Consider the following 144,179-nt stretch of genomic DNA (forward strand, 5'->3'; position numbering starts at 1 on the left):
CCTTGTGTTGTAGCAATTCTGAATTCCCAGTGGGCTTGAGCCAATTGGCAAAGCACCTGATCACAATGGTTAGTTTAAAGACAATCATGAAGGATATATTTGCTGAGACTTTTGGGAAAGAAGTTTCGTTACTCTTCTAAAATAAATAAATAAAAACTTCTTCAAAATGCTCTTTTTTTCCTCAAGTAGGTGTGGTATGAGAATATAAGTGACCCTGTGAGTGTTAAAGGCATTTTTCTACCCAAGGATGAATCTGATACTAGAGGAGGCAAAGTTGGGAGAATCTTAAAAAAAAATGGACACTCAACCTTGACTGTACATGCCTGAAGCCTTTCCTACCTTCCTCAATTATTATTTTCTCAATATATAAGAAAAACAATTATATATATATACTTAGTTAATTCTTTGAAAGGTTAGATATTTTACAAAGGCTTTTACGAGGCCATAGTTTAATTGTGGACTATAAGTGAAACAACTTCCCTGTTTCTAAAGAATACAAATCTCTGGAAAGAGATCCAAGAATGTACATTTTTATAGGCACTCTTAGATGATTCTGATGTCACCAAGTACATAATTTGTTTTTAAATTTCTCTTTGCATCAAAATCACCATACAAAGATTTCATTTCAGTGGGATCAGGTTCAGGTATTTAGAACTCCAAGGCAAAGCTTCTCAAACTTGATGATGCAGATAAATCACCCAGAGATCTTACAAAACCACATATTTGGGTTCAATAAGTCTGGGGTAGGGCCGAAGATTTTGCATTTCTAACAAGCTTTCTGGCTATGTCCACTAGTTCACAGAAAACACACTGATTAGAAATGAACTATATTACTTTTAATGGTGAATCTGGCTTGACATAGCCAGATATGTTACAAATAATGTAGAAAAGAAACTGGCATTAAGAACTACCCACTGTATTACGGCAGATTTATGACTTATATATGAGTTATGGTCCAATAAAATACTCATCACTAGCAGTCGAGGAAAAGGTAAATGCCCTGTAGTAAGAGGAAATAACATTAACTTCGTAGTTAATAAATTTGTAATAATATCGAATGTATAATACTTGAATTTATTTTATAGGGCGCATACAAGGGAATCCAAACACTTTAATAGCTTTTTTTGTATCACTAATTTTTTAAAAGATAGGAAAGTCCATTTTAATGTTATGCATTAAAGAAAGAAAGTAGGTATTAGAAAAATTGACATTTAGCAGTTGGAAAATATTGACTTGATAGCAGGGAGTCTGTTATCCTTGCTGTTACCCTGAACATTTCAATTTCAGAAAGTTGCATGACTTTCGAATCTCCTCCATGTAAGACATTCTGCTTGACATTAGGATTTATTTCTGGCTCTCCATCAGTTTCTAATTAATAGCACCACTGTGTGCTACATGATGTGAGAATTGAAAATCTCTAAACAGTACCACAGGAACACCACATTGCACTTCTACTTGAAAAAACACCTGATCAGTTACCCAGCTGTTTCCTCCAGATGTTGTCTGTAAACTCAAAGGTCATTGTTTCACTAAAACTCAAATTAATTTGACTTAAAAGTATCTTATTCACTATAAAAAAAAAATGCAACTATTAAAATCATGTTTTTAAATAGGTACAAGTATATGCAATCAAAACTTGTAGAACTTACAAAATATGTTTCTTAAAGCATTTTCTTTCCATCTTTACAAATCTAAATGCAAAAAGGTATAGTTTGTATGATTTAGAAATAAGATGTGCAGTGACACATTTTTTTCTGTTTTTAAGAAAAAGTATTGTCTTCCCACTGAATGAACTCCCATGAAGTAAAAGAACATATCATTATTTGTGCAGAATAATGACAGAATTTAGTTTAAGATGAAAAACTCAACAAATGGTAACTGCTTTTGAAATGGAAAATAAAATATAATATCAGTAGACTCTCTTTCTAATGCTGATCTGGAAAGCATAATATTAAGACTCAACCTGAAGAACAGAGTTTATATTTAGGTGCGTATGTTTTACTTTATAGAAGTTTTGTATAACACTATTTTACTGCATTGCATGAGACTATGTAATAACAGGATACTATTAGAGTCACAGGCATTAAAAATTTGTCCTTCGCAAAAGGATGTTATGGCATTTAATTATAAACATACTTTCTATAATAAAATCAGAATTCAAATATTAATCCTATAGTAACTCTTCATTTGAAAAGCTAAAAGTAAACCAAATATGCCTGTGATATAATTTTTGTGTGGTTTTTATAGATTCAATATTGTAAATGAGATTTAAACTTGGATTATTACTGTCTTTCTACCCCTAGGAATATAATTTCTTTTCATTAATTGCATATTTCATCTATTGCTTATCAAATTAAAATAGAACAAAAATCTCTGGGAAGACCATAGTAGCAACATTTATTAAATAAGTATCGAGTCTCATTGTGTATATGGCATTGTACTATTATCTAAACATGACCCTCTGTTTAATATTAATGATGTTACATGTATCCATCAATAGCACATTTATTTCTATAATGTATGTTCCCTATGACCAAGGCATAATTTCGTTTATTAATATCTATCTTCTTTCTTCAAATATTACTGTGCATTAAATTATTGGTCCTTTTTCTTTCAAAAAAGAAAAAAAGAAAAACTCTTGAAATTGAAAGTTTTGAATATACCAATTTTATAGCCAAAATAAAATTACCAAACCAATACCCACTCTCCTTCCCCCCAAAAAGAAAAAAAAACAGGTGGAGAATTGAAAGATATAATTATCTATTTAAAAAAAAAAAATAGGTGAAATGAAAGCATTTTGGTCTCAGTTGAGATTAACAATGACAGCAACAAAAGTAGAAATGTCACCAGAAACCATGTATCTAGTGTTTGCCACATGCCAGGAAATCATTTTAAGTGCTGTATATTTGTTACTTACTTCTATGAACCCTATGATATAGGTAACATTGTCCTTCTCACCTTACATATGAGGAAACTGAGGCTTGAAAAAGGTCTAATTAACTTGTCAAATGTCAGATTACTAACAGGTAGTAAAATCAGAACTCAAACCTAGATTAGACTTCAAAGTCTATCATCCTAACTAAGCTACACTTAGCAGCCAGAAAGCAGTACAGCTAAAGACACAGAAAGTATATATATTTAACTAAAGAAAACTCCTTTGAGATAATCTCCCATCAAAAGAAATGATCCTGTGGGGTGAAAAAAAAGATTGCTGAAACTTGATTGTGGTAATCATTTCATGATGTGTATCTATATCAAAGCATCACTTTGTATATCTTATATTTTTATTTGTTGAGTATATCTCAGTAAAGTTGATGGGGCACAAGGGGTTGCTAAAAATTATGCTGACTGTGATCTAGACAATAATACTGCTTATGAACTGTTTATTAATACAACATGCAGTTTGTAACCACTTTTATCTGCTCCAACCAAAAAGAAAATATAAATAAAACATTTTAAATATTAAGAATATATAGTCATATTCTAACACAAAGAAAAAAATGGAATAGAAACTCACAGAATTGAGCAACAATAGGTAACAGAAGGTTCAGAGCCGAAGAGTAAGCAGTGGCGACACAGAATTTAACTCCTGTGTGAAAATGAAACTGATTACAAGTTATGTGTGACATAAGGAACTAGAACCAACTTCCCTATATAAACCAAGAAATTAGGTTCTTGCTCACTCTTTCATCAGTGAATAAAGAAAAAATTGCCATCTGCTGACACAGGTTTTTCTTGGTGTGAAGCATTAACTGGAAACCGGAAAGTAGATTGTTGCCTATGTAATGTTGATGGGATTATAATGCAATATCATTATGGAGTGAAAGTTTGAGCAGTTAAAATAACACTGTCTCGAAAATCTGGATGTCTCTGAATGAGACCATGGTAGAACCAAAAAACAGAAAAAGGAGAAAAGGGATGAAAGAAAATGAAAACTCCCTCAAGAGATGAACTCTTATATATAAAGCAAGATAACACTAATAATCTCAATCAATAAACCTGAAAGATGGAAGAATTTATACCCAAAGAAATAGAAATAATACAGCAATCTGAACGTGCTTTAAAAATCAAAGTTTAAAAACCTTGAATATGTAGATTAGATAAGAGCATCTACAAAATACAATCCCAAATCTATAAAACAGATAAGAGATCTTGGCACATGAGATTCAAGTACAAGTGAATATGAGAAGGAACCAACTGAAAACCAAAAAAATGAAAATTATAATCCTTAAACATTTGAAACACTTTAAATGGAAATAAAAAGTAGATTAGACAAATGCAAAGAATAAATTACAGATTTAGGTATTAGAGCATACCTAGAGTTTGAACGTGAAATGAAAGTTGAGTAAATGGAGCTTTACAAGAATAGAAAGCATGTTCCTTGATGTTGCATTGAAGATCAAGTTTGACAAATTGAAGAAGCAGAGAGAGAATGCAAACACCTCATCTCTGCATTAAAGAGATTTTACGTTCACTTTGTAAATCTATAAATTGGTCCTGTGATATAGCTCTGTGGAAATAAATGAAGACCAACAAAATGAAAACAAGCAAAGGCTATTTATTAAGAGCTTGCTATAAGGATGTCAGCCACCATCATTTACATTTTGTCAGTGACTCAGTGGTAGGCAGAAGAATGAGAAAGTTTTATAGAAAAACAAAAGGCGGCTTCAGTTCTTCCCTATTGGCTGTTGGCATGAAGAAACTGCAGGCCTGCTAACTAAAGCGGAGCCTCTCCTATGTTTGGTTAAGGGTGCATCTTTGGTTTTCTCTAGTTGGTCCTAAGTTGGAAGCAAGGACAAAAATTCAGGAACTTGTCAGTTATTAATTAAGTTCTGATGATTTGGGGCTGATCATTACAGGCGTCATTGTTTGGTTTCCCAGATTGTTGGTAGAGATAGTGGTATGACTTCCAACAAGTCTGACTTTATAGCAGGCTGACTTACTATAGATAAGAGGTTGATTTATTGGGCTGGTTGTGGATCAGAGTTCTATTTATATGTATGGTCAGATTATTGTCCATTTGTATATTCAGTCTCTCACTAGATTATTTTTACAAAAGAATCTGCTAAAGTCTTTTTATTTTGACAAGATATTAATGCTGATCTTTCAATATATTTAAATACATAGGCTGCCAATTATGAATGTTCACACTATATAACACCATTTAGGGAAAAATATATAGTTCAGAATTTGTCAACTTCATTTGCAAAAGATCTCTGATTATAGCCCTCATCTCTTCCTTCATACTTTCTCCTATGCAGTATCAACTGCCCTGAATCAGTTAACTGATGGAAGAATTAGTGAGAACAACCCAATTTTTATATGAGAAAATATCTATAAATTAGAACTTTATAAAATAGTTCCTTAAGAAGTGGTTATGTATGTCACTCATCTATAGCCAAGCCTGAAAGAACCGTGATTGATCATTAGTTGTTGTGATCATCTTTCTGGTATGAAAATCAACCAGGATTATCTGCAAAAAAAATCTACAAGGGTATACACCCTCACTTTCAAGGCCTTTTAACAATACTGCATATGAAGGGGAGTAGGCCCATGAACTTTCTGTCTCGGTCAAAATAAAAGACTATTTCTTCATTTCATTTACAGTGAGAGAAAGAGGTGAAACAGAAATTCACCTACACCCAGGATCAGAAGGTTCCAATTCTATTGCTTACTTTCTACAGCCTTTATTTTAGGATTCTGGCTTCTAACTGCTTGACAAAATACAGCTGCCAACTCCCTCAGTAAGTGCCTTTATGAACATATTTGGCTGCTTGTCTTTAGAACATCCTTAATCCCAGCAGGAATGCTTTAAAATTTATTCCCAGAGCCGTTGCCCTCTATTTCTCTCCTCTTAACTGCTGCCATCTCTATCTCCATCCTCACTGCCTCATCAGCTCATCACAGAAACTGAAGGCACAAGCAGCATGCTCTGGGCTACAAATCCTAGCTGGAGTTCCCTCAGCAGTGAGAACATCACTGTGCACCAAATAATATGGGTTACACTCAAACTGTGGAGGTGAGTGTAATTCAATAAAGAATTAAAATCAATATACATAACCAAATGTAATGGTAATTCAAGATGTGAGCTATCTGGGTGAAAGAACTATGGAGTCACCTAAAGATAACTCTGAAATGAAATTGACTCAAAGGCCCACCCTAAATGTGGCAGTGATGCAGATAACTAAATTATTGCCTGCTATTTTTCAGACCTTGTGTTTTTTGAGTTGGCATTGGGAGGACTTAGAAGAAAAGTGCCCAACTTTTGGAAGATTTTTGGCTACCTTTTGCAGTCTTCAATAAGTTATTTCAAATGAGTTAAGATTCTATTAAAGCTAATCTGTTAGAAAGAAAATAACAAGATGAATATCTTGTCCATGACAAGTAACTCAAGGCCATATGAATCAATCAGACACCTGCCAAATTGCAAATGCCCAAATTTCAAGCCTACATTAAAGTTATAGAAAGGAAATGGACAGTGAATAAGGAAGTAGAAAGGAAGCAGCTGATACCGCCCCCACTCTCTCCATCCTTCTGAAGTATTTATTTCTGTGTCCTTTCTGACAAAGATAATTATTCCTGCTGTTTGAAATTCTTAGTAATGAATACTAGGTACAAGTAGATGGATTATCTATGTTTATCAGACTACTCCCAACGCAAAAGTGTAGAAAAATGTTAACAAGTGGTTAAACGAGGTAAGAAGAGATGATATCTTTAATATTAAAGTCTGAATTTAAAATTACAATCTGATTTTATTTAAAATTTTTGTTTTGATTTGTTTTACTTTCTAACAGTCATTTAGGATAAAATAAACAGAAAACTGGGGTTTTAAAAATATTTTTGTTTTGTTTTGTTTTGTTTTTCTCAGAAAAATCCAAAGATTATAAATAGGGACCTGTCACAGGTTAATCTTTAAGTCAATTCCAAGATTCCTATATCATACTGACAGTGGATGGCTAAAGTGGTTCAGCCCCTAAAGGAGATTCCTTACCCCTCTCAGCTCTGAGTGTGGAAGAGAGTGAGCAATGGAAATGCTTAGTGCTTGGAGTATGAGGATGCGGTTTAGTCACATTGTAGATTAAGAAACTTACTCCATTTCTGAAGAGACGCATTCTTAATATCACTCACCGGAAAATATAGCAAGTGGACCAGAGATCACAGTATGTTCTATTTCCTTTTCTTATTTTCTAAGTGGGAGTTTTCATAATGGTTATTCTCGTTTGCCTTTCACATTATAATCAAGCTACATTGAGGCATGAATATTTCGACCATATGCAATACTAAGAAGAGCCACATGGAAAATAATTAAGTATGAAATCCATGAGAAATCCCAGACTTGGAACTGAATGCAACAGATAAATATGACGCTAGGTTTCTTTTCCTTTCTTACGAATGAACTTTAGTTTGTAGGAGATACAACTGCATTATGTTTAGTAGAGCATTTCTGCCATTTCATTGTTGGCAGAAAAATAGGTAAATAAGCTGCAATCAATTAAAAGACATGTTCATATAACTAGGAGTCATATAATTCTCTCTGCAGTTTGGATAAACTACCAAATCCACCTTTTGTTTTAAATTAATCTGTGTCTTTTATCTGCAATTGAAAGAGCCACATATAATTGGGGGTAGGGTACAAAAAATGGGATTCTTAATGATAAAATTTTATACCTAAGTCCTAGCAGCCTCTCCATTCTCTTTCCTACTTCCATTTAATACCAGTCATCATTGCCACTTTTCTCCTGAGTGGTATCTTTCAGTTTCGTTTCTTAGATTTCTCCCACAGGATCAATCTCACGAGGCAGCTGTGTGAGGAAAATGTTATTGGGTGTTTTGTGGTATAGTGATAAGCATTTAATGCCATAGCTTTCCTCTAAGCACTGCTTAAGCGTAAGGCACAAATTTTGATATGTTGTGTTTTTGTTTTTATTTACTTTATAATTTTCTCTAATTTCTCTTTTACTCATGGGTTATTTAGAAGATTATCTAATTTCCAAGTACTTGAATATTTTTCATAAACATCCAGTTATTGTTTTTTATGTTCATTTATTCATTTGGGAAAGAGAATATATTCTGTATAATTTTAACTTTTTTAAATTTATCAGTATTACCAATTGACCTTCATTTAGACCACTAACCAGCTACTCCAGATTTTTTTCTTTTTTAGAACCTACATGCTATATGTTTTACTATAATTTTATTTTTAAACCTTCAGTATCAGTATGTTTTAGATATGTGCCATTTTCATTTAACTGAATATACCTGTCAAAATACTGGTGATTTTGTCCTTTAACCTTCATGTTACTGACATTTTAAAAAATTATCATCTTTTTCTACATTATTTTCTATAATACTTTTTATTTCTTTCCTTTCACATTGGATTAATCAATTTCAAAAAAATTTTTCTTTATTCCTTCCATTGGTTTTTATGATATACACCGCATCTTTAAATATGCATATTTTTTAACAAACTTGATTTACCCATGTTTAAAATTAATTAATATCTATTCTCTTCTCAAGGAATATAAGCAAGGACTTCAAGATATTTTAACTCATCTCATCCCCTTCCCCATTTTACTTGTGTGGTTTAGATTTTAATGCTTCCTGTAGTAAGCAGAATGATGTCTCTCCATCCCCAAAGATATTCACATCCTAATTGCCAGAACCTGTAAATATGCTACTTTACATGGCAAAGGGGACTTTGCAGATATGATTAAAAATCTTGAGATGGAGGGGGTTATCATGAGTTATCTGACTGAGCCCAGTGTATCACAAAGGTCCGTACAAGTGAAAGAGAGAGGCAGGGGAATGAGAGAAAATGTTAACTGAAGAAATCAGAATGATGAGATTGCTGGAAAGAGCGGGGGAGCCAAGAAACGCAGGCAACCTCTAAAAGGTAAAAGGAAAGAAATAAGATTCTCATCTGGAACCTCCAGAAGGAATGCAGCCTTACTGACACCTGGATTTTAGCCCAATAATGCCCACTTTGGATTTCTGAACCCAGAAAACTACAAGATAATAAATTTGTGTTGTTTTAAGCCATTAAATATGTAGTAATCTGTGACAACAGCAATAGCAAACTAATAAACCACATTTAGACTATACCAATCCTCATTCCCATCCCACAACTCAATATTTTTACTTCAATCAATATACGTTTAGTGTTCATGCTTACCGATTTAGTTATTCGCCCATTGTTTCTTGCATCACACTACAGCCTTCAATTTTGTTTGTCATAAAGAATATCTTCATGTAGTTGAGTAAAAGCCTTTGTGTGGTACATTCTATATATCTCTTTGTGAAATTGTATTTATCACGACTTAATCCCAAGGGAATAATTATCTGAGTATAGAATTCTATTTTCTCAGAGCACTATCAAGATATTACTACATTGTCTTCTTGCCTATAATGTGGCTTTGGGGAGACAATTAGTCATAGTGTAACTTTTACTTTTGTTCCTGTATAAATTGCTTCCTTTTACCTTTAGTTAATTAGCTACTAATTCAACTATTTCCTTTTATAGTTAATTAGCTACGAAGGAAGCTAATTAACTATAACTAATTCTCCAACATTAAAAAAAAAAGGTTATTCTTGGAATGTAATAATTTATACTTACTTTTAAAATTCTATCGACAGCCAGTGCCACAGGCATAAGCTATTTTGTTTTCTTTTTTGACATCTTTCTCTAATTCTTTATTCTTGGCTGTAGTGTATATTTCTGTTATTATTTCCAGTGTCCTTCTAAACTTATTTATTATGGTTCAACTAGTCTGATGAAATATTTTATTTTCTATTTGTTTCTATAAATAAATTTGAAGAATTAAAATACATAGCATATTTGACTATAACATTGATTTGAATCTCCTTGGATTTTTTTCCTAATTCTGGCTAACAGTTAATGAATTATATTGATCTTTAAAAAAACTCTTTTATTTTTATTGATTCAATCTATTGTTTTCTGTTTTCTATTTTACTCACTTTCATATTGATCATTATTTTCTTCTCTTTGGTTTAATTTGCTCTTTTTCTATTTTCTCAAGGAAGACACTGAGGGCATTGATTTGAGACTTTTTATCTTTTCCATTACAGGTGTTTAGTGCTATAAATTTCCCACTAATTACTGCTTAGGGTTTATATATATATATTTTTTTTCCATGTCTCCGTCTAACTTTATGAACATATGGAATACAGTTAAAATGGTTTTAGTGACTTTGGCTGCTAAATCTATTATCATGTTAGCTCTGACTCAGTTTCAGTTGATTAATTTTTCTTTTCATTATGGGTTATATTTTCTTCCTTCTTTGTATGATTGGCAATTTTTTACTAAATGTCAGACACTGTAAATTTTAGCTTCTTTAGTGCAGAATATTTATGTTTACCCATAAATATTCTTCAGATTTCTCTCCAGGATGCAGTTGGAAACAATTTGAATGCGGGGGGTGGGGGAGGAGGGAGAGAGTCTCGTTTTTAAGTTTTCTTATATAAAGCTAGAACGGTAATTAGTCTCAAGTTCTTTTTCTCCAAGACTGAGACAAGACAAATCTATAGACTCTGCACAATACCCCATTCCAGTCTGTGGAACAAACTTTATTCTTAGCCTTCCATGAGCACTAGGCATGTTACTGTTAGGTGGCTAGTGAAACATGAGCAACAGGGGAAAAAGAGAGGGGGGCCCAGCCCAGAGACTGCCCAAAGAACACCCTATTGGTAGTTACCAAATCCCTCCTGCATCTGCAGAAACAAAGAACAGGAGGGCCATAGTCTTAGTTGGCCTAATCTGGCTCCAGACACCTGTGCAGAAGGTACTACCCTAATTTGCTCACAATTTAAGCATCATTATAATACTGTGTTTGTGCCTGGAAGTTCATGAATCTAATAATAACGGACTGAATTCTGGGTTAGCACATGTGCACAAGGCAAAGAGTTATATAGCAGCCTGATGTCAATCAAAATGATCTCGCTTGCCAATCACCTAAGAATGCCTTTAGAACCACCCATCGTGGCCCGAATGTAAGGCAGACATTCCCATTTCTGGGTTCCCTTCTTTTGTGGCCTTTTTGTGGCCCACTCTTTTTTGTGGCCTTTTTGTGTTGGTAACAGTGCTGAGACCATGTGCCTCCGTAGGGCATGCTTTGTCTTTCTCAAATATACTTTTAATAAATCTTTTCTAAATCACAATGACCTGTGATTCTTCACTGCAGTCACTTGAGGAAAAACTGAGGGAAAATGCTAACTACACTTCTGCGCCCCATTATCCCTCTCCCTACCCCTGCTGTTGGGATGACGCCAAACTCCAATCGTCCCCAACAGTAACACTATCTCTAAACCTTTTGGGTTGAATTTTTCCATCCTTGAGCAGTTTTCTCACATGAATATGCTGATCAGTACTCAACTGAATTGTCCAAGAGAACCTTTTACACATCTTCAGAATTAGAACTTTGTGCAACACTATTTTTTCCAGTACTCTATCCTATGGACTGTAGCTGCTTCCATCTTAGCTAGAAGGAGAAGGTCCATGTTTAATAAATCTTAAAATGCTTTACTTGAATCTAAAATTTATTGAGTTTTCTGTCCATGTGTAAAATGATCTGTCACTATACTTTTATCTGTAATGTATAAATCTCTTTATTTCTTTCTTGTATTTTAAATACTTCCTTGGTATATTAAAGTTCTGAGCAAATCTTTTTTGCCCATTAAAATGGCTGAGAAAAGTATACAAAGGAAATCTATTATTTAATAACTGCAATTATACTTTATATATGAACTCCTCTGTACAAGTAGTCACCCACTATAATTTACTAACAATAATGCACAGTTAATAGCAGGAGAAAAAAAGAAAAAAACCCAATTCAACAAAAAGTTACTCTATAATGTAATAATGTTATTTCACAAGACTATATTAACCTGGCATTCTGATGGTTAAATAAAACTATCATTGGCATAGATGAAAATTATCTTTAACAATACACAAATGCAGGGTCAGAGCCTTTAGAAGTTCATATCTCCTCTTTCATTCATAGGATGTAAATTCCTGCACAATCTATTCTTGGGACCTGAAGATTTTGGTTTTCTAAAGGACTACTAAGCATGTAAACTCCAGTAGAAAGATGATTTTTTAAGTCTTTGTCAGTTAACATATAATCATGCTTATAAGGCCTTAGAGTGATACAACACCAGTTACCAAAGGGTCAAGGAATCAGTTGTAAACCAAAGCTACTAAAGGGAGTATAGGACAATGGTGAATTTACTGCCTATTATAGTACTTTATAAAATCAGTCTAGTCTATCTCTTAATTAACTGCCATACTATAGAACTATTTAAACTTCTGTCACACAACCATTATTCACCTTGCTACTTTAAGGCTTAAGGCTATTTTAGCCTCAGTATCTCTGTGCAAAAGATATTTATCATCAAATTTTATTATGAGAAGAAAATGATCTGCTAATTTTCTACTAGCTACCTTTAAGAGGTTTCAGCTATCAGAGAGATATTTGCTTTAGATAGGTTCTACCATGTAATATCTTACCTGCTTGAATAAATTCACTATACCCATCCAAATATCTCTTCTGTAGACAGTAACAGTGAAAGACTTTATCTAATTCAATACATGGTATCCTTCTAACATAGCCAGAAATTAAAGTTAACTAAAATTAAATGATTAAAAAAATATTTTTCATTACAAACAAAATATAATTTATAGCATAAATTTAGGACAGAAAGTACTGCCTACGTTCGCTTTTCAACTTTCCAGTAGAGCATATAAATACTGGACACATTTTATGAGTTGATAAAAATAAGAATTCTACTCTTGTAGCCTATGATCAAGCGAGATCTCCTCTAAAATTATATTTCTGTAACATCAAATTAGAACACATTTACCTTCATTTTGGATTCAGGTATTATTTACTTCTTCCACTTGAATGTTGTTCTTATGCTCTGTGTTGCTAAAATAGCACGTATTTTAACAACAAAGAAATTGTAAAGTGCCTTAAAAATGTGCTTTTTTATTTTTTAAGTTAACATGTTTTATTTTATCTTCCACATGACATATTCCTTTTAATCAGAATCTCAGAAGAATTACCTTAATATAATGGGTGAAATGGAGAAATCGTCAATGCATATAAAATATTATAGTTATCATTTAAAAATTCAAAAGAATCTCAATCTTTCTTTTAATTTATAGATAAAATTAATTGATATTATAACACTTTAAAGTTCGACTTTAATTATCATTAATTAAAATTTAAAAAGTGCTGGAGACTGGATTAAAAAGTAGGGTGTGTTATAAAGGAAGGAAAAGAAAAGCTTGTGATAGCTGTTGCTCTTCCCCTGCTCCCCAATCCCAGGCACCTCCAAACACTACAGTCAAAACTTTTCAGGCTTGGGTCTCAAAGTGTGGCCAGTAACCAAGAACTTAGCTTGTTTCTCAGTTACTTCCACTTCATTTCATTTTCACTATGAGTGCAGACATAGCAAACGTCTTTTAGTGAATATTAATATAAAAATGTACTTAATGAGTGTGATTTTTCTAAATTGTTAAGTTATAAGCAATAATATAATGTATTATAGATAGGTAGGTAAGTAGGTAGACGGCTAGACATATTATGCAGGCATTTTGGCATCATTATATAGCAAATAGGTTACAGTCTATAAACTATTATGGCATAGAACTCCTAGTTGTAGTTGACAGAAAAGCCAGTAGGATATTGTTTATAAAGCCTAAGTACTTCCTTCACATCTTTTTTGAAGAAATCTTCAATATAAGATGTAAATGATTCATTTTACAAGAAAAATTTACTCTAAACAACCATTTGTTACTTATTCCTTTCTAAAAATAACTTTTACAAAGCTGAAGAACCCAAATAGCAATCTAAAAAGACCATCCTTACTTTAATGTGAATTGAAAATGTTATAGTCATTTATCTCCTGCATCTCCACAACCAAACAATCACCAGTTTTTATCAATTCTGCCTCTATCATCTTTCTCCAATGTATTCTACTCATTTTATTTCCACTGGGAATGCCTGAGTTCAGTTTCTTATGATTTCTTTTCTATAAATCTACAATAATTTGTAAACAGATCTCGTTTTTCTAACAGCTAATCTAGCAAATATATCATTAACACTTTCATGAGATTTATCTTATGAAGTCATGAATAATAGCATATCACTAAACTTCAGTGGTTCCGCAATGGTTCCCCATTACTTTTGAAAAAGCTGGCACTCAAGGCCTCCATAATCTGACTCTAAATTCTTGTATATAATTTACTCTTTTTTATACTTAAATTTTAGTGCTTTTCCTAAGCCTCCCAAAACTTTTTGCACATTTTCTTCTTACATTCTTTCTTCAAATTAACCTCTCCAGCATTTAGAACTTGCAAATGATTTTTTAAGGTCCAACATAAATGCCAGTAACTCAGTAGGATTTTCCTACTCCCTGTAGTGGATATTAAGCATAGCCTCATTCTAAGTCACACAATTGTGTTCTTTATTACAGTGCTATTTTTGTCCTTAATTGATTACATATAGCTTGCTTTGGATAGAATATAAAATTCATTGAGAGCAATGTCTTTTTCATATTTGCTTCTGCCACAGTTTTTTATACATGATGGATATGGAACTTTCTCTAACTTCATGTCTGATTTTTGATTTATTACAAGAGAAGCCAGAATATATATTAAAGTGACATTTTAAGAGTTATATATAAGTATGTTTTTTGAGTCTTTGAATAATAATCTTTTATTAATGTTGAGATAAACTTTCCCTTTTTAAATTGATTCTTCATTCCTTTCATTCTTATCTGATTGTTGGTGTTGCTGAGAAGTTAGAGGCCAGCTTAATATTTCTACTTCTTAGATAATTTTTTTAAATTTGTTTTATGTTCTAGTTTTAATTTCACCACCCAAATCAGATATTTTCCCATCCGTTCAGTGATCAGATAAAGAAAGACAGAATTTTAATTGCTATGAATCTTTCTAATTTTCCTTGCACCTCAGAGAAGTCCTTTCACTTTTTGTTCTCAAGTCTGTTTATTTTGGGCAGAAATTTTCCTTTAAGTACTTTTAACATTTTATCCAATCATTCCTGTTTCTTTCTCATGAATGCCTGTAATTCCAAGGTTTAACCTCTATTATCATTTCTCCATATTCCTCAGATAATATACTATCATATTTATTATTTTCTCCCTTTGGTCAGCATTCTGGGAATGTTATTTAGGATTTTATTCCATAACACTAATTCAATCCTTATCAGTCACTTTTGCTTTTAACCTCTCCTGTAGAGATTTCAGTTCTACTGATGGAATTTAGAACTTGCTATTCTGAAATATAGAACATTGGTATATTGACTATTTTAAGCTGAAGGAGTTGGAGAAAATGGCAGAAGTAGGAAGGTTACTCCCACCCCCAACTCCCTCATCATTCTTCCCTGAAACCTCTCCTGTGAGAGATGCCTTTGCTAAACCAGGAGGAAAAAAGCACCCTTATCTCTGAAGACAAAGGAATACAAAAAAGAATTCTAACGAACAGGCCTTGCTAAATTTTTCTATTTTCTATTATTACCTTATACTCTGTAACATATTATACACCTTCATGACTGTCCACTCTTCATCAAACCTAACATAAAAATACACACATCTCACTGTTTCTTTGGGTCTTCCTTATGAAGTTTCCCATGTCACTTATATTAAATAAATTTATATGCTTTTCTCCTGTTAATCTGTCTTTCTCAGTTTAATTTTCAGACCCAGGCAGGGACTCTAAAAGGGCTGAGGAAAACTTTTTCCTCTCCTACACTATAATTATATTTTATTATATTTTAAGTTTCTTTGCAATTTTTTCTTATCTCAGTCTATCCTTTAAAAATAATCTTGGCTTCTTGTCTTTACCATTCATTTTCCTTTTGTTATTCTATCATCTATTCTATTTGTTACATATATTCAAATTTTCTTATATTCTATTGCTAGGGTGCCCTACATCTTGATATGCCCAGTAGAGTCCCAGTTTCTAGCTGTTGTCCTGATGCCCCTTTCATCCTCAAAAGTGTCCTACTTGATATGATAAATTATATGGTTGTCCTGGGAGTATCAAACATTTCTTCTAAAACTTTCTTTTCATCTTTTGGCTAATTAGTGTCAAGAGTCTTCTGTCCTTCTGAATATTAAAGTTGGTTTCTTGTCTCACTGTTACTTTATTTTCATTCTTCAGTATTTTCTGAAAGCTCTATTGTTCTAATGTTATTCATTCATAAATGACAAAAGATCTATAGAGAGTATTTGTGCACAGAGTATGTATCTGACCTTGGTTCTGTTCACAGAATTCATAATCTCTCTGTCATATTAAGTATTTCTGTACCTGTCTTCTATACACAGGCTGTTAAAATGACTGTCCTAAGTTCCAAAAGTGCAAGTGTATCTTCTAATGGTTTGCTTTTTTTTTTTTTTTTTTTTTTTTGGTCAAATATGCTTCTACTTTTATACTACTGTGAACACAAATTCTTTCTGGAAAATATCAAGAAAAAAAATGTATCTGTTTCAATGGAAGGGGTTTCATCAACTCAACTCACTTTAAGATGGTAGACATATTTTATAGAGAAATACATATCACATATACTCTCTTTTCCATATTTAAAATCAGATCCTCCTTCTTGCTGGTTATTCCTGTGGATTATGAATGTCAATTCTCTTCAATCAGATCTCATGATTGAGCTATACATTTGAAAGAATTAAGAAAATCATCAAAATTGTGAAATAACCTTTGGGAAGGGAGAAGGAAAGATGCCACCAAATATTTTTTAATGCTGTCTACCCTCAAATATCTTTTTTAATTATCTGCTCTGATGTAATAAAATATTCAATGAAATTTAGATCTCTCCTAAACTTTTCCTTTTTAATAAGAGGGAGAAATCAATGATAACAAGGAGAAAGGATGAGCAAAATAAAATGTACACGAAGTAGAACTATGGACTAAGAATCTTACTTAATAAAGGAAAATTTCATCCAAGTCATTATTTTCTTCAGGATTTTCCCCTAGTTTTTTTCTGGTATCTAGTTCATAGCCATTCAGTATTTCTAAGCTGATTGCTCATATTGATCAATAGGTCTTTAACCATTCATGTTTCTTTTCTCTTGCTTTATATCTTGAGAATTAAATGACAAAAGAGGCCTGAGGAAACAATCATTTTTTTTTTAATTTAATAATGTCAAAGCCCTCAAATATGCTTTGCATTGATGGTAATGAGACATCTGTTTTATCCTCTGTTCACTATTTTGAAAACATGATAATAAATCCAAAAATTGCCTGATGGTTAGGTAGTTTAAGAGAATAATGACAGTAATAGTATAATAATTCAAATATTTTGAACTATATATAGTTTTGGTTAATTTTCAAAATTGGTTTTAGATATCACTTGGTGTTTATAATGTGTAAACAGATTATACAGATTTTGAACCATAACTTGAGAAATAACAGCACTAATCAGAGTTTTATAACTTTTCACTTAGTCTAAGATGACTAATTTTTAATGACAAATAGAACACACTTCAGGTAAGAGATTTCATAAGTGAAATGTTTTATGTATAGGTGATAAAAATTATTTTTAACTAGCTGTAGGTTTTCATCTGAAGTGTCTCAGTCTATGTTGGCTGCTATAGCAAAAATACCATAGAGGGGGTGACTTAAATAACAAATATTTATTTCTCACAGTTCTGGAAGCTGTGAATTTCAAGATAAAGGCAAAGACAGATTTGTTGTCTGGTGAGAGCCCATTTCCTGTTCATAGATGGCTATCTTCTCTCTGTGTCCTCACAGGGTGGAATGGGTGAGAGAGCTCTCTGGGTTCCTTTTATGACCTAATTGCCTCCCAAAAACCCCACCTCCTAACAGCATTATGTTGTATGCTAGAATTTCAACATATGCATTTTGCGAGGGATACATTCAGTCCATAATATGAAATATGCTTCACTTTAAAATTGTTCAAGAACTGAGAAATCACAAGTCTTTCAAAATGTGAATGACTATAGGATATTATGAATTTAAAATCAGAAACATATTAACTGTTATTTTTTGGAAGACTTTCCTCAATATTGCAGTTGAAGTCTGGAATCCCAATTCTGTGCTTTCATGGCATTGCCATTGTGATTCAATATAAATTTTATTTTTTTCTTCATATCTATTTTCACCACCAGATTAGAAACTTCTTATGAATTAAGCCATTTGACTATATTCCAGAGCCAATAATATAGCACCTATTTAATAAATACTTGTTAAATGAAAGAATGACTCAATTGACCAGCAAATTAGCATTCAGTCTATACAAGATGAAGTTATTGCAGAGATATGGACACAATATTTAAAATGGTAATCATTCTGAAACAAAATCACGTAATGTTTCAAACTTTTTGCCCATATTTTTAAATGAGATTATCATTCATCTAGATTATAAAGTGGAAATAGGTAATGAGAAAAGAATATACATACCATATTCTCTAATAAGGTAGGAATACCTGCAGGATTTTAAATTCCTAACTTTAAAGTTTTCTTTAAACATTTTAAAGAGACACATTCATCCATAATACTATTTGCTTCTGGAAATTATTTTTTTAATTATTTACCATTTTATAATTTATATACATAAAAAGGAAAGAAAAAAACAGGAAAATTAAAAATTAAAAGAAATTATAATATTACATATATAATAAAAATGTTTTCTCTAGATTGTCAAATTGAATTTTCAGAACTTTATATTTATATTTACTGAAATATTATAGAAAGAAGTTTTATTATCTACTATATACTACCATTCAAAATTTCAAATTTTATGTCAACTCTAAATTTTTTTGTATCAGTTACAAATGGATCTAATTAATTTTACAACTAACCTTAAGAACATGAAAAAAACTCTGTGACCTGTATTAAATTTGTTCATTATTTAGTTCTAGATTATAAGAGAATTCCTTTTAGTCAACAAAGCTGTCTGTCCCAAATGTTGATGGTATAAAATAGTAATTAATTAGCACATGCAAATGAAATGCACTGACCTAATATTGCAATTCATAACTTATGCTTATTATACAAAGTTCTGTTTTATGTTCAATATATAGATCAGTATATTATAATTATTTTCAATAGACATGATAAATACTATAATTAAATATTAACATTTGTTTAAAGCATGTTTTTTTCAGAAAAAAAATTTTCAAAATCCTATATTCATGTTTCTTGTTTTATTATTTTTAATAGTGAGGAGTGATATAAAGGGAAACCCAGACATATTACCATTAGTTTATTTATTAATTTAAATAAAATATTAACAGTTCTTTTTAGTAGACATTACTACTAATGTCATATGAGAAATATATGAAAAAATGAAGTATTTAACTACAAACAAGAAGTAACTTTCTATCACTATCACCAATCACTTATTAAGAGTATTACATGTAAAAGATTAGCCTTGATTTGTGCTGTTTAATTGGTAGTTATTAGTCTGTGTGGGTATTTTAATACTAATTAATAAAAATTAAGTAAAATAAAAAATCAGTTATCACAGATTAGAAAGTTGGATAAAAAATAAGTGATATGTAATTTTTGTATCAGGAGGGACTTCATGAAGTAAAAGTTGAAAGCATTTGACATGGATTTACTGTTGCTGAGGAAGGATTACTCATAGTAGAGAGAAAAGAATGTGTGAATGAATGTGTGAAAGCAATTTGAACTTTCAGAGTCCAGAATGCTATAGCCATTATATATGGGGCCCAATTTTAGCTTTCACCTAAATACCCTCCATAAAACAAAGGAGCACTAATAGTAACTACCTGCTGAAATAGGGACAGAGGAAAATACAAAGAGAACAAACGCAAATAAATATCTTAAAGTATTCTTCCACAAGAAAAACAAAAAATGCATCCTTATCACACTTATTCCCCTCCTTGTTTCCCATACCTTTTCTTAGAGTAAATAATTTGTTGGAAATAATGGTAATAGTAGAATTTGCATTATTCTAAATAATTTCTTCAGTGAAATAATGAAAAAGTGTCATAGGAACATCAGCCATGAATTAATGTAAATGCAAATCACCATAAACTAAGCAGGCATGCAAGTGGAAGATCTTCCAGCTGTTTATTCTTCATGCTATGGAGAAAATGACAATACAATTGCAATCATATCTCTAATATCTAGTCTAAGTTTTGACATGATTAGGAAATTTCATGTATTTTGTCCTAAAGAGAAGGCAATCAAGAAAATAATTTTGTATGCTGTGTATTAATGAATGTCACCATATTAATACTAGTACAGACACAAATCTCAATTACTTTTTCTTCTCCTGACTCCTCATGCATTTAGTACTTCTTCCTTAATAAAAAAAGATTGAAGAAATGTTTGAAGAACACAAAGTGATATAATGGCTTCTAAAAATTCTCTTTAGTATAAAAAAATCATCTTAATTTATAAATGTAAAAGATAAAATTTACATGCTCATTTGAGAAGAAAATGTTAAAAATCTATTTAGAGGTGGTAAAATGATATGCAAATGAAGAAATATATTAGTGTCATTGTGGTGGTGTCCATGATGAAAAATGGTAAGCAATGATGTACAAGGATCTCAAATGTAAATGTCCTTACTGCAGAAAATAGGTAAATGCTTGCAATGAAGATTAAAGGGTATAAAATCAAACCCTGATAGATTTAATCAAATAATAAATGAAAACAAGAATAACTTAGTTCGATGATGAAAAATTAAAGAATATATTCTTCAACAGAAATACAAACAAATGGTGATAATATATTTTTACATGCTTATGCATTCGTGTTTTTCTCAGTCGCTTAAAGCAGAGGAATAAGTAATTGTGGCATAATGGACATAAAATGATAGGTTTCATGTGGTAGAATTGACATCAGAAAAGTAAAAACAAAAATGTATTGTTATTTGAATGTTAAATGACTAAATTTATTCACAAGATAATGAGAAAATATCATAACTATTATAAAAACAACATATCACTATTTTATGCCTTGTATAAGACTTTTGGAAAAAAATCATTGAAATAATTGAACAAGACAGAAGAAAGATATAAATATGACCTTGCATATTCTTAAATGACTTTGATATCTGAGATCTTTCAGATTGTTTAGCTTATTAGAGTCACAAAGAACAAATAATATGTGGCAGTTTACAAGCCAATGTGGTTATTGTAAGGACAAATGGAAATGTAAAAAAGAATGGGAAAGCATTCCAGCCTGACCTCCTATTGCAGTGGATGGTTTTTTAAGCATAAGAATTAATCATGTTGTCCTGTCTTCACAGAAGCAGCAGTTAGACACATTTTGCTCTTATTCAAAATGTCTGTCATGATGGCAACTCAAATGTTTTTATCAATTTCTCCTGTTGCTATCACTAAGAAACTCTAAGTAAGGGTTTTCTGCAAATTTCACAAGAGAATATAACTGATTGGTTGATAAGTCATCATCCACTAAGCAGTGATTTATTTGTTTTTTATTAAATTTATTGGGGTAACATTGGTTAATAAAATTATATGGGTTTCGAGTGTACAATTCAATAATACATCATCTGTATATTGCATTGTGTGTTTACCACCCAAAGTCAAATCTCTTTCCATCACCATATATTTGACCCCCTTTACCCTCAACTACCTTTTTCTCTTCCCCTTTTCCCTCTGGTAACCACTAAACTGTTTTCTGAGTTCAAGAGCTTTTGATTGTTTGTCTTGTTTGTTTGTTGCTTTCAGTTTTTTATCCCACATGTGAGTCAAATCATATGGTTCTCAATTTTTTCTGTCTGACTTATTTCATGTATTTCACTTAGTATGATTATCTCAGGACCCATCCATGTTGTCACAAATGGCAGTATTTCATCTTTTCTTATGGCTGAGTAATATTCAATTGTACATATGTACCACAGCTTCTTTAGCCAGTCATCTATTGATTCCTTGTTCTCATGTCTTGGCCACTATGAATAATGCTGTCATGAACATAAGGGTGCATATATCTTTACAAAAAATGTTTTCAAATTTTGGGGATAGATGCCCAGAAGATTGCTGGGTCATATGGTAATTTAAGAACTCCCATACTGTTTTCGATAGTGGCTGTACCAATTTACATTCCCACCAGCAGTATATAAGGGTTTCTGTTTCTCCACATCCTCTCCAACACTTGTTATTACTTATCCTGTTGATAATGCCATTCTAACAGGTATGAGGTGGTATCTCATTGTGGTTTTGATTTGCATTTTCCTAATAGCTAGTGAAGATAAGCATCTTTTCATACCTCTGTTGGACAATTCAATGTCTTCTTGGGAGAAGTGTCTGTTCAGTCCTCTGTCCATGTTTTTAATTTAATTGTTTTTTTTTTCATTGTTGTTGTTGTGGTTATTGAGTTGTGTGACTTCTTTATATATTTTGGATATTAGTCCCTTTTTGGAGTTTTGTGTGAGCAATCTATTTTTTAATCTGTGAACATCATTGGCCACTGGCTAAGCCATAGGTGGCCTTTTGATGGGTCAATGATTCAAAGCTAAATAACTATAGACAGGGTAGCAGGTTCAATTTATGGCTTATGAATAAAGACAGCTTGAAGAAGATTTTCTTAAAAAGAGGCAGTATTAAGGAACTCAGTTTCTGGAGTAAGACAATAATTGGGGCCGAGCAATGGTAGGTATGAAAACACAGGCAAGTAATTTATTATGAGTCTCAGCTTTCTCATTTGTTAAATGTGTGTTTGCCAAAATATTTTCTGAAACTACCATGTGCTAGGCACTGTTCTGGGAACTTGGGAATAAATTTGAACAGAAGTGGAAAATAGAGCCTTCATGGAGCCTACATTCTGATGTGGGAATTAGACCAAATAAATTATGAATAAAATAAGTAAAAATATAGTATGTTTAAAAATGATTAAATGTTTGGAAAAAGATACACACACATATGTGTGTGTATTTGTGTATATATATATATTTATATATATAATATGTACATAAATATATAGAGAGAAAGAGAGAGAGACAGACAGACTGACAGACAGACAGAGACCGAGACAGAGAGAGTGCAAGCGAGATATTGAGAGAGAGAGAGGGAGAGAGAGAGAGAAACCAGGATAAGAATTAAGGGTGCTTGATAGGGAGTGTCACAAATATTATTGGGATGATCATTTCATTAAGAAAGTGACAACTGAGCAGACTTGAAGAAAGTGAGGGTCTTCATTCTACAAGCAAGGAGAACTAGAAGTGATTGCATGAGACGGAAGTACAGAGTTCGACATTATGGCCCAGAAGATTCTTATTTTTTTAAGTACCATTATTTTTTAAAGAATATTAATTATTTCAAAAGAAAATTTTTATTTTAGAAGGATGCTTCTACTGCACTGGTGTTCTCAGCACAAAACAATCTAGATTACTACTTATTGTCCAAATACATTAGGACTATACAGCCTTCTTTCATTTACACATTCTCTTCTCTCTGAGTAATCCCAGTTCAGCAACAATAAATCCATGTCAAATGCTTGCTGCTTTTACTATATGAAGTCTCTCCTGATACAAAAATTACATATCACTTTTTTTATTGTTGATCCAACCATCTAATCATTAATTCCACACCTGACATTTGTGAAATGTCTGCTTTGTGACAAGTATGTGCTATTTCTTAGAGTGACAAATGTGAGTAAAAAGAATACTTAAACTTAAGAGGTTTAAAGTCTAGTTATAGTTTCCTTAGATTCTGTCTTAACACTATTTCCAACATTCCATTTCCATTTCACAGTCATTATTTGTTATTTATATTCAGCCAATAGATCTTGGGCTTTCATGAGCCAACCAGAGATTGAATCCTGGTTCCAAACTTACTATTTATGTGATATTGAATAACTTAACCATCCCAAATTGTAATTTCTACAATTAGACAATTGGAACAATAACTGCAAAGGGTTGTTTAACAAAGAAATGACACAGTGTATGTAAAAGTTTAAAATATTATTAATTAAAAAAAATAGTACCATCTTGGCTTCTTTCTTTGACAGCAGAGATTATGACATACATTTATTTATTTCAAAGAGTATCCTCTAAATAATGAATATTTAATATATGTCTAATTGAGAAAAGAAATGCCTAAAATATAGATGTAATATAATTAACTTGCTAAAAATATTGAATATAGGTTCGATACATATTGATTTAAATAAATAAGTTAATTAATTAGTTAATGCCAAAGTTTCCTTTAGTTCAAATGTAAAGTATTTTTAATTTCAAAAGCAAAACCCATACCCTTTCTCACTCATTCTACTAAGAAAGCATTATACAAATATATAAACTTGCAAATATATAAAAATAAGAAAGTTAAGTATTTTCTTATTTATGGAAGTTGATACAAAAATTGCTTAAATATAGTAACAAATCAGGTCAAGTCAAAATAATAATTAATTTCTAGGGCACATTACCCTAAGAATGTATGGATTGTTGAATTTTAAGATATCTTCTAATATATTAATTACATTAATGGATTAACAAAACCAAATCTATTTGCGATTTTATTGATAGATGAAGAAAAACATTTGATAAATGAATAGTTAATTTTATTGACTATGTACTATGAAGCAGGTTATGCTCCGACTTCACTTAATCTTACCACTTAATCTTATAAATATAATTATTATCCCATTTACAGGTGAGAAAATTGAGACACAGAAAAATAACCTGTCCAAGGTCTCAAACACAATGAATGACTGAGCCACAAGGTGAATCTGACTAGAGACCATATACTTATACTATATTGCCTTTGTTAAAAAAAAAAAAATCAAGAATAGTTACTGATATTTTCGAAAACATTGTTAGGAAAGAAAATAATCTTTATTTTAATAAAAGATATCTTCCAGAAATCTACTTGATCCATTTTACATACTTGAAGAAATTCTGCTGAAGTCAAGAATGAAGAAGGATGTAAGCAATAACCAGTAATTTTTAATATTGTGCTAATAATTCTAGCAAATAAATTAAAGGGAAAAAATACATATATGTTGCAAAAAGAGGAACCACAATGATTATTTAAAGACAGTATGTTGTCTAACTAACAAATCAAGTGATAATTTCTAAAATAGGCACACAGAAGCAAAATTATTATATAAAAGGAACCTTTCTAAAATGTCAAAATATTTGTTAAAAATAACTACAAAATTTAACAGTAATATATAAACTTCCATATAATACTTTGGTATGCCATTTTTCTACAGGAGTATACTAAATATTGTGAAGATATTAATTAATATAAAACCACTCTATAAATTCAAGATAATGCATATTTGGATCTAAGTTAACATACTAAAATATAATCAGAAATATAAATGTACAAGAATAGATAAAAAAATTTTAATAAAAAAATTGGAAGAGGTTAGCCTTTTTGTGCACACACACACACACACACACGTTTATATGTATATATACACACATAACACACACATATGTATAGATTTATTTACACACACACACAAAGCTATGGAAATAAGGATAGTTTGGTTATGGTACAAAATAGGTATATACATCTGTGGAACAGAATTGAGAATTTAGAAAAGGACTTCCTCATATCTGGGTGTCTGATAAATGATAGGTAAGTTTTTAGAGTCACTTAAATTTATAAATAATGGAGGTGAATTTTAAATATAACAGAAAAATCAAGAAGTCACAATCAGACAAAATGATGAATTTGTGTACATTAGAATGAAGACATCTGTATACCAAATATATTGTAATCAAAGTTAAATGACAAATGATACACCAAAAAATCAATAATCACTTTGATATAGATCGCTATTCTTAATGTATAAAGAAAAAAAAATGAATACACAACTGAATAAGACCATTTCAAAGAAAATAGAAAAAAAGGCTATGAACAATTTACAAAAAGAAAAAACAAAACAAATACGTAAAAGGATGTTCACCATCATTAGCGATAAAATGAATTAAAATTAATGACAATAAAAACATTAACCTATAAAATTGCAATGATTTTAGAGAGAGATCAATACTATGCAGCATTGACAAAAATATTGATGAAAATGTAATCTAGCACAATTTCCTTGTGAAACAATTTTGTCTTATAGTTTAAATATGCTGACTTTTATTTCAAGAATTCCAATTTTAGAGATTTATCTTTTCTAAAAAATAAACTTCTTTTACTATAGAAGCAGCAGTATTTATAATAGTTTTTCTTCCCTAGAAAAGTTGTAAACAATATGTGAGATTTTAAAATTATTGTTTAATTAATGGATACTCTCCATTATAATTATATAATTTTACATACATTAACATAGAATGTACTTCTAAGTCTTAAATAGCAATTCACATAACACTCTATATAGGATGATACCATCTTTGCCAACGCAAAGTCTGTTTTTCTGCATATGTTTACGTGTATCCACACATGTATGTATGTAATTTTTTTTTTAAGATTTTTTTCCCCTTCTTTAATTCCCTCTCCTCCCCTCAACTTCCACCCCTGACTTATGGATGTTGCCATTTCTCTTTTAAGAACTCGATCTCTGAAGGTGGGGTGTCTCTCCTCCCACACGCTCCCAGTATGTACCCAGGGCCTGGCACACCCAGGGCTCCTCTGGGGCATGAACCCAGGACCTTCTGCATGTAAAGCAGACATGCTAACCACTACACTATGGAGCCACCCCCATACGTATGTAATTTTTGTTCACTAAAGTATGCACACCAAAATATTTATTGTTGTTAGCTCTGGGGAGTGAGATTTGCAGCCAAAGTATATGGAGAGATATTTTTATTTAACTTTATAACATTTTCTACTGTGAATTATTTTATTGCAATTAACACCCATCATTTTGTAATGAATAATCTAAATCTGCACAAATATAAAGTAGTACAGGAAAAGAAGCTGTTTGACTTTACCATTTAAAAAATCTATTTAAAGCTGTTCTAATTATCTTCTCACTTAGTAAAATATAAATGCAAAACACAATTCACAGATCATAAAAGAGTCAACCTACTAAATTTTAAAATTGTCATGCTATACTAGATTATCTTTTTAACTGAAAAATCTTCTCTACATCAGTGTGAAATTCCATCACGGCTATTCATTTTCCTTCACCAGTTTCTTTTTTCTGTCTTTTTAAAGTCCAAGCAAGATAGAAACGTTCAAAGGGAGACTTTAAGATTTATTTCATTCTCAAACTTGATGATCAACCATCAGAACATCAGATTTCACAGCAGCTATAATTCCCTCCAGCATTTGGTTGAAGCTAAAGGACTCTTTCTATTTCTGATAATATCAAAATGCAGACTACCTGCCTGCTCTAACCTAGACTTTTCTATGTGAAGTTACACCTTGACAGCCCACTTCAGATATCTCCCCTCCTCACCAATGGCTAAAATTCAAACTGCCAAGGAGTTATTTCTCACTACTCTGACACACAACATGTTGACTTTTCTGCTTCACTAGCAAATTAAAATGAAATTACCCACAGGGTTTCCCAGTCTGAATGGCATTCTGTCATTCTTGACACTAGGAATTCTGTCTTCTTGTTGTAAAGTACTGTAGGGATATTCTGTGTAAGCTTCTAGGAGCATGCAAAATGGTTTGAAATGTTAACCAAAAAATCTTCACCTTGAATCAGGATTCTTTCAGCTTAAAAAATCATTTATAAGCCAAGGGACTTTAAACAATTCTTTATTTTCAAATTTTAAATACATGGGAAAGAAAAAATGATGGCATTCAGTTATCTAGTACTTGTAGTAATTCTATGTAATTTAAGAAGAAAGTATTCAAGACAATAAAAATGTCAGCTGACATTTTACCTTCTATTCTAGAAAGGTTATTAGATCTCTGGGCAAAGCATCATAAGAGTTTACATTTTCCTATTTTATACATTTAGAGAGCATTTGAACACCACATATTTACATTGATATGTACTTACTTTTTGAAATCATTTATTCGGCATCTAGTTAAGATATTAGAAATTGTTTTCTATTATAGTAAGAAGAATGAACATATAACTAAAAAATGACTATCATTTATGGAGTCCTTCCAGTATGTCAGACAATATTTTAAGTGCTTTAAAAGTGTTATCTAAGGCTTCCCTAATTTAAGTCTCAAAAACATCTCTATATGTGTAGTAGGGACTACTTTAAATTTCAGGCACAGTGAAATGCAGTGACTCACCTCAAAAATCACACAGCTTAAGTAGCAGAATCAAGATTTGAACTTAAGCAGTCTGGTTCTAGAACCCAGCACTCTTAATGTGAAAGTGCACCTCATGTACAAAGTGCTACTATTGGAATTCTTGAAGTAAAGCCACTGGTGTAAAGGAATGCAAAAGCTCTAAGAGAAGGTTATGGGGGTGTCCTCAGCCTGGAGGCAACCTTGTAAAGGTGTGGGCTTTTATCGAAGAATTCAAGTGACATGTTCTTATATTCCATATATAATTTTCTGTAAGTATTGGGGTTCGTAATGACAATTTTACATAGAAATTATAGAAAATAAGTTTATATCAACTCAGAAAAATATCTAGTAAACTATCAGGACAGCCCTTCATCATCTTTTACATATTGAATAATCATTTCAAAAACCAATTGCATAATGCACGTTATTTCTTTAATTCACTGACAAAATACATCATAACGAAAAACCATACAGCAGCTGGTAATTCTACATCTGAAAAAAAGTGTGATTCTCTTGGATAAAATACTTGGGGAATTCTCATGGTCTAAAGCACAAAAACTTAGAATCATTCCTTAGATTTTTTAACTACTTTAAAATGATCTACCTACAACCAATAACCGGTTCCCAATGTGCCTGCCAGTTTCAGTGATAACCATCATTAAGCCTGCCATGTCTCGTGAACCTATTACTTTTATATTTATATCTTCTGCAGAAAAAGTCATTTTAAAATTCATGGGTAAAATGGGTGTGTTTTGTAAATATGCTAGGAGATTTATGATCATGCTAGTCTCCAACCTGTCTCTGCTTCCTCTAAGAAATCCCTTCCTCGTACCTTTAAATCAGCTCAATTATTTTATATCTTCTTTCCTACCAATTACACTCCCCATTCTTCTTAGTACCTACTTCCATTTCTAACAATTATCTTTCCTCCTGTTTCCTCTTTTTGCTTATTTCCAACTCCTTGCTTTCATTGCCACTATTATACGGTTTTCATTCATGCCACTAACTTCAAATTGCATTGGTAAGTCATAAATTATCTCCTAGTTGCAAATTTAATGGTAGATTTTTGAAAACTGTAAGCAGTATATGGTTTTACTGATTATTCTCTTCTTGAACAAGTCCTTCTTTGGCTTCCAGGAAACAATTTTGATTGTCCTCCTACTTCTCTGATAATTTTCCTCAATCGCTCACCTTCTTTCCCCTTTCTTTTACTATTTTTTGAATGTTGCTGACATCTGTTTCTCTTATTTCCTGAGGTTTTCTCTTTCACTTATTAGTTTCAAATCTATCTGACAAAGCCTACCAAAGACCTTTATAGATTAAATGTCTCCACGGAATTTCATATTTCCCCATGCTTATTATACATCTCACTTGGATATCCCACAAACACCTTAAATTTAGCATATCCCCAAAACAAATCTATCACCAAATCTCTATTACCATCATCGCTCATGTCCACCTTCAAAAGGCTGTTGCTCTGTTTGCTTTGTCTATTTTAGTTAATGAAATTACTATTTATTCAGCCACTCAGGCTAGAAATTACAAAGTCAGATTTGATTTTACGTTCTCAAAACGCTTCCTCACCAATTATATTTCCAATCAGTCTAAAAATTTTGACTCTTCTACTTCAGAAAAAAATGTCTCTTTCTAGTGATATTTTATCCCTTCCAACTAAACTGAAACAATAACTTCCTAAAAATCTCTATTATAGCTACATTATATTACTACAAAGTAGTACATTTGCAAATATAAATGTTCTGTATGTAGGATATTTTAATGATTCCTCTTCACCTGTAAGACAAAGTCCAAAGTCTAGGCTTCTTCAGAAATTGCATTCAAAATGGTTCATAATCTGGCTCCAAGTGCATTTTCAGTTTTACTTACTCTAATGCTCTCTCATATGTTTTGTAATGAAGCCTTTTTCTCTATTTTGAGATAACTATAGATTCACAGGTAATTATAAGAAATAATACAGAGTGATGGCCTGTACTCTGTCCAGCTTTCCACAGTGGTAGTACCTTGCAAGTCTATAGTACAATGTCACAACTAAGGTACTGATATTGAAACAATCAAGATATAGAACGTTTCTATTGACACAAGGATCTCTCTTGTTATCTTTCTACAGCCCCACATACCTCTTTTCCATCCCCACCAGCTCAACCCTGGAAACTACTATTATGTTCTCCATTTCCATATGCTGTCATTTCAAGAATGTTGTAAAACTGGAATCAGACAGTATGTAACCTTTAGGGATTTGCTTTTTACATTCAGCAAAATTCTTAGGAGATTGATCTGTATTGTTGCATGTATAAACTTTTCTCTTCATTGCCGAGTAGTATTCCATGGTAGGAATGTACCACAGTTGATTTACTATTCACCCACTTTCAAGTTTGGGGCTATTACAAATAAAGCTGCTATAAACATTCATGTAAAAGTTCTTTGTGTGTAAACATGAGCCTTTATTTCTCTGAGATAAATGCCTAGGAGTGCAATGGAAGAGCTGATGTTAGTTGCATTTTAAATTTGTTTAAGCAAATGCTGAAATAATTTCTAGTATGGCTGTACCATTTTACATTTCCACTAGAAATGTATGAATAACCAGTTTTTCTGCAATCTCACTGCCATTTGGTAGTGTCACTATTTCCTACTTTAACCATTTTGACAGGTGTATACTAATAACTCAGTTTTTAATTTTATTTCACTAATCGCTAATTATGTTGAACATTTTTTCATGTGCTTATTTGAATTTATATATCTCCTTCAGTGAAATCTCTTTTAGATATCTTGCCCATGTTTTAATTGGATTGTTTGCTTTTTTACTGTTGCATTTTGAAAGTTTTTTATATTTTCCAGATACCAATTCTTTCTCACATGTGAGGTTTGTAAATATTTTCTCCCATGTGCAGCTTTTTTGCATGCTCTTAACAGGATCATTCGGAGAACAAAAGTTTTCAATTTGGATGGTCAGATTCATCATTTTTTTCTTCCTTTTATGGATGTTTTTGGTTTTAAGTCTAAGAACTCCTTGCTTAGCCCTAGATCCTGAAGATTTTCCCTTACATTATGTTTTCTAAAACTTTTATAGTTTTAAATTGTACATTTAGTTCTGTGATCCACGTTGAGTTAATTTTTGTGCAAGATATGAGAGTTAAGAGTTTATTTCTCTATTGATAATCAAATGCTTCAGCATCATTTGTTGAAAAGAGTATTGTTCCCTCATTAAATTACCTTTGATTTTTGTCAGTAATCAGTAGGGCATATTTGTGTGAGTCTAATTCTAGATTTTCTGTTCTGTTCCACTGATCTTTGTGTCTATCTCGCCAGTACAAAATAGTTTTAATGTCTGTAGCTAAAAATAAGTCTTAAAAACAGATTTATTCCTCCCATTCTTTTTCAAAATTATTTTAACTATCTTAGTTCTTTTGATTTTTCACATAAATTTTAGAATATTATTGTCTATATTTTGATAGGTATAATAGATTAGGGTTATCCAGACAAACTAATTGTGTGTGTGTGCATGTGTGTGTGTGTTATAGGGATTTGGTTCATGCAATAATGGAGCTGAGAAGTCCCAAGATGTGGAATCAAGAAGCTACAGACTCAAAGAAGTGATGATGCAAATTCTAGTCCGAGTTAAATCCGACTCCAAAGGCAGAAGAAGAATAATGTTCCAGCTCAAATACAGGCAGAAAAAAGAGAGAGTCTGTAAATTCTCCCTATTAACCCCTTTGATTTACTTGCGCCTTTGGTTAAGTCCACCCCCATTGGGGAGGGCAATCTGCTGTACTCAGACTACTAATTCAATCTTAATCTCATCCAAAAATTCCATCAGAATAATGTTTAACCAAATATCTGGGTACCCCATGGTCCAGTCAAGTTGACATATAAAATTAGCTATCACAATAGGAATTGGTTGAACCTATATGTTAGTTTGGGGAGAAATGACATCTTTATTATACTGAATCTTTCAATTCATAAACATAGTACTTCTATTCATTTAGAACTTCTTTGATTTCTTTTATCATCTTGTATAGTTTTAACATATAAACCACGTACATGTTTTGTTAAATTTAAACCTAAATATTTCATTTTTGTGCAATTGTAAATGGCATTGTTTTTAATGAATGTCCATGAGTTTATTGCTATTATATAAAAATATAACTTATTTTTCTATGTCTACTTAATATCCAGTGACCTTGTTGAATTTGCTTATTAGTTCTATAATAATTTTTTTTGTAAATTCTTTGAGATTTTCTATGAAGACAATTAGAGAAATTAGAGAAATTTTTCTTTCTAATCCGTATAGCTTTTATTTACTTTTCTTTGCTTGTGCTATCAAAAACTCCAGTAACATGTTGAATAAGAGTAAGAAGAGCAGAAATCCTTGGTTTGTTCTTGATATTAGGGTCAAAACATTCAGTCTTTTACCATTATTAGTATAATGTTTGCCATAGTTTTTTTTTTTATTGTTGATACTTTTAATAGCATTGAAGTTTCCTTCTATTCCTATTAAGAGTATTCATGAATGGATGTCGAATTTGTCAAATACTTTTTCTGCATCAATTGATGTTATTATGTGATTTTTTTTTTCTTCTTTTTCTTGTTAATATGTTGGGTTACATCTCTGTCACTTCTGTTGGCATCCATTGATTCTCTTTTTACATTCAGTCTGAGATCTTGGTATGATAAAGTTCATTTGAAACGTAGACATTTTCATATTACATTTGGATATCTGTATAATATTTAAATGTTCTGTTTCAGCTGGCTTTATCCGAAACTGCTCCAGTATAACAAAAGGTGGCACTGCCTTGTTATTGCCAAGTTCTCACTCAACCTCTGACACTTTGAGAGTGGGGATCCCCATTTCTGACTTGGAGTTAAAGTTTGGACACCCTTTGTGGTCTCCACCAACACCTCAGTGGGGCAGCCTCATTACCACTGGATGATGAAAGTCCTGACTCTCATACTCCTTTGATATCAATCTAGTGGGAAAGGAGAAGGACTCCTCATTACTGCTAGGTCAGGCTCAATCACTGGCTGTCTTTATGACCTCCCTGTGGTGATATTGTAGAGCCTTGTTACATTTTTTTCTGTGGTGTTTGGCTAGAGTAGGGTGGTGATTATCTACACATTTTGTCTAGCTAGGTTGACCTTAACCTGAAAAATGTCAGCTTAGATGATCTTTCGGTCAGAACTTTTGGTTGAAAAAGAAATCTTAGTTGGGGTTTTTATTAGCTGCTCTCATTGGCATTTCTTGGTTGTCAGCTTCTTCAGCTTTAAATCAGAGATATATGAGACAAAAAGAATACTCAAGAACTAACCATTAAGTCATTCCCTGAGTCCTCATGTTCCTAGCCAGTCTCTCGTCTCTATACCATTCAAAGTTTTCTTGGGTTTCTTTTATACATAATGTCCAGGAATTTTAGCTGTACTTGGTGAAAAGAATACCTTTTCATATGTTTTATCTTTTATTCTCACCCAAGCCCTGTAGGTTCTCTTATATACTTCTTTGCTTTTTTTCTAGTTCCAAGAACATTAATCAATTTGCTTCTTCCAATTATCTTCATATTACAGATTATGAAAAAGCACAAAGAAATTAAGTTGTATGATTAGGAATATGCAAATTATAAATTTGAACATAAAACTGTATAATTATAACACTCCATGTTTGTAATACAGACTCTTGGACTCATATCATGCTTTTCATAAGCCTCAGAGACATACCAGTATGACTGAAACTTCCCCATCTGAAAGCTTTGAGGCTTTAAGTAAGTCACTGGTCATTTAACTTCTCCAAATCTCTGTTTTCCAATAATAATTGGGATAATGCTATCCATTTTCACATTGTCTCATGCTTAGTAATAATAAATATATTAATACTTATTACAATGCCCAGCCCAGACTAGTTATTTAATATCATTGCTACTATCAGCAAAGCTTAAAGAAGAAAATGTATATAACAGAAAAACTTAAACGGGAGACTTAAACACTAAATATGAGCTTAAATCAATTCTAGACACTCATAATTGTTTCCCAGGTCTAAAATATTCAGCAGAAAGCATGAGCCTGAGCAGATTATTTATATATCTATTATTGAATCATTATGGTTATTTATGTGTTCGGCTCCGTCATTATATTACACACTTTTTGGAGAACGTAATATTCCTTGACTATCTGTGAATCTTCCTTGCCTTCGATGGATGATGTTTAATTAATAATTACCATAAAAAATTGAATTGATATTTTGACCATCTAGTATTCATCTTCACACTTCATAAAATTACTTGACACAACACTGACTAGGATATGAATACATTTGAGTGCAAGAGCAAGTGTTCAAAAGATATATCCTGTCCCAGACTAAGTTCTTGATTAAAGCTCTGATCACAAGTTAACTTAATACTATAATGAGTGCTGGAAATAAATAACTACTTATAAACAATACTAGTGTTACCAAATTCCTGATAAATATTAATCTTTGGGATTTTGAAGCAACAAATTTATATTCTGAGAATTATTGAGATTTACTGAAATCATATATGTATATATATTTTTATTTTTCATGAGCATTTAAAGAATTGTATTCTATAGCAAATAATCAAATACTAAAAAATGCCAGAGAAAATTGTTGGCTAGTATATGAAAAATACAGCATTAGGACTTCCTAACAAATTTAATAGCACCATACAAGAATTACTGATCAGAATAGATTGTGACCGAATCTCCATTTTGTGCTCTTGGAAGTGTCAACATAAATTTGCTACTCTGCATGCTGGCATTCCCTGATCTTACTTTCAACTTGAATTATATTAATTCTTTTGAAACAGTAACATCTCAGTGTTGATGGTTCGAATTTACTTTCCACAAGTGAATTATAATACATTTTCTTTTTTCTTATTTCTTGACCGATTGTTACATGATATTCATAAAATTATATAAATTTTCCAAGTAATTCCAATAAAGAATTTCCTAATGAAAACATAAAATAACCATCTGGGCACCAGATTCAATATTTTCCAATTATGCTACATAATTTAGGTATATCATAAGTTTTCTTTCAAAAAATATTCTGTTACTGACTTAAAAATTAATAATTTCATAAATTTGGACACCTTTTTGACATATCTAAAAGTATAAATTCATTTAGAACCTGAAGGTGATCAGCTATTCTTTTACTTACTTATTTATTTATTTAAAATAATATCAGGTATTAAATCTTTTTGCAGTCTTTTTTAGAAGCCTTACTTTAAAGAAAATTAATTTGCCTTCATAAAACAATATTAGCTAAAAGAAACGTATGAAACTTTAAAGTACGGTATTTAAATATTACCTCCTATATATGGCTTTGAGCCACCTAACATTTTCTAGAACTTGATTTTGTCAACTATAAACAAGGAGTTGGAAAGAGTTTTAAACTATGTCTTGTTTTAAAATCAGTTGAGTTAATAAATTAATTAGCGATTAAAAATAAATGACTAAGTATGTAAGTATTATAAAATAGTTATAAATATTTATAAAGTCTTTGCCTTTAGAATTTCTTCTACTTATCAATATACATATTCTTATGAATATGAGACAAGCTACTTAAGCTAGAGTTTATGAAACAAACATGCTATATGTTATCCTTCAACTCAAGCTTAGTATTTTTAATGAAATGATGACACCATTAAAGATACTAATTAGAGTCAATTTTACACAGAAAATAATGAGTCATGGTTCAGTAGGTAGAAAATATGGGAGTTGGCTTGAGATAACCACTACAATCATGAACTATTATGGTACAATATATGAAAATTTATACTCCAAATGAAGATGGCAGGACAAACTTACAAGGCAACATCCAATGAAACGTGGGCATAATCATTCAATGGTCTTATTAAATTTTATGTTTAAGTGTTAATGAGATGCTAAAGGTAATAGAATGACTGAAGATCAGTAGGGTTGATCAGGGAAAGCTTCGAGGAGAAGGTAAGATCTAAACAATGGTTAAAGGTAGGCAAGGTCATAAGTGTATAGAGAGATAGCTACCAAAGGTCAAGAAATATACATGCGTGGAAGTGAGAAGAAGGGAGACAGATGTAAAAATCTGGCCGAAAATTAGTTTCAATAGGATTTTTAAAAAATAAACCCTATTAGAGTCTGTATTGGATGAGTGAGTGTATTGTCCTTGACATAATGCACCCCAGGTAGATTAAACATAGGTTCCATAATCATTACCTGCCAAGAACTTTCAAGAACAATTGATATCAAAAGTCAAGCTATATGGTTTGTAGATGAAATTTTAATATGTAAAAGTTCTTGAGAAAGAACTAAAATAAAATACAAAGTATCTACTAAATATGACCAATAAATGGCGATTACATCTATTTTCTTAAAAGAGGTATTATTTTTAGGAGGAATAAAATCTACTAAAAGTAAGTAAATAAAACATTTCAAACACAATTAATTCAAGCATCATAAGGAGTAAGGTGGGAGGGTAGGGACAAATACTTATGTTTTCTCAAAATGAGAGAAATTCCGAGGAATAAATAGACATCAGCAGCAGTAAAAACAGATACTATTATAGCATCAGCATAAACACAGAATATTTTTTTCTATTCATATCATAAAAAAATAATAGGTATATAAATATGCAACTTGCTGATATATTTATTTTAAACTGGAACTTGTTTAATTGTTTATAAATCAAATTTTTTGCTTTACCAGCACAAATGGTAGGATTTATATTATTTCTCTTTAGCAATGAACTGCTTATGTATAAGAAATCATATAATCAAACACCATTAGTATGTTTTTCTTCGCCTTTCAATTTGTCATTTTATTAGTAGCCTCAATTTAATAACAGTATCACTGATTTATTAATCAGTATGCAAGTAAAAATAAATGCTTAATGTGCTAATGTTTATGCCATTACCTAGAATTCTTTTTTACGATCAACTACTTGTTACGGTCAGCATCTACATTATTGCTAAGTAACAGAGTGTCTTTTAGTTTGTAAAGAGCACTTTAGAAATTAAGAAAATGAAAGCACAAAAAACATTTTGAGGATTTAAACCTCTTTATACATAAGAAAGCTTGTCTTCTCTGAGGTATAGAGGGAAGAAATATGATCATGATTAAAAGGACACTATGCCCTTTTTCAGTAGTACCAAAAGTTATATACTTCAAAAAAAGTTATGTGCAGTGTGAGAGATTAAAACTAGAAGGCAAATATTTTACTTGAAATAAAAATTGAGAATGTCTTCTATGAAATTCTGTTATCATATATTATACAATATAATATCTTTAATTTAATTAAGTTTCTCAGAGTACAATGTGTTTATATATCTTCCAGAATCATAGTTCAAGGAGAACTCTATAACTTTTGAGGATACAGAATTCACGTGTTCTTTACTCTTATTCCCTCAGTTTTATGTAGCTTTGTACCTCACTCTACCAAGGCTTTATGTTTTCATAAAAAAGAAAACCAAAACAAACAAATAAACAACAACAACAAAAAGCAGGGAATTCACACTTATTCTTTTGTTTAACAAATATTTAAGAGCACACATGGAAAGTAAATAACCATATAGTTCAGTTTCTATCTTTCAAGAAATTAAAAATCTACACAGGATATCAATACATACAAAGTATTGTTTGAATGAATGTATTTTAAAGGGGAGGAAAATAGTAAAATAATGTGGCAAAGGTGTTTTGTTTGGTTGACTGGTTACTTGGATTGGTAAGATTTTTGTTGTAGAAGGGGGATCAATTTCTGAAGGAGCTTAATTTTCTCAAGAAAGATGACTCATGTGGAAAATCCTGAAAGATACCTTAACTGTCTATTTTCTAGGGAAGACAGGTAACACTTGGAGGGGTGAGAGAAGATATGCATAACTAAAAGAAGAACCCATGGGACTCCTAGGTGAAGGAGAGGAGGAAAGAAAAAACTAAGAATTGGGAAAACTCTGAAGTCCAATCTCTGTGTAGGTTGGAAGTGAAGACTGTTCATTTACGTGCTGAGGCAAAACTAGAAGAACGAATCCAGAAACACTAGAATAATCTCAACCAAGTTAAACTGCTTTAGGATTTTCCCTGGGAGTTACAACAGGAGATAGGAAATTTCTCTAGTTGTTTTTATCAGTCACTCAAAAATGGATGCTAGGGAAATTAAGAGCCCTGATTTATGGAGACAGACCAGAGCCCTTAGCACCTGAGCTGTAAGAGAAGAGATCATGTTTACCTTGTAAGTGCTGCAGAGGTTTGAGAGCATTCAGCCCAAGACTCATCTGGAGGATGGACTGAAAATTGCTCTTGACGTACAAGATTTAAATGGACAGTGATAGCTTACATTTTAGCAAAAGTGCCCCCTCCAACATTACTTAAAATACTCTACAATCACCAAACTTCTTGAGAGAATTGCATTGTCAAATTTTCCCAGGAGAACTTTTCTCCTCTATGCGAATTGTAGGTATGTTAAATTTTGCAGAAAATGGTAGTATAAGTGATTTTCAGAATTTCTCTAAAGGACATATTTCAGAGATATTATGGGTTCAGTTTCAGACCACCACAATAAAATAAATGTTGCAATAAAGCGAGTTACACACATTTTTTGGTTTCCCATTGCATATAAAGTTGTGTTCAGACTATAGCATAATCTATGAAGTGTGAAATATCATTATGTCTAAATAAAAACAATGTATATAATTTAATTAAAAATATTTTATTGTTGTCTATGGCCATGCTATTCTGAACAAGCCCAATCCCATCTGACCGTCTGATCTCGGAAGCTAAGCAGGGTTGGGCCTGGTTAGTACTTGGATGGGAGACCACCTAGGAAGACCAGGTGCCGTAGGTGTAAAAAATAAAAAATAAGCTGACAAGGTCCTTGCAATCTGTGAGGTCAACCAAGGGTTGCCTCGCCTAAAAAATATATATATTTTATTGTTAAAAAGTGCTATCCATCATTCGAGCCTTCTTTGAGTCCTAATCTTTTTGCTGGTGGAGGGTCTTACTTTTAATTTGTAAAAAAAACCAAAAAACAAAAAACAAAAAAAACACAGTATCTGTGAAGCTCAATATAGCTAAGTGCAATAAAGTGAGGTATGCCTATATATGTGTCTTAATCTAACTTTTTAAACAGTCTAGTTTGTTTTCTAATAAAAAAAAACACAATTGTGTGCTGATGAAATATCTGTATATTATATTTTTTTAGTTTATGCTTTCACTCTACCATTTTTCACTTATTTATTAACAATAATAAGATCATACAGATCAACATTGACCCAAATCTTATCGTATGCAGGGTGAAGAAGCACAGTTTGAAAGTGGGATGTGCTCTGCCTACAAATGAAGTACTAACTCCATGGAATATTGGTATCTTGGGAAGTTATGGAGAATTAGGAAAATAGTCTTCTCATTCTTAGAGTTTAGACAGTAACTCTGAGAATTAATATTCTTATTGTACTAAAAGTTAAAGGTGTGTGTGGGGGGGGGTGTATTTTATTTAAGTTATGAACTGAGAAAATAGAAAATCACAGAGGTATGTCTGTAACTATCTCTAATGAAATAATTAAGAAAGAACATGAACCTGAGAATGTCTAGCCTACTAATGAACTGCCTTGTGGACTACCTACAAAATTTCTTACTGAAGCTCAGTATGTTTTTTTGGTTGGAGATGTCAAATTTAGGGAAATACTCTTCTGGAGAAGTGGGGATGAATTTTGGGCCTGTACCAAATACATAGGGTGGTGTCAGATATTCTCAAAAGTTGAATGGAGATTGTACATATGAGTTAGAGGAAGAAGATGTTTTCACACAGGTAAAAACTTGAAAGAGGGTATTAAATTTAGGAACTAAGGGCATAGAAGAGGGACTCCTTTAGAGAATTTACCTTGTTAGGTTTTTTGCCTTCGTACTATGTGAAACATCTTACTTATCATATAATTGTAAATTTTATGCTCTATGTTTATTAATTACCCTAACACTTATTCAAGTCTGTCGTTCTGCTTATACTTGAATAGGGATGTAGAGCTGAACAAAGAGATGAAATTAAGAGAATCATGGCATATTGACACCTTCACTGTATTCTGTTCAACAGAAACATCATCCAAGTGAGTGTACCATGTTCAATACCTTCAGGTACTGAACATTATCAAAGTCATTGTCAATCACGTGGGGAGACTTGGGAAGACCCATGACACTAAGGCAGACGCAGCCAGGAGGAAAAGAAAACATCTTATTTTTCAAAATATACCATAGGGTATGAAGGAGACTGTGAAAACTGTTTGGCTTCTTTGAACCATTTGCCATTTGTCAGAGGGGACTAAATTAATTGTTTTTCTTTGTTCTTAGGTTTACAAATAATGTGAAGTAACACATGAGAAAAAGTTCTACAAGTTAGGATAATCTCTATAAATGAAAGATATAATTATAAAAAATAATTGCAAAATTATTGTCAGAGTTATTTATTCACAGACCTAATGGAAAACCCAATATTAAATGATTTACTACTAGAATCACAGTGCCACCTAAAGACTCCATACCAGAACTAGGGGACAGTAACTTAATAATCATGCTTTGGGGGATCTATCGATATTGTGTCAACATATGTGGAAATTTTATTGGCAATGTTCCACACCAAAGTGCTCTGTAGCGATTCTAGAATTAAATTCAGTTTAGAATGTAAATCTTTCATCAAAGAGTTCAGAGATCTCTTTAGACCTAAAAGCAAATATGACCAGGAAAACAGAATGGATATCACATTTATATAATAACTTTACATTACATTGCTCTTTAAATGTAATAAGAATGACATTTTCAGGAAGCCGAGACAATTGGGTCTTTTTAAATTGAATATATATACTCTAAGAAAAATCTACAGAAATATATTTATATTACATATATATATATGCAGAGAATACAGGAAATAGAGGAGACTAATTTAATATACTATTTAAAAATGATTTTATGTCTTTAGTTAATATTCACCAAAGACCAACACAGTTCATGTCCTCCTAGAAGTGATAAATCAGAAAATACAAAAATCAGTCTTACTGTAAACACAGATGACATAAGATAATAAATGAAACATGTATGTTATGCCTAAAGACAAAAAAACAACTAGAAAAATAAATTTAGTAAAGTCATTTGTTGCAGCTCTGCTTTGTTCCTTAAGTAAGGGTTCCTACTTTTATTAGGTCTCTCAGTGATCCATTTTTGTTTGTGATTCCATATGTATTCTGTCATTTTCCCCTATGAAATCAGGAACAGAATATATGTTATTAGGCTAAAAGTTATATGTAAAAAGAAGTCCTTATCAAGAATAAGAACTAATCTTTAAGCAACCTAAGAAAAAATAAGTGCCTAGGCCTCCCTAGACAGCACATATATTAGTCTAGGCAAGCTTATGAGAAGCACAAGTTCTATGTAAAGTTAGGTTTTGGGGGCAAAATCTCTTTAGAGCTGAAAGCAAATATGACCAGTGTTCATTGTACTCTTCCTTTGAACATGACTATTGCCTTCCAGAAAGTCAAGGGATCGGCCTTAGATAGGCAACTTATAAGGAAAGGGATTCAGATACCAACCATCTCTCTAATTCTTCCCAAATCAGCTACATGACAAACTCATGTAAGGGGCTTGTAGTAAACATATGTTTATTAAATGAATAAATTGTAAGGCTTACAAATTGCTCATGACTATAGGATAATACACAGGTATACATGTGTTGTGAATGGTGGTTGAGAAATTCTGACACCAACTGCAATTATATTAAGAAAGTATCCAGTTTCATTTTTATGTCTCATTATATTATAATGCTGTTCACAAGTCACCTTTCATATAAACATACTTCTATCAAAACAAAAAAAAAACATTAAAAAAGCTCTCTGTCCTATTTTCTATACTTTCATAATGATAAGGGAAGTGATGAGATAATACATTGTATTTCAACATTCTTGAAATACAGGCAACTTGGTAGGCCACTATGAAAACTATTGTGAGCTAAAGAGATGTGGCTAGAGCTAGACAAAAGTAGAACATTATCAAAGGCAAACTAAACAATCACTGAAAAATTAAGTCCATATTAAGAGCTGGCAGTCTAGGGTCTATGTATCAAACATGGCACTTGGGGGGATTTTCAAGTACATGTTCTGTCAACTGTACTGCTGTCTGCCTTGTTTTAAAGAGCCTTCCAATGTCCATCATCATTTCCCAGATTGTGATCTGAAGAGTGGATGTGGTCATCACCTACACTCCAACTGACTCGTACTTTGACAGAATTACAGGAAAATTGGCACGAAGCTTCTGAAAAGTTACTAAGAACTTCTCTAAATTAATCTACTGTGACCTAAATTGGTTCACTTTTTTAAAAATTGAACTACTGCAATAAGGAGGAATGAAAATCTAACGAGGCACGGCGTGGAGATATTTTAATAAATATGTGGATGAATTTTTTTAAAAGAAAACTAGGAATCTCATAATGCTAAATTGATCAGCAGAGTCCTTTTATCTGATAATATAATTTTCTCAGATTGTAAGGCAGCAGGAGTCTAAGAAAATGCTGTACCTATAAAATTAAATAGAGCCCAACAGCCTTAATTTGTACATAAATTAAGTTTGAGTTTGAAAGTGTTTATAAATTTTTATTAAGATTCTTTCATTACCCTTTAATACTCAACTTTCTCCTTCTTGCAAATATATTATTACCAGAGGTCCTAGCCTAGACGACAGCAATATCTAATTAGAATGTATCACATTTGGTTGTCACTTTTTCTACCTAAAACTCGTCATGCCTCCATGCACAGACATGGGCTAAACCCTGAAGAGAGTTTGAGAATTCACCAAAGGAGAGTCACAGAAGTGTGACCAAGTTTAGGGTAAAAAAATAATTATCAGATTTGGCACTTTCAAATTTGACTTTAGAGATAAAATTTTATTTAACAAGAATGCCTGGGGAATAGGACATTCGACTAAATTGATTTTTTTGCCTAAATTATGGTTAACTCATAAACTTTTTTCATTCATCATAAAAAAAGAAAGTGCACTGAGTTATTAATAAAAATTATGTTTTACATAATGGAAGAAGAGGTGGTGATAGTAATTCTTGTCATTTTGGAGGCATAGTATGTATATACATATCTACTACATCTAAATAGATATGAACATAGATATAAAAATGTACAAAATATTATTCTATATAATATTAAGCTAAATAAATTGATTTAAGGTAATATACCAGTGCTTCTTAAATACAAGAAGTACCACGTACTCAGGTAACAAGAAAGTGAGATGGCTGGCCATTGGAAGTAATCTTAGCTGTATATTTCAAAACGTTAAAATCTTTCTAAATGCAGTTAGTTATTCCTGAATTAGATGAAGAGTACACCAAATAAAACTGCTTTGTTGGTAGCAATAAGTAAAACATTATGAATGATTTTTAAAGATCAATAATTACTAAATAAGATACAAGTTAGCAAAGAAAAACCTTCCAATAACAAGTGTCAATGGAAACTTCTACGTTTTCAAATATGTAATACATTAATCTAGGGATTAGAATAAATCAGGTCTCTATTTTCTTCTCCCTGCCCTATCAAGTATTAGCAGAAAATGTATTTCAAGTTGATAGCTTTCAAAAATCTTCAGTTTCACAAATACCCAGTTAAAACACCAACTATAATTGGAATTTTAGTAACCGATGACATGAAGTGTTTTAGTCTTCATTTTTTCTTTTCATTAATATTAATCATTGTGGTGAGAACATTTAAGATCCAGACTCTTAGCAACTTTGAAGTATGTACTACAATATTTTTACTATAATCACAATGCAGTGCATTAGATTTCCAGAAATTATTCATCTTCTAATGGCGATTTTATACACTTTGACAAATTTCTCCCCAATTCTGCTAGTTCCTCTGCCTTCTGGTAACCATTATTCTAATCTCTGTTTCTACACATTCAGCTTTTCTTAGAATCCACATATAAAAGATATCATGAAGTATTTGTCTTTCTCTCCCTGATTTATCTCACTGCCCTCAAGGTCCATCCATGTTTTCACAAGTGGTAGAATTTCTTTCTTTCTAATAGCTGAATAATATCCCATTTATATATAGTACCACATATTCTTTATCCATTCATCCATGGATAGATATTTAGATTGTTTCCATATCTAGGTTACTGTGAATAATGCTGCAGTAAATGTGGCATTCAGATATCTCTTTGATATCTTATTGTAATTTCCTTTTGATATGCCCAGAAGTGAGATTGTTGGAACATATGTTAGTTGTATCTTAATTTTTTAAGGAATCTCCATACTGTTTTCTATAGTGGCTACACCAGTTTTAAACTACCCCCAACAGAGCACAAATGTTTCCTTTTCCCCACATTCTCTCCTTCACTTGTTACCGCTTGTCTTGATGGCAGACATTCTAAGAGGTGTGAAGTAATATATCACTACGGTTTCAATTTGCATTTTCCAGATGATTAGTGATGTTGAGCATCTTCTCATATACCTATTGGCCATTTGGATGTCTTCTTGGGAAAAATGTCTATTAAGTTCCTCTGCCCCCTTTTAAATCAGATTGTTAATTTGCTACCAGGTTGTATGAATTCTTTATTTTGGATATGAAACTCTTACAGGAAAAACAGTTTGCACATATTTTCTCTCATTATGTAAGTTGCCTTAACATTTCATTGATCATTTCTTTTGCTGTGAAGAAGCTTTTTAGTTTTATGTGGTATCATTTATTTATTTTTGCTTGTGTTTCTTGTATTTTTGGTGTCCTTGCCAAGACCAATGAAAAGATTTTTCCCCTATGTTTTCTTCTAGGAGTTTTGTGATTTCAGATCTAAACATAAAGACTTATGTTTAAGTGTTTAATCCATTTTGAATTACTCTTTGTCAGAGGTGTAACATAGTTGTCCTATTTCATTTTTCTGCATTTGATTATCCAGTTTTCCCAGCTCCAATAGTAAAGAGACTATCCTTTCCCCATTGAGTATTCTTGGATCCCTTGTCAAATATTAGTTAGCCATATATGTAGGGGTATACTTCTGGGTTCTCCATTCTGTTCTATTGGTCTATGTGTCTATTTTTACACCAGTACCATACTCATTTGATTGCTATAGGTTTATAGTATAATTTCTAATCAAAAGTGTGGCATCTCCATCTTTATCCTTCTTTCTCAGGATTACTTTTGTTATTTGGGGTCTTTTGTGAATCCATACAAATTTTATGACTGTTTTTTCTGTTCCTATGGAAAATATCTTTGGAATTTTGATAGGGATTGCATAAATATACACACATCTTTAGGTGCGGACATTTTAACAAAATTATATTATGCAATCCATGACCACAGACTATCTTTCCATTTGCTTCTGTCTTCTTCAATTTAGTTCATCAAAGTCTTATCATTTTCATTGAATGGATTTGCATTTCCTTTAGTAAATTTATTGCCAACTATTTTATTGTTTTTGATGCTATCGTGAATGGAATTGTTTTATTTCTTTTTAGGATATTTTGTTAGTATGTAGAAATGACCGACTTGTATGTGTTGATTTCATATACTGCAACTTTACTAAATTTGATTAGTTTGATCTGATTGAGTCTACAGCAGGGTTCCCAACCCCCAGGCTGTAGACTGGTACTGGACTGTGACCTGTTAGGAACTGGGCCGCACAGCTGGAGGTGAGCAGTGGGTGAGTGAGTGAAGCTTCGTCTCTATTTGCAGCTGCTCCCCACAGCTAGCATCACAGCCTCAGCTCCACCTCAGATCATTAGGCATTAGATTCTCATTGGGGCACCGGTTTCTGGTGCCAAAAAGGTTTAGGACCACTAGTCTACAGAATTGTCTATATATAAGATCATTTTATTTGCAAATAAAGGCAATTTTATTTCTTCCTTTCTGATTTAGATGTTTTTATTTCTTTTTCTTGCATAATTACTCTAGATAGGACATCTAGTACTGTGTTGAATATGAGTGATGAGAATAGGCACCCTTATCTTGTTCCTGATTTTAGAAGAAAGGCTTTTAACCTTTTCATCATGAGTACAATGTTAACTGTAGGCTTGTCATATATGGTTTTTATTATGTTGAAGTGTGTTCCTTCTATATTCAATTTCCATAGGGTTTTTCTTTTTTAAATCATAAAATCATGTTTAATTTTATAAAATGATTTTTCATAATTAATTAATTACATTAAATAATTACATGATTTTATCTTTCATTCTGTTAATGTGGTGTATCATATTTATTGATTTGTGTATGTTGAACCATCCTTTCATTCCAGGGGTAAATCTCACTTGATTTCACTTGATTGTGGTATATAATCCCTTTAATGTATTGTTGAATTAGGTTTACTAATATGTTGTTGAATATTTTTATACCTATATTCATCAGTGATATTGGCCTGTAGTTTCATTTTATTATAGTGCCTTTTTTTTTTTTTGGCTGTGGTATCAGGGTAATGCCTTATAACATGAGTTTGGGAGTATTGCTTCTTCCTCAATTTTTAGAAGATTTTGAGAAGGAGAGGCATTAATTCTTCTTTAGATATTTGATGGAATTCACCAGTGAAATGGGATTTTCTAAATTGGGAGATTTTTGATTTATAATTCACTTTCCTTACTCATTTTTTTTTTTTTTTGGTCTGCTCAGAATTTCTATTTGAAAATTTTCTATTTTCTATCTTTTCTTTGGTCTGTTCTGCTATTGATGCTGTTATTATTCTCATTCTTTATTTCATTCATTGAGTTCTTCAGCTCCAAAAATTCTCTTCGTTTCTTTTTTATGATTTCTGTCTTTTTGTTAAATTTCTCATTTTATTAATGTGCAGTTTTCTTGATTTGTTGAATTTTTGTTCTGTGTTCTCTTGGAGTTCATTGAGTTTCCCTAAAACAGCTATTTTGAATTCTTTATCAGGTAAGTCACGGATCTCTGTGTCTTTGGGTTTTTACTAGAGGTTTATTGTGATCTTTTGGTAATGTCATATTTTTTTGGTTCTTCATTTTGTAGAAGTTTCTCATTGCTATTTTTGTGGTTGAAGTAGCAGTCACCCCCTCCAATCTTCTCTAGCTGCCTTCAAATGGGAGATCCTTTTCATTGGTCCTGATTATTTCTGAGGCTTTCTCTAACTTTGTATGGTTACACCTCCATGCTTCTTGCTCCCTCTTAAGATAGAGTTCTTAAGCTTTTATCTCTTGTCTCTATCTCACATCTCATCAGGATGGCTACTAATAATCTCTCTTTTGTTTTCCCAAAGGTGATGCTACAGCTCGGGTTTGTGGTACAAAGTTCTTCTTACCCTCTCTAAAGCATTCAAACTTTTTTTTTTTGTTGTTGCTCAACAGAGTTCTAGAATCTCTCTTCAGGAAACCTGGACTTCTACAAAGGCTCTTTCATCTGTGAGTGTATGTGCTCGCTGCCCATGGCTGAGAGGAGTTAAAGCCAATTCACAGGTCTCTGCCAGTTCCACAGCCCATACTGAAGTCTTTCTGCCTATTCCCCAATTCACAGGTGGATGAGACTCCTCCAGAGACCCTTGGCATATGGTGCTGGATCTCACAATTTCCACAGAAGCACTTTTGTTCATAAATAAATGGATGCTGAATTTTCGTTGTTTAAAGGGAGAACAAAAAGGAGGGACATCTTATGGTGTTATGATGCTGACATCAATTCTTCATTTTCCTGATGCTTCCTGTCAAAGATGAGATAATGGCCCTTAGTCATCACAAACACAAATATATATATACACACACACACACATATATGTACATGTATGGGTGTGTATATATATATTTGACTACAGGCTTTTGTTAGTTTTCTTTTTGTTTAAAAAAAAAGTGCCTGATTGCCACTTTCATTATTCAAAGTAAACTACACCCTATTGGCTGCTCTGGCACTCTTTCATAGTATGAGTTATTTTTATATGTGTAAAGATTAAAAACACCAGCAAATACAGAGCAACATTAATTGACTTCATATATAATATGGGAATCAATATTATTGCTCTAAGGTGTGGGAGTTAAACAATAGCAATAAAAAAAAAGAGAAAATAATTGGTTTACTGGTTGATCGTTTATTATTTTTGTTGTTGTTGGTTTCATTTCTCCATTGACATAGTGGTGGTAGTTTTAAAAGTTAGTATTTCTTCCAGATAGCATGATTATTCCCCAAGAACTGATTTCTTATTTTGAAACACACTACACTGGGAGGAGGAAGAGAGGCCAAGAGCCCACTTTGAGGTCACAGAGTTGAAACCACATTTCTTATAGAACAAAGACAAGTGCTTAGGTAAAATCCACAAAGTAAAATTGATTATTTGCACAGTATTGCCATAAATCTACACACATCTAAATGTATTGAAATAAGTCATTTTAATTTTTGTGTCCTTTTTAATGCCCCTCTTTTATTTGTTGTGATTTTATTTATTTTTTAGTAAAATTGTCTTACAGTCAGTTATTTTGCCGCAAAAATATTTGCGGCAAAAGATGGCTATGACAAAGCTGTTTGTGGCAAAAATACCCAGGACCCCTTGTAACTAACTTTCTAAAGTCATCTTGTAAATTCTGAAGCTCAAAGAACATTAATATAACCTTTGCACTTGTGAATAGTATACCTTGTAGCATTAGGTTACAAATTCTATTTGACTTGGGAATATGTATAAATTACATAATATGTATAAATTACAGAAATAATAGCTATTGCTATAATCTGTTTCCATGGTATATGTTTAGCTTATACTAACAGCCATAAGGAATAAAGGCCATCTGCCACTATATTTTTAATTGTGATCCTCAGACAAGACCTCTATTTTTACCATGGTAATTTCTCAATTGGTTTTACATATAAAAAGTCTTTAAAAAGTGTAAGAATTTCTGTTTTATCCAATCTGGCTACTTAGGAACTTAAATAAGTTACTGGTGCCTTATTTTACAATCCCTGTGTCTGAAAGTCTCAACCCAAAGCCATAGAGAAGTGAAATATCATAGAAATTTAATTAATTAGAAAATTATTGTATATTCCTGGATAATACATACTTAGATCAATAAAAAAATAATATGCAATATTTTTTAAGACCTAAGGATATAGGCTATATTTAAAGGGGTGCTGTAGATTGCTGTCCCGCCCTCTCACCTTGTTTTTGGTTGCATTGCCTAAATAATTCATCATTGATTATGATGATTTATAATGCGCCAGTCTGTGTCAACCGCAAGAACATCATGTTTTAAAATAAACTTCATAAAATTTCTATTTCAGTTTTTAAATCAGTGCTAAAGTTCTCTTGTACTAATCTCTTTGCTCATCATTCACCTTCCATACTCAGTATGAAAACTGGCTGAAAACTGACAATTCATGGCTGGAACTGTTCCTAAGTAGAAGTAGAGAGTTTTACTAAGAAATAAAGCAAAACAGCAAAGTGCAGAGGTAGAAAGAACCTTTACTCTCTCCTAGTCATACGGTGCCTATCTGATTCAGGTCTGACATTTATGCTCTATTTTTTTCTAAAGAAGAAAAACAATCTCCTTTCTCTTATGAAAATGTCTCATTCCTCAAAAATTGCCACTTTCTATAATGCATCTACTCAGAAGGTGGATTCCAATTGTTTATGTCATCTTGGGATATGAAAGCACTACTTTTAGTGAATTGACCCAAATTATTAAACTACAATTCTTTCGAAGTCAAATGACTATATTCTGGGGTTAAGAGTAAATTCACGTCAGTCTATCAGAACCATAAAAAAAAAATACCTACTGGGTAATGTTAATACACATCGATAGGAATTTTAAAGTATCAAGTTGACTTCCAATTGAGGATCCTGGAAGCAGATTCTGTATTACTCAGAAATTGGAGAAGTTGTCCAGTGTTTACATATTCACTACAGGATATAGTTCTTTGTAAATACTTTAACAGAAGTATTGCAGAGAGAAGGTGTGAATTTTGATATGGAATACTTCAATATGGAAATGGAAGTTGATCAATAATCTAAATTATTGAAAGCAATACATTAATGGTAAAATCAAACTAAAGGAGAGCAGAAAAAGAGCATTTTCATATTTATGAAAAGGTAATAAAGTGATGCAAAGCAACATGTTACCTAACACCCTCCCTGCAGAGGTTTTTGTAAGTCCTCTGGACTATTCAGTTGTCAACAGCAACAATAATAAAAATAAAAAGAAAGATGTTTCTCTACATCTAGAATATTTGTCATGAAACAAAGATCAAATTGGGTAATTAATGCTTTGTGTATTCCAGAATTCCATTTAAAAATATAACAACTTTTAAATATTAAAGGTATGTGATGTTACCTTCCAATTAAAATGTTTTTGTTTGGTGTCTATTTTGTTTTTTCTTAATATTCTATTTTTTGGATGTTTTCTTTTTTAAATGTCTGAGTCAAGTAGAAATATTTGTACATATTAATGAAATATATAACCTTGTCATTATATATCAGTAAATGCTATTATATTCTTTTATCATATGTTTTATAGAAAACCTCTGAAGCTTTTAATATTGCCTTTTCAGAAAAATAATTTAGTTTATTATTATGCTCACTCATTATTATTTAAACATACTCAAATAAAGAATGAACTATAATTTGAAAAGTTCCTAAAATCCCTGGGAATTCTGATTTCTCATTTTCAAATTCTGAAGATGGATGTTTGTCAGGAATTTGTGAATATTATCTGAAGGGATACTAGGGTTCCATGACCTAGAGAGTCTGACAGTGGAGCCTTCCCTTATTTTTTTTTAATGCATTGTAATTTATGTAGGCCCAGACATTTTCTGGTTTAATTAAATCTACCCTCACAAAATAGACAACTAGCTTTTAAAAATCTCTGCAAAGAAGGAGTGGAATAAGGCCAAAATTAATAAAATCCAGCTTAAGGAAACAATAAGCAAGTGATGGAACAAGAGAACATTGTAAGAGCCAATTTTCAGCCACATTACTTTACGGTCTGTGTGTATGTGTGAGAGAAGAGGTTAAATAAAAATGCAGAGAAAGGCAAAAGACTCAGTAAATGAAGAAAAAGATAGCCCCGGTAAGACCTATGTTGAAATGCAAACTTTAAAATGCAACCAATGAGCAGTTGAAAGATTTACCAATCCAGTGACTGGCATTGCTTCACCCAGGCGTGAAGAGCCAGGCTCTGGGAGAGAGGGCAGAGGGTCCGCACTATGAGGAAAGGCCAACTGCTACAAAGAAGGAAAGAATCGAGCTGGGACTAACCTGTTTATTTTTCCCAAACTGACTAATCAGATAAGTCACTACACCTCTGATCCTAAGGCATAAAGAAAAAGAAAGAGTGAAAAGAGATCAGAGTATGATAGAAAATTCTGTAATTCTAGAGTCCCTTATTTCCCCCATTTTAACATCTCTGAGATCTACTTGCATCTAATACTCAATGATGTCTTAAGATTATTGTTGGACAAGCAGCAGAAATGATATAGGTATCAATGGCTAGTCATGGTTAACCTGGCTGTTATTTTAAAGGATTTAAATAGACAATAACAACTAGTCAAGAATCTAAGAGAATAGAAATCCTGTTCTCTGAAAATTTTCCCTTGACATCACCTGGGGAAATTAAAGAAATGCCAGAATTAACATTTTCATCATGCAAATGAGAAGTAGAAGAAATAGCAAGATGATAATGTACTACTCTAAGAAAAGCAACATTAGTGATGTCCTTGATGACTGGAGGAGTGATACATAGCTGAGAATTTCTGGACATCAATACTGCTGACTCAAAGCTACTCAGAAGAGTTGAATCCTGTACATTAAGAAATTTTGAAATAACCTATCTAATTTATTTTACATATTTCTCTCCTTTTTATGTATATACAAGAAGTATACATGACTAAAATCTACATCTAATGGAAAAATCTTTAATAAGTATAAAACATTCAAGTCATAAAACATGTTGCTGTAGTTTAATTTTTTCCTTACTGGTCCATATAATAATATCTTAACAATCAATAGCATCTTAGATTCAATGAAATAGGAGTGATAATAAACTACTTTTACTGAGTTCTCCCTACATCCCAGACACAGCACTTTGCATGTATTAATTTCATTTAATTATTACAAAAACATTATAAGGTAGAACCTGAAGTATTGCTGTTTCACACATTAGAAAACCAAGGTACAGAGGGGTATATAATAATCAGCCAAGGTCATATAGCTAGTAATTATAGAAATGAAATTTTGTGCCAAGTCTAACTCTAGATGCAGCCAATTTAAACATTACGCCATATGATAACACTCAAGATACACTATTTACTTGGAAGTAAACATCCTGTTTGGGGGGAAATAAACTTTGTTTTGAAACTAAAATAGAAAATACTGTCCCTCCTTAGGAAATCTCATCACTATCTCTTATTTTAAAGATTTAATGGCATCCTGTCAAAGATATATATTTTTTAAAGAGATTTTAAAGGTCTGTTGTGAAATACTTCAAAGTTTTTGCTGAATAAGAAATATTGACCTAACTTGAACTAGTCCTTTAACAACTACCCTTTTTATCTTTTATATATGAACATGGGGCAGAAAAGAGCTGTATTCTATATAGCTACTGATGGAAAGAAACAAAGTAAGCAACACTGGATCCAATTTTTTTATAGAAAATTAGATTTTAGTTCTCATTGCCCATAAAATGTAGTGTTTACAGATTCTAATTAAACTTAAACAGATCTTAAAACAGCACTACTTTCAATATTTAGATATAAGCAAGCTCTAAACATTTCCAAACAAAAATTTATTCTGTATATATATGTGGGGTAATATTACCTTGCGTAGCATTCAAAAAATTATAAAATAATAAAAAATTATATAGAAATAATGTGAGAGCACATAATATTTAAAAAAAGCAAAATTGATATATTTTAATCTCATTGATCAAAAATGACTTTTTAAAATTTAGAAACGTGATTTCTCTTCAATGTATTATCATTTATGATTCATAGAAAAGATTCTTAATCATGGTACATTACCTAACATATTCTGCATGAATACATAATTCCTTTTTCAAAATTAATTGAAAAGTTCTGTTTTTGCCAGTTGGTATTTCTTTCTCATACACCTAAAATGCTTTTGTGGTTCTGCTGGGTTGTCTCTAAGAACTCCTAGGATGGAGTAAATGCAAACATTTGCCTGTAAACGTACTATCTAGGTTTCTTCAGCTGTTAAGATACTACTGTGACTAGATTTGAACAGACCAATTTACCCTCGATAGAGGATTGCTATCAGTGCAAATGTATTTATAACTGCATTCATGCCTAAATATAATAAATGATATATAGAAATATCAACTGGGCCTATGTGCCTATGATACTGATTAGTTTTCTTTACTGAATAGGTTTTTTGCCTTAGTAATCTCCCTGAATTAAGTTAGCCTAGCAGATTGGTGGTAAAAAAAACATACAAGCACCCCAGACCAATTGACCTGTGTAAGAAGAGATCACATTCTACATCATGAGTGAGTAAAGTTGATTAGAAAAGAATCATTTTTTTGAATCAGAGCCATCAAAATAGGATTGTTCTGTGAATAACTGGAATGGTTTTTACCAGAATTGAGAGTATTTATAGATAAAATAAGGATGAATGCAATTTATCTCAAAAACATAATTTATAAAGCATGTAATATTTACTAGGGATTGTGCTAGATGATGTACTGGAGTTGCAAAACGCTGCACTTTTGTCTTCAAGGAAGCAATAATTAAGTATGGAAGATAGAGAAATGCAGGCACTTGAGATATCACCAAGTATAAGATATACGTTGACATTCTCACTGATGTAAAATGAATTCTCCTTCTTATATAAGTTTGGAGAAGATAAAATGAGATATCAGAAGTAATTTTAAAGAGTAGAATAAATTTTAATGCAAACTTATTTGCTTATATTAGGATAACTAAACATATGAATCTGCTTGTAATATAACAGTAGAAAATAATTTTATGAGAAGGTAAATCCTGTACAGCCAGGTATTAGAGCCAGTATCTAGACTTATCACTAAATAAAAGTTTGTTTCCCAGTTTTATAAAATATTCAGTATAAAATGTCAATGTGAAAACACAAAACATCATAGAAGCAATAGCAATGTCTTTTTCAGAAATAAGTTTTCCCTCAAAATCCACAATTTGATTTTTTAAAAACTTCTGCATTTGGAAAAATCACTAAAAATCACCAAATCTATCATAATTTATACTATATATATATATATATATTACACACATAGTGAGAGAAAAGAGATTATGCTTTAATGTGAAATCAAAGATCTTCAAACCAACCAAGAGTTATTAAAATTTATGTATGTAAGGAAGTCTCTCTAAGAGTTTTCTACTCAAGCTCTGACTGAAATTTTTCTTTTCTCTTTGCTTCCAGGAACATATTGGAAAACAAAGATTAAAGAGAATTCTCAAGTAAGTCATTTACTGAGAATTTAATTGTGAGGTTGCCAACCATGGTTTGATTTTTCATGGTCTTGTTCCAGGGTTATAAACCTATTAATTCATTTATATTTATAAATAATTCCCACCACATTATGTGCATAGATTATTAAGGATGTCTCCCAATAGAATTTTGTCAACTTCTGTCACAATTAATTAAAAGCCCTGGTTCATTTGTTATCAAACTTTTACAGTGGGTTAGAGTATCTGATATCTAAACTGAAGGTCTCTTTTAGCCCAAATGACTACTCAATCCCTAGTTTGGAAGGCTCTTTATTTCCTGGATTTGAAAAGGGAGATTAAAGCCATTGAAGAAATCACCTAGGGCAGAATGTGGTTTTGCTGATAACAGAATTATGTTTCCCAGCAAAGGAAGTCAGACTCTGTATCTAATTAACAAACCAATTATGATTAAAAAAAAAAAAAAAAAGTCAAAGGAGAAAACTTCTAGCCTAAAATTATGATCCCACCTGCAAAAGAATAAAGAAGGTGTAAGAGTTGACCTCTGCCCCTGCAATATTTGCAAATCACATTGTACTTTTAAGGAGAAGTCAAATAATGACAGTCTTTATATATACTTTACAACAGAGTAAAATCCCGAATCCTATGATTACCTAACCCAAGTTCCTCACAAGTCACCTTTGAATCACCTAAGGAGCTTTTAAATCTATCAATGCCTGGGTTCTAGCAACTTTAGAGATTCTATTTTAATTAGTATAGGATGAGAACAGAGAACAGTTTGTTTATAATATATTTACATGTATGTATCTCCAGGTGATTATACTTTGTAACTAAGGTTGAGTACTTTGAAGTCTTAGTCTGTTAATTCAGAGAAATTTGGAGTTATTTAAAAATGTATATATTGTGTTAATCTTCATAATATTCACTTTGTTTATCCATCAGTTCCTCAGAATAATTTTAAATTTTAAAAGATCAGTGTATATTTAGTGTGAGCAGTAGGTAACAGCCCAAAAGTACAGAAGGATAAAACTGGCAATGATGATAACTATTTAAAGTTGCACTTTAGCAAATCAAGTATTTGAAATTTCAAAGATCTATTATATCTATTGTCTTGTATGTCTGTTTTCTGATTTTTTGTTTTTCTTTAGATATCTATGCAGAAGCTTGAGTTAATCACATTCCTTTTATCCAAAGCAATTTACATTTTAGGCCCATGCAAAGTTTATTGTATCTACTTAATCTCTTATCCCTCTCCCATTTCCCCCACAGCATTATCCCAAGTATTGTGTAATATTTTATTACATATTAAAATATTTTAAAATAAGGTCAAAAAAGTTCTATTATTCTTATTTTTATGGGTTAGGAAGCTGCAAATCAAGTAGCTCTTTATATGCATACTTTTTAAAATGAAAATATTGGTTCAGAGGGTAGAGAAATTGTAAGGATTTAGAAACACATTTCTCTACAGAGTTTCTACGAACTGACATTCTCATGAGAGATCAATAAGTGCTTCTTCTCACATACAATTGCTAAAATCAGAAATTATTATTTATCCTTTATTCTTACTAATCTGACAGATAATAAATTATTTCACACTGTTGCTTTAATTTAGAACACTTGATAGCTAGTGAGGTTGAACACATTTTCATATGCTTAATGGAGATTAGCATTTCTTCTGAGTTGTTTGTTTAGTTTCTTTGACTATTTTGCACTCAACACTTTTTATTAAGGTATAATTAATATCCAACAGAGTTTGAATATTCAGCCAGATGAATTTGTACAATTGTATATATATATATATGTATAACCATTAGGCAAACGAGGCATAGACCGATGCAATCCAACCAGAAAGTTTCATGTTTCTTCCAATTAATTCTCCTTCCTACAGGTGCTTCTTCTAACAATAGCTTTCTGATTTCTATCACTATAGATTTTTTCTGTTGTTAGACTTCATCTTAAATAAAATCATAATTTATCTGGATTCTTTTGGATTCTTATTCTTTTTTATTACTTATTATTATTCCATTGTATTAATATACAAGTTTTTCATGAATTCTTATTGATGACAATTTTTGCCACAATGAATATGGCTTTTATGAACATTCTTGTGCAAATTATTTTGTACACATACATTTTCGATTCTCTAGGTAAAATACCTGAGAAAATAAGTGGAATAACTTGGTAATACCATAGATACATGTTTTATTTGAAAAGTACAATACAGTTTTCCACTAGTTCCGTGTTTCCAATTAGGTTTACGATTTATGTCAAATTAATATCTGTATGTTGAATGACAGATTAATTTTTGTTTTCTTAATATGGAAATTAGATTGTCCTAGCATCATTTTTAGAAGAGAGAATATACTTGCAAATAACATGTCTGACAAAGAAATCATGTCTAGAATATAAAATGAATTCTTAAAACCCAACAGTAATAACAATTCAATGAGTAGGTAAGCAAAAGACATTAAGAAATATTTTAGCAAAGATGTCACAGAAATGGCAAATAAGCTCATGAAACAATGTTCAATATCATTAGCCACCACACAAATGCAATGAAGATCACAATGAGTTATCACTACACAATTATTAGAATAGTTAAATTAAAAATATTGATAACACCAAATTTGAGGACTCAATAAACTGGGTCTTTCATACATAGTAGGTGGAAATGTAGAATGGTACAGTTACTCTGGAAAAAGTTTGGCAGTTTCTTAACCAACTAAATATATATTTGGCACATGACTCGGCAAACACTCCTACTCATTTATTCCCTAAAAATGAAAACTTATGTCAACACCAAACACGCACATTTATTTAAAGCAGCTTTATTTGTAAAGGTAAAACTAGAAACAACCACAATATCCTGTAATAGATGAATGATTAAAACAAAACAACTGTGGTTCATACATATCATGAAATAATACTCAGCAATAAAAATGAATAAACTATTGATACATATAATAACTTGAGTAGAACTCAAGTAGTTTATGTTGAGTGAAAAAAAGTCAATATCAAAAGGTCATGTACTATGTAATTCCATTTACATAACATTCTCCAAATGACAAAAATAAAAGAGATGAAGAACAGATTAGTGGCCACCCGGGAATCGAGATGGTGGAGAGCACAGGGTAACTACAAATGAGTAATACTACAAAGAACTCTGTGGTAATGGGATATTTCTGTATCCTCAGTGGTGACTGCATAAATGTACATGTGATAAAATGATATGAAACTATACACACTCTTTGCACCAATGTCAAATTCATGGTTTTTGTATTGTACTGTAAGCACTCAAGTTGCAATCAAAGGGAGAAAATGAGTTAAGCAGGGAAACTGGGCACAGGTTCTTTTTGTACTTTCTTGGCAATTTCTTGTGAATCTTATTATTTCAAAGAAAGAAAAAAGCTTTGTTCATGCCACTATATTCTCTTGGCTCCTTGTTGAAAATTAATTGACTATATTATGTGAGGGTTTATTTTTTGACACTTTAGTATATCTTGTTGGTTTATATACCTATCTCTATGTGAATATGTAAGATAGAGTTACTTATAGCCTGACTAGAAGAGCTGTCTGCTTATTTCTGGGGAAGACTCAGTATCTGGCTTTGACAATTGACCTAGATATGGTTCCTATGCTGTGATGTGCTTTTTAAAGCCTTAAACTCTCTTTGCGACATCCAACTGATGGCTTTCAACTAGCATAAGATAGTCAGCTTGCTTATGTAATCAGAGTATATAAAAGTCTTCACTGGAAATTTCTGCCTTGAACTCTATTAAAGCCAAGACTAATCACATAAATCACATAATCTTGAGAAAAAGTGCATCTTTATACAAGAACTCAGAGAATCTGCACCTGGACATCTCTCAAACCCAATGACTATCTGCATTCTTTTCCTTACTGTATCATATCCTTTGCCTTTATTTAAAATTTGACTTAAATATGATCTTTGGTGGCCTGAGAGTCATTCAAATATTCAAAACTGAATAATCTTTAAAATATTCTCTATATTACTGTACCTTTGTAGTAAGTCCTCATATCATATAGTATAAGTGTTTCCAATTTTATTCTTCTTTTAAATTTTCTTTGGTACTCTACATCCTATAAATTTCCTAGCAAATTTTAGAATCAGGTAATCCACTAAGTTTTAAAATACCTGCATGAAATTTTATGTGTTGACTTATAATCTATCCTGGTGAAATTTCCATCTAATTGTAAAGAAAATATGTTCTTCAGACTTTTAGGAAAATGTTTCATAAATATCAATTAGATCAATTTGGTAGATGCTATTGTTTAAATATTCTCCATTTTCTAATTTTCGATCTACTTATTTTATCAATTTCTGAAATATCTATTTTAAAATGTTCTAATTATAATGATCAGTTTATTTCTGCTTTTATTTCTATTAATTGTTGTTTAATGTATTTTAAACTTTGTTTTTACTTACATTCATATTTTCTTACTGTTGAATTGGTCATTTTACCATTATGAAATTATACCTTTTTGTTTGTTTGTTTCTAGTTGTATATTTTGTCTGACATTACTATAATTCCACCAACCTTCATATGCTATTTGCTTGGTACTTCTTTTTTCACCATTTTACTTTTAACTTACCTGTGTTTTTATATATATGTTTGTTGTAAATCACATGAGTCTGAGTTTTGACTTTTTAGCCAGTCTAACAGGCTCTGCCCATTAAGTAGAATGTTTAGTTTATTCACATCTAATATTATTATTGATATGGTTAGGGTTGTCTCCCAGTTAACTCTTTTTCCATTTATCCAATTTAATTTTTGTTCTGTTCTTCCTCAACTACCTTCTTTTGGATAAATTGATAAATTTTGCTATAACCTAGACAAAAATCCTTGACATAAAATCAATTTAGTCCTTTGAGTAAGCAACTGAGCAGTGAATTCAAGGTCACACACAAAGAACAAAATCTTATTTAAAAATTACAAAATTTTATTGATAATCTATATTTGATGGATTTAAAACATTAGAAGAAACACATTTATATGATTTTTAAATAAAATCTTGGGTATATTTTGCTTAAATATATTTTAAAATCAATGATATTTTAAGCTTAGTTGCTACACAAAATTATAATTAAAAATATTCTGTATTTCTATTAAGCAAAAAAGTATCTAGTGCCATCATTTGCCTAGGAAAAATTTATCCCAATTCAGTTCTTAAAACATTCTACTCATTAGACTCACTTGAAAATATTTTATAAAATCCCGAAGTCCAAATTTTTCTCCAAGCTAGTTAAATTATAATTGTTGGGGTGGGGATCAGGTTATCAGTCATTATTTTTTTAAAGCTCATAGAAGTCTAATATGCAACCTGCATTGAGAACACAGCCTCAGTTTAAGTAAGGACATGACACTGGGAACAATGCCTGTGCAAAATCAAACAAATTTGCGGTACTAGTTACACTTTTGCATTATATATTTATTTGCTTAGTGTATTAGTATTAGTGTTAAATGAGACTGATTAGTTTAAACTAATTTTCAAGTTGAAAAGTAGCTAACAAACTTAGACTAATATAAGCTTAATTGATTACCCACGATAATGCTTTTTACTAAAGATGATCTCAATCCAAAAAAAAGACACCCTGAGTTCAATTTAAAGAACTAGGGTAAGCCCAATTGAGGATACCTAAGAAATCAGGACACTACAACAATTTTCTATCATACCACCAAACCATGTTATATAATTGTCACCTTCTCACTGTATTTACACTGCATATAGTAATATTTCAGATTCTATGGTCAGCACTATTATTAAATTAATTCCTTTAACCTACATAATAGTTATATATTATCATTAACAACATTTGGGGTGAAGAAACAGAGGCTAGAAAAAATGAAATCCTTTATCCAAGTTTTCACAGTGGTAAATAAATGGCTGAGTACTTCAACTCTAAATCCTGCATTGGTAACCACTCCAATATATTCCATCTATAATGCAGTATAATTTTTCAAAATACATAATTAAAATTGTTCCATACTGAGCCAGAGTTGGTAGACAAAATATGTGTGGTGCAATGCTAATTACACAGTAAATAATTGATAAATACCTTATGGTTGGCATATAAAGATGTATATTATCACTAGAAAATGACTAAATGAAAAGGGAGAATTCAGCATCACATATAATATAGCACTTAGCATGACCAAAGGATTAGTTTTGTGTTTGTTTTGTTTTGTTTTGTTCTGTTTTGTTTTGTTTTCAGAAAACTCTTTATAGCTTACTTCATGTACATAGATGATAAAATGTATTATGCATGAATTCATAGACAGGCATCTCAGCTTAGGTTGTATGTTACAGCAAAATTTTTGTCATGATATAATGTAAATAAAAGAATATATTTTCTCACTGAGAAAATTCAACTTTAAAGCTCCTTATTCAAAATAATGTCATGTAATACAAGTCATGTTTATTCTTGCATTGACATCTACATATTGATGTAAGAGGTATAAAGTTCACATTTCATTTCCTTTTTATAATTATCAATAGTTATTCTGTCATAGCTAATTTGTTATTATTTAACTTAGTACTGTCATCTTTTTACAAGTTATAAATTACAACCTACATTTTTGTATGTCTACCCTATAATTAGAAAACAAAACAAAAACATAAATGCACTATTTAATAACTAATTACTTATTTCATATGAAATCATTTACTTTAAACATCATAGCCATGCTATTTTCCTATCAACAGCCTGATGTTATATGTATACTTTTAAAATGCATCTTTCTGCTGTATCTACTCTGATGTAACTCCATGTCAAGTCACTCTCCTCACTCATATTCTAACCTTCTACAATATTTATTGTCTGATTCAACCATTTGATTTTATCTAGTGGTTTAGTCTTTGTGGCAGGATAATATATTAATATAATAATCTGAAGAATCCTATATTTACTTCTTTCTGGGAAGGTAGCCAGGTGTTTTGCATTGCCTTTTCTCAGAGAATCCAACAAGCTGATAGTCAAAAAAGCTGACATCATCGGTTTTTCCTATTTTTCATACCAGTCACTCTAGAAGTGTTGTCACAGATGAGGAAAGAAAAGAGAGGATTTGGGGAATAAAAATTAACAGAGACTGAATAAGAGAGAAAAGACTGTAAATCCTTCTCATAGAAGTTGTGGGTAATGTTAGCTGGCAGCACCGAGAAAGTGGAAAACATCAGAGAAAAATAATTACCTTATGCTCTAATGAAGCAGATGTGTTTTTTTGTTTGTTTTTCGCATGGACCTTAAAGATGGCACCAAAGCAGCAGAGTTTCTTAACCCAAAAGTACCCTAAAGACTGAGGTTAGGGGTAGTTCAGCGAATACCAGTGAGGACTGGTGAGTTATGACTGAGGCCCCTTTAATGTAAGAGTCTAGAGTAATAGTACAACATTGGCGGAGTGGGAGACAGAACCAAGTTCAAAGACTGAGCTTGAATTGTAGCTGACAACTTGGACAGGGCTTAAATTTAGAATTGATAAAAAATAAATAAATAAATACGTGGATCAGTTCCATACAACTGAAACTATAATTTACATCCTCCATAATATGTTAGTGTTTATTACTTTAAATTAGATATAAGTTCCATTAGTAGTGTTTTCACTTATTTGTGACCCCTTAACACCTACCAAAAATACCTTACATACAATAAGTTGTCAAATACTTGCTGGTTTGTCCTTTTATCTATCTATGGTTTTTAGGATGGAAATGAAAATTTGTGACATTTAAATGATGTGTTTAGAATTCTTGAAGTTAAAAAAAAATGATGGAATATTATTGTACCACCTATCCAAAGGTCAAAAAACTGGGAAATGTCCTAGCACATAGTATTTAATGACTTCGGTGTCATTCTTTTGCTCATATACATATATGAATATGTATATATTTTTACATATGTATATTTCCATATATGTATATTATATATGTAATATACATTACTGGTGAGAAAAATTTGCAAAATTTGAATTCTTAGTTAAATATTGAGTGCTTACATTAAATATTACTGAAATATCAGAAGGTTTCAGTAGATCACAGATGCACATGAAAGCATTTGAGAGATCACACTTGTCTTTCCAAGAATAGCATCTTCATTATAGACATGTATTTTATATTTTTTCAAAGAAAAATAATTTCTTTATAATAAAATATGACATGCTTCATCTATTTGTATACAGATTGTGTTGCTATATCTGTGATAGAGATATATAAAACTATATGCAAGAGTAATGTTCTTAAAAAGCCATACATAAATAGAATGTATTCTTATTAAAGTAGTATGGTTACGATCTCAATGAAACATTCAATCTGTAGGAATTTCTTTGTTTTGCCAGTAACCACGTCCTAATTAGATTATTTTAAACATTCAAAATAATTACTTTCATGTAGAGTTTAATTAAATCAAGCTATTCCTAAATCACAACAAATCAGCAATGATCAAACAGGATTTCTCCTGAAAGCACGATCCTAGGCCAGTATCTACCAGCAATGAGAGATTGTTTGGGAGTCCAGCTTTTAGTGACCAGGAAAAGCATTCTTACTCTCTAAGACATTTTTTTCCACCAAGAGATACCAGGGTGGCTGGACAACGGGGCAAGACAAGAGAGACCACATCACAACAAGCAGCCTGTACTAGGAAGTCTCTTTGCACCAGTGGGCCTTAGGTTCCCCTCCCTCGCTGAGAGACAGCAGGCAGCCCAGCAAAGGAAGCTCCTTCTTCCCCCTTAGGCAGCGCCAGCAGGGACCAGTGAAGTCCAAGAAGAACCAGATAAACCAAATAGAGCAAAATAAAATGATTTTTCTACACTGATTTAAATCATCTTTACTAAACATCAAAATAGAAACGGAAGTAATTTAACTGATTTCCTTAAAGAAATCTAAGTATAAAGGTAATTAATGAAAAAAGGCTTTTTCATGAGATGAGAATGGGCAGTAAGGTCATATAAGATGATTCTCAGAAAGTACTCATGTTCTACAGTATTTAAAAGTGTTTCACTATGCATTATTATATGAGTCAGTTCTTAGTTCTTTCTGTTCACTACCTGAGCTGAAATAGGTTGTGATAATCTTTAGTTCAAAGACCGTTCAGAGTAATGACTTAGAAATCTTAAGCAGAAAGAGCTTTAATGACAGGAAGTAGGTGTTCACAAAACCATTGGAGATCTCTAGGAAAATAAGTCAGGTCTTCTTAACTCAAGAACATTAATGCCGTATTAACATTTGAAGGTCATAAAAATGGTGCTATATATAAAATCACCCCTCCATTAAAAAAGCCTCTTACCCTCAGAAAGCTGATAGGTCTTTGGCATGATAAATATGGTCAATGTAACTGTTTCTAAATACCCATGGTTCAATCATCTTGCCTTCTAGCAGAAAAGAAGCATAGTCTCCACATCATTTCTACCTACCCAATATTGAGAGTATATCATTGCAGGAATCCAAACTGCATCCAGAATTCTAGCTTTAAAGGAGTCCGGAAAACATGATTTTTAGCTTTTCTGCTTCTAAAATCAGAAAACAGAGAAAACAGGTTGAACAAATCAATCCATCATATCCAGTATGAATGTTAATTCTTTACATTTATAAGCCTTGTCACTGCCCAATGCCAGCATTCTTCCTGTCTATGTCTCCACTGCAAGGCACTATTTTAAAACACAGAACTAGCTGAATTAATTTCCTATCACTCTCTACTTTGAATAGAGAACTATAGTCTACATATTTGCTTCTCATTCTTCAAACATACCAACCTTACCCAAAGAGTCATTATTTTTGCCATCTCTTCATCTGGAAAGCTCTTCCCTTGGGTTCTCTCATGCCTTAGTCCTCATCATATAGGTGTCTGCTCATATACTGTCCCTTCAATTTTTTCCCCTGACAATGCTAATGCAATTTCAACCCACTTTAATTACCTTTTGGTTCCTGTAAACATTTTTTGTCATTTTTGGTCTAAAATAATTTCAGATTTTTTTTTTAAATAGAAAAAAGTACTATCTGTATTTTAAGAATTTAGCCATGAGCTAAGTAATTTTTAAAAGGCCGATCACTGTATTTTAAGGAAGAACAAATTTACAAGAATTTCTAATTCCATTTAAGATCAAATCTTTAAAGAAAATCCTTAAAAAGATGCATGGCAGTGATGAAAGTCAGCAGGATAAAGTGAGAGCAGATGTTCCAGGGTGATAAATGGGAAGAATAGGTAATAGAAGTTTGAAATCAGTAGTGTAGGTTCAGATTTTATGAAAAATTTCTCCATTAGTGTATAGAAATAAGGTAGTATTATTTTATTTGAAAAAATTTTTATTATTCCCAATCTGTTTTTAAAAGATTATTTTATAATGACTATTGCAATGGGAATCCTAAAGATGCTTTTTCTTATATAGCCATTCAGTTATTTTTTTCATTTATTTCCCACAAATATTTATTTACTATGTACCAGGTAATACAATTGAGTTGAATGCTATTTTGATATTTCTAGAACCCATTCTGTTAACAAATGTCACCAAAAAAATTAATTAATTTTTTTAAAAGTATATATATTTTCATTATATTAGACTTAATATATTTGTTGTTTCTGAAACAAATTCCATCTGTCCTCAAAATGTCTTCTACTCCCGTGAGTTGCTTAGACATTTTTAAGAATGTCACAATAGAGTATATACCTGCCTACATTGTGTATGTATACATGACACTTAAAAAACTCAAGCATATTAGCTCCATAATCCACTTTCTACAATATGATGTAGCCCCAAATTAAAACTATATAATTGTCATTAAAAATAATAGAAGTCATATGACAATATGATATAGAATATAGTTTTAAACTTAAAGTTACTCATAACAGAACTCCATAATGCATGACATTTTAAGGCTATACACTCTTACTTACATTTCATAGTCTTTTAGAAATGAGTTGATATAAAGTCATAAAGACTATTTAACCCAAGTAACAATCCTACATATAATATCTTCAAAACATTCCTCAGGTAAATAAATATATGCACTCTGTTGACTAGTTTTAATGATGGAACATTTGTTACTTAATAAGTCAAATAATTCCATTTTGAAATCTAAATACATATAATAGATATAATAAGTCTATCTATATGAATCATTTAGGGCTTCTTTCTCAATTTTCCAGTTGAAAAATATGAGATCAAAGTGCTTTTGGCTACCTGGCTATTATGCGATGATTCAGAATTCCAATTTATACCTTCCAATTTTAAGTCCATATTTTATCACAGAACTGTAATGTTGTTTAAGTCCTATAATCAGCAGCTTCCTTTTGTTTCACGTTTAATTTTGAAAACTCAAGAATATATTAGATTTAAGTCAAATATAGGTATCCACATGTGTCTATGTATTTCTTTAAAAAATGTTTGCTATATTTTTAAAAATTTGTTAAACTTTGAAATAATTCAGACCTATAGAGGTTACCAAATTACTACAAAATTTCCAGATTCCAAATATCTTTTCTCTCTCTCAATGGGTAGACACAGAGATAGATAAATAGGTTATTAGATTTATAATTTTTTCTTCATTGTGTGAAAGTAAGTTGTAAACATGACATCCCTTTAGCTCCAAATTCTAAAATGTCTACTTCCTAAATGCAAAGGCATTCTCTTCCACAACCATTGGTATAATAGTATCTAATTTAAAGATTCACATTTCATCAGCTGTCCAAATAGTGAACTTTATAGCAAAAGAAAAAAATAAACAAAACACATGATCCTAGTCCAGGATCATGTGTTTTGTTTATTTTGCAATTTATTTCAAAAAATATATTTGAAAGTTATGGGTTTTTTTAGAAAATAAATATGTATGACAAAGAAAACAAAATCTTTATTTCTATAAAATTTAGATGTATTTTTCCAGATTTTAGTTATAAGAATTATAAGGAATTTTATATTCTGCTTTTTCCACAAGAGTATAAAAGTGGAAGAATCAAATGTGATAAGAAGAGTAAACCCAGCCTCCCTGCCACAAGACACAAAGAAAATTTTATATTAAGAATTTCAGGGATTGATTTTTAGTGATAATTTCAACAGGTAGGTAAGATGATTGGGTGTCAAAAAGATACTATCTGGTAATGCTAGGCAGTGACCAACAGGGAAAGGAAGATTTGCCCCACGGAAGAATAGCTTACATCTAGGAGTTACACTGTAATACTAAGTAACAGTTAATGGGAAGACCAATTTCCAGAGACTGAAGATGGAACCTTCACTTTTCCAGCATATCCAGAGGAAAACAACTATCGAAGCAAGAACAGTAAAGTATTTAATTGGGTATAAATGTATCATGAGCATGTCTACATTTTGTTAAATATTATTTCAAAATGTGGTTTATTTTTACTGCTAAATTTTGTATCATTTGGATTAACCAAGTAATTATTGTTGGTATTTTATTAAAGTTTCTCCTATCATCAATAGGGATGTTATATATATAATATTCATAAAAATATTTTAAAATATATTAAAAGGTATAAATATAAATCTATTTTATGTAGAATTTTAGTATAAATATATAATTTTATAGGATATATTTTATATAAATACATTTATATAAACTATATACTTATATGTTATATAATTGCACGTAATTATACAATAGTTTCATATAATTTAAATATATATTATATTTAAAGTATAAATTTTATACATGTAAATTTCTAGAAGTAAAATTATTGAGTCAAATTGTATTTTGATAACAAAATTGTATTTCGATAACAATTTCCAAATTCGTCTACAAAATGTTATGTCATTGTGTTTAAGTATGTGTGTGTACTCAAATATTTTTTCATTTTATTTGTCTTTTAATATTCTTTATGCCACATAGACATACTATGAACTGAATGTTTGCATCCTCACTTCACATGTTGAAATCCTAATCTCCAGTGGGATATATTAGAAGGCGAAGCCTTGGGAAACAATTAGGTTTAGATGATGTCATAAGGGTGGAGCCCCCATGATAGGATAGGATTAGTGTGTGTCCTTATAAGACTAGAGTATATGCAAACCAGGAAAAGTGCCTTCAGGAGGAATATAATCACTCTGCACCTTGACCTCAGATTTCCCAGCCTCCAGAATTGTGAGAAATACATTTCTGTGGTGTAAGTCACCCATTTGATGGTATTTTATTGTAGCAGCCCGAGATGACTAAGCCAATACACATATTAAATTTATTAATTAATATAATCAATTGTACTTGTGTGCTTTAGAAGCCTATCTCACATGTAAGAATCATAGTTGAATAACCTTTAATGAAAGCTTGATTTAAAATCTGAAGGTAATGTCGTTCAAAGGCTATACAAGTCATTTCCAAAGCAAACAAAAATTCATAGGTGAGAAAAAGAGCAAGTCCAAAATTGGGCCTTTTATGATCAAAATAAATTGACATCTCTTATCTAATTGACTTTCCCTTTGTAAAGTCTAGGCTTTTCATAATCATTTTATATATGTAATGGTCACTTTTTAGCAATTCTTTTTTTATTTGTCTGGGAATTTTACTTGGTACCCATCACTGAAATTTGATGCTGTTTCAAATCTGTTTCTAGGAATTATAATCTATTTTTGTCATAGATATGGTGTCAATATAACTTATCATTTAAACTAGAACAATTTTCAAAGTGAAAGGGGACACAGTTAAGAACTATACTTAAAAAAAAGGCATAAACTTGAACTTTCCTATCAAAATGGGACATATTGTCATTCTAATCATAGATATTACAAATAGTTAAATGATCTGTCTTTAAACACATATTTTCTTTCTTTTTTAACTTTTTTTTGAGCATTTATATGCCAGAAAATACTATGAGTGCTAGAGATATTGATGTATGAGACTTAGACCTTGCTTGCTTTTTGTTCATAGGAAACACAGTCTAGCAAGGAAGACATAAAAAATAATCACTTGAAATCTAGGTTATAGGTTATGTTTTATGACAGGCCTGAACACATATGAGGTTTCATAATGTCACCAAGGAGAAAGGAAGTTCACACAAGTATTCCTTAAAGAAGACCATAGAATTGTTGTTCTTTGCTGTATCTACTATTTTATTTTTATATTTATCTTTATCTAAAATGTACTTTCTTCCTTTTCAGTCTCTAAAACTAATGTGGCACATCTTACATGAAGACCCACTGAGTCTGAATAAAACTCCTCTTTGGTGCTTTCCTAGTCCATCTGTACACACTCACATAAACTTTCATTGACATTATTATATGCTTTAAACAGGTGGCTTAGTATTTTATCCTAGTTTAAAATTTATATTCCTAATGAAAAACTGGAACCTTGTAGGTATCTTTTTTCTGAATATCTCCAGCAACATAAGAAGTGCTTTATGTGTTTATTTGTAACTGTTAGTGAGGGTGTACATATGTTCAATACACTTGATTTTAGCCAAAAGGCAGAGAAGCTATATATACATATGTTCAAAAGTTTCTCAAGTTTACAATTACTTTATTGTATTTCCCTGGAAGCTACTTGAGAGTAAAGGACATAACTCTGATAATCTAGTCCTTCTGGTAGTAAAGCTTTTATGACAGTAAAGATTCATAAAAGCCACAGTCCCGATTATATCAATTACTTCTGACAGTGTAGCCCCAAAAGTCAGTCTGTCATTTGTGAAGTAATTGTTGATAGCATTTTAGAATAGGGCTTGAGGTTGTATTAAAAAGTAAATTCTTCTAATAGAAACTTTGTGAAATCTGTTCTTCTCTACTTAGGATTATATATTCTCCTAATGTTTCTAAAAGTAGAATCTCAGTTTACCTAGGTAGGCAGAACAGTATATCTGATAGTAGGTGGATGAGATAGTTGAGGGAAGATGAAAGTTTTTTCCCAGAATGAAATGTACTCCTAGTTTGCTTCCTATCTCCTTAGCCATTTATTTTCATCTCCTGTGCTAGTTCCACTGCATCTCTCCAACTTCAAAATGCTGCAGTGTCTCCGGTCTCAGTCTTTGGACCTCTGCCATATCTCACACAGTCCTTTGGTCATCTCATCCAATTTCATGGATTTAAATGCAACCTATATGCTGAAAACTCCAAAATGTATGTCTCTGGTCCAGTCCTTCCTCTTAACTCAAGACTAATAGCTTCACTTGAATGGCTATTACATATCTCATATTTAATGTTCCAAACTGAATTCTTAAATATCCCCAGAAACTACTTCTGCATTCCTTACCCAAACTCAGACCAAAAAAATTGGAGTTGTTCCCTCTTATCTTCAATATTCAATCTTTTGGTACAGCTGTCTTCAAATTGTACCTTATTTCAATCATTTCACTTTACTTTTCCTGCTGTCACCCTAGTCTAAGTCTGGAATACTATAACAACTTCCCAACTGAGGTATTATTATAATTCCACCATTGTTCCCATAGAGTTAATATGAAAACAAATCAAATCATTCTAATCCAGTCTACAAAACCCTTCATTTATTTATTTCTTTTTTACCATCAGGGTGGAAACCTAATTGCTCGCAGTGGCCAACAAAGGTTCACATGTTATCACCTCTATAATCAATTTTACTTTACTTATCACCTGCCCTAACTGACTCCATGCCAGCTACTGCAGCCTCAGTGGTGCTTCATGAACAACCAAGGGACAACGGTTTTGCTTCAGAGTCTTTGCCTTGAAATAATGCTCTTCTCTCAGATATACACACTCATGTTCTCATGCTCTTTGGGTTTTCAGGAAGCTTTCTTTGAAGCCTCCCTTTACTAAAACACTTCAAAATTTAACTACCACCCTGTATTCTCTTTCCTGGCTTTATTTCTTCCATTATTCAGTATATCACCATCTGACATATTATAAATTTTGCAATCATTTTTTATTTTTCTCTTCTTCAATTATGATGATTTTTTGCTATTTTCATATCCTAGCATCTAATATGTTCTCCAGTAATATTTATTAAATGTTGAATGAGCCTTTTAGTTCTCAAAGACACTATGTACATAGTCTGAATCAATGTGTACACTCAGAGCCATACTTAAAGCCAACCATAAATCTATTTCAAATAAAAAAAAAATCTCTTGCTTATTTTGTTTTAAGTTATGTATTATGAAAGTCAAGAAAAGGACATTGTTTCCTTTTACTTGACATTTGCTGAATTTTAAACAATGTCTGGGTTTTCAAAAATCTAGTCCAATATGTTGCAGAATAACATTATTGGCAGGGAATTCTAGAAAACTTTATTTTTTTTTTTTATTTATAATACTGTGTTACCCATTTTTATGGACAATAAAGGCAGTGCAATATAGAATGCAATGCATGTCACAGAGGTACTATAATCAACAAATACAATCAATGCATTAGCAAAAGACCCAAAATAGCCAACACAATATTGAAGGAAAACAAATTTGAAAGACTGACACTACTTGACTTCAAGACTTACTATAAGGTTACAGTAATCAAGACAGTGTAGTGCCACTAAAAGAAAAAAAACAAATATATCAATGGAACAGAATATTTGGCAAAGAAACAAAGGCAATACAATGGAGCAAAGATAGTCTTTTCAACAATTTTGCTGGAACAACTGGACAGCCACATTCAAAAAAATGAATCTAGGCACAGACCTTATATCTTTCAAAAAATTAACTCACAATGAATCATAAACCTAAATGTAAAATGCAAAACTAAAAAATTCCTAGAAGATAATATAGAAGAATATCTAGGTGACCTAGGATATGGCAATAACTTTTTAGATACAAGCCAAGACACAATCTATGAAAGAAATAATTGGTAAGCTGGACTTCATTAAGATTAAAAACTTCTGTTTTACTAAAATATTATCAGACATTATCAAAAGAATGAAAAGGGAAGCCACAGAATAGAAAAACAAAATATTTGCAAAAGACACATCTGATAAAGGACTGTTATCTAAAATATACTAAGAACTCTTAAAACTCAACAATAAGAAAACAAACAATTCAATTAAAAAAATGGACGGATCTTAACAGATACTGCACCAAAGAAGACATAAAATGAAAAATAATAAAAGATACTCAACATCATATCTTATAAAGGAAAGGCAAATTAAAACAACGAGATACTACTATATACCTAGTAGAATGGCCAAAATCTGGGACATAGACAATACCAAATGCTGATGAGGATGTGGAGCAACTAGAACTCTCATTCATTCATGGTGGAAATGCAAAATTGTACAGTCACTGAAAGAGTTTAGTAGTTTCTTAAAAGACTAAACACTTTTATCATACAATCCAGCAATCCCAATCCTTGGCACTTACTCGAAGGCACTGAAAACATATTCACACAAAAACCTGCACAAGGATGTTTATAGATGTTTTATTCATAATTTCCAAACTTGTAAGCAATCAAGATGTCCTTCAGTAGGTGAATGGATAAATAAACTGTGATATATTCAAATAATGGAATACTATATTATTCAGCACTAAAAAGCAATGAGCTATCAAACCATGAAAAGACATGGAGAACACTTAAATGCATATTAGTAAGTTAAGAAAGCCAGTCTAAAAAGTCTAAACAATGTATAACTCCAACTATATTACATTCTGGAAAAGGTAAAACTATGGATAAAGTAAAAAGATCAGTGGATGGTTGGAGTTAGGAGAAAGAGAGGATGAATTGACATAGCACAGAAGATTTTTAGGACAGTGAATCTACTCTAAATGATACTATACACAGTGGCATAGGAAATTACTTCCCAAACCAAAGAAAAAAATAATAAAATGAGAAAGTCTTCAGGAGATGAATACCAATTAAAACTCTGTGTTGCAGCTAGGGTAAAATTAATAAGATGGCTATCAGATGCACTATGAGTACCTCTGAATGAATTAGATAATAACTAGATTAAATAAATCTATTACTCCTTATCATTAGAAACTAAAATACCTATCACTTACACTACTGTTTCCAGGTTTCTTTCTCTCAGGCTTTACCGGGAGTGGTTTACATTTCAGTTCCATCAATTAACTATATAAGTTTCCATAATATACAAACTCAGGGTGACTTTTCCCAGAGATTCCTCTTAATCCCTCTTGTTATGTTGACTTTGATTTGGAGCTCTCCCAGGGCCACTCTCACTGTAGATGTCCTCAACTGTTCATCTATTGGCCTTTCATTTCCCCAGAGTGTTTCTCTGTCATTTTGATCCTATCTTTTTTTATTCATTGTTAAAATCCTAACATTTTTAACGATATTTACTGTATACAGGTATTATTGTTAAATAATTCTTTTAAATCATTTAGTGGAATAGTGAACACTAATGTACACTGTAGACTTTGGGTGATTACGATGTGTCAATGTAAGTGCATCAATTGTAGGAAATGTACTGCTCTGTTGGGGATGTGAATAATGGGGGAGGCTATGCATGTGTGGGGATAGGGAATATGTGGGAAATCTCTATACTTTTTATTTTACTGTGAACTTAAAACTTCTACAAAAAGTAGTTAAAAAAAAAAAACTAAATTAGTACATTGGGCCCAGATTTAAGGAATTCTGAATTGAATTCGCTAAGTTTAAGGTAGATTATAATTACTTTTTACATGTGTGTATGTGGAGGGAGGAAAATCACTCAACTTGATTTAAGTGAAAATGTGAATGACTATTAGAGAAACACCCCACCAAGTTTAAATAACCAGCATGGATAGTTTTATTGTGATTATCTTCTATAGAGGGCTCAGGAATTAAAGTGATTTATTTACAACAGCTATTATCTCTTAATAAGTGTAGAAGTTTTTCTTTACATGATATCCTACTACAATTAGCATTTCTAATTCTTTAAGCCGAAACCAAAGTCTAACCTGTTATCTAAGGCACTAATTTGCTTTTTTGTATGATTTATAAATATATTTAACTGCTATATGTTTGTTTAATATCTGTTAAGAAGCTTCATATCTACTAATATTTGACGAGTACAGTTATCTCCCAAGTAAAGCATTTCTACTGTATTTGCCCTGACTGAATTTCAGGAGGTCCCTGGACAACAATATAAGAAGGACAAAATCTTTTACGGCCCAATGCTTTTAAAGTTGGTTGTGTCCCTTACACATTAAATATATCAGTATTGGCAACATTTAGTGTGTGTCTGTTTTCTTAGAAAATCATTCCATTAAGCTCTATACCTCTATTTCTTAACCAGTTCCAAACAGTAAAAATATTTTTCATGTCAAATCAGATTTCAGACTTCTGATTTATGCCAGTAGAAGTGTATTTATCACATTTATATTCATGCTCCTACTCAATCTCACAGTACTTATCAATCCACAAACCTAACAGTTCCCTATTGAAAAGTCCAATTCTGGGTTTCATAAGCATTTTAAACATTACTGTTTATATCTCAGAGAATCAATAAGCTCTGCACTGAAATTCTCAGTATGTTATAGCAGCAAAATTCTTTCTCATGTGAACTAGATGCCAGCTCCTACATTAGGTTTTAGGCATTTACAGGTTGATTAATTATTACTTTAACCTCAAGGAGATTAATGATGACATCTTTCTTTGTTTATAAAGCTCTTTCACATATACTACTGTTAGTTAATCCTCATAATGCCTTTGCTATTTTACTAATAATTACATTATGAATTAAAGTGCTGATTTAGATTTTTTGATGACGTGTAATACAATTATATGGGCAATATCATGTCTGTTTAAAAATCATATTTTATACACATATTCTAGATGTAATTGTTACAATTTCACTCTGCTGGTAATCAGAATTTGATTGTTTCTTTCATAGTCATTTGCATGCATAAAAAATTGTTATATAATGTTATACAGTTTCTAAAATAAATAATGGCTATTTTCTCGTGTTTTCACCTTTTTGAATTTTTTATAATGAATATATATTGTATTTTTAATTAAGATTTTATATATACCTTGGTCTACCACTCTTAGGTAGACATTTGATTCAGAAGAGCCAAAGGAGGACACATAGATCTACCTACTAGTGACTGTCATAGACAAAAGTAATTGACAGATTCCCTGACCTCCTCAAATCCAAAACAAACATTCCCCTATAAAATGACAAGCAAGAGCCAATCAAAGTTTTCCCAGGTTGCTTCCCACCCCACCCGCCCCCCCGACACATACAAAACATTATTCTTTGTTTTTTACATACATTCTAGTACAAAGAACATTTCAATTATGTTTCTCTCTGAAATAACCCAAGTGAATAAAACATAATTTAATCATGCTTCCATAAATATTTCCCAAAATAAGCAATCTATGAATCTATTCATATATTATCTATCTATCTATCATCTATCTATCTATCTATCTATCTATCTATCTATCTATCTATCCACACCTATAACCAATCTAACAATCTATATTTTTTATAATTGCTAACATTTAAATAAAAGTAAGTACCTGAAAGTTAAAATCATTTTATTAGCAAATTCACTTGGTTATATAAGTAAAGATTGCACTAGTGCAAACTGTCAGATCACACTAGTTTCATAGATAATTATTTTGGGGTTAAAAGAAAGCAAATTTATAGACTGAAGAAAAAACAGCATAATTATATTAAACATGACTGAAAATGAGTTGAAATTGGTTTGCCACTAAAAATGAGGAAAATTGCAAATATTTTATTGTGCTACAAATGAAAGCACACAGATTTTGTGTATGTAATTTTTCTTCCTTTTGATACATGTGTGAATGTGTGTGCATTTATGCATGTACATTCATGTTTATATGTGAATCTGCCCTTTTTCTTTTTTTCTTTTTAAAAGGAAAACCTCTTGATTCTCGACAACTGAAATGTGTCTCCATGAAATAAAGGATTAAGCAATTGGTGGTAAGATTTTGATAGCAGTGGTAAAATTCTATGATCTTAAAGAGAGAGGTGATTTTAAATCTTAGCCAAGATAAACAATGATCTGAGAAGCTGAGGTTTCAATGTAAGAAAAACACCATGGGCCTGCTGTTACTGAATGCCAAGCAAATACAGATGCAGGTTGAATACACTCTGTGGGTTTTTTAAAGTACCTTGATTTATAATAAAACACTTCTTAAAACCATGAAGCTTCCTTTTCTTTTCTTTTGTAAAAATTGCATGGAGCCTGCTGAGGTATTGTTAACGTTCGAAAAACAGTTTCATAAAGTAATGTGTTAGAATCAGACAAATAGATCAACCTGCGTTATCACTTAAATAAGAAAATATATTGCCATAAAAACACCCTTAGGCCTTTTTCTTACTATGTACTCTGGGCTTCTAAAATTAAAGCATGGCTCAAAGTAATCCAGAGACACTCTCGAAAGGCTTTGCCTTTATTAAGTCCCCTTCTCTTCATGACAAAATTATCTTCTTCTTCTGCCTCTAGAAAGCAATCTCCTCTCAGAACATTTCAACAGATGGTAGCTTCTTATCCCTGTTGGCTCTAAAAGACTGCCTAGTACTGAATATATTTAAGGCTGACTCTGATATCAGACATCAGCTTTTACACCTTAAAAATTCACTTTGTCTGACAATAATTCCAGTCTGACATCTAAGAGGTTTCTTTATTGGGAGTGAGAAATACCAAATGTCTAATATGAAATTGCCCCCTTGTGGAGTAAAAAGCTCTCATTATAACCACTTTTAAAAACATGGGTCAGGTTGGGTGTGGTAAATTTATTTCAGTTCTCTCACTTTCTCAGAGATGTAGCATTGCATAGAGAATAATAAATGTCGCTTATTAATCTAGCCTTTTCTAAAAGAGCAGGAATCAAATTCTTCTCAATCAGAAGAACATTCCAGGGCATCAACCAGCTATTTAACTTCCAGCCTTCTTATATTCCTTTAACCCTCACAACTTTTTTTGTTAAAAATCATGTTCAATCTGACACATGGAACACCCTGTAAAGAAATAATAGTTTCCTGTTAAAGGATACAATATGCCCAAATTAGAGATTCTATCAATCTTTATTAACATGGCATCATTGATGCTCCTTTTGCAGAATTAAGTCAATATGACAAATTTTGTCTTGAATCAAATGAGCAATAGAACATTTGAACATGACAGAAACATAATCTTTTACCAAAATGTATTAAGGAATTGTACTTTCCAAAGAAAATTTTAATACCAATAAAAAACTGTAAGATATACTGTAAGGGCAATCTATTTAATGAATTACTAAAGTTTTAAAAAATGTTTTCCAGATAATTAGCAATTTTAAATCTTTTAAAAAGGAGAATGCTTAAATAATTTCTACTCCTTTCAGTCCATATGAAAACGTAATTCATGGATATCCTTATTCACTAGCAAAGAAATGAAGATCAACAAGATAATATGGTATGTCATTTCTCATGATAATTAAACATTATTGTAAAGGCCTTAAAATTGATCATTAATAAAAGTGATGGTCCATTAGTAGTCTTATCATACACTATTTTGGTTTTTTATCCTATCACTTAAAACACAGGAAACAGAAAAAAATTAAAATTATATTTTTATATTACTGAATATGAAAGTATGTGAAATTTCCATTTCTTCATACCTTGTTTCAAATATTTTCTTTATGTTTACCCATTTCGGCTAGTTCGTGACAAAGTCTATTTAATAATTCATTTTATAGGTCAGAAATAAGGGAATAAATTTTGTACACAACTGTTTCATTGGATACTCAAGATAGCACTGCTCTGTTGAAAAAATCCCTACAATTTAGGCACCCTAACTCCAGAGGACAGGCACAGCTAATATTCAGGATTGTGTGTAGCAAACTGAGTCTACTAATCTGTAGCAAAATGAGTGATACACATTACCATGAACAATGGGTTTTACAATGTCTTGTTTCAGTGAAGTAACATTTATTAACTCATTGAAGTGTCTTACAATGGTCAATCTAAAAAGTAGAACTGTAGTAATTAAATCCTAGAAATTGATGATGAAAAATGGGCTTACAACTGTAAAACTCAAGTAGCATGAACATATTTAGCAAAAGAAAAACATTCAATTCAAAGTCTGTAATATTGTAAATTATGGAACAACAAAAAATAAGATTAATGTGTAAACTATATGGAATACAGATGATGTTGAGAACTATAGATAATAGCTGCAGATCAATCAGAAATAGAAAAATAAGAAATTTGGGAAAAATCATTAAATTGAATTATAATGATAATAATTAACTATTTTATCACAATTTGTTTTGAAATAGATTTCAATTAATAAATAAATGCATACGTTAGTCCAAGTAAAGAGATTATACATTATGTAAAGTTTTTCCACATAGGCACCACATGGTTTAGAAAAGCAGTGTACTGCTTACCATCATTAATGCCCTCAATACCAAACCCTCACTAAAATAATAATTTAAAAAAACTCTAAAGTTGAGGCAAAATACAATCCTAAATAAGTATTTGGTAGATTGAATTTACGTATTCACATTTCTTCATTTCTTTAATACTTTTATATACTGGTTGATTTGATTTTTTGTTCCTGTATTTATTGATATTTGTACCAGGCTTGAAATTTTTTAAAAAACTGAGTGAATATAATGTTAAATGTAGGAAAACTAAGACTGTGTTATAATATAAAATAATATATTTAGAAAATTTAAATATTCTTATGAAGCAGATTAGAAGCAATGTAGTTAGAAAGTACAATCTCTGAAGCCAGACTTATGTGTTTGACTTAACTTGCTAGCTATGTGACATTAAATGATATTTAATCATGCTGTGCGTCAGTCTTCTCATTTGTAAAATGGGGAAGTAATTCTATATTTCCTCCTCTGAATGTTTGTCATGAAAATTAAATGTTAGTAATCTAGAGCACTTAAAGCAGTGCCCAGCACACGGTAAGTACTTAGTACATGTTAGGTCTTATTATGTAATTATAGTCTTCATCATTTTCTACTCTCTGACAATTTTTACAAGATGTTTCTAAAATCATGATGAGCTTTTAAGTAAAAATTATTGAATCAACTGTAACAACATTTTTCTAAAACTCATATTAGAAGGTATTGAGATTTACAGGCTGGCACAGCCAATGACTAAATAGCGTATTTCAATTTCAAATTAGCATGCCGGAAATTCCTGTTTACTCAAACTGTTTACAGACCTGACACTTTCACCTCTTCTTGAGGGTTTTAGTTCTTGAGAGGGTTTAAGTTCTTACTGAATTGGTCAAACTGTACTTTCTTGTTAGCAAGAAATAAACCGAATCTTTTTTCTTCTGACTTAATATGAACCTTCTAATTGATGTGTGTAAACCTCATTAGAGTTCTCCATTTGAGTATAGATAATTTTTAAGAAAAATATTAGAATGCTGAATAAGCAACAGGGATTATGGCCAGTATATCACAAAATTCAATATATTTTTAAGGAATTTCTAGAGATTACAAGAAAGAAAACAAAGCTGTGATTAATATAGTGAAAGTAGAAATGTCTACATAACATCAAAACATTAAAAGCAGAAGCGAATGTTTCAGTCAGATTTCCAGATCCTTGTTCTACATGTCAGTGAGCTCCTGCGTGTCTATATAGCATCCAGTGCTCTCCTCGTAGCAACAGATATCAAACTATATTATAACCATTGGGTACAAACCCTCTGTCAGCTCCATTAAACTGATACAATGTTGTGTTCATCTTTGTATCTGTAGGATTGGTTGTATTACCAGAACAGGCACCTAAATATTCTGATGTAATAAATAACTGACATCAATTATTTAAATATCTGATCACTCATGGTAAACTGAAATTACACAAAATATCTGATCACCTCTAAAAATTTGACACTAAATAAACACAACTTTTAACTCCTTTATCTTCATGTCATTCTACTTAGCATTAATTTTTTTCAGAGGTCTAACACATGAAAACTCAAGCAATAAGACTACAAACTTTCAGAAAGTTCAATAATTACTGATCTAGTGCTTATATCAATTTTAAGAAAACAGTATAAATTTTGGCTGAAATAGAATACAAAAATACATTCTTAGAATCTTAATCTGTGTGTATGTTTGTATGTGTATGAACATTTGCACAAAATATTTGCATGTCATAAAAGCTGAAGGCAAAATAGTTGATGTTGCATTGTTTTGTTATTTGATGTTAGAAAATAGTAATTGCAGAAACATTTGCACAAAATGCATGCTGTTCTGTACATGTGATGTTGGATCAAACTTACACTTTGCATGTGAATTTCAGGAGCAGTAACGAAAATCGGAATAACCATAACTTTAAAATGAGAGATTCTCCCAAGAAAGCTAGTCTAAAATGTCTATCATTCTATAATGTGATGTTTCTAATTTTTCACAAAGTCTTATTAAAAATTGTGTGAGTACATAATATAATTTATAAGGGCTTTCTTTTCATATGATTGGCATCTCCAGAGGAGTTAATATTTGTTCTGCGGATCTGTGAGTACTAGAGATAAAATTAAAGCTAATGCATAGATCTCTTTTTCATCTAAGAAATCCTTTCTAAGCCTTATTGACTGAAAGCCCAGTGTATATGTCAGGATGTGGGGAACAAAAGAGAAAAATAAAAATGAAAAGTCTGAAAAAAATAGTCCCGCAATTTAATCTCTGACTTTCTATAATTTTATTTTCTATACTAATTTGCTATTCTCCATAAATACGTATTTTTTAGTTTTCTATAAAAACTAAGTTAGAAAAACACAAATTTATTTGTTTTTAAGCAGCTATTTCATCATAAAAACAAAAATGAGAAGAATTACCAATCAAAGTATTACAAAGCACTGTAAATATTAACATAACTTATTAAAGGAATATTCAATTCATTTTTATTTGAAATGGACTTAGTTACAGTAATGTTTATGAAATACTCTGTTGAGCTTGTTTTTATCATGATTTATATGATAGTCACATAGGACTCAAGTTCAGTGAAGTAGGCTTTTATTCTTGTTTAGTATATTTCTTTTATAAAAGTATGAAAACAAATTACAACATTTCTGTGAAGATAAAAACTTCACTGTTTGTACATAGGGTTTAAAAAAATATGTTGAACAAATCATTTCTGTTAATATACTTCCATAGCATAATAGGAATTTTTTTATATGTTCTTTTTTATATATTTTAAGATTTTTAAAATTTTATGAAAAATGAATTTAAAAATCTTAAATTTAAACTCTTTTCCACTTCCAAACATATAAAACCTAGATTTTCTTTAATGTTATATTCTAGTCTTTTTAAATGGTTAAAATAAGGTAATTTATAGTAAAATCCAGAACACTATCTGGCACAATAGTCTGTGTCTTGCAAAAGACTAATAAATGTTACATATGAGGTCTGTTTTTTTCAGCATTTTTTCCAGTGATCAATAGCATTTTGAGTATAGCATAGTACGATGACATTTCAGAAATTTATGTTTAGAAATTCTTGTCTTCACTATTAGAATATAGAATAAAATCTCCCTCTAATATGTGTGTACATATATAAAATATTAAAATATTTACCATACATATTGCAAGGTAAAGAAGGTATAACTGTTTATAACTATTTAATGTGGTGTGACTATTTGAGGAGCTGGGCTGCCTTCCTTTTGAAAATCAGTTGGAAGAACTCATGCCTGCCTCTCAAATATCCCCTACACATTGACTAATCTTGTATTATCTCAGGTTAATTTTTAATATTAGATATAAAAGGTAGAGCAATTTTAAATTCATGAGGCATGAATAGATACAAAAGGAAAGGAAAGAAATGTGAAAACAACAAAAAAAGGGAGCCGTAGCTTGTGTTACAAGAAAGACAAAGTTAGGCTATCTTGATCAGGTGTCCACAGCAGAAGATATAAAAGTAAAACAAACAGACAAAAAACAACTAACATTGATAAAACTGGAGGGAGGCAAAGACAATGCAACCACTATGTAGGGACACAGTGCTAATTTAGACAATGTCTATAACATGCTAGACAAACCACTATCATCTACTTCAATATTTAAATCATATGGCAAAATATAAATATCTTGGCTTATTTGAATTATTCATACCATGGCATAGGAGTTTGCTAACAAAAATTTTACCTTTAGGAATATTATTTGTGGTATCTCATCATAGTCCAATTTATTTGTCTCTCTATTGCTTATTTGTAATTTAGTGAGAAAACCTTTTCCTCTGCTACTAGGTGAAAGTTTTTCAAGCTCTGTGATTATTTCATTTGCACTTTTAAACAATGGACTATTCCAGGGCCACTTTAATACAGACAGTTAAAAAGTAAATCAGCATTTAAAAGGATCTAGTGGAAGGTATTAATCAATCTTAATTTAATTGAAAGACACTCCCTCTGCCCAGCAATAGTTAATAGTTGGCTGGCAATCTGCATTAGGACAGGGAACTGAGTTTGGGTTCTTTATATTTCAGCCCCCATTTTGTATTCACCACCTATGTGAGCTGCAGTTTTGATCCACAGAAGGGGAAAGAAAGAGAGCTAGCTACTAGAAACAGGGCACAAAAGTTCTCACAAAGTTGGTGAACAAGTACTCTCCTAAGCAGGTGATAGTTCTCCTTACATTGGCGCCTCCCATCATCCTCATGTTTTTCTTGATATGATAATCCACTCTACTCAGGACTCTCCCTGTCGAAGGCTCCTTACCCTTCAGGAGGTCTTCTTGGCCAGGATTTGAATATAGCACAAGGCCACTTCTCTCCTCAGAGAAGCCCACATCTAGTCAATGGGAAACACTACTAGAAGTGCAGTTACTTCTCAGCCCTGTTTACTCTCCTTATCATCATCAGTGGTGAGTCAGACACAACTCCATGGTCTCCTGCAATGTAGAGAACTCACTTATCTATCTTTGAGATAATGGAATCGGCATCCTCCACTTTTCTCCCTCGGATGTTTTTAAGAGTCATTGAACTTTTCTCAGAAAGTTCTTTAGAAAATTTGAGTCTTGTCTTCCCCAGAACTTCCATTGGTATATGATATCTAGTGAATGTTTCTCTGTCTGAACTTCAAAATTAGTACTCTTTATAGTAATAAGGTGTTAATATCTCTGTGGAGAAATTGCCATTTCCATTGTAACTAATATATATCACCTTCATAAAAATGATAAATTAAACATGTCTGGGTATCTATTAAATTAGCCAGTGCCCAAGTAGAGTACAAGGAATCGGAGATGGACTTGGAAGTGGATAGATATTTTAAGAGTCAGATAAGGCATGCAGATTAGGGAGCACTAAGGATCAAACAATTGTGATTGTGTCAAACATAGAAAGTGAAAAAAAGCTCTGCAAGTAAGAAAAAGATTAAAAGCCCAGAAATTAGCATGAAATGAAGATCAAGGACAAAGGAAGATTTTAGTCAAGTAGAAATGAAATATATTTCAACCAAAAGAGCCAGACTGCCTATAGTCTTTTTCAGTTGGCTGCTGGAAATATCACATGGAGGTTGGACCAACTTAAACATATAAATTCAAGGCAGATAGACTTCCTATTATTCTTTATTTTTTGCTAATATTGTTGGTTTTCTTAAATTGGATTAGCAACAAAATAAAAAAGGAAGTGATGAATATTTTGTTAACAAGAACCTTATGCAGCTTCTCAAAATCAAGAACACTAACCATGTTAAAATAAGTTTAATTAAATATCAGTTATCAAATAATTGTAATGTAGAATGGCAAAAGAGGAAAAAATTCAAAGTCAAATTGTGCCCAAGTCCCAACCTGAAATTGGAAAGATGGTTGCCAACTTGGGCAAGTCATGCAATGCCTCTGTGACCTACTTACTACATTTATCAAATAAATTAGATCAGATAGTCTCTAATTCTGATACCAGAATCCTGTTTCTCTTATTAAGTCCATGCTTATGTGGGTATCCAGGACATTGAGAATGGAACAGATGTTCTTCATTTCAAATAACTTTGACATTTTTCCTTTTATTTATATGTATATATGACTCCTTGAAAGGCATCTAATACTCAGAAGCTAACAATTTGGAAGGCAGAATAGACTTCATGACTCATCTCCATTCAATAGTCAATGAGATACATGCCTTTTTGCCTAATTCAGTATTCTTCAGATAAAAACTGTACTTTCATTTTCCTGTTACTTTTTTTCAAACTGTTTTCTAAAATGTCTTCTTCCAATTTCACGAGTGCCATCCTAAAACATCCTTCAAAAAAGGTCAAGGATTTTAACTTAGCAAGGTTTGTTAGCCTACATTATTGAGAATAACTCATAGAAACAATGCATTGTTTAAATTTTTAAATTGTTTAAAGTTATTTCTAACCCCCATTCTAAGTAGGATGCATTAAGAAAGAATCACTGCATTTCACAGCTCAGCCAGAGGATGACTGAAAGCTTCCTAATAAAAATGCTAAAATATTAGAGTAATATAAAAGCTTTCATTGCACTTATGCTATAATTACAGTTCCTTTAGATTTAATCGAATGTAATCATAAAAACTAAGCATTATTGACTAAATTTGTTATTTGCAATTTAAGATAGGTATTAATGCAATGACCATTTTACTACACACTTGAGTACACTTGTTTCAGTGTAACATCTTTAGAAAATAAAGACTATCTATAAATATAATTTATCTGCAGGCTTTTAATTTGAACTTCATTTTAAAATTATTTCCTTCACTAAACCAACTTAATTAAGAGTTTGTTAACTATTTAGAGATTAAATGTGGTCATGATTTTATTCTTCACATTTTGAAAAAAACATATAAAAATTTTATGCATTCTATGCATATAGTGTGATTAAAAAAAGAAGTCCACTAAAAAAATCCAAGGTGGAGGGAGAGAGAGATTGTAAGGGAGAGAGGAAGATTTGAAGGGAAAAAAGTAGAAAGAAAAAAAGACAATTAAGAAAATATTAAAAGAAGAAAAGAAGAAAGGGAGAAAGAGTGCTCTATTCTAGGTGCTTTCATGACATTTAATAGTGCAAAAAATATCTGATTCTCTTATTTTTGCATTTAGGAAATTGAGAGAAATTTAAGAGGGTCAACCAAGATTATAATTCTAATTCATTATGAAAATGAAATTATTTCATCTCTCTAATAGAAACTTCAGCAAAGACTATCTTTTCCTCAGCATGTCCCTTAGTGAGAAAAACAATCACAAGGCTGCTATAAAATGTTGGACTAAATCACCTAAAAAAAGGTTGAAACAAATGCCCCGCACTACCGGTCAAAATTAGACAAATTTGTTAATTTAACTCAATTACAGTAAAATGAATATAAAAGTTTGCATACAGACATATGAGTTTATGTTACAAACAGTCTGTTTGGTTCCAGCACCTCAAATCTTTTTCTACCTCTCATTAGGTCTTCTCTAACCTTAGTGTCTGTCTAGTACAAGAACATACTTGTGTCATAGTTGTAGTGATAAAGAATCAGTGTTCAAGACATTCATATTTCTTTTCTTATTCTCCAGTAGATAAGAGAGTGTGGGACTTATGCCAGAATAGTAAGAGGTGAGGATTAAAGTTGAGTCATGATGTAGAAAGATATTTATCTCTCTACTTAATATTGTTAAAACTGTGGTGATTATCTGAATGACTACTGAGCATCTGCAGTAAAGACTCAAACAGTATTCACCATTCACACTTTTTTGATCTAACTCATCATTTAAACAAAAATTAATGAGTAATGCTGCATATTTTGTGCTTAACCTGCATAAGACCTTTAAAGAAAAATAAATACAATCTTTACCTTCAAGTATATAGAAACCATGTTCAATAGTAATTCAAAGAAAGAGCTCAATTTGAAATGAGGATATACTAAGAAAGAAACAAAAATACAAAAGTAGTAGGTTACCATTGTCCATGTCATTGAGATGTACAATGAATTCAGCAGCTACATTTGCTTCGGGCTACAGGGCTTAAGTTCCAACAAAGAGGAATCAAGGCATTTTTAACCTAAAATTGTGGGTAATGGGAAACACACTGTACATAAACAGAACGTATAGCTCAGGAGAATTTGAAAGATAGAGAGTAGAGAAATCTGAGATGTTATACTGTAATAGTCACATGTGTCAACAGAAATAGGTAACAGGAGGGGGAAAAGGATATTTTGCCTTTTGTTCATCATCAACCACAAGCAAAGGTAACAGAGATAAAGAATGTGAACTAAAAGACAGGTAATTTTCACAAGAGGATGGAATAATAGTCATTGTTATCCAACCATTTGACAGAAGAAGTATACCTCCACAAGTAGTTTCAAACCAAAGCAAAATGTGTACCATATATTTAAAAAGGAGAAAATTGCCAAGAAAAAGTAAAAGAGAACAGTATTAGAGCACTTATCTGAATGAACTCCAGCTGTATAGATTTATTCAGCTCTCTAAAACAATGACTTAACCCAGAAAAACATAAAAGTGCAATGGGATTTCAACAATACAATTCAAGATTAATAAGGCACAGCAAATTTCAAAGATAAGACAGTCCAATCACTAGCTTTCTTATTTATATAATTTCTTCCAAAAGGATGGATCAAAGGCAATGTGTATCTAAAATAGGACACTCAGAACTTTATCAAGCTCAAAAATGTCTACAATAAATTTTAAGTTCCCATACTTAAAAATATAATAGATAGGTATTACGGAAGAGGAAAGTTTTTTTCCGATTCATTTTGACATCACACCGGTGAAACAAAGGTAGATTGTATCCTCCTTTAATGACTGAGCAAGAGAAGTTCTATTATATAAGCATACAGCTTACACACCACACACACACATACACACACACACACACACAGAGGCAGAATAAGCAGTATACATACTTGTTCTAATCTTCTGGGTTTGAATAGCAAACCTTGCCTTTCTCTTGGCCTAAAGCAATGTTTGAAAAGAATGATTTGAGATAATATTTTATTTCAAGTCAAGCTATAACAATATTCTTTATTTTCACTTTAAAATTCAAAAGCATTTCTCTGAAATATCACAAGTAGCAGTAGTATAGATTTTTTTTTAAATAGCCCATAAGAAATAAGAACATAAAATAGTAACTCTCTACACAGACCTTAATTAAGAAACACATAAACTTTCATAGGAACTAATGCTTCTGTGTAATTCAGTTTCCAACAACTCTTATTCAAAACTCATAGATGCCCTGACTGACTCTCCTCCACTACAGGTGATCTATTCTATAAATAATGAATCTGAGCACAGAAAAAATAACACTTTATCTCAAGTATACTGAAAGGATCACGCACACATCACTGAACCCAGTATGTGAACCAATAGTCAAGCACTCAATTGTATGTAGGTCACAACCATGAAACCTTGGAAGGAACAGAAACCAGTGGGTTGTAGACTGGTAGAAAATAACCTTGAAGATTTTTTGCCATGGTAGCAAATCCAAGTCCATTGTAAAAATCTAGTGAAATAGAATTTTCTTACAGTTATGTAAAACCTGAGTATTTATTGGCTTATCTGAAAGACACAGATATGATTCTTTTGTAAAATAATTTATTATTAAATTAATTCTATCTCACGTTTGTCACTGGATTGGATTTGCTTAGCTCGTAAAACAATCTGTCTCTCCCTATTAACTGTTCATCTTACCATACAAATAGTGGCACATTAATCAACAAAATACCAGTTACTTCAATATAAGTCATTTTGTAGTTCAGTGAGTTAAATCACAACTTGAAATATTCCCTGGTTGAGAAAATTTACTGAAATTACTTAGTCACTATCCTGTATCTTTTATTTATAAAGTAAACAAATTGTGACACATTTTATTTTCTAAATATGGAACAAACTTCATATTTAACTGCCCATTTAATTGCTCTAATCAATGTTATTTATATCCAATGAAATAATCATTTTATAGTATCATAAGATGTTCTTTCAATGTTAATTTAATAACAAAAAAAGTGATTTTATTCTATAAAGAGCTGTATTTCAAGGTCATTCTTCCACCTACAAACTTATGAGGAATATTAAAAAGTTAATTTTTATTCCTTTATTATCTGAATTCAGCTGGGCACAATCTTATCCTAGCCAGAAAAATTCTGATAGGTATAATATAAAAGAGATGAAAACAGTAAAAGAAAATTACATGCAATGGTTGACTTCCATCTTTTTTAAAGTGTTGCCTGAAAGTCAAAAGTGAGCAGCTTTCTACTAGAACACTAAAACTGGTACGACAATGCCTTTAATGAACTTGTGTGCAGAAAACAGTTTGTCATGAAAGACAGAATCTTCCAGAGTACTGAAATTGGGGTTATAACAACTTGCTGGGGGTGTGGGGGGTACAATTACTATTCCATGGAATTATTTTAAGGAATGGCAAAAATACTTCTATATACTGCCCAGTTTTCAATGCTACAATACATTTTCCAGATGCTTAGAATATATTATTATTGCAAGTTTGTCTTCTGAAGACATTATATAAGCCTAAAAATTAAAGTCGATTATCTTGAAAGAAAAACAAAATGTTGGGGAAAAAGGAATGAGTTAAATCGAAAAGTATCCACATTTTTTTTTTCTGAATAAGAGTAGCTCATTAATTATTGAGTCAACCTGATGTATAAAACATAAAGAGGAATAAATAGTAAATGTTAATTTCTATGTAAAAGAAACGAACATAGTAACCAATTTTATTATGCTTGTATAGAGGTACATAATTCCTTTAGTCTTTGAATTAAAATTTTGATGATAAAATTCAACACAGGTCATATAAACTTGATTTGAAAAAATAAAAGTATTTTTATATGTTTCCTAACCTTGGAAACAAACATGGTATTGCTTATTGCCGGGTATATTAGGAAACGGTGCAGAGATGCCATGTGTATCTGATGACCCTTCATCTGGCAGTGAGGCTATGGTGAACAGCTGAACATTAAGCACTGCTGACACACCCCCAATCTGTCCAGAATGCAGATGCAGCTGGAACACTGGCATTGGGGTGGTGCTAAATGCTGTTTTGCTCAAAATCTTGAACAATTTTAAAATGATTATTAATAATCTGTGAATCAAACAAAATTGAAAATTCATGTTCTTCTTGATGACCTGTGACTTAAAGCATTTCTCATGATAACTAACGTCTAAACACAATTCATGTGTTAAACTGTTTATATGAATTCACCATTATTAATGAATCATTATTAGGCTATTTGAATATATTCATTTTTAGATTTTAAACAAATAATATTTAACTAGCAATTTGGTTTACTAACATTCAGACTCATCTCAAGGTAAAATGAGCAGTCTTGAAAATAGTATCTTTGAAAATGTTCAAATATCAATCGAGTGACCACTTACAAACATATTGGTTTGGTGTATGTAACTTTAAAGTTAATATTTACACCTGATTTTAGGACTTTTTTCACTAACTAGATTTTTTAATTTAGGAGTAATTATTCTTCCTATTCATTTTTTCACTATATATATTATATATATGTTCTTCCTATTTTTTCACTACATACATATATATCACTATATATATTTTAGTAGAGTCTTTACTTTTTTAAATACTGAAATAAAAATCTTAATATTGCATTTTTGTTTTTAAAATGACTATTGCTTCCTGAAGCTATTTCCACAATGGTGTTGAAGGCATTTTTCTTTTAAGAAATTTATTGAAATTGTAGGTATTGTTTAAAGATAATTAGCTTGATTATTAGTATTCTACCTGATCTTTATGATATTAACAAGACAGTTTTATTGAAATTGTTTCTTTTTAAATCTTTTATTGTCTCTTCCTTGATACATATATTATTCCCTGCTAATTTAAGTATTCTTTAGAAATCCTAGATTTAACTCCTGTATTTACTTCACCAAAAGAAGGAACAGTATGATAAATTAATGCTTTACTTTATCCAGGAGAAATTTTGTTATGATGTTAAACAAAGCATTTTTATAGAAACAACTTAGTACTCAAAGCAGAAATCATGTATTTGAGAGATATAGAATTTCTGAGCTTCTGAGCTAAATTCTACTGGCAAAAGTTTCTTTTATGATTCCTACTCTATTCATTACAAATATATCTAAGTGTTCTCTCTATACCTGTCCAACTTCTAAAAATGAATTAGGAAAAAAACAGAAATTTAATTTAACTCTCTTCATTTACTTTTGACTGAGCTATATTTTTCACCTTTATTTGTTCATAGTGTATACTGACTCTCAATTTCTTAAAATTCTCTATTCTTTCAGGGATGATCAACCTCTTAACTAGTAAGTGAAGTCACAATTTTATTGTAGCTCAAAGTAGCTGATAATTTTACTGTTGTGAATATGGGGCGAAATCCAGATACCAACCTGTTCAAAACTGCCAGTGTTGAGCACTGTAATTTTGTTTTGTTTCATTTATTAATAATGTTTTGTTATCTATTCCTACAAGGAAATATGACTAGGATGGTTTATGATAAAGGTTTTCTTTATAAAAATCAGTTAAATCATTAACAAAGAAAAACATACATCAAACTTCAAAAACAGAAATTTAAAAAAATACTTACAGCAACCCTAGAAAATAGATGGATAGAATTTGAGAGTCTCAGAGAAGTCAAACAGAAGGTCAAAGTCAGAAAGCAGGTCAGTGGCCAATCAGAACTAACATGCCATGGCTTGATATCTGAACTTTAGATCCTGGACAATTTTGGAGCTTATATGAGGCCCTACGTTGCATTTCAGTGCATTTTGCCTTGCTCATAGAAAAGATTTTTATCTAGTCGCCTAAGAAATTCATTAAAGTTATGCCAAAGTGAATGAATAATGTAATTCTTTCTGTAGGAGTAAATGGGCCAAATAGGTTATTTATTGTAGTAGAAAATATGCCATCAGTTAGACAAAGGCCATGTGTCATTAATCTATTCTTCCAGAGAGTAATTATGAAGAACTAAATCTCAAAGAGTACATGGATGAATCGAGGATAAAGGGACAGAATAATTTGACTTACTTCATGGTCTCTATTCTCTTTAATTAACTGATGGCCAGAGTTTAATGTTTGAAGTTCAAATGAGTCTTTCCAAAGATGCATCAAAAATGATATTCAGGAAAAAAATTAAGCACATTTCTAAAAGTTAAAATTATTATAATAAATCATACAAGGAAATTAAGCATAAAAAGTATAATAAAAATAAATTTTAGAATGGTTTTTATTTTAGATTGGCTCGTAATCAAACTATTTATTAACTAATAACTATATTACTTAAAGTATTTCTTCCTTCATTAAGATTTTTCCATGTCAGGAATAATATTTTGCAGCTTATAATCTTTTAATGACATACCTTAAAAAGTGAAAGTACATCAATATCTAAAGAGGATAGCTATAGTCACAAAGATATGAGAATTAAAAATTAAATTTCTAATTAACATCAAAGGTGAATTAGAAAAAAGATACAGTAAAACTTTGATTAATAGAAACCGATAGCCAAGGCTTCAATTCATCAAAATTTTCCTTAACTTTAAGATGAGAGCTATATTATAAAAAATGATCGTATGTTAAAAATTTGGTAAAAAACAATTTAAAATAAATTTTGGAGTAATTATATTGCTGTTCAGTCTTCTACATCATATATTACTTAAGAGTAATCATAATCCCTTAGAACTGTGAGCTTCTTAGTCCTCACCGAGGATCTAAATTATATTCAACTTGCTAGAATGTCTAAAATCCAGTCAGTGATTAATGCTCAATTCACTTTCAGACAGTGATGCCTACTTCACCTTTGTTAAAGCTGATTAACCAAACTAAGAGAAGAGCACTATCTGTGCATAGGTGTTCTTAGAGTAATAGGTACAATAAGGCCTATGATTATTGGAATGCTAAATTAATGCAAAATTATCCAGACACATTTTCATCAATTACACATTCAAATGTTAAAATAACATTTTAAGACTTAATAATCTTTCCATGCAGAGATAGGTAATTCTCTCACCATTGTTAAAGCTATTTATACAAAAGACCTAATTTCCACTTAAAGAATATAGAAGCCATGAGATAGTTGATTTATTGCTTTATTCAAAGGTAGGAAAGCAGTACTGTAGGGGACCACGTGCATGCCCAAATTTTATAGATACAAAATAGTCATCAGCGTTTTGCAGATCAGACAAATGCCAAGAGATAGAGACAGTTGGAGCCTTTTTGGAGTCATCTAAGTGCCATGGAACAACCAGAGATTCCAACAGCGTAAGTCTTTGCGAAGTGAGTGAATGACAGGTGATTCAAGTTGAAAGTCTTCTCATTAACCATTGCCTGAGTTTTTCACCCTCTCCATGTGTTCTTATGGGAGCTCCCTCATGATATCTCTGCCAAAAGAGATAGACCCTTCCTACAAACACATGGCCTGTGTCTTCAGGGCACGTAATTTTTTTTCAGATAAAGACCTCTGAAGAAATATCCTTTTCTTCTCAGTTTCCACTCTGATCCATTTATATATCTTGAAGTGGATGAGGGGTTTGAAAAGTCATGTTTTGTTTTGGATACTTTTCTGTATGAGTTCTGATATGGAGAAATGTCTTATTCATGCTTTAGTATATCTATGATACTTACTCCGTGAAAAAAGGGAGGTAGAAAAAGTTTTATACTAATATCCTGTTACACTGATTCATTACATTATCAGTGGTATTTATTTATTCAACATAATTATTAAGCACTACTTACATGCTAGTCTCTGAGAACAGAATTGTGAACAAAATAAAGGTAATCCTTAATGTCACGTAATTTACAGCCCAGTTCAGAGATAGAAATCACATTACGCTCATTAGGCCACACTCCACTCACAAAAGCTTGGAAGGCAGAGCTAATTGATCTGTGTCTCAGCTCAGCATGGTTTTCTAAGGAGTCACTACCAATCCATCAAAATTGTAACTGGATATGAAAATTGTTTATTATTATTTGTTAATAAACGACTATAAATAGGAAGCAGAAAGGAAACATCTATCATTATATGCCACAGAACACATAATACAATTTGATCAATAAATATTTCTTTATTTGTATAATTTATTGAATTAAATAAATTTTTTTGATGATAATAACTTTTACCTTAAAGTAATATCAAGTATATACTGACTATAAATTACAGAAAGGGATGAGCCCATATATTTTCCTAAGTAAATTTGGAAAATTTAAAGAGAAAATACTCTAAGTGTATAGAAATTATAAATGTATTCATTAATTCATTTTATTGAGCAACTACTTAGAGCCTAGCACTATTTAGGCTTTTGGAAATCATCAAGGAACAAAATAAATAGGACTCTGCCCTTATGGGACTTGCATCATAGTGGGAGAGATAGATAGTACATAATATACATAATAAATAAGCAAAATATGTAGTATATAAGAAAGCAGTAAAAACAAGAAACAGTATCTGGCATACAGGGTGAGAAATAAGGGAACAATTTACAGGATTAAATTTGCATTATCAAAGTGTGACTTACAGACTGGAAGGAAGTGACGAAAGTTTTCAAGTAGTGGAAGGAAGTAGTAATGGAGAAGAATATTTCAAGCAATTGATCAATTAAGTGTATTGAGTGCTAGCTAGGAATAAAGGAGGCTGGGGGTCAAGAAGGGTCAAGATTAAACTCTAAATTATACCTGTCTCCTTGCAAGTTGTTGATATATTTATAGAATAAGAAATTGAGGATGAGAAAAAAAAAGGTAGGTAAGATAGGTGGCAGAAAAAAAAGTCTTTTAACAAAAATAAATAATCGGCAACGATAAACGCTATGGCCACATGTCTAAATGTTTAGATAAGGGATCTGAGAAGTGGATATTTTAATCAGCTTTGACATGATCTATTATGAAGTTATCAGAAAAGGAGTTGGAGGTTATAAAAGAAATGAAATAGCCCTTGATTATCTCCCCTTAGGCTGTACTGTAGGAATTAACATTTAATAGTCTAATCTGTTTTCAACACTTTCCCTATAACATCTATTTACCCATATTCTGTCTTATCTTCTTTATTATAGATTAATATTTTTTTTTTTTTAATTTAATCCCACTCCTCCACTTCTACACCAGATTGCATTTCCTACTGTCTCTTGCATCATTTTTTTTCTCTTCTGGTTCTTCCCCGTCAACAAGCAAAAGAAGTCTTTTTCCCTCATACAAAACAAAATACCTCTTTTCTTAGAAACTGATTTAGTCTTTGGCCCTGTTCTCCCACTGAAACTGCTCTTGTGAAAGTCATCATTGATGGTGCTCAATCCAGTTATCATTCCTGGTTCCTCATCACACTCTATCAGCAACTTTTGACATTGGCGATCTTGCCCCTTCTTTTTGAATGACCATCATCTTTTAGCTTACAAGGCACTACATTTTCCAGATTTTCTCCCATTTCCCTAGGTGTTTTATTTTCTGGTTTGTCTTCAAATCCTTAAACTGCAAATGCTGAAGGGCTTTCAATATTCAATTCTTGGATCTTTATTGCAGTTCAGTTCTCTGACAAAATGACAGTGAGGTTGAGTTTGGCATGCAGAATATTTATTAGGGATCAATATCTGTGGAAGGAAGAGAGAGGTAGCAGGCTTGGGAAGTAGGAGAAGTGGAGCTGCAGTACAGGCTCATGGCAGCCTCAATGGATTCTACTGGGAGTAGTGTCTGAGTTGCCCTGAATTTGGGTGAAATGGTCCAGATTTGATACTTCTATCTCTTTCATTCATTGGATGTGGATGGTCTAGCAAGGGCAGCCAAGGCAAACTCTGAAGTAGCTCTCAGATGAAGGCTGTGTAGTGACAGCATTCTCGTCATCTGAAGGGGGATCTGGACAGCTCATCTCCATGTCCACCACAAAACTCTTTTCTATCTACATGCAATCTCTTTTTACCTCATGCATTCTTATAGGTTTATTCCAAAAATACACTAAGTATTTTATTTTCATGGCCAGTACCAAAGTGATACAACACCTCAAATAAAACATATCCCATACTAAACTCCTGATCCATTCACACTAATATGTTTCTCTTATAGTTATTTCCATGTCAATTAACAACTGCTTTATTCCAGTAGCTTAGGTTTCAGAACGTGGAGCTTTTTTCCTCCATGAAGGTATGCTTAAGTCCTCTCTTCCTCTTGCACTCCAATTTACACACAAATACTCAATTTACACACAAATTCTATTAGATTAACTTTCAAGATTAATTAGGTATTTACCACCTTCTTTTGCAGAGTGAACCAGCATGAGACAGGCCTTGTAGTAACAAGAGATGAAGGTGATCCTAGTTCTCATAGGTGGTGATTGGTTTCTTTGAATATTTCTATGAGCTGGCAAGCAGGAAAGTGAAACCCAATAAGTTCAAGATTAGGTGAGGTACAGCTGGTCTGTGAGGTTCATAGATGTCCAGGCAGCACTTGATATTTTAGACTGTACAATGCATAACTCCATACCAACTTGTCTGATCCAAGCCATTATTATTGTAATAGTCTACTAACTAGTGTTAATGAAGTTGTCACAAAGATCCTGTTAAAATGTAAGTCAGATTATCTCTCCTCTACTCAAAACACTATAATGCCTTCTCATCTCCATCAAAATTCTTATATAGTTTAAAAGGCTTAACATTTTCTGGCTCTTTCACTCACTCACTTTGCTCTAGCCACATTGACCTCCTTTCTGCTTCTTGAGCACATCAAGAATTTTCCCATAACAGGAACTCTGCTCTTGCTTTTCCTTCTGCCTTGAGTGTTTTACTCTCTTTTAAATCTTTGCTCACTCATTCACTTATTTTGAATCTCTGCTCATATGTTATTTTTAAAAGAGGGGTCCCCAAACCTTCCTATTTTAAATTCCATACATTTATACAGCACATATTATCTACTTTACTGCTTTATTTTATTCTCATACAGTTATTACCACATAAAATACCACATAATTTAATTAGCTATTTTATTATTTGTTTACTTCTCTCCATTAAAATGCAGACTACATGATAAGAGGTGGTTTGTTTATTAGTTCGCTCCCCTTATCAGTATCACTTAAAACAAATGTTTGATAGATTTTAGCACGTAATAAGTATTTGTTGAGTAAAATAAGTAAATCCTTCTTTGTTTTATTTAATTTACATAAAGTAATATGAAATTTTAAAATCTGTTTTTCAAATATTGAGCATGTTTCTTCCTTAAAAAAATAAAAATAATGAACATTAGATCTTGTTGTTTACTCCCAATGCCAGTCATGAGGTCAGGCTTCACAAATAGTGGCCCAGAGGGCTGGGAAACACAGACCCCAAGTTCAAGGAATAGGTATCCTTTGGTGTAAACTTTAGCCAATTAGAGACAGGATATAGGAAGGACCCATTGGATAAATTTCTTTACATTCAGTAGTTGATACAGCTTCTTCAAAGATCTGCCATCTGCCTAGTTCTGTTTTCTGGTGAAGCAGTATCCAGCTCTGTAAAGTCCTACGTTGTTTTTGCTTTCTCTTCTTTTCTACCTCGCAACCCTTCTTCCTTTACCATTGCATTAAATTCCATCCTTCAAGAAAGAGTAGGCATATAAGTAATTACTTAGGCTTAATTTCACAAGAAAAAAAAAAAGGCTATAATAATTTGCTCTCCCAGGGTGAAATCACTCCAAGAAGTAAAAGAGGTGGCTATTACTTGAAAGGAGTGTTAATCTAATTAGTAATCCAAAGGAGACAAAAATGTTAAGTTACAAAATAATAATAATAATTATTAAGTATGTGGTACAGATAATATGAACACTAAGAATTGAGAGAAGCAGAGTGATTGTTATAGGTTAAATTTATCAGAGAATATTGATCTTAAAAGATTTATGATATAGCGTGGAAGAGCATACTTTTCAGGGAACTCCAGCCTGGAGAAATACTTGGACCAGGGAAATGTTACAGGAGCATATATGCATAAAAGGGAGAATGAGGAAACTGGAGGAGATGATTTGTTTCAGGTAATAATTAAAAACAACTAAAATAAGTAAGATATAGATGGAATGCAAAGAAATTTACTGAGGATAAGTGCTAAAAAGTATTATAATCAAATATCTAGCTTCACACATATAAAAGGAGATAGATAATTTCCCTTTCCAATGAGATGAGTAGATAGTATGGTATAAGACTTTCTCGAGAATTTCCCATAATGTTCTGACTTCACACTCAATATGTGTGTATGTATGTGCTTATATACACATATTTCTACTGCAATAACACCATTCATTCCTTTGAATTATTCCTTTAAATGCAATTTATTCAGAAAATGAATATCTTTAAAGTGAATGAAATTGGGAGGTATAAGGCTGCAACACGGGTCATTTCTGGTAATGCAAGCCAAGGAGAAGGATAAAATAAAAAGTTCTCTGCAGCCATGGAAGCCAATAATAATAGTTCAAGGACTCGAAGAGCAGCTGTACTGTAAATGGATAAAGGCCACAGAAAAGTATGCCAAAGGATGCCAGAGACTCTATCTGTCTTATAGTGTTGCCCAGGAACAACCCTGACATAGAATAAATGTAATAAAAATAATCTAGTAGTCATAATGAATTCCAGGTGATAAAAAGAAATAATAATAGTAGATAGCATTCATTCTGTATCCAGCATAACTCATACACTTTTACTGTCTTGTCACAAATTAGCAATTTGGCAAAAGCCTGCACTGGACAGTGAAATCCATGAAGCCAGCAATCACAATTGTTTTATGCATGACCGTATATCAGAACTTGGAAAAGCACCTGGCATTTAGGATTTAAATAGTATTAACGAATCAAGATATTATCTCAGAGGCTTCCAAAATTTCTCATTTCTCAATAATTTAGAATATCAATAATTTTTTCATTGTCCCTTAAACCAAAAGAAATAACTAACAATTCTGTTTTTTAAATAGTTAGGTCCAAACATCTTAATCAGTGTGTATGTCCTAACAACATGACACTTGTTTGTCACTACATAATATCTCAAACCCTTATTCCCTGTTCCTTATTGATTTTTACTCCATAGTCGCTTGTCATTACAACATATGCTAAAAACCTAGCTTCACAAAGATATAGCATCATTAAAAAGAATCTAGCCATCTAATATTGAAACTACCTGAAACTAGTAGTTTGCTTAATATCTGATAAATTGCTAAGAACATACAGAAACTATAGTTTCTAGTGTTTCTATTATCAACTTTAAAAAATTAAACTGTATTGAACTCATTTAATTTCAAATGATTTTTATTATTTTCATTCTTTTATTTAAATGTTGTGTACAAAATAAAGAACTTTATGTTATTCGTTTTAGTGCCATCGTGTAGTATGTTTCCAAGTCAACCGCCTAGAAGCCTGACTGCTCTCAGCGAAGCTATGGCTAACCAAACAACAGTAGAGAGGAAAATGCTTTTAAGACTACAGCACAGACATGTTTACACTTCAGCATAGGGCTTTCACTGTATATACTTCTTATGTACTCACAGTAACAATTTTCAAGAGACTATAGTTCTACATAATGGCTAGCTGATTTTCAAGCATTATTCAGAAAAAAATTCAGAAATACGATAGCATAGAAAGATGGACAGGTTTTAGAGGGAGAGGTAGTAAAAACATAGAAGCAAGTTTTTGCATAGAGGGATAGCCTAGTTTATTGTAAACAAATTCTTAGTTATTTCTGTTGTCGACCATACAATATTGAAAACAATGAGCATGGCCATTTAATTCTATTCAATGACTTAATAGTGTAATGTAAAGTTTATCTACTTTCCTTGTATTTTAATTAAAAAATAGAATCAGGTTTACACTTATTCTCATATGTGAGCGAATCCAAGTCTAAGGAAGGAATGTTGACCCCTTTAGAATCCTTCATTATTTCTGAAACCTTTAAAGAAACATTACATCAAAACACAAACTTGTCTATCAGGTGGAGTCATCACAAACAGCCTAAATCTCTTTAATCCTAGCTCTATCTGTAGACATCCAATTTGGAAAGATACTTGAACATTCACATTATTGGTTTAAGTGAACCTGTAGTACTTTTAGCAAAGTAAAATAAATCATTTATCGATTTACTATCATTCTCAACACACTTTGGTGAAGAAAGCCGTAAGATGTTGGGCATCCAATGGCATGATATACATTTGAGTACGTTAAATACTTTCCATCTGCTTGGGATTTCATTATTTAGCTAAAAGTTTTATTTTCTTCTGCATCATTTTTATCATTTGTATTATTTTCTAACACCATATTATCTGCCTAGGCATTAGTTAGCCACTACTTCTGATGCATCGTTTCATGCTTGAAGGTATTTCTCAAATATATGTTTCATTACAATGATTTGATCCTTCCTTTTTTGTTTATGCCTTGGTATGTACAATGTCTCCTAAAGGTGCATTTCTACATCAGGGTCTTCACTATTAGCATCACCTCCAAACAGTAGTATCTTTTTTAGTTTAGTCTTCATTTTATGTATTAGGAATTAGAGGTAGATTTCTGTGTTTCATTTTATTTTGTTTTGTTTTAATATAATCCTGTAAAGATTCACGTTAAATGGTATCAGCGGTTGATGCTTCAGAATTAGGTCTCAGTTGATCATACTTGTAAATATTAACATATATGTCAAAGTTAAGATCAGATCATGGAGTTTTTCAGAAGCTCTTGTAAAATACAGGCAAGTTTAAAAATAACTTTTTTAATTCAAACATTAAAAATGGCACTAATTTTCAGATGTCTAATTTTTCACAGGAAGCTGTGTTCCAGCTTGTCCCACCCTCCTTGAACCAGTGCAGTAGCTGAGCATGTTCTTCTCACAGCAATGGTAAAGGCACACAGGGTCACACTCAACTACATAAGCATATCGCAAACATCGACCAAAGAAGCCTTTCACTCTCCAGTTCACTCTCCCAAGGCTAAGTAATGGAGAATAAAACTCCCCCATGAAAAACAAGGAAAAAGTGAATTGAACAATTTTTTTCACAATAATCTAATCAAGAGGAGAAAAGAAGGTATATTTTGGTAAAATAAGAGACTAGTTGGTAAAATACCTAGTATATATTTCAGTTGAACCAGGATTATATCTTGGAGTAGGTGAAAAGGACAGACATGAAGAGGATTGTAAGATTAAGGATATTTAGAAAGAAATATAAATAGGACATAGAGATGGGAGATGATGAGCCTGGGGTTTGTTGAAAAGGCACTAAGCATTATTTAAGGATTTGAACAAGAGAAGAGATAAGGGTGGTTTTATAGGTGGGATTGGAGGACTATAAATAAACGTTGTCATTTTTAGTTGTTATTATCATCATTATTGTTATTACTGGCTTGGAAAATTAATGAGATTGTTCAGCCTTCCATGCTATATTTCCCATGCTTAAGGACACTGAAATCACTCAGCTGTGTCCAGGGCTAGCAGCAACTTTTATCCTGTACGAAACAGTTTCTATAAGATCATCCTCCTAACTTTCTCTCCCATCTTGATATTGCCATGGATAACCAACAGTATTAGTTACTGAATCTATTCACTGGTCTGTGCTGAATGCGTGTGTGTCCATGGATATAAACATAAACATATGTATGTGTTTTAATTCTTCCAGTTTCTATTAGTGTGATCTAAATTCTAGATTTTAATTGTCACAAATATGTTACTTCTAATATTTCTGTCTTGATTCATCCATTGCAGCCATAAAGCAGGAATCATGGCATCTCCCACACTAAGTTCAGGCTTTGAGATACTTTATCCCATTTTGGCTTGAGCATCCTACTTGTCCAGAAGATAGGATTAAAAAATAAATTTTATATAGATTTCCATTTGCTATTTTCTAAATGTATCAAAATTGTTGCATTTTGACAAAAACTTAAAACATTAAGTAGTTTGGATTTCATTTTTGTAAAAATTTTAAAATATAGAATATCTTTACTATGATAAGTGTGACAATATGCTCTGCCTAGAAATCAAAATGAGCTTAAAAAATGAGACCAAGAAAATAAGGTTTACTTCCACTTAAAATGTTTTCACAACTGAAGTAGTTAAATTACATTTAGATTTATTAATAAGCAGCACTACTTAGCTCAGTACCAGCATATGTACATCTAGATGAAACACACACACGCACACACACACACACACACACACAATTACTGGTAAATTATTTAGTGTTTTCCGCACAGCTGCACTATGTATTTATTAATTACCTGTAAAATCAGCAAAATATGTTCAGTAAGTGCCAGGTTGGCATATATTGTACATAATCACACATTTGAGCCACACAGTTGTTTATGTCATTTTATAATGATGCTAATAATTACCAACTAAATTATTCAGCAAACTATAAATGTTATATTTAATTACTTTATCATTTTTGTATGTTACCATAGAGATTAAATTGCTAACTTCATCCATAAATTAAATTCTTTTGTAATTTCTATCTTTATCAGTATGAATGTGGAATGAATTAACAAAACTGGGAAGCCCATGAAAACAAGTTGGTATTTTCCTGATATGTTTTCTATTCACACAGCTTCTCTATGATGTTGTGAAAATTTATCAGGTTCCCTCTAACATCTTCAAAGCATTATTGAGCTCTGAAAATTAAAGGAAGAAGAATTAATAAATCTTTCATAAGATACAATTTCCACCTTCTGTCAGAAACTAACTGATTAGAAAACTCTTTATAGGTTAAAATAGCCATTATATTTTTATGGTTCTGTGTATTTCCAAACATAAAAAATAACACTTTCTCACTATAAACTGTCCTTATACAGTAAATACTAGTGCAGTCCACTGCAGCAGTCGGTGTAACAATTTATCATATATCTAGTTTTGTTTTTCTACACTATCTTTTTATAGGCCTGCAAATTTCCCTAAGAATATCCCTATATTTAAAATCACTTATAACTTAAAGCTATCTTGTGATAAACACTAAATGTGTGCCAAATTCCCATAAAGCACCAAGCATCCATCCTACAACATTTTAAGTATAAGAAACTTGGGTCATTAAAATAACTTCTCTTGGAGGTAACAGGTATTGAAGGTATCCAAAGACACATGCAAGGCCTTAACATCACTTAAAGTTCTAGTTGCATTGAAAAATTAAAACAATATATTAAAACTTAATCAGATCTTGAGCCTTCATATATACAATTCTAACGTGTCAGTATTCTTTATGGATGATAGAAAACACCAAGCTTCTTGGGCTTATCTGTCCAATATATATTTGGGCAGACATTCATATTAAAATGCCCCAGTACACTGCTGTATTATTTATGAACAGGGCAAGCTTAAGAGACGAGAGAAGCCCAAACTTTGAATTGGGTTAGGTATACATAAAACTTACTTTTCAACTCATTCATAAATATTTATTTATCTAGTTGTTGACACAACATTAATTTTGAAGATACTTGGTAAAATAACATATTTGTTAAGAATTTACAAGTATTTTTACAGATATTTCTCCAATACACAACTGGATGTACAGCACTCCAAAATTTCAATAAATATTAGAGAAAGGATAGAAGTGAATGCAAGAAATCATAGCAGGAGGTAGAATGTTACTAATGCCATAATAGAAACAAAGTTCTATAAAAATTCAAAAGGGTATATTCAAATCTATTAAGCTTCTGGGGAGACAAAATGTTTCTTCATAAAATTGAGAGCTTTATATTATAAAATGTAGTTTAATATCATAAAATGTAGTTTAATATCAAAACATGTAGCCAGATCAGGTGAAGTAACATCAAATCTTGCCTGGATTATTGAAAAAGTCTCCCACATGGTTTTACTACTTCTAGTATGCCTCTTTCCTAGCCAAACTCTATACAAATGTTAGAGACCTTTTCTAGAGCACAAATATTACTCCAATACTTAAATTTCTTCTATTGTTCCAAGTTTTCTCTAGAATTAACTCTAATACCATCAGTATGATACACAAGTCAGTTCCAAATGGCCCCCTTCCTTAACTCTATTTTGGCACTTTCCCTTTACACACCAGCCATACTGAATTTTTGTTTAGTTCTCAAATATATCATGTTTTATTTAGCATCTGGATCTTTGTCTATATAATTCCTTCTTTCAAAACGTATTTTACTTACTCTTTCCCCAGGTAATTTCTAGTCAAGCCCTCTGTCTTTGATTAGGTGTCATTCCTTAAGAAAATGTTCTCTAGTACTTAAAAATTATATTAGGTGACTTTTCTATAGCTTCATTTAGTACCTGTGTTTCCTCCATAATAACGTGTACCATACTACATTTTCTAAATATTATTATTTTTCAATAAATATTAAAATAAAATAAAAATTAACACTTCTTCCATTAGATTAAAAACACTGAAGTCTAAAGTTTGAAACTTATAAGAAAAGGAAATCCTTAATATAAATGTTATCCTCCAGCACATATTATGCATCCTCAATTATTTACATACATCTACAAAGATACATCTACAAAGCTAAAAAATGGAGAGAAATGTTAGGCAGTATAGATTACAATTAATTTTATTACCTATTTATTAGTAAGCAATTGTTCATAAGAAGATATAGCTTAGTACTAAAATTAAGAATCAAGATGTTTATAATATTATTTCATTTATGTTTTAGATTAAACAGGAAAAGATAAGCAAATTAGCAAGGAAATAAGATGTAGAACCACTGTGACAAAAGAGTTTTGGTTATTTTGCCAACAAAAATATGAGTTGAAAATTGTATGATACCATTGAAAGCTATCTTATACATTATACGAATGCTGACTAAATTTGTTATTCACATTTTATATCTAATAAATTACATTCAATCTTAACTTTTCCATCACTTTAGATACCACTTCGTTTTTTGCTAAGAAACCCAACAAATTGCCGAAGTGTCCCTAGAGGCTTCTATGTGGTATAGTGAGAGAGTCACTCGCTCAGCCAGTCCTGGAACTTTGATATTGATGTGTCTCTCTAGGGACTGCAGGAAAGATAAATTACTAGTTGTCTTTTTTTTTTTTTAAAGTGCTTTTTATCCCTTCTGACTATAGTAAATGAATAAAATAACTTAAAAAAGTAATAAATTGAAATTTATCATTAATGTCATCCCTTCAGTGGCACATCAATATCCAAGGGCACACTACCAAAGAAAATCACTAATACTAAAATAAACTTCAAGCTGAGATACGGACACTATTCCTGCATCTTGCCTAACAATTGAGGAAGAAAGTCAAACATCATGTAGAGAATAGCAAGTAATCAACAAAAAAACTAAGAAGTAAAAGGGAACAAATGGAAATTTGGGAAAAGGCAAATTCTATTTAAATTCAGAATTAGGCCATAGAGCCCTTTCAAGTACAGTTGACAATTCGGGTGCTTAGGTCAGAGTGAAAGGTCTCAGCATATACCTAAGCTGTGCAAATTTCTACCTGTCAAAAAGTTGGTTCTTAATAAATACTGCTATATTCATTAGTTCAGATAAGTCTGGAGTTCCACCTTAGATCAATTTAGCTAAAAAATCTGAGAAAGAAACCATCCTAGATGAATAGAAGTAGAAAAGTTTAGAAGTAAATAATATGATGACCTTTACTGAATCACTGGAGAATAAAATCCATGGACATATATCTGATTCTTGAGGAAGAGAAGCTGCACATAGAAAAGGCTGTTTCACTAAAAACTCTGTAAAGTAAAAGACATAAGAAAACACTTCTTTAAGTCTAATGTTAAGCAAGTGAGGTGAGAAAGCAGAAATATTCTCACTTTAGTGGGAATACTGCATAACTGTCAAGGGCGCAGAGTACAGATTCGGTATGCATGGGAGAGGTGTAGCAACTTCTATAGAGAAACTTAAGGCAACCAAATTTCCTCTTATTGTATGAGACAACCTTCCTGACACAGATAACTAGCATTATCTATATTGAGTAATTAAGAGGGCTTAAGTATGTGAAAGTACCTGGCATGTAGTGAAGATTTGATAAATACCAATATATTTTTCTTCTGCCTACCTACATTCTCTTAGTGATCTTGTTAGTTTTCACAGCTTTAGAAACCATCTATAACCTTAGGATTTAGGATAGATTTTTGAAGGTGAAATTAACAGGATTTGACTGGATTGGCTATGGAGGTTTGTTAAGAAAGAGAACATAAAGATGACTCTAAGATGTTTTGCTTGTTCAAAAGAAAGGGTGGAATAGTTATTTACTGAAATGGGAAAAAATTACAGTTGTTAAGGTTTGGAGGTGAAAACTAGATTTCTGATTGGAATACATCATTTGAGATACCTATTAGACAATCAAGAATTTTAAAGTCAATCTAAATCTGGAGTTCAAAGTAGCAGTCAATGCTATTTATAAATTTGGAAGTCATCAAGTTTGAGAATTAATAAGATCAATAAAGAAAGGTATGTTGACAGAAAATGAGAAAAGTTCCCAAAATCTGAGTGCTAGGATATGCAAAGGTTTAGAGTTCTGAGAGGTGAGAAGAAATTACAACAGTGAACAATAGTTCAAAACAACTAGGAGAATGTATTGTCTTAGATGTGAAGCAGGAGAAAGTGATCAACCTCTGACAAATGCTGTTCATACACTGAGATGATTTCTCAGAATCAGTCATCAAGGTTAGCAAGATGAATAATCATTAGTGACCTTGATAAATGAGTCACACACAACTAGCCTACACTAGGCCTTTGTACAAATTAGGAAAAAAGTGTCACTTCTGCTGGGTGGATAAAGGCCCACTTCTTCTGAGTGGATAAAGGTTTGGTTAGTAGAGAGCAAGCTAGATTTCATCCTCCACATGCTGGGCACCCTTAAGAAGTGAGAACATACAGAACTACAAACTGCAGCCACGCTGGTAAGAATGGTTTCAGTGATATGGTGGGCCTGAGAAAATGACTGGGGTAGGTCGAAGAGAGAATATGATGAAATAAATGAGAAACATAAATATGAAAAACTTATTAAAAGAAATTTTGCTTTTAAGGAGAGAAATAGGGCAGAAAGAGAGAAATAGCTGAAGAGGGAAAGGTATCAAGTAAAGATTTTATTTTTAAGATTTTGAGCACATACTGTCAGTGCCCTATCCATATAACTGCACTCTCATTTTTCCCGTACACACTGATGGCTTTTTATTACAACCACATCTTCCGCCTGAGGGCTTTACTCACTGCAGGAGGACCGTGAGTCAGGAAATGGGCTGGAGGAGACTGCCCCAGTAGGCATTGGTCAATCAATGTGGATAGGAGTTGGTAAATACTTTAATGTTCTAAATTCTTATTTTGTGTCCAATATTCAAACTCGGAATCTTCTCAAAATGTGTTAATAATAATTTCTTGTTTTGTAATAGAGTGAAGCAATAAAGCCTATAGTCCCTGAAACGTAGCTGTTGTCTCAGCATACTTTTTTCTTCATTCCTATATTCATAGAGTACCCTAACCTGCTTGCTTTCACTTGGCAAAAACAGAGAAATATAATTCTGCCTCAGGGATACATCAAAGTTTTGCTCTGTGCTTTGTTTAGTTTGTAAGGACTTGGCTCTTCCAACATTTCACTGAATATTTTTATGCAGTCACCGACAGAACCCAGAGAGAGGGAGGGAGCAAGCACTTTGGGTGCCTTTGAAACCCTCATGGATAAAAGATAAATCTCATCATAAAGCAGACACCTTCCTTCTCAGTTATGTTTCCATGGATGGAATAGTCCGAGACAGGCTGAAATTTTTTCCTTCAAAAATGGACATCCCTAAATTGATACAAAACTATGTAATTTAATCTTTTTAGTTATCCCTTTTTATTAATATAGATATATGTTTGGGGGGCTTTAAAGTATATCTTTCATGATAATTAATAATATTTAATAGCATACATTAAATATAGGTACAACTTAAAACTTCATAAATTTATTTTACCCTTAAGTAAAATAGATTTTGAAAAATGAAACTTTCATAAAGTGTGTACACATAGCCTGAAACATACACTGAAAGATCATTTTATATGTTCCACTAATGACAAATGAAAGTTAATTTTTTACTAAAATACAAGGTGTTGAGAGTTTAAAATATTGAAGGTATGTTTTTGTTATTAAATAAAACTTAGATTTTTATTGTTAATGAAAACATCGACATATTTATGTAGAGAAGCTAACCACTTCGAGTTTTTTAAATCACCATCATTAGACTGATTTAAAAAGTAGCTTATAAAGGACTATAACTGTAACATAAGCAGCATCAAGGAATCGGAAACCAATTTTAGATAGGAATATTTAAAAAAGCTTTCTAAAAACTGTAAATCTTTGTCATTAATACTTATTATAAATCTTTCTCTTCATTTGTTATATTTAGAGAATTTTCAACTGCTTCTTTTCTGTTGTCCTGGGAAATTGAACTGCTTTTACTTCATCAAAGAATAAAATATATAATTCATTGAGTTAAGAATATAAAAATATGTTAACAAAAGATCAAAAGGAGATTTATCCTTAACGCTTAATATTCACACATTTTAATTTATTCTTAGAAATTTGCCTTTAATAAGCTATACTCTACTTGTCAGAAAGATTATTTGAGTTTTGAATTATAAGTAATACATGTCAATTATGTAAATTATACCAGATCTTAAAACAGGTTAAAAAAAAAAAAGGAAATCTAGCAGTATTCATATTACATAAACAGATATAATGGCTTAATACAATATGTATAATTATTAGTATATAAATGTAAACTAGTTTTACAATATTTGGTACAAAAATCTGTGGATTTGTACTGCAAAACTATGGGGGAGATAGGTGCTAATTATATTTTATTCTTCTTTTCCCTCACCTCATTAGCTTCAAAAAAGACATGTTTTTAGCTTTCTTGTTTGAACTTTATTGCATTTTATCACCTTTATATTTAGATAAATATTCATGGTGAGTAGATTACTTGTGTTATTGAGAATTTCAAAACTGTTTTATGATTGTTTCAAATTTTGGGAACTCAATTATTTGTACTTACAAATAACTTACACCTCTATTAAAAATTTGTGTTGATCGTGAAAGATACTGAAAAAAAAATTTCATGTATATCTAATAATATGCTCTATTTATATTTATCATAAGAAAAAACTTTTCCATTAAGATATTTTAGTTTGGTCAAATTAAGCAAAATGTATAAGTATCTAAACCGCAGCTTGAAATAAATTTAGGTAACATTCCTGGAAGCTAGACTCTTCCATTTGTATCTGCTTGAATACTAGTAGAGAGAAAAACCTATCTGCCTCTTACATTTCAGTTAAGGTTATATTGTCCCCATGGAAGATAAAATCCTAGCCTGGTTGTTCATGAGCAACCAAATTTCGGCTGCAAAAAAAAAAAAAAGAGTAAAAATATTTTAGGCCTCTTCAAGTCTAGGACAGCATGATCCTTCTAAACTAAAAAATGTGGTATCCTTCTAGGGTCAGTGCTAAATAATACTCCATTGTATTAATATATTTGGTTATTCACTCACCAGTGGAAGAAAATTTTGATTGCTTTCAGTTTTTGGCCTATATGAATAAAGTCATACAAGCATTCTCATGCAGGTTTTTATGTGAACATATAATTTCAGATCAGCTAAGTAAACACCTAGGAAGTAGACTGCTAGGTCTTTTGGTAAGCTATCAAACTATCTTCCAAAGAGTCTATTGCACACCCATCAGCAATGAATGCCAGTTCCTGTTGCTCTACATCCTCACTAGCAATTGTTATTGTTGGTTCTGGGGATTTTAAATGTTCTAATAAGTGTGTAATAATATCTTATTGTTGTTTTAATTTGCAATTACCTAATGATAAATAATGACGTATTTTTGGGATGGGATTTATGTTCGAAATAGTAAACTTTGAATAAAGCAAACTGCTTTCCATAAAGTGGGTGGGCCTCATCTAATAAGTTAAAAAAAGTCTTAAGAAAAAAGACTTACTTCCTCCTAAAAGAAGAGAATTCTACCAGCCAACTGTCTGCACTCATACTGCAATTCTTTCTTGGGTCTCCAGTTTACCAGTCTACCCTACAGATTTTGCATTTACTGGCCTCTACAATAATGTGAGCCAGTTCCTTAAAATAATCCTAGCCTCTCTCTCCCTCTCCCTCTCCCTCTCCCTCTCTTTCTCCCTCTTCCTTTCTCTCTTCTCTCTTACTTGTTCTCTCTCTCTCCCCTCTCTCTGTGTGTCCCTCTGTCTATACACACACACACACACACATGCATATATACATATATACATATATACACATATATTTTTTTTTTCCTTTTCTCTGGAGAACTCTGAATAACCCACTGACTTTCACAATATTTTTAGTGTATATTCATTTGTATTTAATTATTTGGTAATACTAAACATACTCAAAGTTCTTCAGGGGTTCTATTACTGAATTTTATCTAGAACAAATTCATTTTTCTGTTTGTTGATTGTTTTCAATTGCATTTCTTAGAATTACATTCCTTCATACCTTTAGGAAATGTCTTACTTTTAACTTGAAGTTGTTTGTTATCCGTTCTTTCACTTTCATTCTCTCAACTGTTTCCATGAGATCCATTTTGGAATTGCTCCTACCTGACTCCTTGTTTCCTCAATCCAAAAACAGGTCTTATATAGACATTTCAGACCCACAGTGATACTGAGATATAACAAAAATAACCACCATGCCAGTAGGTATTTAGACACCAGGGAAAAAGAAGTTTGAATGTGCTAACAAAGGATTCCTTTTACCATATTATTTTGTACATTAGCATTTCCTCTCTTATTTCTGTAGCAGTTTTCCTTATGATGTACTTATTTTTGCTTAGGTAAGTATTTCTGAAATTATAAAGACTTTCAGATGTTTTGACAAAAGGAAAAAGCCTTCTTCTAACTAGAATTTGAGTTGTTTTATTTTAATTATTCTTTTTCTCTTGCCTCCAGAAGAAAAGCCGAAGAACATTAGCTACTATGAGACTTTGTTATCAGGAAGAAATGTATATGTCCTAGTGGAAAGCACAGTTGATGCTATTCACTCCCTTAAGACGTAGGTGTGAATAAATGTTAAGGATACATTAGGTATATAGTTAAATTTGTCTAGGCTAATTAGTTTTAGGAGAGAAAAAGCCTTACATATACTGTTTTCTTCATCTTCTTTAATGAGTAATATTTCTCCACAGATGGTCACTTTCAGACATTAGAGCTACTTTAGCAATAGTTGGATTAAAAGGCCACTTGGCTGAGAAATCTTGAACTGTGCATAAAATAGGTTACTGGACTGGATGATTTTAAACCATAAAATTATATAGCACTTCAGATAACTGGTACTGTAATATGGTGAAAAGAACAAGAAATTTTAAGTCATATTATACGGATAGTGTATCTGGTCATTTACTAGTTGTATAAGCCTAAATTTCATGAGCCTCGGTCTCAGTTTATAAAACGTGGATAACAATTCTGCTTGTCTGCTGTAAGTGTATATAGAGAGAACAAATATAAAGTGCACACTAAAAATAAATTATATTTTCTCCCCTCTATGAAATAAAAGCTAAGAGAAGATTTTAGATAACTGTGATATTTTTAAGATATTGAAATATAATTAAGATATGGAAACGCAGTCATCTCACTGATTAAACAGATAATAGAAAACAATTTCTCAATCTCTCTCAACAACATTAACAATATTACCTTTGAGTATTATTTTGATACCATATTTCACCTCTTTCCTTCTTTGGTAATAGCTCAATTTTGAAACTAACAATAATTTATTTATTTATTTATTTATTTATTATTAATATTAGCACTTTAGGCTCTTATCGCATTTGTATTACTGAATTCATCAATTCTGTTATATAAGGAATAATAAAGAAAATTTTAAAATACAGTTCTATATGTTTAAAGTCATTTCTTTTAAAAATATCTACTGTCTTTGTTCTTCAAGATCTTGCACCTAGTCTAAGACTGGGTGGCTGATTGACTCAGCAACTTTGGCTGATGTTTAGTGGCATCTCTGTTTATCAACATAGTATTTATCGTGACTAACAACATTGAATAGTCATTGGCATATAACCTTATCAGTTAAAAAAAAAAACTGCGTCTGCTTAAAGTAACAAAAATTCTATTGAATAACAGATACACAGTGACCATATCAATATATGATATCAAACCTTTCCCTAGCAATATAGGAAAATTTCTTGGATATCCAATTACAGAAAATGGTAAAGTTCTTGTTTATCAGACTCAAATTTAAATCACTACATTTTATTTTTAATATTTGAAAAGACTAGAGCATATTGGTTTTTATTTAAATGATCAGAATCAGTAGAAGGAATACACTGGGCTGCTTCCAGTGACAAAACATTCAAAAACCTTTATAAAGAAATTTTTGAACTAGCAAAAAATGAACTATTAAAATCAAAGCAAAAATTGAGACATTTTATTATTATAATAATATACTTTTATTTAATATAAGTCTCAGGCACTGTTGTTCTTATTTTCACAGATGAAGAAACTGAGCCACAGAAAGGCTAAGTAACTTGCCAAGGGCCAACTCAGTACTAACCACCGGAGCTGGGAATCAAACCCAGTAAATCCAGCTCTGGAATCCAATCTCTTAAACTCTATGCAGCCTCATATCTGTACCTTAAAACTTTGACCATAAAAGATATGTGAAAACATTTTGCAAGCCTCCGGGCACATAATAATGTTGAGCAATTCTGAATCTAAGCTTACCTTTAAGACTCATGCAAATCAAAGCTTCTTTCAGTGGTGTAATCTTCTACCATGGAGATTTTTATGACCAAGACTCCTTAATAGTTTCTGAAAATAATTAGAAAAAAAAAATAATTTTTGGAAAGATAAGTGGTTGAACACTTCTAGTTTCTTCTGGTCTGATATGCAAACAGCTTGGAAGTTGTGACTCATGTCCTCACAACTAGACAAAAGATTTAAAACAAAGAAAATCAGCAACTCTTCTTAGATTCATCAAAGAATTAAGGTCACAGGGCAAAACTGCTGCCCCAAATCTGGAAAGGCAAAGCAGATAAAGGGAATCACAGCTTACCAGGAGCAGTAAGTAGCCTGCAGCTAGAACCAATATCACAGCTGGAGCCAATATCAGTAAGAAGACTTTAGCCTGTAACTGACTAATTGTTGTAGGCTCCAGGTAGACTAGCTAGCTTGTCAGTTTAAAACTCTGAAGAGGCCCAGTATTAGGGGCACCCTACATTCTTGTGAGTTTACCACCAGGAAGCCCATTGCTCTCTCTAAAGACTAGAGAAAAAGTCCTTTGTAGTTCAGGCAGGAGGAAGGCTAAAGTAACCATTTTGAAATACATTGAGAGCTCTCTATTTTCCTTAATAAGGCCTGCCTTCAAGAGAACCTGTTTTATCCAGAGCTTAACCTACTGGGGTTTTACTAAAGATTAACCAGCCTTGGAGAAGAAAAATACCTAACTTTGGCTCACTCAGACTGTTACCGGACCTTGAGATAATCATGTTAAGTGAAATAAGCCAGACAGAAAAAGTTGAAAACCACATGATATCACTTATATGTGGGATATATAAACCAAAAAGCAAGAACCAAACAGGACAAACAAACAGAGACTCATGAACATGGAATATAGACTAGTGGTTACCAGAGGGAGGGGGGAAGAGGAGGAGGGAGATAGATGGGGTAAAGGGGGTCAAATATATGGTGACAAAAAGAAATCTAATTATGGACAGTGAACACACAATATGCCTTACTGTTGAATTGTACACCTAAAACTTACTGGGTTTCGTTAATCAATGTCACCATAATAAAAATAAATTAATTAATTAATTTTAAAAAAAAGATTGATACCTAATCATAAGACTATGGAATGTTTCCACTCTTCCACACCTTACCGCTGTCAATAGGGCTTCTGTATAACAACAAGAGATTGCAGCTGAAAGAACTGCAAGCCTCAGACTCTACTTAGGGAATATCTAGAAAAACTCAAAGACAACAGAAGAGTCAGAAACAAGGACACTAGAAGAAATTGTAGGCTCTGACAGCACCGTCACAGCAAACAATAAACATGGCCTAACTCTAAGCCAGATAAAAAAATCCTCACATTAAAGCTCCATCTAGCTCAGTTAACTTTACCACTCGATATAGAGTTACAAATATGGTAGATATTAATCTAACTATATCAATATCACTTCAATGTGAATGGTCTAAATATACCAATTAAAAGACTGAGACTGACATAATAGATTAAGAAAAATAAGACCCAACTATAAGTTGTCTACAAGAAAGACAAGTGGTTAAGCTCAAGATTCTTGTTCCTCAAGGAAAAATTCTTTACTAATCCCTCTTTTTACTGACATTTCCCTCAGAAATTATTTCACTATTTTTATATCTAGTGTATCCCTTAAAATGCTGCTTTAAAAATAACAGAAACCCAGCTCAAAATGATAGCAAAAAAAGTGAACATTCCAGATCACGGAATTCATTCATCCAAAACTTCAGGACTTGGCTCAACCTAGAGCTCAAACTATGTTACCGAAAGCTCATTTCTCTTTCTCCACCACATTTCCTTTATGTAATTTCATTCTCAGATGGGTTTCAAAAGGACTTCTGGAAGTTCCCAGGTTCAAAGCCAACCAAAAATAGTGAGATTCTTTCCCCACCATTTGGAAGCAAATTCATTTTGTTTTATAGTTCTAAATAGCTTTGGTGGTCATCCTTAAACCAACCATAGTAGCCTGAACAATATATTTTACTGTGTGGAGTGGGTCTATGTGGATTAATTGCCATTGGAAATATGTGAGACAGGAAGGAGAAATGTGTGATCTTTTGGAGGGAAAACAGGTACACTTACCAGGACAACAGTTTTTGAAAATAGATGTTCATTACATGTAGTTGAACTAAAACATCAGGTATTTTTTTCTGCATTGTACTCATTGTTCCTTTCCACATGGTTTCTAACATATTTTTAGAAAATTAAACTAATTTAAATTTAACACTAAAATGAAAGAATATGAATTGAAATAAATTAAAGAGCTGAATATTAGATATTCCTCCCAACTACATGATTCTGTAGGTAATAGAATTAGTAAAGATAATAGGAATAAACTGGCCTTTCATTCTATTCCTCAGAGCAAAGTAAGCAATATTTTAAACAAGATCAAGTAATAATTGTCTAAAATATGAAAGTGTTTTTTTTCTAGTATATTTGATTTTAAAGTTGACAAATGAATAGTTTTTGTTCATTACTTTTTGAACATTTTGTCATAATGTTGACATGTTCTTCTGTGAAAGTTCTATACAATAATCATAAATCTTTTACCAAAAAAAAAAAACGTGGAAGAGCAATTATAAACTCTTCAGAAACATCTCTTGACATTTTTAGAATGAGATTCACATTAGGTTCACCCTCTTCTCCATTTAGGCATGACCTTTTCATATTGAGAGATTATATCAGATAGGTTACTACACTTCAGAGATGGCTAATTAAAACATCTTACAAAAAGCAAGAAAATAGAAAGAGAGGGAGAGGAAAGGAATAAAGGATAAACCTATATTTTGTCTTTGGCATTTTTCTAATCTTATTAATTACCTTTATTCAAGATCTTCCCTTGCTCCTGAATGAGCATACTTTACATATTAAACATGAAGTCATGTGATGTGGGAAGATATATATAACACTAAATACACCAAAGGAGCGCTCTGATTCAGAATAAAAGACTAACGTATTTTTTAAAATAATTACCTTGCTTAAAGACTGAAATTCCTAAACGCTTGTCTCAGAAAAATCATCACCTTATATTCAAAAAGCCATTCTACCAAAGCTTAAAAACTAACAAAATCTATAATGTGGAAACATTATAGAAAAAGAGTTATTAGCAAAGTCAGAAGTTAATGTTAATTATACTTCCATTGTCATTTATAATTGTTTGCTTATTATGATATAGTCTTGCTTTATTAATAACATTAACTAAATATTTTTTTGTAAAGCATGGATTGCACAGTTTTATATTTCTTATGAAAGTTCCAGCTATGGTTAACTTCACTTTATAATGTTTCAAGGAACATATCTGGGCTCAAGTAACAATTACATTTCATAATAGAACAATAAAATAGTGCCAACATGATCTTATAATTTTTTTCCTGGTTTCCAAACAAGTCATATCTTTAGTTAAAATTAATGTTTTAGAAAATTACACTGATAATTCAAAATTATAATCAGTGGGTAGTCACCTGAACTTACATATGTTCCACAAAGATCTCAGTTAAGATTACAGACGAAAATTTCAGTGCTGCTGTGTGGCTGGCCTTGAGATACCATAATTATCTGTTCTGCAGAGGCCATTGTATGGCTCCTGAATTTGTTCTTCTAGCACTTTCTGCCCCCTCCAACCAGCCTGACTTCTATTCTTTTATTGTCCCTGGAAAACAAACAACATTAGGATAACTTTATTAGTCTATTCAGGTTGCCATAAAAATATACCATAGACTGGGTGGCTTTAAAAAAGAACATTATTTCTCACAGCCTGGGAGCAGAAAATTCTAAGGTCAAAGCACCAGCACATTCTGTGTCTGATGAGATCCTGTTTCCTGATTCATAGACAGCTATCTTTTTGTTGTGGCCTCACTTAGCAAAAGGGATGGGAGAACTCTCAAGTCTGTTTTATAAAGACACTAATTCGACTCATGAGGGCTCCACTCTGATGCCTTAATCATCTGCCAAAGGCCCTACCTTCTTATATCGTCACATTGAGTGTGAGAATTTCAACATACGAATTTTGAGGACTCACAGATATTCAATCTATAACAATAACCAACAACTGTCTAGTTTGTGTGTCTGCCTCTATTCATTATGTGTGGAAGAGATAGAACCATGCTACTGTAACATTGCTTTAGAGAGTTGATGTTATTAGAGGATAAACAGAAAGTATTCAAGGAAGAGTGGGCATACAAATAATCTAATATCTTCCTAAATCTTACTAAACTTTTACTAGAATAAGATATAAAGCCCATGAATTAATCTTTAAGAGAATAAACTGCCAACGTAACCTCTCTCTATTTAGCAAATTTAATAAAATTTTGGAGTGAAATCATAATCGTCATTTCATAAATAATATTTAGTAGAATATCAATATCTTATAAAATGTTAATACATATTGTAAAATATTCCAGAGTTGAATGTTTTAAAATTAAGTAAGAAATAATTTCTGCATAGCTATATATATAGTTTTGTTACTATATGAAATTATACGATGAATCATTGTGTCCAATAAAAGGGTAGTATTATTTTTTTAAAAAATTATTAGCACTCACCATTCTTTCAATAGTGACTAGAATTGTGTAGCACTTCACAATGGATGACAGTTAAAAAGGCTTGTACTGCTAACGAAGACTCAGCAGAACCAAAATGACAATGCATACAAGTCTGTGGTTCATTAGCAGAAAAGAAAATACAATAGCTTCAAAGTCAGGATATGCGTCACAGCCAAAGCTGTCTCACAAGAGTTCTAGAAAGACCAGATGAAAGCATCGTTGTTCTCCCTCTGTAAGAGAAATATGGACACAGTTATTTCTCTCAAATTGAGAACCACTGTTATGTGTAAAAAATACCTCTGAACCAAAAGGCCAAAATGGAGTATCTGCTGGGTTTCAAGCAGACCATGGGCAAATAGTCTCATTGTTATCAATAAATAATGCTGATAAGCTGGTACCAACTGCCTTGAAACTCCTGGGATCCATAGTTACTAACCAACACTATAATACAGTACATTTCATTTCATGTCCGGAGATTAGTGTAATGCAGGGCATTTCCTATTTCAGTGGAACAGTTCCAGCTAATTCCAGGCCTGTTGGAATTAGCCTTACTCACAGAGGCACATAGTAGGGTGTGTGTGTGTGTGTGTGTGTGTGTGTGTGTGTGTGTGTGTTGAATAAATTAATAATTCTTTACTTCGAGCTTTTTTTTAAGATTTGAAATTTTTTATCCTAATTATCTCTACAGAGAAAATAAACTGCTGTTTTCGTTCTGGCAGCAGGATGCATAATTGCCCACCAAAACTGCTCCCCCTCCGGGATACAGAGTACTTGCTGGGAAGCTACTTCCCCGCTCAGGTCTGCATTTCCAGACCCTCACCAAAGGAATGGGAGCAAACATGATTTGTGTTGTTTCTGGGCTGAGGCAATTAAGAAGCAGGGGAGACTTCCCACCTTTTCTTTGCCCACGTACTTTCGGGATTCGGAGGACCCTGAGAAACTAGAAGATGATCAAATCATACTATGGAAACTGATGCTGACCAGGAACACCCTGGTACATGTGTGAGAAATGGATCTCTATTGTACTAAGTCGCTAAAATGTTGGGTTTTATTATTTACTGCAGCTAGTGTTTCCTTAGCCAATACTATTCCAAGAGAAGGAAATTCTCTGATGATTATATATTTGCAGAATTATAGCACATTAGTTTTTCATTTAATAACTGATACTTAAATTTTAATTCAGCAATTCATTTTTATATAATTTACTGGGCACAAGTCAAATATGCTTCCCTTGATAAGTTTTAATTAATTGATAATGAAGTTTCATGATTGCTATTTGCTTGTGAATATGTGCTATATTTCGTATGTTCAAAATGTTTTACAACATAAACTGGAAGAACAGTCTTATATTTCTGTATTCATGCTTTGTATGTTGCATTCCAGTAAAATATTTTTAAATGAATTTTTCAACTTTTCTCTTCTAAAAGTAAATTTCTCCCCCTTCTAAATGTAAATATTTACTGTATGTAACATGCAATTTAGAATGTGTTAATCTGTATTATATTTTTCTCTAAATATCCCAGCATAAATTAAATATTAGGCCTGTACAAGTTGAAAAAAATCTCTGTCGATTTGTGGAGATTTGCATATAATGTGTTTACTATTATTGTTCTCTTTAGCCATTTTTGAATTATCTACTTTGTGGCACACCATTATTTAATTAATTTTGCGTAAGCTAGAAACTCCAGACCATTATACAATGTGTAATTTATTATAAATAAACACCACTCCTAGGTTCTTAGTAAGGTTACTTTTATATTTCTTATTACAGTATTTTATATTGAATAACATAATACCTAGCATATAAATCTAACCTTTCAAAATACAATAAAAATAATCCTTTTACTTTTAGATAACTGAGCTTCTTTAAGTAAATACTTATAATCTTAGTAATGTAAAGTTTTTGTGTCTCTAGCTCTGCTTTATCTCTCTAAAACTAGTATAAGGATTTGATATATGTAATTTAGTAACTTGGATGAAACTAATTGTTCACTATTTTATCAAAAAGAAGTATAAATATGCATGTCATACTTTGATACCCCAAAGTAATATTTAAGTAGAATAAAAATGATACACATTTAAGATCCCTTCCTTGTATTACTCTAAGAAAGTGTTCCTATTTAATTTATTTTATTTATATATCTCTCAACCTTCCCCAAAGGCATTCAGTAATGAGATTCTGTTAAAGGTGATAATAAACTTATTTCTGCTAAAGAAGAATAGCAATCAAATTTTTATACATGCATTCTAATTTCAAAAATTATGTCAAATAAAATTGCAGCGCTTATAAATCTAGTTATTATCAAATTTTGGATGGCAATGCATAGACCATATGAAACACTAGTGTTGTTTTGTTTTGTTTTGTTTTGTTTTGTTTTGTTTTGTTTTGTTTTGTTTTGTTTTGTAGTTTGGGGTCAGGTAGTTTTATTTTTGCATCAGTCTCTGTAGATTTGACCTTCATATCAAGGATCTGCTTTATTTAAGTAGAAGCAAACTGAATCTAGATATAAACCATCTTACCTTTGGTGTATATTTTAATCAAGTTTAGTGAAATTCCGTTTGTGAATAAATCCACAAATATGACTAAACTAGGACTGTATAGTATATTAAGTAAACCATAAACTTGCATCGAAAAGAAAGAAATTAGGAAAGTTTAAAACTAGATTAGAGACTGATAACTACGAAGCTTTCTAAAGGAATTTAGCCCATGTTTTATTACTTTTCATTACATTAATAAAATAAATACTAAAATAAATACTAAAGTTGGTATATTATTATAGGTGATTTTAAATGATTTTAATAAATATTTGTAAAGAATTACATTCATAATCCCACAAATTCTTCCTAAATCTCACTATTTGAAAAAATCTTGGCACATGTCCCTTGTGTGTGCATGCATGTGTGTTTTTAAAAAGTTGGGATGGATATTATTATCTATTAGATTAAAAAGAAAATGTAGATCCGAGACTGTGTGAATTTTTCCACTTCAAAAAATAGTGGTTATAGAACTATATTTTTAGTTAATAATTCAACATACATGCCCACCAACAACTACTTACTAGGAGATTTAATATGAAATCAAGAAAAAATGATGTAATTGAAAAAACACTGAATGAGACTGAAGACATGGATCCCAATTTGCTTAATAACCAGCCACAAAATCCTGCTACATTTACTTAGATTCTGTCTCTGTCATCTCATTTGTTTGTTGATTCACCAAGTGTTCTTAAATAATTGCCTTTGAGAGGTACTCATCTGAAAACTTAGGTTCAGACTACATGATTTGTAAGTTGGTTCCCAGTGGCTCTAACATTCCAATCGAGCTAGATCAATCAGAGAATAGTCAAATAGTCAATTCAGGGAATGGTAATATTAAATTTTCATAATACATTCCCCAGCTATTTTTAATTCCCTTATTAATACCACTCATAGGAGCCCTGAGCCATCCATTGCTGTAGTTACTACATCCACACTCCTGATAAAACTTACCTTGATAATAAAAGTATCAAAAGGCCATCTCTGAAATCATCTTAATGTATGTTAATAGATTGCTACACTATACATATAATGATATTTTTTCTTTTTATCAGGTGTTCAAATTGCTTTAGATATTATTTTGGAAGGCCAACTAATTCAAATAGAGTGTGATTTTTTTTTTAAGTGGAAGCAGAGACTAATTTGGTTAAACCATAATAATAATCTTTTATACATTTAAAGAAGTATATTCTCAGGCCCAAGATATGATGTGAGAAGATGTGTCTGAGTAAAGGATATTCAGAGTTTAGAGTGTTGCCCCATTGATTACTGGCTGTACTTGGCTTATATGAACCAACACAAAGACAATGATTTTTTTTAAATGCTAATAAATTAGCGAATGGAAATTATGATTTATAGAGCTATCTGCCTTAGACTTTTTAATCTATTAACTATCACATTCTAATAATACTTTAAGAAATTCAGTGTAAAAATAAGTTCAATTATAATTACAGTACAAACCATAAATCAACAAATTTTGATTGCCTTTCTTTTGCATCATACAAATGAATCAAACTAAAAATCAAAATGGTGTGTAATATGTCAAAGAAATGTCCTGAACATGACATTATAGCACTTTTATTGTAGAAGAGTAATGTATTTTCCCAAAGAACTCTCACACTTTTCTGTTTATAGGCTATAAAATACTTGATGGCTATTAAGAAAACTCATATTAGTTAAAGCCTTAGGATCAGAAGGCAGAAAAGATCCTTAAGAAGACATTTACTTCTGAAATGTTCAAACTAGATCATACTGAAAGTATCGTTTAATAAACTTTTAAAAGAATGACATATTTTATTTTAAAAAATTAGAATTCATTCCTATGTTCCCTCTGTAAAACGAATTAATAATTTTAAAACTTAAGAACAATAAATTTAATTTTTCATTATTTTTTAATCAATTATTTTACTTCTTTTCTCCTTCTTTTAAAAGTTAGATCTATTTTTCTCTTCATATTCTTTTATACTATGCCCTAGAACATATTTCTTTGCCTTCCCTCTTTAACAATGTCCCTCCTGGCCAACCCCTTTTTATAACCATAGCTGCAAAAGAAAACCATTGTTTCTTTCTCAAATCTTGGTAAACTGAAACTAGCACTTTAAGAAATGACACTTTGATCACATTATTCATCACCTGTGACCTCGTTCATACATTACAGACTCCGCATGTACTTCACAGGTTAACGCTCAAAGGAAAACTTGGCTGACACTCTCTCAGCCTGAACAATTGACAATAAGATAAAATTTGTAAACATAAATATATATATATATATTTGACACCTTCTAGATAGTGTAGTGCTGTCTCCTTGCTGGCTTTTTTCTTAGAAAGTTGCTACTCTGTTAATCCTGGTACTATTCAAAGAGCCTTCAACAGAGGTATGATATGCAGGCTTCTGTTTGTTAACAGGTTCTGCTTGTTTATTCTCTTCCTCTTCTGCTCTCACAGATTTTTGTATGCATCTCTCTGAAACTTCACATCACATTATACTTTCTACTGAAATTATTTTTATAAATCTCATCTGCTCTAAGTTAATACAAATAAGCTTTATCTGAATGGGCATGCTGTTTTTCCTCTGTGTACTTTAGCAATTATACTTTTCCGTAATCTGTGTACCTCAGCAATTAATACTTAAGTCTCATATATCTTGATGCTTACTAAAGAGAATTGACTAGCATCATGCTTTGTTCTAAATATTCCATTCCCTAGGTCTTTTAAATGCCCTTTTTATTGGATTTATATATTGTCTAATAAGTTTCTATAGATTTCAAAATCATTAATCCCAAATTTTAATTTCAATAATATATTCCTATTATTGTGAGAAAAAAATCTTCTAACAAATCTAAGTCTCTGAATTACACATAAACAATTTTATTTTTGTCATCCTAGAGGTGAAAAATTTTAGATTAGTACCCAAATTTATATATTTTTAGGTTCACTCATCCTCTTCTCTATTTTAAATTACAGGTTATTTCTTTCCTATTTCTTTACATTTTTTACATGTGATTTTTAAAATGTTTTCAATCAACTGTTCCCTGTTTATATCTGCAAAATTCAGTGTCAGGAAATGTATTTGATAAATCTGGATTATAATGACATTTCACCATTATACAGTCATCTATCTCGAAAACTAGTTCAAGTGTAACAAAGAATTTGGCTGGCCTTTGTCCCTGGTTCCTGAGGCAGTCTCCAAATCCTTTGTATTTTGCAGGTGATAGGAATGTCTAGTTATTCATGGTGGAACCTGATAGTATATACTAATGGGCGAATCATGGTGGGCCTTTAGAAAGTTTATGCTAAAGAGATGATTCAGTTCAGGGACCAGCCATGCCAGAAAGACCAACCTGTGATTGGAGTTTTGGGTTTTCTAGCCATGGAGCATAACTTCCAGGGAGCACAGGAGAGCTAGAGATTAAGTTCAGTCACACAGCCAGTGATTCGATCAATCATGACTGTGTAATGAAACCCCAGTAAAAAATCTGGAAGTAAAGGTAAATGAGCATTCTTGGTTTACAAAACTCCGCATATTGTTACACATTGTTGTGCCAGAACAAATATGTGTTCTGACTCCACGAGAGAGGATGTGGAAGCTTCATGTTTGGAACTCTCCCAGATCTCAAACTATGTGCCTCTTTTGGCTGGTTCTGATTTATATCCTTTGGCTATAATAAAACTCTAATCATAAATATAATGTTTTACTGAGGTCCATGAGATGTCCCAGGTTTCTCATTATTGGAGTTGGAGTTTACAGATAAAGAAGGGGATGAGGGCTAGAATGATACATGTAATAATGGATTAAAATTGGAGACATCATGTTTAGCCTGTAAGGAACTGGGCTACATAGCAAACGAGCAGCGAGCGAGCCAGCAAAGCTTCATCTGTGTTTGCAGCCACTCCCCAGCACTAGCGTCACCACCTCAGCTCCACCTCAGGTCATCAGGCATTAGATTCTCATAGGAGCACTGGTCCCAGGTGCCAAAAAGGGCACCAGCTGAATAGAGATATATTTATTGGTAGGTAGATACATAAGTTAGTATACACACATATAGTTTTTTGCATCAGCCAAGATGTCCTAGAAGCAACCACCTCAGCTGCAATAAAGACACCAAGCACTTAGATCTTAGTTTCTAATACCATTCTCCAATAAAAGGAACCAGAGATTTTTGGTGAAATGGCAGATTCTAGAACTGGGGCAGGAAATAGATGAAATGAGCCTGGAACATCTTATAATGCCAGAAAGTAAGGAAGTTCTCAAAATAAAAACAAAAACAAAAACAAAGAAAGAAACAATGCAGTAATGGGTATAATGGGTGTATGCCAAAGGGACACAGGAACTAACTGAAAGAGCTCTCAGTGGCAAAATCTGGAACAATTAGAGCAAGAAAATAAATTATTTGGGGTTATAACTCACAATAAAATAAATATCTTTGAGTCTGTATTTATATAAATAAATAAATCAGGGAGAGACAACGTCTTCGTGCAGATGAATTATAATTTATGTAGACTCTGACCTTAAGGAGAGGGAGCACACAAATTCTCATTCCCTCTGTTCACCATATATTTGACCTTCTTTACCCCATCTACCTATGGGAGGTGAACACACTATGTAAATATATATATGTCTTACTGTTAAAGTGTACAGTTGAAACTTATTGGATTTCAACAACCAATGTCACCATAAAAAATAATAAATAAATAAATAAATAAATAGATAAATAAATATAATCCTCATTCCCTAAAGTATTGCCATCTGAACCCCACCCTTTCCCCCAAATATACTGGTTTGTTCTAGGTACTAATTACATCACATATCATCCTGACTCACCATTCCTAAAACTTGACATAGAAAAAATGATATAAAGATAGTAGCATTATGGACCTTTTTGGTCTTATAAAGTACCTTCATTAGTCTAATCACATTTAAGCTTTCCAATAGCTCTGTTTACTTGGCAATATATTTACCTTTTTGAAGAAAAATGATTGAAGTTTTTAAAGGTCTCAGAGTATTTGACTTAGCCACAACTCAGAACTAGTTATTCTGACTCTATGCCCAGTATCATTTCTATCATACCTCTCAATACCACACCTTGATCAAATCCATCACCCAATATGCTTAAGCCACAATATCTGTAAATACCAACATAAAATGAAAGTTTCAGAGAAACACCATCCTAAGAGTAAATGAATATATAAATACACAATCCTCTATATAAGTAGGCTTAAATTGAATTAAAATCACATATACATATCCAACACATGTAATATTTCTTAAATATACATAGAGATATGCAGATAAGCATAAAGTATATGCAGATACACATAGTTTTTTATGTATATACACACAGATGCACATATATGTAACATCTTGATGTTCACATTGATTGCCCTTTTGAACAAAATTTATATTTTATATTTAATTTTATATATATTTATATATAATTTATATTTAAAGTAGTCTTTCAATTGCCTTAAAAATCTTGTATTTCTCTGCTTTATGTTAAAAGATTTTCACTTGTTATTTCATTTTTATCTTCAAAATGTTATTCTCTCCATTTTATAGATGACAGAAGAGCTTATTTAGGGAAGCTATTAGCAATTAACTTAAAGGTTCTTTGGATTATGGTCATAAATCTATTCAAGTTTTTAGGCCAGTGTTCTCTACATATATAAGGGAAACGAAGAATAAATGATTGTGAAACAGTATGTACGGAATGTTAGTAGTCATAAGGCAAATATAAGAATTAGTAGTTCTTAAAAGTCTAGTAGCCTATAAATATTTAACTTACTGCAACCAATTTTCCACTAGAATGACTGTAGCCCTAAAAAGTGCAATATAATTGGTAAAAAATTTAGCTTGAACTGAGTTTGCCAACCTTATCATATCCTAGGTTAGTGAAGCAACCAAAGCTGATTTATTTTTTCTTGTTTAGTGACTGAATTGAAAAAAGAAAAAAGAAAAGAAAGGGCAACTCGATGTTAAGTATATCAATTTATAAATAGGTACTTTAAAAATGCTGCAATACAGCTTTGTAAGCAAAAACAATTGACAGAAAAAATGTAATATTTCTATTCAACACTAATTATGTATGCATTATAATTATAAATTTTTTTTTGCTAAAAATAATTTAAATCTATTAAATAATAACCTCCAAGGCCAAAAGTTTTTCTGAAAGAGCATTTATTGAGCCATATGCTAGCCAGAAAAAGGACCAGGTCCTGGGGACTGCAGCCTAAACCACAAGCAGCAGGATTAGATGGAGAAAGCAAACGTGTCTGCCGTCCTAAGGCTGACAGTGCTCTTTTAACAATGAGTTTGGGGAAAAGAGTTGTAAATTGTTTTGAAAAATATTGCATTGGCTATAGATAAGCGGGTGGAAGAAGATGAAGAGAGGCTAGTTCTGAGATAGGTGTATAGTTCATAAGGAAGACATGTTTGCTGCTTTGGATTGGTTTGGGGCAACAGTCCGGAAAGTGCATGCACAAGCAAGATGTGGTGGAGTCTGGTGGTTGGCTAGTCTCTCTAGAGAAGAGCTGGGATAGCTGCCTGGAAGTGTATTCAAAATTTCAATATATACTCAAGAATGTAAGCAGTCTTTTAATGGTTTTTTTGTTGGCTCTGTTAACTGATTAAATCTCTTTGTCTCTTCTTCCCCTACTCTGGTCTGTTGTAATTTAATTAAGGACATCTTAGAATTTTTTTTTTTGGTCACCTCAAATTGTGTTGTTTGTTTACTTAGGATGATCTAGTCGCAGTACTATTCTTTTTTTTTTCTGAGACTCTAAACTCACTCATCAAGAGTTTTGGCATCAGTGCCTTGATGGCATTACTGGCTGCAATATCTTGACTTATCTTTCAGAAGTTTTCTTTTATTTATACTGTAACCTCCTTACAATTTTTCATAGTGAGGAAAAAATCAACAATGTAAAAAAAAATCAGAAGTCTGACAGCCTCTGTTTGTTCAAAGGAGACTGCTGAGAACATAAAAGGCCAGTATCTTTCTCATTGATTGTTTGAACAAAAGCTGGACAGATTCTCAAGGTCCAATTTTTTCTGTCCCACAAGTCCTTCAATCTTGTGTGAATGCTTTGAAAAGCTGTGGTTCAGAGCAATTGTTCTCCAAGTCATCTTTGTCTAGGTTTGGATGGTGTGGAGTGAGGCAGGACCTCTCCAAAAAGGAAATATTGGTTGTTATTCATTTTGCATTTGCCTCACTTTCAAAAAAAAAAACAAAAAAGTAGGTTTGAGTAAGCTTAATGGTAAAAAATTTTTAAAAGTTGACAAGAAACCAAAATGAAGGGAAAAAAAAATGAGATTCAAATACACCTTTTTTTCTTCACATCTCCTACATTCTGTTCCACCGCAAATGATTACAATGTCAGAATATCACTCAATACAATGTGTCAGTTAGGTCCTTGACATGCTCAAAATAATTGCTTAAAGATAAAAATAAAATTAATTTTAAGCAGAATAAAGCAAACTAAAATAACCTAATTTCATTTACCCTAGTTTAAAACAAAGAAAATTGAAAAACTAGCTTCAACATGCACCCACCATGAACAAATAGTAAAATGTTAAATTCGAGACTCATTCATTTACGTGTTTGAATATATTTTAATGTTTTAATGCTTGACTTTACAATCAGCCTCTTTTCTTACTAGAAAAACCTGACAACATGAATTGCAGAATCCTATCCTTCTCCTTATCGGTGTAACTTATCATTTTATTGGTGGAAAATTAAAGAGCTATCTGAAAAGCACAAACCGTTTTAATTAGCACGTTCAATTTATTTTAAATGTGCATGTTAGTATGATAATAACAACAACAAAAAAGAGTGGTAATGAAAATGAGATATTTGATCTTTTTGGAAGGGAGAAAGTAAGTGCCCCTCCCAGGATGAAGAGCACTGTCAAAGATAGAGCCCAAAGGCTAGGCATTGAGTTAGATTATGAATGAGAAAGTAGCAGTTTCCCAGGCTCTGGTCCTGGAGAGAGCATCCACTCTGGTGTTGACTCATCACGAAGGAAAAAATAAAACTCATGGAGGAGGTTACCAAAGGCACCTTCTTCTATACCTCTGAATATCACCTGTATGAAATGGACGGGGAACAGTGAAGGTAAGGCTCAGACTAGGTGCCAGGGTGCACAGACTCTCTAAGAGAACCTCCGAATTAATAAATCCTCAAAGAAAACACATAGCATTATAGGAATGCTTAGTTGCTGGCTGAGCACAACAGGAATGTCCCCAGTTCCCTGACCCTGAACCGAAGTGTCTGTTAGTTTAAGAACAAGTACCTCAGGAGTTTCCAGAATCATTTTCTGGGTGAAGCCTGGACTCATGTTTCAAACTGAGCCAAGGTCTTTATTGTCTAACCCTATGGGTTTAGTGTGTTGCTTGCAAATGTCAGGTGAGTAGCCATATGTGACCTGTCGGTAACATCAAAAATGCCCAGGAGGATGAAAAAGAACCTTCAAAGAGGACCTAGAATAGCATCATTCTCAGTGCACTGAACTTTCTCTGTCTCTGAGCTCTTTCTCACATCTGTGTCTGTGTCTGTGCATGACCTAAACACAAACTATAATTTTCTTCTGTTAAGTAGTTCCTAAATCAGATCCTGTTCAGACAATTGTGTCTGACACTCTCTAGGTCAATCCCAGGTGGTGCTGGGTGGCAGGTGTGGCCACATCGGGTTATGTAATAGCACAAGCAAAATTCTTGGTAGTAGTAAATATTTATTGATTCTTTGTTCTATTCTTTAAAAATGTACTTAGGACTTTATATTAATTACAGTTCTCACAGCAATCTTGCAAGATAAGCATTCTTTTTTATTAAAAAAGCAATAGAGCCATATTACTTTTTTATTTGTTTTTACTTACTTTATACACTTAGAAGAATGGAAAACTCTCTCACTTTTTACCCAACCATTTAAGTTCTCTAAAGATCTTTCATAGTGATCAGTACTAACTATTCAGCACATACTCAAACAACATTTTTATCTATCTCTTCATCTATTAACCACTAAACTTTCTTTTCGATGAATTATGTCCATCTAAAATATCACTTAAATAGATCAAAATACAGCATAGTTTTTACATATATAGAAATCAAAATGAAACACAAAATTATATATATGCTGGTAATTTACTTTTTCTTTCCATGATATGGGAAAGGCTATGCATATAGGTATGTAACTTGCTTTTACACTTATATGGTCATGGGCATTTTTCTAAGGTGGTACACACAGAATGACCTTTTTTAAGGAAGGAAAAAAAAACTCATATCTACTATTTATAGTATGGATGTACTGCAACTTATTTAATCATTCTTCTACAGACATATAGCTTAAGATTTCAAATAATTCTATAATTAACATATGCATATAGATTTTTTTTTTCCCAAGGATACATTCCTAAGTGTTGGTAAACTCTGCAAAATGTTACAATGATCCAGATTCTCATCCACAGTAAGCAATAGAGCTCATTTTCCACACTCTTGGCAATACTGCCCCTTAACTTTTTAAAGTTTCACTATTCTAAGTTTCAGCGTGTGGCTTTAGTTTGCATTTTTTTCATTATTAGTGATATTGAATTTTTTCATGTGTTCTGAGCATTTTTAATTTTTAAACTTTCTAAACTCAGAAATATCTTGTGCCTACTTTTCTTTTTTCTTGTGTGGCTCATTATATATATTTTATATTTTATATTTATTCTACATCTTTATTATTTTCTATCTGCTTGTCCTGTCCTTTACTATCGCATTGGCTAATGTTGCCGCTTGTTTAGAAAAAAATAGATTTACAACCTCTTTATGCAGCTGGTTCATTTTTTAAAGCATACTTAAACAACACAGATGAAGCATGAAGCTTTTCCTTTTAGCAGCCAGAATAACTGTTAATTTGCTTTCAAATTGCATTTTCAAATTTCTTTGGATTTATAAAAAGTGCATGTCAACAGACCAGAATTAAAAAGGTGACAAACTGTGAAGAATTAAAAGTTCTAATTTAACAGATGAGCAATTGCAAATAACAAAATCTCAGACAAACACAATTTTAATGAAAGGTGACATGCTGGAGATTCTTTTTTTTTTTTTTCCTTTTCATCAGGTAACAACAAATTAGTTTAGGAAGCCATACTGGAATGCTGTGATTGTGATAACCAGCTCATAGCCTATGCTGTTAGCTTTCTTTTTTGTTTGTTTTCTGAAACCATATCTGACATTTCTTTTGGACTGAGTAGATATTTCTTCAAGCAGATGTATCACAAGTTGTGCAAGTCCAGACTAGTTATATGTCATTGCTATCCAATGCTATTCTTGTGGTTTCTACTTCTGAAAACATTATTTTTCTTCATGTTCAGGACTAGAGAGAATCACAGGGGCATACAGATAAGTTCTTTTTTAATTTATTAGGGCTTTCAATAAATGTTTGCTGATTAACTATATAAATACATATCCCCCTGTTCTCTGTACATTTATAGAGCAATAAGAGCATAATGTTCATAATTATAATGAGATATGTATACATAACTCCCACTTACACATTTGTAAATTCGTACCTGTGAGTGTTCATCTTTCCACCCCAGTGCACTGATTCTGAACATTTGATTATGTTTTCCTAGTTTCCCTTATTTTCTATTCAAATAGTTTTAGTATTATTTTAAAGAGATAATAGGAAATAATACAATGATAAAATAAACTTCCAAAGAATATCTTTTTCCTTATTTATTTAAATGAAATTACAGTTTACAGTTTTATTTCCCTTTAACATATACTTAATTTCTCTAGATTTAAATATGTATTTATGGTTGACCTTGCAAAATATTCCAGTTATCATTTTGCACAATAATAATATTCTAATTATTTATAAACACATTTTATTAAATACATATTAAATGTAATATAATGTAATATATATATAATATTTATTATCTAGCACAATAGTTCTCAACTAAGGGGAAATCTGTCTCCCAGGAGATTTTGGCAGTTTCTAGAGACAGTTTTGGTTGTCACAACTGGGGAGTTCTATTGACTAGTAGAACTTCTAATATGTAGAAACCAGGAATGTCCCAGGGCAGCTCTCCACATCCAAAAGTTATCCAGCCCAGAATGTCAGTAGTGCTGAGACTGAGAAACGCTGCTCTAGACCATCCACTTTCATCTTACTGATCATGAAAATCTAGCCCAGGTAACTTCTCAAGGTGAGACACATAATTAAATTTATCTAAATTTGAATCTGTGTTCATTTTCTAAAAGTGGTAACATTTTACAGCCACGAAGTATCATAGAATGACATGACATTGAAGTGAACTGTGGAATGATATAGGAGGGTTTAGTTTCTTTGAGATTAATATCACGAATATTATGGAGATAATTAATTAGAAAAACTTTGCTGGGATTTGAGGTAACAAAGAAAATAAACTTTCAAAACAACATGTTAACATTTATAAGTATTTCAGATACCTAAATAATTTCCAAAATAATAAATATTGTTAGTATTTTTTGAAAGATAGAGCTTATCAAAAAAAGTTTACCAATCAACTAAATACTAAATTATTGAGACAGTTTTATCTCGCCAATGCCAAGTGTTTAAGGAGATTCTGAGTCTGTGAAATAGAAAATACAACTAAAATAGATTGTCTTGATATATTCCTGTTCAATCAGAGTTAAAGACTTTACAATATCTTGTATTAAAATAGTAATGAAGAAACTGGAAGATATCAGTTAAATGAGAATTCTCTTTCCTCTTACCCCAAATAATTTATGAAGAATATCTTTTAGAGCAGTTTTAGGTTTAAAAATTAGCAAAACTGAGAGGAAGGTACAAAGATTCCCCATATACCCTCAATCCCCATACATTCATAGCCTCTGTCATTATCAATGTCCTTGACCAGAGTGGTACGTTTATTAAAATTGTTGAACTTAAATTGACACATGATAATTATCTGAAGTCAATAGTTTACATTAGGTTTCACTTTTCCCCAAATATTTTAAAGAATGATTTCATAACAGCACTTGTATATAACAAATATATTTTTTAGCATTAAGAATTTTAATAGTGAATAAAAGAAGACAGGATCAAAATGGTTGAGAAACAAACTGAAGAAATAAAAGTCCCATAGGTGAACAGTTCAGGATAGCTACAATGAGAGAGTGACCTTGGGTGTACCCCAAATCAAAGTCAACATAACAAGAAGGGTCAAGAAAAATCTCTGGGAAAAATCACCCTAAGTTTGTATATTATGAAACTTATATAGTATGTTCATAGAATCAAAATGATATATTTTTGGTAAAGTATGGAAGAAAGAAAATTTGAAAGATATCATTAGTTTCTAATTACAGAGAGTAACAGATATTATTTCATCCAGTGATTATTTAGTGCATTCAAATATATTTACAGTGGGTGTGATAGCCATCTTATTAATTTTACCCTAGCTGCAATATAGAGTTTTCATTTGTTTTCATCTTTGAAAACTTTCTCATTTTATCTTTCACTGTTGGGTTGAGAAGTGGTTGCCTGTACCAACCTACAACTTTCTGAATTTGTATACTGTATTCCATTGCATAAATGTTTAGAAAGTAGGCATTTATTTCTGAACTCATCTTTTTCTCTTAACAAAACTTGCCAAACAGCAACTAACACACACCACTAACACTGTTTTCACCTTCTTTCCTACAACAAAGCATTCCTTAAGTCTACAATCTGCCCTCCATTTTACCATAGATGATAGTTTTATAAATATTTTACCATGTACTATCAATTTCGCAGTCTCTCATAACAGATTCTTTTCCACCTTCCACCTGTCTCTTAAACCAATGATGCGTATTTTGAAGTTTGCTGTTGTTAGTTTTGTTTTGTTTTTTGTTTTTTAATACTAGTAACTTTCTTCCAGTATATACTTAAAAATCAGTCAGGACATACTAGATAAGGTAGGGTAACAACCCCCAAAACTCAGTGGCATTAAACAGAAAAATTTAATTCTTCTTCATGCTACACATAAACTTTGGTCACCAAAGTGATTTGTTCCATGTCAATCTCCCTCAAGGACCCAGGCTGATTTGAAACTTCTGTCATCTGGATCATCATTGTTCACTGTAGCAAAGGACATCAACATGAAAAATTGAGCACTCGCTCTTGAATGCTTCATCCCAGAACTGACATGCGTCATTTCTATTTATATTTACTTGGTCAAATCAATACACAAGAACACATCTAACTGAATAAGGGCAGAGGAATAGAATCTTATTATGTTCCCAGAAGGAGAAGACCTGGAAATATCTATGAACAGAGCTAATGTTTATCACAGTCTCACAGATTCACACTAAATGTGAGCAAGTGGATTGAAAAAAAAATCTTCAAAGAACTGACAAAGTCTGGAATGGCCCAAGAATTATATCACTTTGGTTTCTAAATTTTCCATGCTATAAATAGTATATTTATATTATAATCAGAGAACTCTACTGTAGCAACTTCTCTCACCAACCCAACAATCCACCAAATGTTTACTGGATCTTATTTTTATACAAGCAAAATAAGAAAATAAATAATGGTAAATGAAAGTAGTTACATTTATGACATAGAGTTTCATTGTTTCACCAATGGCCACAAATAATAATGTTCTATAAATAAATATAGCATTTATATTATTTGACAAAATTAAATTTTTATTTTATGAACTACATATCCAATATAATTCTAAATGATTTATTCCTATATGAATGTAGAAAGTCTAGTTTTATTGGAAGTCTCATTTAATGAAAGATGTGGTGCCATTTATTCCTCTACAAGTAAGTATTCTTAGTCAACTAAAATTTTCTTGTCCTTAGAGTCAAAGTACCATTATGTGAACTATTATTATATTACCTAGCTTTATAAATATTTTTTGCTATTAGTTAAAATTTGAATTGTTTTCAAATAATAACAAACTAGAAATATGTCAAAAGATATTGCTTGATCAATCCTAACCTGATTCCAAAATGTATTCAAGAACTTGAATTTACTGGTCTTTCATTCAGTTTTAGAAAAGGCATAAAGTCCTACTTGAAAATAATTGTAAAAATTAAAAAGAAAAAATAATCTTTGAATTGTTCTAAGAATGATAACTGATAATCACCATTTTCTTCAGTCACTATCATCTGAAAGAAGATGAAAGTTCCTGTATGACTCTTTTCCCCAAGTTTCTTGTCTCCCTACCTGGAAATCATTTATTCATTCAACAACAGCTCTTTCCTGAGCACTTTCTTTGTGAAAAAAACCAATCGCACCCTGAAGATACAGCCTCCATTGAATTAATTTTCAATTAGAACATTTTTAAGAAACATACTTTATATTTATAATTATAAACTAACAGAAGTACTCTCGAAAAAATAATTTGATGAGAAAAAGAGCATAATTGATGTAGGACAGGAAACAAAGACTCCTCTGAGAAAATATTTAATAAAATAAAAATTAATATTTAGGCAAAATATGGGAAAAAAGAATATTCAAGGCAAAGACAGCACCACATGAAAAGATCTTTCATTAATTTAACCAATGCAGAGAAAGGTCATCAATAGAAGAAGCACAATAATTAGAGACTAAGTCCTGTAGAGCTTTGTAGACTTGAGGTATTTTTACATTTACTCTGGGTCAGCATTCCCTGGTTGTGAAATAATCAAATTTGTTTAGTAAATGATTGATTCAGATATAATGAGAATAATGGGCCATGAGGAAGGAGAGAAATACAAATGGAAATGTTATTTAAGAGGTGTTCAGAGATGACAGATAGTGACAAGAATTAAGATGATAGCAATAGAAACAAGTACACAGATTTAAAGGCTACTTAGATCCCAGGTGCTGTAGGCATAAAAAATAAAAAATCAGGGATTGTAAGCTGACAAGTTCCTTGCAATCTGTGCGGTCAATCGAGGGTTACCTCACCTATAAAAATAAAATAAAATAAAATAAAAGCTACTTAGCGGGTACACTTGAAGCTTCTTGGTGTTTGACTGGATGGAAGGAGGAAGAGAAAAGGAGGTTGTCATTGAGAAAGCCAAGTTCTCCAACCCAGCTTGTTGAAAGCAAGGAAAGCAGCTTCCGTAGTAACACCCTTGAATGCCTTTGTGTCTTTCCACAATGCCAGGTTTATCGAGTGGAACCTTCTCAGATAAACAATCAGATATCCACACAGGTTAACACACAACACACAGAGAGGGGAAGTACAGAGTCTTACGTGGCAGAGCAACTTTCATCCTCAGCATCTCCAAAGGAAGCTCTGTTGACTGATAGTGTGGAAAGTTTAACATCAGTCCCAAGCCAGTGGCTAGACGGGCATTAGCTCTCAGCATACCTGTTCATGATGCCCTCTGTTCAGGCTTGAGCATTGTCTGTCTGAGTTGTTCAGCTTATATGGTTGGTAAAGGGTGGAATTTTTATGTTTATCAGCTCCTGCAGTCAGGGGCTTGTCGACAGCAGTCGTGGTTGATGTTTCTGTGGTTTTGGACATACCAGTCACACCCTGAGTGAGTTCCCATTACGTGCAAGTTGATATTACTGTCTTGGCTCTCATGTAGTGTTTTTGTAAAGTCCAAAAAGTCCTCATTTCTTTAGGCTCTATACATTGCTCAAAAGCTAGAGCTTTATGTTTTGCTTTTTTGTGATAATTCACATTTCCCCATGAATGCTTCGATTACTATTTCTCTTTTTTTCTATGTATAATATCTGGAATATCTGAGTTCTCTTCCTCCATGGCATAAAGGAAAGTTACTAGGGGATTTCAAAATGTACATTTCTAAGGATGTACCAATACATAGGTCTGAACAGCTATAAATGTAAGTCATGTAACTATCTTTGTATATCTGTAGTTACAAGTGTTTCCTTATTATTTTACATCTTGTAAGAATTATTAAACAAAATTTATAAATAACTAAATATAAAAATATGTGCTGGAGAAAGAGCGTAAAAGTGAGCTAAGCTTTCCATCATGATGGATCTTCAGAATCAGGGAGACCCACTTTGTATGAGTTTCTAACTCCTGAGACTACCCACGGTGTGTCTGAATGGACAGAAACCGATGGAACCACATTAGGGGACAGCTACTAGAGAAGGTTAAAGGCAAAGATGGCTTCTATGGTAGAGGAAAGCAATAAGGAGTCTTAATAGAATTTTTGGCAACATAAGTGAGTGTTTGCTATAGGTATGTGAACTTATAATCATATCCAAAAATACTGAACAAAGATATATACTCATACTTTGACTATTTCCAAGAAAATCAAATGTCTATCTCCACACTACTATATCAGGTCTCTCCTTTTGATTTGGAACTGGACCAACTCTACCATGTTCCCTTTTAGCTGATTGTACTTGCTTTATTATCAGTTGTTTCCCAAGGAGTTGCAGTTTGGTTCCATAAAACCAAACCCTGTTTAATTCTATATATTTTGCTGTATATTTTGCTGCCAATTATTTGGGACATAACTTGACACGGATATCTGTTTTAATATGGTAACATGCTATGTGTTTTTGATAATTGGTGAAGGAAAAAAATGATTCAGCTTGTTTTTAGCAGACAAGTCATTAAATGAACTACTGAATATGCATCTGATGATACCATGAAATATCTATGAAATAGAACATCTACCTGCTTTTCTCCTAGTTATTGATGATATAAAGCCATCTATAATGTTCCCTCCTGTCAGGTAAGAAGAAAAAGGTGTAATAAGAACGTTCATTTCCATATTTATTACAAAGCTATAATTTAGAGGTAGTTACATTCTTTTATGAGTACCACTAGAGAGCTATTGAACTTTAAAAATTAGCAGCCTGCTATAATATTCAATTTCAATGTGAATGATTCTTTCATAGCCTGCCACTTTAGAAATTTAGGAAGTCCAAAAGTCATGATATAAGAAGTAGTGTAGCTGGTGATGGAAAGGAATCAGCAACCATTGAAGTGATAGGACTGAGCTCCAGTACCATTATCATGGGAACTGATCTCTAGTACTGTTACCAGAACTGATAGGTCAGGTGTGATTGTGCTTGTAGAAATAAGTCATTATAAGAAACAGCACTACAAATTTTGTGAAATTTAATTTTTGAGTTTAAGACTTAATGTTGTAAAATATTAAAAATAATCATTTCATGTAAGTCATGGATTAATCATTTATATTAGGATTTGCATAAAAAATCTAATATGCAGGAAGCCATGATTTTAAATATCTTCAAGTGAGGACACATGCTTTGCATTTCTATTTTCAGTTACATATCTGTACATTATAATAATTTAGATCCATCTTAGAGTATAAATTCTTTTAAAATTAAAGCACATTATTTAGGATACACAGTATTAAATAAGCTCAATTTTCAGTCATCTTACTTCAAATGAGTAGGAGTTATGTGTGAATAATTAAAATTATTTTTTAAAGAAAAGAATATTTTTATTTCATCTTATGTTTACACATTTGAAAGACATCAGATCTTAAAAAGTGTTATACACACAGACACACATACATACAAAATGTGTTGACATAACTTCTAGGAAATATGGCTGACTAAGCTAATGTGAAAAAACACTCATTTTCAAACACAAATAAAACTACTTATAATATTTGTTTTTAATAACTAAGCTCAAAAGGAAGATTATGATATTTCTGATTAATGAAGATCTCTTTTGAATGAAAGAGATCATTCAAAGCCCAAGCGGTGAAAAGCAACTCATGGCTAGCGGCTTATGAGGGTTTTAGAACAAGATATTAGGGGTAGGAGAAATTAGTGGCCAGGACGGGATAGAAAAAATGATTCTATAAGTGCTTATGTGGGGAAAGAAAATAAGAAAAACAGCATCCGTCTGGCCCCATGGGTGGAAAAGTCACAATATTTCTTCATGTACAAATGGGGTCCCTATTTATAGTACCTATGCTTTGCACACTACAAAAGTTGATAAATGAGAAAATAAAAAAATCTCTGTTTCAATATATTGTGTGTAAATTCATACATATTCTATTACAATCTATATGTATATGTATGTATACACACATATGTAAAACAACCTCTAACAAATTAATGGATAGGCATTGCACATCAACAGTTATTACTATCATGAAAAGAAAGCCATGTATATATTTTGTGCCTCCTAAGGGAAGAACGTGGCACCACATGACTTGACAAAAAAAACCTGACTCTTTTAAGTCCACTAAATCCAACTACCAATACAGAGTAAATATAGAGACTAGAACATATTAATCATACATTAGAACATACTAATCATAGCATCAATCAATTAAAGGACACAATCAGAAAATACTGCGGATTATATGAACTAGTTATTTCATCAAATAGATGGTAAAAGAAAAGAAATAGAGTGGAAATCTATGGAATTAAAGAGACAAGCAACATACAAACCAATCACAACATGTGTGCTTTATTTCGATTCTAAGGCAAACACCTAAGAAAGTATGACATTTATGAGACATTTAGAAGTTTTATCATTGACTAGATATTTGATAATATTAAGAAATGATTACTAAAGTCCTATAATAGTATGGTGATTATTTTAAAAAGGTATTCTTTATTTTAAAGAAGTAAATATTGAAATATTTATTAATAAATTAACATGAGGCATGAAAATTGCTTTGAAATGATATGTAAGGGGGACAATGAGTGAGAGTATAGATGAGAAAACACCAGCCATGAGACGATAATTGCTGAAGCTGAGTAATAGATATATGAAAGTTTATTATATTTATTATTTGATTTATTTTTATATATGTTTAAATAGTTCATAATAAAAAGATTAAAAATAAAATTATATATTTGAAGTGGTAAAATTGATTCGAATTAGTACTATACTAAACTATAATAAAAAATACATGATGATTCTCAAGACATTATAATATAGACAATTCATTAAAATAAGATTAAATTGATAATTCAACCTCTTCAAAGGCTGAAATTAAATCCTACACATCTTCGTAGGCCTCATAATCACTGGCATAAAATAATCACTCAATAACTCATCTTAATAATTTGATTTTGTTTTGCCATATCAGAATATGAAAGAGACTTTAATGATACATGAGTAAGACATAATCCATTACAAATCCAAGATGTATTTTCTGCTTAATGATTTAGAAATATAACATACTGATAAAGATAGGTATTCAGATAGCCAGAAAAAAAGTAATATTTATGTAATAATAATTTTAAAATATTTCCACTCATAAAATTAACTGATTTAAGAAAAATCAATTAATGTCATTTTCAGAATTGACACATAATCTGTTACTTTGAAAGGAAATTAACTAAGAAAACTACAATAAGCTAGAAGAATTCTCATTGCTAACCTTATCTGAGAATTCTTAGGCTGCCTGTAAGCCAAGTTTCAATCTCTTGTGGCATCATTCATAAACCACTAACCAAAATAACTACAAATGAGTGAAATATAATGAAAACATGAGCAGTGAGCTCGATGCATTTGTAAAAAAGTAAATCACGTCAAGCAAACTTAATTACTTTCTCAATTGAAATACATAATTCATGGATGAAGTGAATGTAGTAGATGTGATAGATTCATATTTCATAGAGTTGATGTAATGACTCGGAATTATGATTGGAAAAATAGATTTAATTGTCTTACATAAGCTGGCATTTCTTATTGAAAATGAAAACACCAATTAAATCTGTTGATAGAATGGATAAGGTCTACAAATTAGTAATCAGACCTACTCATAAATCTCTCTCGTGAACTTTTAGTAAAAGATGACACACTAAGTTATGTGTGCCATAGCTCTCAAGTTCTCTAAAGACAGAAACTGAGACCACATAATCAAATACCCAATTGTATTCCAGATGAAAAGGAAGCTAGTTAAGTCATCTGTACTTTTGCTTCTTTCATTGACTCTTTTCTATCATGTAATTTGGAAATCTCTTTTAATTCCCGCACCTTTTTTGTAACTTAGAAAGGAAGAATAAAATCAATACCATTAAATGTCATTAAATTGGTGGCTGAATATGTTATACTTTACAGAAGTTTTGATAATATTTACATTTCTCAAAAATTAATAAACAAAAGACATTCAAATTGAAAAGAAAACGTAAAACTATCTCTGTACCTTGTCCTGTATATAGAAAATGCCATATATACGCACACACAGACACATGAACACACACAAATCACAACTATTAAAGGAGTTCAACAAGGTTATAGGATATAAGATCAATATATAAAAATGAATTGTTTATCTAACACTCGTAATAAATGATCTAAAACTAAAAATTAATGTAAAAATTTTACTTATAATATAAAAGCTAATAAAGTTGTTAGGAATAGATTTAACAAAAAAAAGTGCAAGACCAGTACACTGCAAACTATAAAGCGTTGTTGAAAAAAATTAAAGAACACCTAAAAACAACAGAAAAGCACCCTATGTTCATGGATTGAAAAAATATTGTTAAGATGTCAATACGACAGATTCAACACAATCTCCATAAAAATTGGAGTTGGCATTTTTGCAGAAATTGGCATGCTAATCTTAACATTTATATGAAAATGTAAGGGACTCATCCAGGACAGCCAAAACATCTTGAGAAACAACAAAATTTGATGACTCATACTTCTTAATTTTAAAACTTACTACAAAACTTCAATAATCAAGACTCAGTTACTGGCATAAAGGAAAACATAGACCAATGGGATAGAACTGAGACTCTAAAACAAACTTTATGTTTATTTTTGACAAAGGAGGCAAAATGATCAATAGCTCGTTTCTAGTGCTATTTACCTTATTTTCAGAAATGAATAAAAAATAGCCTATATGTGTGTGTGTATATATATACATATATATATACATATATATATATTCATTACTAAAATGTAAGGCTCTGTTCTATGTACTTTTCTTTTAAATCTCATAGCAACACTTTGATAAAGTTTCCATTATAATCCCCACTTTACACTTAAGGAGACTATAGTGCAGAGAATTTAAATGTCTTGGACAGAATCACACAGCTGGCAAGTCTAGCTTTAACCAAAACAATCTGACCTGCAGGCATCCAGAGATAATTTAGACTACTCAGGTGTTCACATCGTAGTTGATCATGTAAAACATCACCCTAGACAATGCAACCAAAGGACATAAAATTAGATGAATATGAAATCAGTTACTACTTACTTCCCAATTTCAAAACTGCTATACACAATACAAAATCTGCTATCGAATTGAAAGAGAAAAAGAGTGATTGGCCACAACATGCATGATAAATCAGTAAATTAATGAGACCAATGATGCCTATGAATTCTGTTCATTTGCTTTATTAAACATTTGAATATTTAGATAGAAATTTCTTTTTCTCTACTTGAAAAAAAATCCTTTTTTTCTCTAGCCACAGAAGTAAGACCCTTTTATACTTTTTTTCCACAATACAGCTCATACAAGATAATAGAGCTAGCAAAAAAAAGTACTTCAAATATGTAAATGCTTCATTAGCTAAGAAAGAATCTGTTGTCATTAAAGTTTAAAATTTAATACTTATAATATTTCTTTTAAATTCCTTGTTTAAAAAAATAATGAAATTTGATAAGAAAGTTCAGAGACTCCCCTGATTTAAGTTTTGTATATATGTATAACCTTATAAGCACATACAATGCTCTTTCATAAGTATTGATTTAGGTGTCTTCATTTCGAATATTACAGATTCATAAAATCACAAGACTGGAAGAGACCTTGAGAGGCCATTGACAACTTCACTCTCAGGCGGCACCCTACTTAACTGTCCCTGACAAATGTGCATCTTTCCTTTTTTTAAAGCCATGCTGCAAAGGAAGTTCATATAAATTAATCACACACATAGCTCTAGAGAATAAAGAGCTCAGAATGGCACTCCCAATTTAAACAATCAAATTATTATTGATTGCATCAGCACTTCCATGGTTCCAACTGCTTTTTGCTTGTAAATCAGTAGCATCTTAAGAACTCAAAATTCTCATCTACTTCTGAGGCTCTAAGAAATCACTCTTCACTAGCATTTTTACTAACCAGACCAACTGAGAAGCCAAAGCAACTGCACAATTCTGGAAGGCAAACTGGCAGTAAGTAAACTAGAAACCCTAATTCCAAATGATATCTTCAAGTGGAAATCAGTGAAAGTCAAAGTAAATACGAATATATATAAAATGCATTCTACTAAATGGATGCAAATACTGATAAAGATTTTTCCTACTTTAACTTTATGTGATCTTTCCCTGTGGCCTTGCTTCTATTGCACACATCATTCATTAGATTATGAAAACCATTAACGTCAAGAAGCAGAACAAAATGAATTCACTGAGGGCCTGCTATTAGCATATCAAGCAGCTATTTCTCACTAAATATTCCTGACAGCTCTCATTACGTATGATGGATGAGCTTTATAAGTAGTAGTAGTTTCTGAGGAAAATAAAATCTTTAACCATACTACCATGTGTGGCTGAGTAACTAGCAATCATCTTTCAACAGTTTATGTTTTTCCCTTTTTAATGGGAAAGTGTTGTAAAATTCACAGGTAGGTTAAATGCCCGAGTAGAAATTCATTTAGAAACTGCAAGTCTTATTTATCACCAGAATATTATAAACGCTTTTAGCTAAAGATACATTGGAGCCAGCCACCCAAATGCTCTATAAACATAAGAAATGACAGTAAACTGAGAAAAGCAGTTGGAAATTGGAATTTTAGAAATTACTGGTATTGGAAGGACTTAAAACAAGCAGAGAAACTCAGAATACTGGCTAAAATGCAAAACCGTGATACTACTCCTTACACTTTCAGTACAGCTTTAAGAAAACACCACAAACCTTTATCATAAAATGAGTGTAAAGAAATAATCACAATTACTACAATATTGTTTGCTTTCCTGCTCAGAGGAGAATGTAACCCAAGGCATTACATTCCATAAATGACATTTCACAAACTGTAGCACAGATCGAATTCAGCCTGTAGATGTGTTCTGTTTGATCTACATTGTGTATTTTTAAAAATTAACTTTTCAGCATTTAAAACGCAAGGAATTTCAGATGTTTTCTTATTTTGGCAGCAATTGGTAGGAGCATCAGCATCAGTTCCCCCTTTTGGCACAAACTTCTCCTCTGCATAGTATCCTCTGTGTATAACCTAGTGACTTAGGTTATCTTGTCTGATTCTATTTTAAACTTATAAAAGAGTTTAATGAAATCTGTTAACATATTAATTTCTAACAAATAATAAGAAATAATTAAAATTTCAAAACAATATGGAATTGATTTTTACCTTAAAGTTATTAAAGTACGTTTTCTAGTATGTATTATATATTATTTATATTCTTTGCAGTTGTGTTTTAAGAAATGCAAAAAGTACCTGTATGTACAACTTATATGCTCCATAGAAAGAAAACGAAATATTTCAGTTAATCATGTACACATTCCCAGATATTTGGTGGTTAGTCATTATGTAGAACAAATAAATCAACACATCTATATCTCTGAAAGCATTTCTAAATCCACAGAATTGCCTCTAACTCTCCTACCTATGTAACTTTAAAAGCACCTACTTATTATTCATAAAGAGACTTAGTTTTTCAACCATAGACAGTTTAAATTGACTAATCATCATTTTTATAATTTCAATAACATATCACTTGGAAAAGAATATTTAAAGACATATAGTTTTTCATTTTTTCATTAGAATACTATTTAATAATCACTCCAGATAAACTATATTTTTAAAAAGTTAATAATATTAATTTATCAAGACATAGAACTATCATTAAACTTAGTTAAAATAAATGTACATCAGAAGAAAAATAAAATTGACTAATAAAGTACAGTCTTATTTTTCACCCTCTTGCCTTAATTTATTTTTCTTTTTGGAGGAAATGTATTTTGAGTGCTGTAACAGAAACAGACATTCCAAAGGACATCTATTTAAGCATTTCGTAGTCAACATTGGTGTCTTATATAATGTAGTGCCATCGATAACATATACAAATCTCAATCTTCCTTTATCTTGTTGACAAAAATAGCTGGACGACAAAAATTCAGGTTCAAGTTCAGAATAAAAAAGTACACTTTGACCAATAGGAGTGGTAAAGCTTTTAGGTTTATCAAGAGCATACAGAACAATGGAGTTTACAAAGAAAAATGGAATTATTTTCGCCAGCAATGTGTTCACACTCCCAGCCCCACTGTTAGCAATAGACAACTGGAATATTCGTGACTAGTTATTTAGTGCTTCACTGCAACAGTCACTTTATTTAAGTAATGGACAGTGAGTATGAATCTTCATTGTACGAATTCAGTTATGCAAGAAATACCATTGTATATAAATCTCAGTCGTGGTTTAGCCAAGCTAAAAATTTAACCAGAGAGACCTAGACTGAGTTCAGAAATAGGAATAGGGTCTCTGACATTCAGTTTATCAAATTTACCATCCCCTGTCTTCCATGTCATATCTGAAATCCAGCAACACCCAATTTGGTAGCACTTTAAAAGTCTGGAATTCTTTTCAGATCATGGAAAATCAATTACCCAGAATCCAGCCTCCCCCATTGCTAATGAATGTTACTTCCAAAATAAATGAATGTTGCTCAGTACTTTTCTGTGCAGAAAGGCAGTTATACCATAGGGATTGGAGCAGTGATCTCAGAATGCCTTAATTCTGATGAACAAGAACACTCATGTTCAAGTAAGAAGAAACATATCAGGGACTCCCAGGTTCCATCTGGGGATCCTTTTTCTGAGAATCTCCAAAAAAGAATGATATTTTTCTAAGAAACTGGTTTATAGACTTGATTTCTTCTCTGATTCCTCTTTATTTCACTTACATTGAATGGTTTGGCTTATACAGAAAAAAGGAGGGAAGAAGTTTTCTGTAAGCAAATCAAAATCAACTTTCTCATCCACCATCCTTAGTTCAGAGATAAAAATAAATAAAGCATGTATATGCCATCATGAAACTCGCAATTTATTGCACAAATTCAAATATAAACAACTTGAATAAAGGAAAATTTATACTGAAAAAGTTGCAAACATGCTCTTAGAAAAGAGAAGGAACAAATAACACCATCTTGGGGAAAAATGAGACAACAAAGTATCACAAATAAGAAATATGTGCCTCTCTCTCTCTATTTCTCTCTCATTATTTCCCCGGGGATGTTCACCATTGACTGGTGTAGCTTCACACATCAGGCCCTTTTGAAGTGTGAGGAAGTTAAATGTAGACTTAAAAATATCTGATGAAAATACAGTTGTTTATTTCATAGGGAGTCTTATAATTATGTACTAATAAACTACTCATCTGAAGATTACTTTTCTTATAAATCATTTCTCATCATAGATTAAAAATTTACTTATTCTAATATAGATAGATGATACATGATAGTTGATAGACAGACAGACATAGATAGATAGATGACAGATGATAGATAGATAGATAGATAGATAGATAGATAGATAGATAGATAGATGATAGATAGATAGATAGATAGATAGATAGATAGATAGATAGATAATAGATAGATAAGTGATCGATTAATCGCTAGATAGACAGATAGACATATATATATTTAAAATGAGATTCTGGAACTCCATTCAAACTTGTATATTTCTGAAAAAGAGATGTTAAAATATACATATTTTTTAATATTGGAAGGAGATTTTTAAAATGTTAATTGTTATCTCTGGGTAGTATGTCTGTACATAATTTTTTTTTTCCTCTTGATTTTGAAATTATTCATGACTCACAAGAAATTGTAAAAATAGCACAGAGTACTTGTATACCTTCCCCTCACCGTCTCCAATGAAGCGTCTATGTAACCATAGTATATTTTCAAAACCAGGAAATTAACATTGACACAAACTATTAACTAAACTGTAGAACTTATTTAGATTTTCACAAGTTTTTACATGCATACAATTCGTAAGTAATTTTAATTTTCTTAAATTTCCAGGTTTTTACAGTTTTTTGTAAAATGTGCTTTTAGATATGTAAGAATGTATATATATAATAATTACCACTTGCCTATTTTCTTTGCAGAAATGTCAACTGGGTTTTCCAAAGTAATGACATATATCAAGAATAATCAGGTTTTAGGAACAATAATCTCCATTTTGATCACTTTTACATATCCTATATCATCAAAAAATTTTAACAATAAT

The 144,179-nt window shown here is 31.7% G+C and overlaps 1 long non-coding RNA gene and 1 pseudogene across 1 annotated transcript; one reads left to right on the forward strand and one right to left on the reverse strand.

Moving 5' to 3' along the window:
- The first annotated feature begins 38,880 nt into the window (after positions 1 to 38,880).
- Positions 38,881 to 39,007, forward strand: LOC120587792 (uncharacterized; annotated as a pseudogene).
- Positions 39,008 to 41,288: 2,281 nt separating this feature from the next.
- On the reverse strand, positions 41,289 to 111,343 carry LOC120587484 (uncharacterized). The gene is made up of 4 exons (XR_005648979.1): positions 111,273 to 111,343; positions 110,942 to 111,028; positions 63,974 to 64,069; positions 41,289 to 41,403 (listed from the first exon to the last, which is right to left on the reverse strand). It is a non-coding gene; the product is annotated as an uncharacterized LOC120587484 (long non-coding RNA).
- Positions 111,344 to 144,179: the final 32,836 nt, after the last annotated feature.

Source organism: Pteropus medius, unplaced genomic scaffold (genome assembly GCF_902729225.1).
Source record: "Pteropus medius unplaced genomic scaffold, Ma_sr-lr_union100, whole genome shotgun sequence".
Taxonomy (NCBI): Eukaryota; Metazoa; Chordata; class Mammalia; order Chiroptera; family Pteropodidae; genus Pteropus; species Pteropus medius.